The 136,078-nt window shown below is 56.9% G+C and overlaps 7 protein-coding genes across 11 annotated transcripts in view; 5 read left to right on the plus strand and 2 right to left on the minus strand.

Annotated features, from left to right (window-relative positions):
* The first annotated feature begins 16,657 nt into the window (after positions 1 to 16,657).
* On the plus strand, positions 16,658 to 22,929 carry THY1 (Thy-1 cell surface antigen). The gene is made up of 4 exons (XM_064173378.1): positions 16,658 to 16,765; positions 19,094 to 19,175; positions 19,313 to 19,648; positions 20,730 to 22,929. Exons 2-4 carry the CDS (start codon positions 19,139 to 19,141, stop codon positions 20,840 to 20,842), a joined length of 486 nt encoding a protein of 161 aa, XP_064029448.1. The 5' UTR covers positions 16,658 to 16,765; positions 19,094 to 19,138; the 3' UTR covers positions 20,843 to 22,929.
* An 89-nt stretch (positions 22,930 to 23,018) lies between these two features.
* Positions 23,019 to 39,465, plus strand: USP2 (ubiquitin specific peptidase 2). 2 transcript variants are annotated; one of them, XM_064173375.1, is made up of 13 exons: positions 23,019 to 24,603; positions 28,090 to 28,859; positions 36,373 to 36,423; positions 36,700 to 36,823; positions 37,123 to 37,234; positions 37,315 to 37,425; positions 37,581 to 37,645; positions 37,738 to 37,841; positions 37,913 to 37,993; positions 38,148 to 38,226; positions 38,711 to 38,818; positions 39,039 to 39,159; positions 39,276 to 39,465. In XM_064173375.1, the coding sequence occupies exons 2-13, from the start codon at positions 28,131 to 28,133 to the stop codon at positions 39,361 to 39,363; spliced, it is 1,773 nt and encodes a 590-aa protein (XP_064029445.1). In that variant the 5' UTR covers positions 23,019 to 24,603; positions 28,090 to 28,130; the 3' UTR covers positions 39,364 to 39,465. The 2 variants fall into 2 exon arrangements, with proteins under 2 accessions (XP_064029445.1, XP_064029447.1); XM_064173377.1 differs by lacking the exons at positions 23,019 to 24,603; positions 28,090 to 28,859 and adding an exon at positions 33,322 to 33,717.
* A 2,510-nt stretch (positions 39,466 to 41,975) lies between these two features.
* MFRP (membrane frizzled-related protein) lies at positions 41,976 to 46,210 on the plus strand. The gene is made up of 13 exons (XM_064173138.1): positions 41,976 to 42,200; positions 42,293 to 42,404; positions 42,657 to 42,785; positions 43,152 to 43,313; positions 43,394 to 43,637; positions 43,730 to 43,860; positions 43,971 to 44,096; positions 44,232 to 44,308; positions 44,450 to 44,598; positions 44,767 to 44,897; positions 45,380 to 45,514; positions 45,673 to 45,800; positions 45,894 to 46,210. The coding sequence occupies exons 1-13, from the start codon at positions 42,147 to 42,149 to the stop codon at positions 46,116 to 46,118; spliced, it is 1,803 nt and encodes a 600-aa protein (XP_064029208.1). The 5' UTR covers positions 41,976 to 42,146; the 3' UTR covers positions 46,119 to 46,210.
* A 1,969-nt stretch (positions 46,211 to 48,179) lies between these two features.
* Positions 48,180 to 50,982, plus strand: C1QTNF5 (C1q and TNF related 5). The gene is made up of 3 exons (XM_064173048.1): positions 48,180 to 48,287; positions 49,125 to 49,357; positions 49,944 to 50,982. The coding sequence occupies exons 1-3, from the start codon at positions 48,277 to 48,279 to the stop codon at positions 50,459 to 50,461; spliced, it is 762 nt and encodes a 253-aa protein (XP_064029118.1). The 5' UTR covers positions 48,180 to 48,276; the 3' UTR covers positions 50,462 to 50,982.
* A 5,811-nt stretch (positions 50,983 to 56,793) lies between these two features.
* On the minus strand, positions 56,794 to 59,292 carry RNF26 (ring finger protein 26). The gene has a single exon (XM_064172971.1). The coding sequence runs from the start codon at positions 59,207 to 59,209 to the stop codon at positions 57,821 to 57,823; it is 1,389 nt and encodes a 462-aa protein (XP_064029041.1). The 5' UTR covers positions 59,210 to 59,292; the 3' UTR covers positions 56,794 to 57,820.
* Positions 59,293 to 68,620: 9,328 nt separating this feature from the next.
* MCAM (melanoma cell adhesion molecule) lies at positions 68,621 to 80,624 on the plus strand. 4 transcript variants are annotated; one of them, XM_064172965.1, is made up of 16 exons: positions 68,621 to 69,047; positions 73,686 to 73,813; positions 73,923 to 74,133; positions 74,246 to 74,316; positions 74,435 to 74,516; positions 74,729 to 74,911; positions 75,235 to 75,362; positions 75,517 to 75,670; positions 75,760 to 75,881; positions 76,175 to 76,313; positions 76,411 to 76,532; positions 76,619 to 76,754; positions 76,864 to 76,881; positions 77,442 to 77,583; positions 78,010 to 78,127; positions 78,995 to 80,624. In XM_064172965.1, exons 2-16 carry the CDS (start codon positions 73,712 to 73,714, stop codon positions 79,022 to 79,024), a joined length of 1,758 nt encoding a protein of 585 aa, XP_064029035.1. In that variant the 5' UTR covers positions 68,621 to 69,047; positions 73,686 to 73,711; the 3' UTR covers positions 79,025 to 80,624. The 4 variants fall into 4 exon arrangements, with proteins under 4 accessions (XP_064029035.1, XP_064029033.1, XP_064029036.1 ...); XM_064172963.1 differs by lacking the exon at positions 68,621 to 69,047 and adding an exon at positions 69,222 to 69,328; XM_064172966.1 differs by lacking the exons at positions 68,621 to 69,047; positions 78,010 to 78,127 and adding an exon at positions 69,222 to 69,328.
* A 13,663-nt stretch (positions 80,625 to 94,287) lies between these two features.
* The window catches only part of CBL (Cbl proto-oncogene), a 49,955-nt gene continuing 8,164 nt past the window's right edge, over positions 94,288 to 136,078 (minus strand). The window contains exons 3-16 of the mRNA XM_064172961.1: positions 121,557 to 121,703; positions 119,801 to 119,957; positions 117,357 to 117,478; positions 115,650 to 115,787; positions 113,626 to 113,713; positions 111,751 to 111,882; positions 110,782 to 110,985; positions 107,703 to 107,834; positions 106,863 to 107,240; positions 105,411 to 105,505; positions 104,740 to 104,895; positions 102,810 to 102,913; positions 101,558 to 101,740; positions 94,288 to 98,274 (exon numbers count right to left, since the gene is read on the minus strand). Of these exons, the coding sequence (XP_064029031.1) occupies positions 97,994 to 98,274; positions 101,558 to 101,740; positions 102,810 to 102,913; positions 104,740 to 104,895; positions 105,411 to 105,505; positions 106,863 to 107,240; positions 107,703 to 107,834; positions 110,782 to 110,985; positions 111,751 to 111,882; positions 113,626 to 113,713; positions 115,650 to 115,787; positions 117,357 to 117,478; positions 119,801 to 119,957; positions 121,557 to 121,703 (2,317 nt within the window). The 3' untranslated portion in view covers positions 94,288 to 97,993. The remainder of the gene's footprint in view (positions 98,275 to 101,557; positions 101,741 to 102,809; positions 102,914 to 104,739; positions 104,896 to 105,410; positions 105,506 to 106,862; positions 107,241 to 107,702; positions 107,835 to 110,781; positions 110,986 to 111,750; positions 111,883 to 113,625; positions 113,714 to 115,649; positions 115,788 to 117,356; positions 117,479 to 119,800; positions 119,958 to 121,556; positions 121,704 to 136,078) is intronic.

Here is a 136,078-nt window from a genome sequence, read left to right on the forward strand (position 1 = left end):
CATTGATTAAATCCCCTCTCAGTCTTCTCTCCTCCAGACTAAGCAGCCCCAGGTCCCTCAGCCTCTCCTCACCAGGCAGTGCTCCAGTCCCCTCAGCATCCTCATCACATCTGTTTTTTCCAGAAGCTTCTCACACACTTTCCCACCCCAGATTTGGGACCTCTTTCAAGGTGGTGCTTTGATTTGGTGCCTCCTAAAGCACTTGGCTCTGCTGTAGGGCAGGCAGGGCCTATTTACCCTGAGACAGAGGCCTGGGGACAGAACAATTGATGAGCTATCTTGCTGTTGACAAAGATGGACACTGTACCAGGAATAGGCTCTGCTGAGAGCTGAGATGAAAAGGGAATGGTACAGGTGACACCTTGCAGGGCCTCTCCTCTCATTCTATGAGAGCTGCAAAGCACTTTCCTGCCAGAACAAGCACTTCAGTCAGGCAAAAAAGTATCTCAGTCACTATCCCCAGTGCCAAAGACACTTTGCTGTTGGGAACAGGATCCACTCTTCACTTGGACAGCTCCATACCAGCCTCCTCCCCAAGCATCTGTCTGAACAAGGGCAGAGTGAGCATTCCTAGAGTCATTGCTGTCTGCAGCTCCCTGAAGGGAGGCTGTAGCCAGGTGGGGTTGGGCTCTGCTGCCAGGCAAGCAGCAACAGAAGAAGGGGACACAGCCTCAAGTTGTGCTGGAGGAGATCTAGGCTGGATGTTAGGAGGAAGTTGTTGTCAGAGAGTGATTGGCATTGGAATGGGCTGCCCAGGGAGGTGGTGGAGTGGCTGTGGCTGGAGGTGTTGAAGCCAAGCCTGGCTGGGGCACTTAGTGCCATGGTCTGGTTGGTTGGGCAGGGCTGGGTGCTAGGTTGGGCTGGCTGAGCTTGGAGCTCTCTTCCAACTTGCTTGGTTCTGTGATTCCTTTTTTCCACCCTGCCCTGTTCTGCAAGGTGGGGAAGGAGGAGAAACCTGTCCCCCCCATCCACGGGCTCAGTCTGACATGGGATGCCCCTCTGTAAGCTAGAGCTGACCTGTGACAAACTCTGCTTCCTCCTCTGCAACAGCCTGAGACCTGCATACTGCTGACAGCCCCAGAGAGAATGAATATAGGAGACACTGGTCCTGAGAAGGGCAACCAAGAATGAGCTACCAGACCCTCTGAGGGGGTCTTCTTCACTTCCAGTGAAGAAGAAAGCAAAAGGTCAAGTAACAAAGCCCAAGCAAAACCCAGTAACACCTCCAGCTATCAGCAAGCCACTCTTGTGTGTGCCCTGCCTGAATCAAAGGCTTGCAGCAGCTTCCAGCACAGAAACCTGACAGTGTTTTTCTATGAAGATGATTATGAAGCTGCCATTCAGTAAATGAAGTGCCACTCCAGAGGGCTGCACTGTGGCCTGCCCTTGTTCAGGCAGAGCACCTTGCTGGGGCCTCAGAACATGCAGGCAAAGGCTGCTGCTGGCCTTGGAGCTCCCCAGAGCTCAGTAACACCTGCGAGGGCATGCACAGGAGCCAGGAGAGGGCTGATGAAGCAGGAGGAGAGCTCCTTTCATCATTTCTGCTGTTCCTCTGACAGGTGCAGCCAGGGTTTTCTTCTTCAGCAGTCTTCTTTTCCCCCTGGATTGGAGCCACAGCACCCAACTTCTCCTCTGGCAACTGAAATACAAGGTCTTGTTTTCTCTGATTTTTCAGGAGGAGGCAGAAGGACAGAAGAATAAGGACAAGAATTCTGGAGCCCCTGGGACAAGAGGGATGTGGAGATGCTGGAGAGTGTCCAGAGCAGGGCCAGGAGGATGCTCAGAGGCTGCAGCTGCTCTGCTGTGAGCACAGACTGAAAGAGTTGGGGCTGTGCAGGCTGGAGCAGAGGAGGCTCCCAGGTGACCTTCTTGTGGCCTTGCAGGATCTAAAGTGGGCTACAAAAGAGCTGGGGAGGGACTTTTGAGGCTGTGAGGGAGTTGCAGGGACTGGGGGGAATGGAGCCAAGCTGGAGGTGGGGAGAGTGAGGCTGGAGGTGAGGAGGAAGTTGTTGAGCAGGAAAGTGGTGAGAGGCTGGACTGGGTTGCCCAGGGAGGTGTTTGAGGCCCCATGGCTGGAGGTGTTTGAGGCCAGGCTGGCTGAGGCTGTGTGCAGCCTGCTGTAGGGTAGGGTGTCCCTGGGCATGGCAGGGGGGCTGGAGCTGGCTGCTCCTTGTCCTCCCTTCCAACCCTGTCTGGTTCTGTGATTCTGTGACACCACCTGCACAAGGCTGATCACCCAGGGGCACAGAAGACAATGAGCTGCAAGCCCCAGCTGCTCTAGGTGTGCCACATTCAACTGCCAGAGATTAAGAGCTGAGGGGAGACCACACAGCTGGTGAAGGGACAGAGAGACCCAGTGAGAGGCTGAAAGGGGGAAAGTAGGCTGAGCCAGGGCAGGAGATGAGCAGGAAGAGGCAGGTACATGGGACATGAGCTCTCTTCAGCACAAGCAGACTCCCAGATAAAATATTAATGCCAGTATCCTGAGAAGGCAGCAAGCAGCAGTGTCTGCACGACTTGGCCATGAATAAAAGATGGTCTTGAAAATGGGGAAGAGCAGCAAATTAATAAATTGAAGCAAAAATCTCTTCACTCCCATTAACCACTAAGCCTGGGACCCTCCCACATGCAGCTCTGGGGAACATGCTGGGATCCAGGCAGGAGAAGGATAGCAAGAGGCAGAGTCTTCTCCCAGTGCCCTGGGGTCTGCCTATGCCCAGCAGTGCCTTTGAGCTCAAGCTTGGGTTCAGGTTCAGCTCCACATCAGGTCTAGACTGGCAGCTTTGGGAGTTCAGTCTCTGCAGGCTCCAACTCCTTGCTTGTGCCCTCTCTCCTTCGGTTTAGCTCCAAGCCCATATAGGCTCCTTCTCAGATTGTTGTCCTTGCAGTGACCCTGACAAATGGCCACCAGCTTCTGTCTGCTCACCTCCTTGCTGTCCCTGGGCCAAAACCCCTAGGACCAAGGTCAGGGGGGTCTCTGCACACAGAAATCCTGAGCCCAAACACTGCTGCAAGGATTCCAGGACTGGGGAAAGAGGAAGGGGAAGGGGAAAGGGAAGGGGAAGGGGAAGGGGAAGGGGAAGGGGAAGGGGAAAGGGAAGGGGAAGGGGAAGGGGAAGGGGAAAGAGAAGGGGAAGGGGAAGAGGAAGGGGAAGGGGAAGGGGAAGGGGAAGGGGAAGGGGAAGGGGAAGGGGAAGGGGAAAGGGAAAGGGAAAGGGAAAGGGAAAGGGAAAGGGAAAGGGAAAGGGAAAGGGAAAGGGAAAGGGAAAGGGAAAGGGAAGGGGAAGGACAGCTGCAGCTGAAACAGTGCCAGGTAAGGGGAGAGTTGAGAGCTGTAACAAAGGACCTGGCCCAAACAGGAGAAGTGGCTGGTAGGAAAAGGCAGAGATGGCTCAGCAGAAGCCAGCACCAAGAGGGGCTGGTGAAAGGCTGCAGACTCCTAAGCCTGCACTCCAAGAGCTGTGCAGGCTGAAGCAGTCCAGCTCTGAGCCAACCCCTGGGACCCAGCCAGCTGCTCCCAGCCAAAGGAGCTGGTGGGCAGGGCAGGTGGTGGGGAAGGGCTGCTGGCTGCAAGAGAAGACAATCCAAACTCTCTTCATTCAGAGCTGGGAATGTTCTGGTGCTGCTCAGAGGCTGCCCTGCCCAAGGCTAATCCCTTATGCCGGTTGAGTGGAAACAGAGCAGTGGGGGCTGCTGCTGCTGCTGCTGGAGAGCCACCCTCAGCACCAAGAGACGACTGATCTCCTCCTCTGAAGCTTTGCCCATAAATTATAGATTTTAAGCAGTGTTTGTTTAAAATATTCAGCCTGCCACTTAAAAAAGAATACTCATACACACCAGGAATGGAGAGAAGGGTGGGGGGTGGGGGCTCCTGCTTGGGGGAGGGGGAAGGAAGCAGACAGGAGAAAGGTGTTTCCTCAGCTAATGAGCCAGCATCCCTCCTGCTGGATGTGCAGCCTGACAGGTGAGCTGCTGGCGCTGCAGCTTTGCCTGCCTCTCTCTCCAGCACACAGCTCAGGCCCAGAGGAGCCTGCAAGAGCAATCCCTTTGCCTTTTCCAGCCTGCATCCCATCTGCATCTCAGCCCATGGACCTCCCGTGGAGCCTGCTGGACAGCACTGCGTTTGCAAGGTCAGAGCAAAGGCAGCTCACGGTGCTTTGGGGGCACAAAGAAGGTGAGGAGGTAAGAAAACTCCCCCCTCTACACCCACCCCCTCCTGTCTAAGAGCACAATCCTTCAGCACTTAAAGACTCAGCTCTTCAGCTGACCTGGCCAAGGGGCAAATGTGTAACGGCTGAAATCCAGGAGCAGTGGTCGAGATCTTCCTCATCAACGGAAAATGCTGCTCTGCTCTGGGCGCATCCCTGCCTTGCCAGTCACCAGACCCTGCATTGCCACCTGATGGCGAAGAAGCAGGTCCTGGCTGCACTATAGAGGAGTTTCTCCTCTAGGTTGCAGCACTTGGCAGGCTAAGACAGGCTGTCACTGTCTTCTGAGGTGGATTTCAGGTGGAAGAGACTGCAGATAGCATTGGAGAAGAGATAGCACCTTACAGGAGGTGACTAAAGGCATAACTCAGCTCTTCTTGCCCTTCATTCAGGTACATCTGACAGCAGGGTACAGGTAGCAGAGGTCCCACTGCACAGGGATGCTCAGGAAGGCACAGCTCTGCTCCCAACAAACCCAGACACACCAAGGGGGTGCTGCTATGCACAAAGGCTGCCCAGCTCCTCTGTGAAGGCCCTGGCAGCAATGTCCTCTGGCATGCCCAGCACCTGTTTTGGAATGGAATGGAATAGGATAGGAGAGAATAGAATAGAATAGAATAGAATAGAATAGAATAGAATAGAATAGAATAGAATAGAATAGAATAGAATAGAATAGAATAGAATAGAATAGAATCAACCAGGTTGGAAGAGAGCTCCAAGCTCAGCCAGCCCAACCTAGCACCCAGCCCTGCCCAACCAACCAGACCATGGCACTAAGTGCCCCAGCCAGGCTTGGCTGCAACACCTCCAGCCACAGCCACTCCACCACCTCCCTGGGCAGCCCATTCCAGTGCCAATCACTCTCTCTGCCAACAACTTCCTCCTAACATCCAGCCTAGACCTGCCCTGGCACAGCTTGAGGCTGTGTCCCCTTGTTCTGTTGCTGCTTACCAACCCCACCTGGCCAGGGCTACTCACACTGCCAGTATGTGCCAGCAATGTGCCCACTTACCCTGCTGCTGCAGGCCATCAGCTGAGCTCCCTTTAGCCTCTCAGCACCATCTGCCTCCTCACAGTGCAGAAAGACCCCAGGCTGGGCACAACCTCAGCAGGGACTTCTTTCATGCTGTCCCCTCCCCATCCCCCAGGAGACCCTGACCCTTCTGGCAAGCCCTGTGTATGAACATAGAATCAACCACTCTGCCAAGCTGTTGGGTTGTGGGGTTGAGGTTTTATTTCCCCTCCTCTCCCCTTGGTTAACACATTCATCCAAGCTGCTCTATTTGTCTTTCCTCCACAGACTCATTCTTCTGGATTCATTTTGTCAAACAAATTGCACCAGCTGGACTTGCCCATTTTACCCAGTGCTCTTTGATTACAGGAGTTATTTATGAACCAGCAAGACAGGTGGCATTAAGCTCCTTAATAATAATAATAATGAGAAGAGAAGAGGGGGAAAAGCACCAGAAGAGGAAGTGAGGGGGGGGGAAAGGGAGGGAAATGTTTTTTTTTATTACAGACAAAAGCTCCTGCCACAGGTGGTAAATTCCAGCCACTGTTTTTTCCCAGTTGTTCTGGTGCTGCTGGCATGATGAACAGCACAGGCAGCAGCACACAGCTCAGCTGCAGGAGTGTGGCCACAAAGCTGCAAGGGGAAGGAGGGAAAAGGTGGAGAGACAATGGAAGAGGTTGCCCAGGGAGGTTGGGGAGCACAGAGAGGGAGGGTGAGGAGACACTGGCACAGGTTGCCCAGGGAAGTTGTGGAGCACAGAGAGGGAGGGTGAGGAGACACTGGCACAGGTTGCCCAGGGAAGTTGTGGAGCACAGAGAGGGAGGGTGAGGAGACACTGGCACAGGTTGCCCAGGGAGGTTGTGGAGCACAGACAGGGAGGGTGAGGAGACACTGGCACAGGTTGGCCAGGGAGGTTGTGGAGCACACAGAGGGAGGGTGAGGAGAAACTGGCACAGGTTTGCCCAGGGAGGTTTTGGATGTTCCCTCCCTGAAAGGAGGGTGTTCAAGGCCAGGCTGGATAGGGCCTTGAGCATCCTGGGAGGAATCTATGAATCAAAAAGGAAGGAGGAGCACAGAGAGGGAGGGTGAGGAGACATTGGCACAGCGTTGCCCAGGGAGGTTGTGATCTTTGATCACATTCTGTGCTTCTGTGCTCCACAACCTCCCTGGAGGTGTTCAAGACCAGGCTGGATGATGCCTTGGAGCACCCTGGGGCTGGTGGGAGCTGTCCCTGCCCATGGCAGGGGGTTGGAGCTGGCTGAGCTTTGAGGTCCCTTCCAACCCAACCCATTCTGTGAATCTGCCTGCTGCAACCTGTGTAATTTCCAGGTGGTGCTGAGGCTGCCTGAGATACTTAATTTCCACATGAACTGCTTTTGAAGCTGTTTCCTCCTCTCCTCTCAGATTTAATCATTTATTCCTGATAAATTTGGGAGTATTCCTTTCACCACAAGCAGAGCCCAGTGAAGTCTCTGAAGTCCTCCCCTTCTGACCTGGCCATCTTGGTTCTAATGACAGCTTAGTGCAATTCAATCAAAAGCTCCTTCAGAGCAAGATGTTTGATTAATGGCCTGGGAAACCTTGAAAGCAAAACCATTCCAGCAAGAGGAAGGTAATTAATTTTTTTAATCAGTGGACACTGATCTCAAGGTCTAGAGAACAGAGCCAGCAGCCCACTCCCTCTCACAGATACACAGCAGAGACCTGCCACATTACTGGAGACCCTAGATAGAAGAGCTGGATATTGGACTTGGTGCACATCAACCTGCAGAGCTGCTGCATCAACTCATCTTCCTCCCTGGGGACAGCAGTTTGAGCTATTCCCCTGGGGCAGAGGCACCTTGGGCATTTCTCTCTCACTTCTGATGTGAGCAGAACTCTTGGTCTTGCCTTTTCACCCTGTCACCAAAAAAAAAAGAACCATAGAATGGCTTAGGTTGGAAGTGAGCTCAGAAATCATCCAGTTCCAAACCCCCTGCCATGGGCAGGGACACCTCCCACTAGAACAGGTCACTCAAAGCCTCATCCAGCCTCATCTTGAACATCTCCAGGGAGGTGATCAAGACCAGGGGGATCTTTGATCACATTCTGTGCTTCTGGGCTCCACAACCTCCCTGGCCAACCTGTGCCAGTGTCTCCTCACCCTCCCTCTCTGTGCTCCACAACCTCCCTGGCCAACCTGTGCCAGTGTCTCCTCACTGTCTCCAGACACCTTCATGAGCAGTCTCTCTGCAGCCTTCCTGCAGGACCCTTTCAGGCACTGGCAGACAGCCCTAAGGTCCCCCTGGAGCCTTCCTTTCTGCAGGCTGCACACCCCCAGCTCACTCAGCCTCTCCTCACAGGGCTGTGCTCCAGGCCCCTCCCCAGCCTTGCTGCCCTTCTCCAAACACCTTCCAGCACCTCAACCTCTCTCTTGAATGGAGGAGCCCAGAACTGGACACAGCACTCAAGCTGTGGCCTGAGGAGAATAACCTCCCTTGTCCTGCTGGCCACACTGCCCCTGAGCCAGGCCAGGATGCCATTGGCTCTGCTGCCTGTTCCAGACCTCTCACCAGCTTTGTCACCCTTCTCTGGATGCCTTCTGCACAGCCTCAGCCTCTGCTGCCTTGTCCATCAGCTGGCACAGACCTGGAGATGCCAGGCAGGCAGAGTTAATCAGGACTTGTTTGTGGTGACAGTGAACTCCTGCATTTCATGGCCTGCATCCCAAACCTGCTCTCTAATTCCCCAAGGGAGAGGGATTTACGCTTTGAATTTTATGTCTAGTTAGTTAATGGTCCATTACTGTCAAAAGGATGAGTAGCTACAAGTTAAATCCTACAGGATTTATGATAAGGAAGAACCAAAGGCTGCAGAAGAAAACCTGCCAGGCAGAGGGCACAGGAGGGTTTTAGACAGGAGTGGAACATTTCTTTGGAACGTTTATTCAGAAGGAATTCTTCACAGCAAAGGTGTGGGGAGACACTGGAGCAGGTTGCCCAGGGAGGTCATGGATGCCCCTCACCTGGAGGCATTGAGCAGCCAGGTCTAGTTGAGAGGCGTCGCTGCCCACAGCAGGGAGGTTGGAGCAGATGATCTCCGAGGTCCCTTCCAGCCTGAGCCATTCCATCAATCCATGAAACAAGCACCCTGCTGGCTCTGCACATCTCCTTCCTACACCCACCTGGCAAACTCCAGACCACCCCCTGTTGTGCAGAAGACCATCCCAGGGCATGGTTTGCTTCCCTGCCACTAAAACTGGAGCAGCAGTGCTCCAATACTGCTGGAAACTAGGAGGGCTGAGAAAGACACTGCTGCAGTTGCATTCCAGCCCCCACCAAGAAGCACGGAAAGGTCTCCACTCCCTCAGCAAGGGAAAGGCCTTGGAGAAGTACACAGAAACCTGCCAACAGCTGCAAATGGTCTGCTCCTGCTCCTGCTCCTCTCCCCTGTGAGGCAGGGGGCTGCTGCTGGCAGAGCAGAGGCATTAAGGCAGCTGCAGTGGAAGGTTTGTCAGTATCAGGGAGCTTGCTGTGCAGGGCTTTGTGCCATGCCCATAAACACCCACTCCAGGCTGATGCAGGGCAAGCAGGTCCCTGTGCTCCTCCACTACACAAGTGTGATTTTGGTTTTCTTTTACAAACAAGGAAAGAGGTTTTTTTTTCCCCTCACTGCCTGAAGCTGGAGTTGTAAGTGGTGCCAGAGAGACAGAGTGTGGCTAGATGGGGGACGGGAAAGTGATCAAAGAACCTTTGCTGATGGAGTTTAGCAGGAGGCTGGAAATCATTTAGTAGGTCATGGTAGCTTGAGCTGGAGTCCAGCAAGCAGTACACAGCAACTCTCAGCCATCAGGTCAGCTTCAGAGTCCTTCCTCAGCCTGGCCCACACCTGCAGACATGTTAGGCCTGGGATAAATGCAAGAGAGGTCCCAGGTGTCAGCTCCTCACTCCCTCACCCCAAACACAGGCCCAGCAGCACTGCTGCACTGCTGCTGCTTTTAACCATCTCATCTGGTAGGCTTTTAAGAGAGCAGCATTGCTTAAGTTCTTCCCACTCCACCTTCCTCACTCCTCCCTTCTTCACCATGAGGGTGGTGGGACCCTGGAATGGGTTTGCCCAGGGAGGTGATGGAAGCCTGATCCCTGGAGGTGTTTAAGGCCAGGCTGGATGAGGTTGTGGGCAGCCTGCTCTAGTGTGAGGTGTCCCTGCCCAGGGCAGGGGGCTGGAGCTGGTCCCTTCCAACCCTGTCTGATTCTGTGATGCTGTGAAACCCATGCCTTGCCACTAAAGCCCTGCCTCAGTACCTCAGGCCTGCTGTCATACAAACAAGACAGAGCTTTGGGACTTACAAACCCATAAAGCTCACTGCCATCCTTCCTTGCCTACCTCACCAAGGGGGAAAAGAAGATTGGGGTGGGGGCAAGCTGAGGAGCACCACAAAAAATGACATCAGCCCACATCCTACCAGTGGATTTCAGTCCCCCAGCAGAGCACAAGGCCCTTGGTTTCTACAGGGCACTTCTTTGCACAGCCAAGAGCAGACACTGCAGCAGCCGGAGCAGCCTGCTCCCCGGCGAGCCTGCGGGCAGGCTCAGGTCCAGCCGCAGCTGGCTGCTGCCCGGCGGCTCCAGCGCAGCGCAATGCTGCCCCCTGCTGCTGCCCGGCGGAACAGGCACTCTGCTGCCGCGGGCCAGGTGGACTGGCGCAGGCCGATGGAGTGGGGTGGGGTGGGGAGGGGCTGCGGTGATCAGCCAGTTCCAACCCCCCTGCTATAGGCAGGGACACCTCCCACTAGAACAGGTCGCTCAAAGCCTCATCCAACCTGGCCTTGAACATCTCCAGGGAGGTCGGGGAGCAACCCCACCTGGCTACAGCCTCCCTTCAGGCAGCTGCAGACAGCAATGAGCTCTGCCCTGAGCCTCCTCTGCTGCAGGCTGCACACCCCCAGCTCCCTCAGCCTCTCCTCACAGGGCTGTGCTCCAGGCCCTTCTCTGGACACCTTCCAACATCTCAACGTCTCTCTGGAATTGAGGAGCCCAGAACCAGACACAGTCCCAACTACAAGTCTGCCATGCACCACTTGGGTGAGACAAGCTGATGCAGGAGGCATTTGCTGTTGTTTTGATGTTACTGTGCCAAGTCTTGCTCTTGAGAGCTTGCTCTGTTGCTTTATCTTGCACACCAGCTGTGCTGACAGAGCTTTTACATTAGTTTTGGTTTCATTTTAATATGTCAGATATGGTTTTTGTTGTTGTTTGTTCTCCTGCAGGTGAGAATTTTATGCTGGCTTTTATTTCTCAGCCCTTTTTTCCTTTGTTTGCTATCTTCTCCCTGGAGAAACCACATGAACCACAGCATCCAGATCAGTGGCCTTGCAGGTGAGGGATAGTGCCTGTGAGTTCACTTTTTCCTGTTACTCCATGGTGTGGGTCCTCCACAGAAGTAGTTTTCCAGACTCTGCTGTATTTATGTTACTTTTTACTCTCATCTTTTCTGTTCTTTTCAGAAGCCTGCACCCTGGGGTTTTATTCTTTCTATCCTTTCTGCCCAGTCATTGCTGTCACAAAGATGTGTGTTTGTGCTAGGTGTTCTCCATGTGGAGTATGGAATGTCATGGGCTGTTTCCCAGAGCAGTGATGGTACCACAGTCAAGGTTTCCTGGTATACAGCTCCAGGTTTACTATGGTGGCTGGAGCTACTCCAGTCCCAACTGCTCTATGGACACAGGAACTGGAAACCATAGAATCATAGAATCAAGCAGGTTGGAAGAGAGCTCCAAGCTCAGCCAGTCCAACCTAGCACCCAGCCCTGCCCAACCAACCAGACCATGGCACTAAGTGCCCCAGCCAGGCTTGGCTGCAACACCTCCAGCCACAGCAACTCCACCACCTCCCTGGGCAGCCCATTCCAGTGCCAATCACTCTCTCTGCTAACAACTTCCTCCTAACAGCCAGCCTAGACCTGCCCTGGCACAGCTTGAGGCTGTGTCCCCTTGTTCTGTTGCTGCCTGCTTGGTAGCAGAGCCCAACCCCACCTGGCTACAACTTCCCTTCAGATAATTGTAGACAGCAATGAGGTCATAAAGGTTGGAAAAGACCTTTAATATCACCAAGGGCAAACATAACCCAGCTGCCATGATTGAACCCTCTCTGGTCTGCAAATGGGACTCTGGGGGAAGTTCTTGTTCCACCTGCAGCAAATAGATGGGCAAATTCCTTTTGAAATAAGGCAGCCTGACTGCAGTGCTGCACTCAGGCTTATGCATACACATGTGTTTTACACTTGCTTGTAAATACCTGCCCAAGCCTCTAATTGTGGAATCAGAGAATTGTTTGGGTTACAAAAGGCTTCTAAGATCACTCAGTCCAACCAGCAACCCAACACCATCATGGCCACTAAACCATGTCCCCAAGTGCCATGGCTTTCTTGAACACCTCCAGGGATGGGGACTCCACCACCTCTCTGAGCAGCCTGCTCCAATGCTTGACCACTCTTGCAGCAAAGAAATTGTTCCTCATCTCCAACCTAACCCTCCCCTAGCACAGTTTCAGGCCATTTCCTTTCATCACCTGTTCCTAGGGAGAAGAGACCAACCCCACCTTCCTGCAACCTCCTGTCAGGGAGCTGAGTTTCCCCTTCAGCCTTGGGGTTATCTCCAGAGAACTGTTGTATTGCAAGGCAAGAGGCTCATGCTAGGTCTGCTTTGAGTGAGAGCAGGATGGACAAGGGGCACCACGAGGGCGTTTTCAGATGTTTGAAGGTTGTATCACTGCTGGAAACAGTCTTTGTTAACACATAAATGAAGTGACTGCTGGAGGGCTCCTGGCTGCCAACTTGATGCTTGTAGTACCTCAGTATAATAAGGAGCACTCTCACCTCTGCAGTGCTTTGGTAGGGACCTGGGTAACTCCTGCACTCTGCAGTGCTTTGGTAGGGACCTGGGTAACTCCTGCACTCTGCAGTGCTTTGGTAGGGACCTGGGTAACTCCTGCACTCTGCAGTGCTTTGGTAGGGACCTGGGTAACTCCTGCACTCTGCTGTGCTTTGGTAGGGACCTGGGTAACTCCTGCACTCTGCTGTGCTTTGGTAGGGACCTGGGTAACTCCTGCACTCTGCAGTGCTTTGGTAGGGACCTGGGTAACTCCTGCACTCTGCTGTGCTTTGGTAGGGACCTGGGTAACTCCTGCACTCTGCAGTGCTTTGGTAGGGACCTGGGTAACTCCTGCACTCTGCAGTGCTTTGGTAGGGACAAGGTTAACTCCTGCACTCTGCAGTGCTTTGGTAGGGACAAGGTTAACTCCTGCACTCTGCAGTGCTTTGGTAGGGACATGGGTAATCCTGCACTCTGCAGTGCTTTGGTAGGGACATGGGTAACTCCTGCACTGGCATTGCATTGGGCTGCCCAAGGAGGTGGTGGAGTTGCTGTCCCTGGAGGTGTTCAAGAGAAGCCTGGATGAGGCACTTAGTGCCATGGTCTGGTTGATTGGCCAGGGCTGGACTGGATGAACTTGGAGGTCTCTTCCAACCTGCTTGATTCTGTGATTCTATAACTTTCAATTTCTTATATCCATGGCTTTGGGCTTCTCCTGGTCAAAGTTCAGTGATTCTGTTTCTGGGTTTGATTTGCAATCTGTCTCCTAGAGACCAGTATTTCAAATCAGATGGTTTGGCTAAGACAAGCATGGAAAGAATTTCTTCACTGTGTGTTTTGCTGTGGCAGAACTGATGCACAGAGATACGAAGTGACCCACTTCCTGCTCCTGGAGGATGCTCTAGCAAAGCCGGGGACAGGGGACTCAGGCTTCCTCGCTCTGCTGCAAGAGCCCAGCAAAACAACGGTCCCCAGGCTCCTAAGCGAAGAGAAGCAGACAACAACGGGTAAAAAGCTGCCTGCCTGCAGAGCACTTAAAAACGTCTCTCTGCTCAAACCCAGTTCTCATTACAGCCAGGGAGGGGGGTCGCTGAGTGACTAAGCACACCACAGGCTGGTTGCACAATCAGACGCGGCTGGAGCACGGCCGGTGTCTGTGGCTTGCTGCTGAGAGAAAGGAGGAGCAGAGCTTGCTGGCTGGAGGCTCTGGGCAGACAGTGCTGCCTGCCCCTATGCAGAGGCTCTGGGGTGTCTGGGGCAGGAGGGCTGCTTGGCTCCTAGCAGCTGCCGAGAAGGCAGGGAGCAGGGGAAGCCCTTCCTCGCCCAGCTCTGCTCCACGCTCCCATTGTCCCTGCTGACAATGGGCAGATGAGCAAGTGCTGGAGCTGATGACACAAACCCAAGTGCGGGAAGCAGCTGGATGGCAGCTCAAGGGAAGCACTGTGTGTGCTGCAGCAACAGCCCCTGCTCTTCCAGCACTGCCAGGATAAGAGCCAGGCCTCCTAAAGGTCTACAGTCTCCATGCAGAACTGAGCCCTCTTCTGTTCATGGAAGAAGCAAACCTGCCTGCCTTTAACCCACCTCTCTCTCGATTGAGGAATCTCCTAGCTAGCCTGCAGCACAGGGGGAACGCTGCAGGCTGCTGCTTCCAGTGGCTAGCCAGAGCACACGGGCCAGCAGAGAGGAGAAGGATGGATGCTCCTGCTGGCAGATGTCAGTACAGAGACTGGAGCTGATTCTTCACAAGCACTTCCTAGCTCTCTGTTAGATTGAGGTCTTCAGTCTCTGGGGCTTCTCTGTATGCAGGATGCAGCCATAGACCAGGTAGAGGCTACAAAGGAGGACTGCAGTTGCCCTGTACTCTGCAGGCAAACCACCCTGGCAGAGCTGGGGCTTTGTGCTAGCCAGCAATCTCCTCTCCTAGGCTAATGAGACTGCTTGAAGCTCAGCAGAGGCCAGGCCAGCACTGCAGCAGGAGCTCTGCTTGCCCCTGTTTTCCATAGCTGTTCAGGAAGGAGGGAAGCACAGTCTCCTCCACCCCTGCTCTGTGCAGTGGTGTCACAAATCCCAGGAGCTTCATATCTGGGCCATGCTACATATAGCATCCATGGGGCCTCGTCAGACTCCCCAGGGTCATTCTGTCCCTCCAATCAAGGGCAAAGCTCTTCTGCAGCCTCTCTTTTTGTCCCTCAAAGATGGAGTGAGAAAGAAGTTTGGCTTAGTGCAGTGAGAAGCATGAATCCCTTGCAGCCCTCCTGGCAGCTGAAGCCTGGCAGAGTGGGGATGTGCAGCAGCAGATGAGCCTAGAGCTGCAATCTAGGCAGCTCTGCCAGATCCATAGTACTGACTCTCAGATACCCTCCTGAAGTCCTCCATCTCAAAACTCCCCCAGCTCTAATGGCCTTGGAGAGGATGCCAGGGTCTCTTGCAGGAGTGCTACCCCCAGGTCTTGCTGGAGGGACCCCCATGTGTCACCTCCCTAGCAATTAGCAGTGGGGGAGCAAGTGGTTGTTGATAGGGACCGGCTGTTGCGTGGGCATCCTGCTGTCAACGTTTTGAGCAGGACCCAGGGTGTGCTGCTGTGCAGTGATTAACGAGCAGGAGGGAGAGGAAGAGGCTCTCTCTCCTCTTCCTGTGTTTGGGGGTAGGCTGAGGGCAGGGGAGATGTTCCTCTTGGGCAGGCTGTGCACCCACCTTTCTCCTACGAGAAGGGCATTTGCCACAGCAGCATGTCCTTGACGCAAGGCCAGGTTTTAATCGCTGCAGCAGCACCAGACACCCGAGCCGTGGTTCCCCTCAGTACCCATTCCAGCCTGCCTCCTGCAGCCACTGGGTACAGTCCCTGAGCTACAGGGAGCAGTGATGCTCCCACCACAGGCCAGTAGAGTGGAAGGACTCCACAGTGCCCTGACTTTACCTCCAGACAGGAGCTGGGGGCGGTTTGGCTGATTTTAACTCCTTGGAGAGCTGGCTGTGTTCTACCTCTGCTTGCTTGTCTGTCTGTCCTGCTGCATTGATTCATGACTGCTGGTGTCTGCACTGCTGTGTTGCGCTCTGTTTGGCCACCTCCTTGTCCCTGTTTGTGCTTGGCTGTCGAACACCTGCCTCTGCCTGCCCCCCTCTCCATTTGCCTGTCTGTCATTAGATTTTCCCTTCCTCCCCACCCTTCTCTTTTCCTTTGACCACTACATGGAGACCTCTGCATTAGGTGTGACTTGGGAGCTGATTTTCTGTGGTTTATGGATAGCAGCCAGGCTGCAATCTGCAGTGAAGGCACTATCCAGCTGGAGAGCCTCTGCAAGGAGCCTCCTGCAAACACCTAGGCAGGATGCTTGCTGCCAGCACTGCCCAGAAACTGCACAATCATCCGTGCCAGTTTCCCATGCCTTTAATCGCATCCTCAGCCAGCACTCTCAGTCTGTACAACTTTGGGTCATCACACTGGCAACCCTGCTCCACACTCCCTGGGCATCACAGGCCTCTCACTCAGCCTGGGTGCCCAGTCCTGTTTGGGGCAGCACAGCCAGAGCCAGCAGCCAGAGCCAGGGATTTGTAGAGTTAGCAGAAGCTGGTTGCACAGCCAGCTTGCAAAACCTCAGCACCTGAATGTCACCTGGGATCAGGTTCTGCTGGAGCAGAATATGACTTTTCATATCAGCTTTCACAGTGCCAGCCCTTTCTGCAGAGCCCAGCCAGGCCATCCACCCTGCATGCCTCTGCGCCTTGCTGCGGCCTCTTGGGACCCAAGCTCCCAGGGAGAGATGCTCTCTGATGCTGTCTGCCTCTCCTGACATCTCCACCTTGACCAAGAGCAGGTAAGAGATCGTTTGCCAGGTTGCTCTCTGAGTCCAAAGACATTTCACCTGTGCAGAAGCAACTCTACTTAGCCTCTTCCCATGTGGTGACAGGAGTCTGTGAGGAGCAAGCCTTTGTCAGCATCCTCACTGGCATCAGCCCTGGGCCTAAAACTTCAGGTTTGCCCTCAGTGACACCACAGAGAGAGCTTCAGCTCTGTCCCCTGCCTTTCCTGCCACCATTTCTTGCAGGAAGGGCACCCGTGCTGCATAGGTCTTTGGTGTCTCGGTGCAGGCTGCTGTCCTTGGGCACCTGAGCTTTATCTGTGTGGGGACGGGGGCTACGTTCCCCTTCTCAGCAGAGCCCAGGCCAAGCTCTTCTTTCCACTGCCACCCCACCCTCTTCTCCAGGAAGCTGCTCCCACGGTGCTGGGGAGGATGTGGGTTGGCTGCGGTTCTGCGGAACGCTGCGTTCCCATGGCAATGGGCATCTGCCTGCGAGAAGGGGGATAGGGCTGGGGTAGGGACAGGAACGGGACCCCTCCACCCCCGGCCCGGAGCGTGTCGTTCTGCAGCCCGAGCCACGCTAAGGCGGTACCCGCACTAGCCCCCAGCCGGGAGCTCCCAGCCCGTTCCGCCGCAACCCGCCCTGCGCCCCGGCCTTGGCGCAAGCCCCCTGGGTTGGGGGCGGGGGTAGGGGGCAGTGCCAGTCCCGCAGAGGCAGGACACCCCCCCCCGCCTCGCCGCAGGGCCGGGGGCCGAACCTGCGTGACGCCTGCGGGCGCTGATTCGCTGGGGCCGCCCGCCCGGCCCTGCCCAAACTGCGGGAGCGCACCGCCCCCAGCCCCGCCGGGCACAGCGCCGGGCAGCGCGCCGGGCAGCACCGGACAGCGCCGGGCAGGTAGGCACGGCCCCGGGCCGCACTCTGCCCATGGGGACTGGGTGGCCCCGGGGCGGGGTAGGGGAGAGCGGAGAGGCCCTGCGGGAAGGGACCTCGCCGGCGGGGCAGGGGACGCGGGGCATGTCGCGGGGAGGGTCCGCAGCCCCCGGGACGGGGCAGCCTCTTGGCCCCTTGGATGCTGTGCCCGCTGAGGAGAGGCAGGGTCTGGAGGGCGGCTGTCAGCGGGGGTAGAGGCTGTCGGTGTTTTCGCCCCCGTACCGCTGTGTGTCCCCCCGCAACGAGGGTCGGGACTGCGGCATTCCTCCGCAGACACGCCTGTGCGCACGCCTCGCCCCGCGCCGCCGCTCCCGCGGGTGTCCGCTCCCCGCAGGGGAGGCAGTGCCTGCCCCGAAGCCCCCTGCCCCTCGCAGAGCTCGGGCAGAGGTGCCGCTGGCTCCGTTCCCCCAGCACTGCGCACCTGGCAGCTTCCCTGCAGCCCTTTTCCGCGGGCGGCCACCCCCGAACCCCGCCCGGTTGCTGGGGATCTTGGTTTCCCTCAGCCCATCAGTCTGGTTATCTTCGTCCATCTGTCCCCACAGCCTGTTTGTCACCTTTAACTTGTCACATCATCACTGTGGCCCCAGGCTGGCGGCGGACACAGCACCTGAAAGCTTTGCTTTTGCAAAAGCCAGGCTCTCCGGTGCTGCTGTCCCCACGGGTCCTGTCCCCACGCAAAGCCCCTGGGATCGAGAGTTCCCTGGCTGGGGTCTGCTCCTGGCACCACTTGCAGGAGGAGAGAAGGAGGACAAGGGGTAGAAAGGTTTGTTAACCTGGAGCCTAGCAGATTTGAGTGCTTCTGCATAGAGATAGGAGGAAGCCTCCTTCTCTGGGAGCTTATTTGCGCTGATTGTCTGGAGAAAAACCTGGCTGTGACCTAGACAATGTCCCAGGACATTCAAAGAGGAGTGGGTCAGAGCTGAGAAATAGCAAAGCAAGGAGCAGAAGCCACTTTCTAGGCATGTTGAGGATTTTTGGGTAGTCTCCTCCATTATGCCCTTTCTTCCCCATTTTCAACCTCCTCATTGTCAAGACCAAGCAGATGGGAATCATTCCTCCTGGCCAGGGGCTTGGGGTTGCAGATAGATTTTTCACAGCTTCAGAATGAGCAAATGAGTTTGGTATTTCCTCCTAGAATGTTCTGTGAAAGGTCCCAAAAAAAAAAAAGCTAAAAAATAAAAGCCATCTAGCTGCAGTGCAGACAGTTCCTGGCTCCTCCCTGGATGCTTGGCCAGGCTCAAAGGCAATAATCCGAGAGTCTGATGTCCTTCCTGCCAGCCTAGGGTCCCAAACGGGTGCTAATTCATCTTCTCCTCTTGGAGCTGGCTCCATATCCCCCAGCCTGGAGGGATGACTGCAGGGCACTCGAGGTGTCCTTCAGCGCCGGCAGCTGCTTTGCTGCTCCTCCCCTCCTCCATTCCGCATGTCTGCGGCTGGATTCCCCATGCGGTTGCCTGACTGGGCTGCAAACCTTCTCTTAATTGCTGTCAGCTGGAGTGGATGGGCAGCAGCCCTAGGATTTTGACAGCACATCCGAGGGCCCCTTGCCCACCTAGACCAGGAGGCAGCCTGAAGAGAGATGGGCACCAGGACACGGACCCTGAGGGTGGACTCTGCCACCCCAAACCCCTTCCACCCCATGCCTGGGCAGTCTTGGCTCAGCTGCTGGAGACTTGGTGCCATCCTTCAGCACTCTTGGCTCTCTGTCCAGCTGCTGTGTCCCTCCCTGTTACTGCTCTTGGCCCCTTTCCCTCACTGCATCACAATGAGTCATCTTGGCTGAGCTCACCCACTGGAGCTGCAGGGGGGCTGGCAGGGCAGGCACCCGACAGCACCCAGAGAGGGTCCCTCACCTGGCAGCGTGCCCACTGGGAGCTGCAGGCTTCCAGCCATGAGCTACGGCATCAGGCCACACCTTGATTTCTCCTGCCTGTCCCTTGTCTGGGCACCCAGCCTGGGCACAGGGCAGCAGGAGGGGAAGGCAGAGCTCGGGGGCCTTGCTACAGGCAGCTGCAGGTCTGTCCTATGCTCATTTAATGTCTGGTGGGGGGAAACACAAGGCAGGGGAAGGACAGCATGGCTGGCATGTGGAAAGGTGATGCTGGCCAGATGCCCCGTCTTGCTGCAGGGCTGGCTGGTCCCTGGGCTGTGAATCAGACACCACCATGAGGAGCAGGCTATAGAGCATGATTTGTGCAGCCTGCCCGCCTGTGCCACGTGTACACCTCTGTGTGCACCACATCTGTGTGCCCAGGCAACGGCCTGCCTAAACTCCTCTCTTTCCCTGCCCAGGCTCCCCTTTCAGTGACAGCCACCACCAAGCACCTCAGTGGAGAGATGAACCCCACCGTGGGCATCGCTGTCATCCTGACAGGTACAGCCAGCAGGCCTGCATCCCCTCCCTGCTCCCCAGCCAGTCCAACCCCGAGCAGCCAGGCAAGGGCCGGGAGGCTGCACGGGCATCCCCCAGCGCCCGCCGCTCCCTGTCCGACCGCTGCTTGCCTCTCCCAGTCCTCCAGGTGGCCCACTGCCAGATGATCAGGGACCTGAGCGCCTGCCTGCTGGGCCAGAGCCTGCGGGTGGACTGCCGCTACGAGAACAAGACCAGCAACCCCCTGACCTACGAGTTCAGCATCACCAAGGACAGCAGGAAGCATGTCATCCACAGCACCATCAGCGTCTCCGAGAACGCCTACCGCAGCCGCGCCAACGTCACCATGCACAAGAACCTGCTCTGCCTCTACCTGCAGAACTTCGCCACCACCGACGAGGGGGTCTACACCTGCGAGCTGAAGGCCACCAACGACTACACTGGCAACCAGATTAAGAACATCACTGTCATCAAAGGTGAGACAGGCAGGAGCCCCCGGCCTCAGGCCCTCCTTGGCACCCGCTCCTGGGTTCGGCAGGGCCAGCAGAGAAAGCCACAAGCTTTATGTTGTCCCAGAACCTTCCCTGAGCCACATAAATGTTCCCTAGGCCTTATGTGCCCTTCCTGCTGCCAGCGGAGCAGTCAGCCCTGCAGATGGCCTCAGTGCCCCGTGTCAGACTGCTCACCCCTTCCTCCCTGGGGCCCCACCTCAGGTGTGATCCCAAGCATCCTCCCCTAGCTGATGCTTCATAGGCAATCATAGAACACTCTGTCATAGAATCAACCAGGTTGGAAGAGACCTCTAAGATCATCCAGTCCAACCTATCCCCCAGCCCTATCCAGTCAACCAGACCATGGCACCGAGTGCCTCATCCAGTCTTTTCTTGAAGACCTCCAGGGATGTTGCCTCCACCACCTCCCTGGGCAGCCCATTCCAGTGGGAAATCACTCTCTCTGTGAAGAACTTCCTCCTAACATCCAGTCCCAGCAGAGGAGACAAGCTCACTGGGGAGGGACTGATGAGGTCTTGTGGTCCAGAGCTAGATTGAAGTGGGGATTTTCCACACTTACATCCCACAGGAGCAGTGCTCTAGTTGCAGAGCTCTTTGCCTTACTTGGTGCCCAAACCCTTGTCACCTCACTCAGGCACAGGCAGGATGATGCTTCTCAGGGTCTCTGTGCCCTCACAAGCTTTGCTGCTACATGGCCACAAGGAAGGATGGAAAACAGGCAAGCAGCCAGGATAAGACTTGTTGCATTTCTGAGGCAGAGAAAGGTGAGGAGATAAGTTCCAGTCAGTCTGATTCCTTTTCCCAATGGATTTCACTGCAGCTCCTAGAATCACAGAATGGCAGGGGTTGGAAGGGACCTCTGGAGATCATCCAGTCCAACCCCCTGACAGAGCAGGAACACCTAGGGCAGGTCACATAGGAACACATCCAGATGGGTCTTCAAAGTCTCTAGAGAAGGAGACTGCACAACCTCTCTGAGCAGCCTGCTCCATGACCCTCCCAGTAAAGAAGCTTTTCCTCTTCTCCTCTTTCCTTCTCCTCACAGACAAACTGGAGAAATGCGCCGGCTTCAGCCTCTTGATCCAGAACACTTCGTGGCTGCTGCTGCTTCTCCTCTCCCTGCCTCTCCTGCAAGCCGTGGATTTCGTGTCCCTGTGAAGAGCAAAGCCCACACAGCCGCCCACACAGCCACCCACACACAGAGCCACACACACACGGCACACACGCACGTACGCGCACACCGAGTCCCGCAGCAAAACCACCTCCCCCCGCCAGAACGCAGCCCTTGGGAAGAGAAGCTGAAGCCTCGGGAGGAAGCGACACCTCTCTGTGTTCTCTCTATATAGCCGTATATCTAACGCTAACCACTGTCCTGTGCCCAGCCCCTCCATCACACGCACACATGCCCTGCTCCGAAGCATGGTGGCGGTGCTAGGCAGCATTGCTTCTCCCATCGCAGCTCCTCGCTGGGTAGCCTTGGCTGGTTTGCTCGTGCTGGAAGCGCCGGAGCCTCAGCCCCGCTTCTCCCATCCCTTTAACTTTAGAGGTTTGCCCCTTCTCGACTAGGGAAAGACAGCTGGATTGGCAGGTAAGAGAGAGAGAGATGATGTGAGAGCGTGCGGAGGCGTCCCTGTGCCGGGTGCTGTGCCCACGGCCCCTGGAGGAGAGGGCTGCTGGCATCCCCACCCTGCCCTGACCCCTAGCCAGGGGACTTCACGGATTTCTCAGCCTGCTTCTCTTGCCCTGACTCACCCCCAAGCCACCCCAGCTGGGAGGGGGGGAAGAAATGAGTCCTGTGGAAGAGCAAGCAGGGAGGAGACAGAGGGAGCAGGGGAGGCATGGGGATAGTGCTGCACCTGGCTAGGCTGGAAGGAGAGAGGGGAGCAGGTCTAGGAGACACCCATGAAGGGCCCCTGCCTCCTTAGAGCTCTTCTGGGGCCCTGGGAGGGGGCTCACTGGAAAGGTGCTTTGGCAACAAGTTTTTCCTAATCTGTTTTTGACAGCTGATCTGGAAGTGAGGCCTCCTCCAGACACTGTCTGGTACCTCTGGGCAGCCTGAGCCCAAGACACCACTCACTCTCCCTGGAGATCAGCCTTTAGTTGTGGCAAGAGAGCTGCTTTTAGCACTGGCCTGCAGTGGAGGCCAGCAGAGCCTCTCTGAGCTAGTCACAGTTCTGTCTTCACCCCTGCTCCCCTCCAGAGCTGCTGGAGCCAGGTCCTGGCAGGCTGGTGTGGAGTGGGCTCCCCTATGGGAGTGTGACCCCAAAGCCTCTTCAGGGACTTGTCTGCACTGTCACCCTATCTTCTCTGAGGAAACATCTGGGGGTCTCAGTCCTTCTTCACAGTGCATGTCCTGGTGCCTGGCCCTGTGTAGGCTCAGCAGCCTTCCTCCAGTGCAGTCTTCCTCCATGGGATGAGCCCATGTGCCCCCTCCCTTCTCCCTCCCTTTCAGCATTTCCCTGCCTCCATTTAAAAGCAGAAGAGTCTAAAAGGGCAGCCCAGCTCTTGGTCACCACCTCAGTAAGGTCAGGGGTCCATGAGAGTGAGGAGAGGGATGCTGAGCACAGCCAACATCTGCCAGCCCAGGCCTGCCTGGATGCCTGTGGGACCCCAAGGAGCTGCTGGGCTACTGCCCCACCTCAAAACGATGGCTCCTGCCTGAGCTGCAGCCCAGCTGGTCATGAGATGACCAGAGGGTGGTCCTGCTGCACCTGTGCCCAGGGCAGGGCATTGGAGCAGAGGAAGATGCAGCCAGGAGCATCCAGGTCCATGGGGTGAACCCCAGCCCCTTTGAGCCACCTGTGCAGCCTGCGCTGTGTCATCGCAGCCGAGAGCAACTCACAGCAGCTGCTGCCCACTCCTTGCTCTTCTCTAGACACCCCGAGCTGCCTCCTACCCTCCTGCCCATTCTCTGCCCATCCCTGCCTGCTTGCTTGCTGTCTAGTGCTGCTGAGGCCATGTATAGCTGAGGTCTGGCTGCGCCCAGCTCCCTGGGCTTGCTGGTGAGCGCCGGGGCAGGCGCAGAGCCCAGATGCGTTTCGAGTCTCATTTTTTTGGTGAACATTTGTAGTTGTTTCCACAGCTTGTTGTAAAAGAAATTCTGTTAAAGGGGAGAGGGGGGGGGGGGTCGAAAAAGAGGGGCGACAAAAAAAAAGAACCCTACGAAAAGCAACAACAAAAAAAACCCCAAACCAACAATCCTCCAGGAGTCTTCCTCTGTCTGCACAATAAAAGCTGAGGTTGGACGTTGCGGCCACAGGCCAGCCTGTGTGCGACGGTGGGCACGGGGCCATGGTAGGGATGGGCTGCAGCCTGTGTGGGATTAGGGCAGGGACAGGCTGTGCCCTCAGCCTCCCAGCTGTTGGGGGACACCCTTCCTGGGTAGCCCTTGCCATGCCTCTCGCTGGGGCTCCAGCAGCCCATGCCCTGCAGGACAGAAGCAGGCAGGGAGCAGATTTGGCCTCCCTAAGGAGGGGGACTCTCTCCTGCCCACCTGGAGCACAGACCCCCTACACCCGGGCCCTTTGCCTCTGCCCTCACCTACATCTCATTGTGACATCGGGGCCAGGGCTGTGCCAGCAGGGAGGCAGAGCAAGGTAGGTGTAAGTGGGCACGCTGTGGCTGGCTCTGGCAGCTGGAGCAGTCATGAACTGCTCTTTGCCCGGAGTCGAAATGCTGCCCTGGCAGCCAGGGACTGCCAGGCACATTCACTGTCAGGTTTGGGAGCAGAGCTCTGCCACCACCCCCTTACACAGTTGGCCTCCTAGAGTGGTGCCCAGATGTGTCCCTTGAGCAGCCTGCCCTGTTTCAGGGCTGGAGCCAGGCAGGAGGGAGGAAAATGCCACCCTAATTACATGTCTGCTAATTATCCTCGGCAGGTGCTGGCTGAGTCACAGCCGCCCGAGTGCCGCAGTACCGTCAGGCTGTGCCACCCTGGGCGGGTCAGGCGTCGGGGAGCGGTGCCGGGTAGGTGCCTCAGTGTCCCCGTGGAGTCACGAGGGGTGGATGCTGCTCTGCTCCCCACAGCTTGCCCCTCCAAGAGCAGGCAAACCCCAGCCGATTTCCTCCTCTCGCCTTGATGCTCTGCTGCAGACCTGAGTGGCAGCCACAGGCAAACTTTTTCTGCCTCTTTCTTAGTATGACACAACCACACCAAGTTGTGTCCTGCCCTGCTCCCATCTCTTAACCCTCAGTCTGTTCTTTCTTTCCTGGATCCCTAACTCTCCAGATCCCCAGTGACACCCTCAGTCATCTTCCACTGTTCTCACACTCCCCACTCCCTCCACAGCCTCCTCTCCTAGCAGCCCCTTGCTACGTGCCACCAGCCCACTCAGGTTCATAGATTCATGGAATGGTTTGGGTTGGAAAGGACCTTAAAGATCATCCAGTTCCAAGCCCCTGCCATGGGCAGGGACACCTCCCACTGGACCAGGCTGCTCAAGGCACCACCTAACCTGGCTTTGAACACCTCCAAGTAGAGGGCATCCACAGCCTCCCTGGGCAACCTGTTCCAGCATCTCACGTCCCCTTTAAGCCTCTCTGCAGCTGGAATGCGAGAGGAGCCTGTCAGTGCCCTGTGAGGTCAGATAAAGACACTATATTTATCTAGCTGGTAACCTGAGCCCTGAATTTCTGTGGTAGCGTTTTTTACGCAGCCCCACAGCCCTCTGGCTCAGCCCCCTCCGGCCACTGCGGCTGCTCCCTGCAAGGGGAAGGAGCTGAGCCGTGGGGTGGTCTGTCCCTTGCAGAGGACTCTGGTGCTGCCAGCCCCTCCACGTCGCTCCTTCAGCCCCACGGAGGCAGGATCTGCTCTCCCCCGTTCTCATCCCCCGTGGGCATCGCACCATGACCGGCTGCTTGCGCCCTGACCTGCTGGCTTTGTGCCCCTGAACCCACCTGCCCCACCGATCCACACGGAGGTGAGTGCTGGGGGGTGTCGGGAGGGGGCTGTGTGTCAGCAACTCAGAGGAGCCAGCAGCACTGCCCCCCTCTTCCTTTGGCTGGGCAGAACCAAGGGGGAGAGGGTTGCAGTCTCCACATCTCCAGAGAGCCCCTCCAGGGTTCACACACGAGCACCTGGCAGCTCTCTGCCAGCAAGCTGCACTCCCTGGACCCATCCTCAGCCCCCATCACGGGCAGAGCTGCGTGCCCAGGTGGTTCCCTGGGGTCCCTTCTCTTTTCCCACCTGCACAGGACCAAGCCCTGGCTCTTACGTCAAGGTTCCCATGGGGTTGGTGTGTTGCTGCCTGGGGGGTGGCAGCGGGTGGCAGATTCCATAGTTGGGTGGGTATGTGTCAGCAGCACAGGGTGGTGACTCCCCAGCCACCACATGTGGCATCGCTTTGGAGAGTTCTCAGGCCCAGCAGCTGGCCTCACGTGTGACCTTGGGCAGGTCCTGGGATCTACAAGCGAAGAGAGGACAGTGCTGGAGCCAGGGCAGCTTCTCCCCAGCACTGGAGCAGGACTGCCGAGGCACTGAGGTCTCTGCCTGCTAACCAAGGACACCCCTTGGTGACTCTGGCCCCTTGCAGCACGTTGCAGCCAGGGCTGCTTGGGTCTAACCTTCCTAGAGGGAAAGGCAGATACCCAGAGGGCTTCCCTGCCTTGTGCCCCTCAGGGAATGGGTAAGAGGCTGTCCCACCCCTCTGGCACTGTCTGCTGGGTGCCCCAAAACTCCTGTAGGCAGGCAAGATGCTTCACATACTGTCACCCCTCTGTGCCTCCGCTGTTGTGGAAGGTTGGGAGCTGCCACATAACCTCCAGGCTGGGACATTGTGTCTCAGGGGACAGGGGACACAGCTCCAAGCCTGCGTAAGCGAGAAGCAGCTGTGCTGTAACACCTTGGATGAAGCCACTGCTGTGTAAGCTGAGCCTGCCCTGCGGCTCCACAGCCACCAGGGGGGACAGCTGCCACCAGGCCACGGGCAGAGGACAGCAGCTAGAAGAGGAGCAAGGTCCTTCCTCTGCCTTTGCCTCCCAGCTTTGGGCTGAGCTTCCCATACCCATCAGGAGGGCTGCCAGTGGAGACCCGGGCAGGATGCCCTGAGCGCCAGAGCAGCCTCCCGGTGCCAGGTCCCTGCTGCTGGCTGCTGCCCGGACACGTGATGCTGGACCGGACATTCCTGTGCCTCAGCTTCCCCTGACACCCCAGGAGGATGATGAGGGTGCAGGAGGCCTGACTCAGCCGTGCCAGCCCCAGGGCTTCGCCAGGCAGCAGGAAAGCTCAGCACTATTATGGGTAGGGAGGGGCTAGGCAGGCCAGGAAGCGATGGGAGGAACTGAGGCATTCTCACACCCCCTCAGCTCCTCTGGCTCCTGGCATGTGCTGCTCTCCCGCAGCCCTGGGCTCGGCTCTGGTGTGACATGGGCACTCTGAAGCACAGGTGGTCCCAGCAGATGTGACAGTCCTCCATGGTAAGACCTCTCTTCCCGCAGCGCCAGGGGGTTAGCTGCCGCCTCTGGGGCAGGTTTCTCCTCCCGAGTCCCACACCCCTCCATCAGCTCCTCTGCTTCTCCAGGGCTCACGCTGCCCTCAGGAGACCTGTCCTGCTGCCAGAAAGCAGCTGCTGCCCTCCTGCTCCCTCCCTGCTGGCTCTCCTCGGGAGACAGGTGCCCTGTGCACACCCACGGGGCTGCTGCTGACAGCGAGCTGGCACAGCGGGAGGGCAGGGACAGCGCTGGCAGTGGGTGATGGCATGGGACTGTCCCAGCACGCAGGTGCCTGTCCTCAACCTGGCTCCTCTCGGCTGGTTAGGGTGATGAGGAAGCAGGGACAGCCCAGGGCTGTCGGGAAGAGTTGGTTGTCTTGTGGTGTCCTTTGCCTGGGAGCCTCCATTCCCACACAGGTCTGTGGCCCTCACCTTGCTCTCGCTCCTAAATAGTTTCCTCTCCACCGGGAGATGGCAGCTCCCTGGGCGGTACCGACAGCAGCTGGGATGCAGCTGGCTGGCCGCAAAGCTGAGCTGCTGGCCAAGAGGTCCTGGTGGCTGGATGGTTCTTCTCACCACCACCCCCTAAAAACAGACCCAGGGCATCTCCAAGCCTGGCTTAGACGGGCAGGGGTGGCCAGGGAAGGTGACACCGCAGCCACCTCACCAGTGTCTGTGGAGCCGAGGGGGCTCATCCCGGCTGCACGGCTGCCTCCCGCCGCTCGGGTTTCACCGGCATCGCTTTCGGCTGCCTGCCGTGGGGAAGGCGGAGCAGAGCCACCCTGCCCGCGGCAGGGAGCCCCGGGGTGACTCCTGTCCCCGGAGTGACACTTGCAGAGGGCTGCTGTCAGCTCGCCTGGGCAGGGGGCGTGAGTGGGGGCAGGCAGGTCCAGGGGCTCCTGGGCTCTGAGCAGGATCCTCTCCAGAGTCGGGCAGTGAGGAATGCTGCGGTGGCTCCTCCTGCCAGGGATGCGGTGCCTGTCCCAGTCCCGATGTGCCCCGTGTGCTGCCGGGACTGTGCCAGAGCCAGGCCAGGCACTGTCACTGTCTCCTCCTGGCTTGGAGCTGAGCCAGAGCCCGCCCAGGCTGGGCTGGGAAAAGCCTTTGAATCAGGGTCATCTCCCGGGTGACCAAAGACTCTTGGAGCCATATGAGCCAGTGTCCTGCCAGGGAAGGGATGCCAGGCACCCGGGGAGCTGAGCACCACCAACACCAGGGCAGAGGAGCTTGGCTGGGGTCCTGCCCACCCCAGTGCCAACTACAGCCCCAGGACAGGTAAGTGATCAGCCATCAGCCTGCCAGCATGGGTGCCAAAAGCAAGCTTTCCTCTGGCTATGGGCAGCCCATGCTTGCCTGCTGGCTGCCACACTGCCCTGTCTTGGCTCTGGGCTGGCACCACATGTGCTCAGGGTGCCTCTGTGCCTGTCCCCTGTATGCTCTTCTCCTGCCCTGTGTGGGTGTCATGGGGCAGAAGCCACCAGCTCCCTGTGGGAACCAAGTGCTGGGCTGCCCACCCCTACAGCTTACAGCTGGCAGGGAGGAGCACTGCAGATACATCTGCAGGCCGAGAATGGGATAGCCACAGGGCAGTGGGGCAGGGCTGCCAAGGCTGGGGCAGAGGTGGCTGCTGCAGTCTCTTGGCTTTGGTGACTCTGGATGCTGAGATACTGAGTGCCTCTGGCTAGGCCCTGGGACTCCTTTTTATGGTTGAGGTGCCCAAAAGCACATGGGTGGCAGTGCCAACTGGTCCCTGCTATCCCAGGCTCACCAGGAGGACCAGCAAGTGCCAGGACCAATACCCACCCTGCACCCCATATCCTGCTCTTCACCCTTCATCCCCTAGGCTCCTGCTGTTGCCTGCCTGCCCCTCTCAGGCTCTCTGGGCAAGGCAGGAGCCAGTGAGCTGCTGGGTGGCCGCTGGTGGTGCTGTGCTGACCGTGGCCCGTGGAAGCTGACCCTTGGGCTCTTCTCTTGCAGTTGATGCCTCCAGGAGAGCCCACGGAGCCCCGGCCTGCAGCATGTCCCAGCTCTCCTCCACCCTGAAGCGCTACGTCGACTCCTCCCGCTATGTCGAGACCACCTACAGCAAGGTGCCCGGCGGCTACAGCTCCTACACCTCCTACGGCTCCACCCTGGCCACCTCCTACGCAGACAGCAGCAAAATCGGCTTCAAAAGCAGCTACCTGCCCCCGCCCCGCTACCACCACACGGGGCTGGCTCCAACGGGTGCCTACGACAGCAGCCAGCTGCCCCTGTACCCCGACTCCAGCATCCGCCTGAGCCCCACCTACATCCGCACCCAGCCGCGGGCGTCGGGCGCCAGGCTGAGCGGGGGCGCAGGCTACGCCTTCGCAGCTGCCCCCAGCAGCCCCCCAGGCTACCTGCCCCCGGCAGCGCCTCTCAGCCGTCACAAATCCATCAGCCACTCGGACTTGGCACGGGAGTTCTCGGGGCTGCACGCCTCGGACAGCAGCTACACAGCCCCTCCAGCCCCGCTCAGCGCCCGGGGCCGCCAGGAGCTTGGTGCCCTGCAGGGGCTCTACCAGGCTGCCACCCACTCTGACTATGTCCGCGGCTACCTGGAGGGCTACGGGAGGAAAAGCAGCCATGGCAGCTGCCCCACAGGCCCTCTCAGCTCCTCACAGACCACCCTCGGATCTGCCCTGCCACCCTCAGATGCCCACTGTGCCAGCCAGGCCTGCGAGAGGAATGACAGCTACGGTGATGTGCCCACCCGGGACCCCACGGTACGTGCTGCTTGCTAGGGCTGGGGTACGTGGTCTGTGCCCACTTGTGCTGAGCACTTGGGCGTGGAAATCTTGGTGTGCTGCTCTCTGCCTTGCTGTCAGCACCTGTGCCATGCAGGGCTGCTGCTGCCCTTCGTGCTGCCCTTGCTGGCACAGCAGTCCTGGGCCAGAGCTGCTGAAGCAGCTGTGTGCGGGCAGGTGGCTGGGTGCCCTCTGAGGGACTGTGCTCCCCACTTCCTGCACTGCTGGCAGCACAGCTCACAGAGCTCCCCGTGGGTGCCTGTTGGCTAAGGGTGCCCATGTGCTGGCAGAAGTGTGTGTGCTGCACCCTTCTGCACGCCTGTGTGCCAGCAGGTGATGGCACACGCAGGCAAATTCAATGGGTGCACAGTGGGCACTGTGTGCCCACACAGCTGCCTGTGCCCGCACTCCCTGCTCCAGGCCAGTGTGAGTCTGAGGAGGGTTTTGGGCTGCCTCATGCCAGCTGGAAAAGGTGACATGATCACACTGGGCACTCACCTTGCTGGAAACACCCAGCTGGGAGGGCCAGTTTGGCTGGCACTGGCACAGTGACTCAGTGCCCAGCTGCTGGTCAGGCTTTTCTCTCGTGCCCTGTGATGCCTTATCTTGGCACAGCCTCTTGCTGCCATCTTGGGGCCCTGTGGCCCAACCTTATCATGGGCTGTGACAGCCAGGGGAGCAGCAGTTTCTCCGTGGCAGCAGCTGCTCTGTACAGCATCACAGGGGGTGGCAGGCACTCAGGTACCAGTCAGTGCTGCACCCCCCCAGAGCCTCAGCCTGGGCTGGCAGCAGGCATCGCAGAGCCCAGCTCGGGCACGCAGGGGAGCAGCCTGGTAATTTTCCACTCAGGTTTCCTTCCAAGATCTGGCCAGGCTCTGCTGTGCTGTCTGCTGCTCTCTTTTCAGTCAGTCTCCATTCACCCATGGTGGAGGTTGGTCTGCCCGGGCACAGGGTCCAATGTGCCCTTTGCGTCCCTGCAGCTCTGTCCCACCACTGCCTGACAAAACTGGGAGGACAAGGGCTGGGGGATTCATCTCTGCATCCCTGTGAGCAGTAAGGGAGGATCCTTCCCTTCCCAGACAGTGCTCCCACATGCCTCTCTATGCCCAGGTGCCTAGGGAATGGGCTAGAGGGGCAGCCTGGAGGTCTGGCCTTTGCCCTGGGACTGGGGAGGCACAGCTGGAGGCATGGGGTAGGGAGGAGAGGTGGCTGCTTCTGCAGACCATGTGCCCAAAGCTGGGCCTCAGTGGGAAAGCTCTCCCCCCTGTTCCTCTGGAGCCACCTGTCCCATTTGTGGTGGAGCTGTCTCCCCTCTTCCCTCTCCCTGGCACTCACCTAGGTTTTAAATGCCCGCCTGACTCCCCAGGCATGGGATCAGGGGCAGCAGAGGGGGTGTAGCCTAGCAGCCTGCTGCCAGCATCTCACCTGCCCCTTCCTCAGTGCCCTCCAGCCCACAACCAGCTGCACCACGTGCAGCACCAGCAGTCCTGGTGTGGGAGCCTTTGTGCCCAACCTGCCTGGTCCCTGGCCCCCAGCTCTAGGTGAGGCAGCAGGACAGGGTCCCTGATGAGAGGAGCAGGGTGCTCCAGAAGGCAATTCCTGCTTCTCCCTCCCACACAAGGCCCTAGCAGAGGGGACCAAGGCAGGACCCAACAGCCACCACCAGCCATGGACACTCACTGAAGCCCTCACCACCACTGCTAGGGCAGGATTCCCCCCGGCCAGGCGCCCACCCACCATTCCAATGTGGGTGTAGCATATCAGGGACTGCTACACCCAAACTTGTGCACTGCATGCAAATGCAGCCAAGAACTTTCTCCAGGGGCAAAGGTGAGTAGGGCATGCTGGCAGAGGGTGCTGGGGCAGGCACCCGTGCCAGGGCAGGTAGGGAAGGCAGATGAATGAAGCTGGCATAGGTTTCCTTGGTGCTTGGGCACATCTGCTATTTTCCACTCACGTGCTCTCTTCCCTCCCTTCCCCAAGCTGGGAAGCAAAAGCACTGATCATAAACCAGGTCTGAGTGCCTGCAGCCCTGCCAGGCGCCGGAAACAAGCGCACATTGCAGCCCCGCTGCTGCCATCCGTTCTGCCCCACTGCCCAGCCCCGAGGGCAGTGCCAGCAGCACCCACCACTGCCAGAGCCAGGGCATGGCAGGGCTGGCTCAGTGTCTCCTCCCATCCCTTCTTTCCCAGCCGCCTCCTACCTCTGCACCACATGAACCATCAGCCAGACGGGTTTGAAGCAGGAGGGAAGGGTGCTCCCGTTTCTCCCTACCCACACCAACCCTTGGCACCTCGCTTTGTCCCACAGGGCAAGGGCAGGCAGGTGGAGCTGCAGCGAGTGGCAGAGTCACCCGAGCTGCCAGCTCGGTGCACAGCCATGCTGGCTCTCAGTAAGGCAGGCTGGAAGGGGGCAGGACCAGAGCTGTGCCGCCCCATTAACCACCCTGGGTGAACATAGGGTCAGAAGGCCAAAGCCACCCACAAAATCGCCAGCAGCTCTCCACAGTCCCCTCCTGAGCAGCTGACAGCTCTGGCCTGCAGCCAGTTCTGGCCCTGCCTGCCTTCAAGGTACCAGCCGGGCCCGTGGCAACCTCTGCCCGTGGCAGAAGGTCACTGCAGCAGAGGGGCCAGCTGAGAGCAGGGAGCTGCCTCTGAGTGATGCCATCTTGCCAGGGCTCTCCTCTCTGCTGCCCCAGCCTCGCCCTGAGCGTCCGTGTGCCCTCTGACTGGAGAGTAATTTGATCCTTGGCCCAGGGCACCCAATGTTAGCAGGGCACAAGGTTCGGCGCAGGACGTGGCTGAATGCCACCCCTCTCACCGTGCCTGCTGGCACGGTGCATCCCCAGGGAGGGTGCTGCACCAGCGTCCTGCGCAGCTCCTGGGGCAGGCTCTGCTCTGCACCTGGCCAAATCCTGCCCCCCAGGCCACCCCGTGAGCTGCAGGGCAGGGTGGTGAGCAGCCTGCCTGGCACGTCCAGCGATGGGGAGCCGCACAACGGCCGCAGGGCTCAGGCTGTGACCCGCAGGGGCTGCAGGAGGGTGTGGCGGGGGCACCAGTGCCGTCTGTGAGAGGTCGGTGGGGTGTGCACCCCGCCGTGTGCCCGTGCGTGTGTAGGGTGTACACAGCAGGGCTGTGTATATATATACACCCGGACGCCAGGCTTACGACAAGCGTCCTGTTGTGATGCAAAAAGCCCTGGCCCTGCAGATGAATAACGCTGCAAGATGCCTCCTCAGATATTTTTGCTGGTGCCAAAAATAGTCTCCCTCCCCCCGCCCCCCTCCTCCTCCCCAGCCAGCCCCTCCGCTGGCTGTGCCGAGCTCACAGCGCGGACAAGGAGGCTGCAGCTGCGGCGATTAGGATTCAAACAGCAGCCGCTGGATCCGGCTGGGGGCAGAGGAGGGGATTGATGGGGGCTGGTTATGGGGGGAAAACAGCCTCTGTTTGGTGCTTCCAGCCCCTCCGGTGAGGCTGCAGGCTCTGGCTGTTCCCGGAGCAGCAGTCTGACTGCGCTCCCAGCCTCGGTCGCCCGTGGAAATTTCCCTGAGCAGGCGGCTAAGGCACCTGGGCATGCACGGCGGCTGCAAGCCTCCGCTGCTCGCCCTGCTGCGGTCAGAGGGGTGAAGCAGAGGGAGACGCAGGACTGGAACGCAGGACACCCGGGCATCCTGCCAGCCTCCTCACCTGCCCTTGCTGCAGGAGAAGAGCTGGAGCCCTGCTCGCTCCGTGCCTCGGTTTACCTAGGACTCGGGGGGGGGGACAGACCAGATGGGGGCTTTGGTCCACACTGGGTCTGGGGGAAGTTTTTCCCCATAGAAGGAAGCAAAGCCTGAAATACCCTCTGAGCTCAGTGCCAGTGCATCCCCCAGAGAGGGGTGGGTGTATTCGCTGTTTGCCGTTGCTCACTTCCCTCAGAATGGCACTGCCCGAGGGGCTGGCACTGCCCCTGCAGGGAAGGGATATGCCCAGAGAGCCCCACAACCCTCTCAGCCAGCCCTCAGCCCCTCTCCGGGTACAGGCACTCTGCACCCACATGCGGTGGGAGTGCTCCGATGTTACCAGTTCTGGTAAGTGACACCCAGGCTGGAGCAGACCCACGCTCTGCCACCCAGCTCTCGGGTCAGCACCATGCTGGCAGCACAGCGTGCCCGGGAACGTGAGGGAGCCCTGGAGGAGCAGGTGTTCCTCCAGCTGCCGCCTCACCCGAAGTGCCCTATTGCCCCAGCGCTGCCAGCCTAGTGCCGATGTCGGGGGAGAGGCACCTCAGAGCTGCCCAGAGCTGCCGCGCTTGCACCCAGTGCCGCCCGCCCGCTGCCCACAGCCCCGCAGCGCCAGGACCCCGGGGATCGGCGTGCCAGCAGCGTGGCCCCCGGGCACAGCCGCCCCTCGCGGGCCCCCCTGGCTGCCAGCGCGGCCGTACCACGCGGTGCGGCGGGGGCTGGGCCGTCACGGAGCTCAGCTGCCGCCTCTCCACCCATCTGATGTCAGAGCTGCTCAGGTGCCGTCAGCCCCGCAGCCGGCACCGGCTCTGGCGCTGCCTGCCCGGGCACGGCGGAGCTGCGGCCAGGCTGAGCGCCTGACCCCGCGCCTCAGACCGCAGCCGGCCCCAGGCGAGGGGTGCCCGCCGGGCGCCCACCGACATCCTCCCGTGCGCGGCTGGCCCCGGCCGTGCCGCCCTGCCCGCTAGGGCCATCATGAGGGACTCGTACACAGTGACGCTGCCCGAGGAGCCCCCCGCGCTCCCCGACCTTCACAAGGACCTGCGTCCCCGCACCTCCATGCCGGGGTCCCTCCTGGTCTCTACCTTCGTCGGGCTTGTCCTCAACAAGACCAAGGTAGGAGCCCTGCGGCTGCTCGCAACCGCTGCCCTCCGGCTGGCGGGCAGAGAAGGGGGTGTGAGGAGGGGGCGGCCCCTGCCCTCGCCAGGGAGCGTGGGGTGCCCCGCGGCATCCCCCTTGCCGGAGCATGAGGTGGCAGGAGGAGGGTGCCAGCGGCGGCTGTCGCGGGGCCGGAGTGCCCCTGTGCCCTGCGGGAGGGCAGGGAGCGGTGGCAGCACGTGGCAGCACGCATGGGTCCCTCTGCCAGGCCTGCCCCGCTGGTGACCTTGGCCAAGCCCACGTGCCCCAGCCAGCCTGCCGCAAGGAAGGGGCTGCCGGCCACGCTGCCCCTTGGCGGTGCCACCGGGCTGAGCTTAGCTGTGGCCGCAGGCACAGTGCTGGGGCAGATCTGCCCCTGCGGGGCTGGCAGAGGGAAGCAGCAGTGAGGGCAGGATCTGGGCACTTATGTAAGGCTGGCTGCTCCGGCTCTCCTGCTGCCCAAACCGGCACTTGGTGTGCGGACCGGGGTGGGACGGGACAGGACAGGTCCAGAGCTTGTCCCCTACTCCCATCCTGCCCCCTGTCCCCTCTCCTGCAGTGCAGCCTCAGGGACTCCCCAGCCGCCACTGCGTGAGCCAGCTCCAGCTCTCCTTCACTGCCTCTGAGCAGAGCTGTGTCCTAGATAAAGCCCTGGATGGACGAGGGGGATTAGCTGGAGTTGAGTCACTCAAGGGACAGAGAACCAGGGGAGGAAATAAGACCTCAGTGCACACAGGTTTGTGCCACAGTATGAGGGTACCCGGTAGGGCCCCCAGCCCTGCCCAAGCCCTCTTACAGGGTTGCTCCAGCCTATGGGAAGGCAGTGCAGGTGCTGGCCTGGCCAGCTAGTGGGCAAACACCAGGTCCTTGGGGAGAACTGCACCTACATTGGTGGGATGTTCTGATCCCTCCTGGCACATGATGGGAGCTGCTCAACTAGGTCAACAGGATGAGCAGCATCCTGGTGGGGATGGTGGTGGCAGCTCACAGGAGCTGCTGCTACCTCCCCTGGCACCATGACCTTCCCTGCCATAGGCATGGTGACACCAGGAACAAGCCCTCTAGGGGCCAGCCTCTCCGAGGCATACAAGCTGCCGGGGCACAGAGACACCTCCTGCTTGCCTACTGGGCCCTGCCCACTCAGGGACCACCACAGCCAGGGCAGCTCCTCCAGCTGCAGTTTGACACTGCCCTGCCACATCCTTCTTGGCACCCCTCGCCCCTTGGCCTGGAGGTCTCTGTCTGGGGACATATCAGGGGGTGGTCGCCTGGTACTTTGCACAGGCAGCCCCGGGCTGGCGATGGCTGGGGACAGCCCTGCGGGCTGGGCACTGCGGGGGCACTCGCATGGCACACAGGGTGCCCGGTGTGTCTAGTAGAGCAGCGTGCACCCACGCAGGGTGGCCAAGTGCCCATTGATGCCGGAGTCCCCCCGGCGGGTGATGCCCGCAGAGCCGCCGAAGGAGCACGCGTAACTGGATCTGGGTTATTTTGGGCTGCTGTCAGGGCTGGGTGCTCAGCACCTCCCACACACACACCAGCTGCTGCTATTTCAGAGCTGCTGGGCCCCCTCCCCTTCTCCTCCTCTTCCTCCTCCTCATGCCTGCGGTGGGCAGTGGGGTGATGTTTGCCTGAGGGTCTTCAAAGCTTGGTCATGCCAAAGGGGCAAGATCAGCAGCCTAACCCCACAGGCCCTGTCCTGCTCTGGGCACGGCTCCGGGGAGGTTTGCTCCACCACTGCCCTCTGCATCGGGCTCACAGGCAGGGCTGGGAGCAGGGCCCCTGGGCTCCCACCATTCGCTCCCGGCAGCTTCTGGTCCTCCATGCTGGCAGAGGGGTGGGCAAACCTGTGGCCCCTCCAGACCCTTCCGTGCTCTCAGTCCCTCCAGCAAAGTGTGGTGATGCCTTCTGGCCCCAGCACCCAGCTTCCCGTGCCCATGTCTGCTTGGTGTGAGCCTGCCCAGCTCAGAAATCACCTGAGTGCATAGAAGAGCCCTGTGGCACAGCACAGTTGTGCCAGTGAGTGGCTGAGAGGGCATCACTGGGCACACAGTCCCAGCTCCTGGGCTGACTGCTGTGGGGCTGGGCTTCGTTTTCCTAGGTGGACTTTATCCTGCAAGCCAACCGTGCCAAAGTCTGGGCTGTGCTTGTGCAGGGTGTCCTGGATGGAGCACTCAGTGTGGACAAGGCAGGGAGCAGTGGGCACTGTGCACCTCCTGCAGCTGTGGGGCAGGCATGGGGCACTGCTAGCCCCCAACTTCCCAGGGCACAGGGATGGCAAGGGGGGACAGCAGGGACAGCTACCCTGGCCCACAGCCCAGGGCATGGGGCAGCAGTGCTGCCAGGCAAGGAGGACTTTGAGCCCTGTGCAATGTCCTGGACCAGGGAGCTGAACAGCAGCCTGGCAAGCAGGCTGGGGCAGGCCAGTTGTGGCTGCCCACCAGGGCCTGGGCCATGGTCCTGTGCGCAGGAAGCAGCCTCGGCGCTGGCTCTGCCCATGGTGCTCGCAGGAGGACAGGGTCTGTGCTCGCCCGTAACGATCTGCTCCGTGTGGATGCCCCTGGCACCAGGGCCTGGCTGGGCTGCCCCAGTGTGTGCTGGGCACTGTGTCAGCCCTGTTCCCTCTCTCTGCAGAGCTCCAAGGCGGTGCAGGGGCTGACAGGCTTGCGAAACCTCGGCAATACGGTGAGTGTTTAACAGGGCACCCGGACCTGTTACCCCAGCTCACACTCTGCCCTTCTGTGGGCACGTCTGTGGCACAGCAGGGAACCTTGGCCCTTCACCTTGGCCCACCTATGCCCTGGCAGCTCCCTGCACCCTGCTGCCGGTGGTGCCTGGTGGAGGAAGGCACTGCCATGCTCCGTCCCCATCCCTCTGCCCACCCACCTCAGGTGTCCCCCTGCCACCGCCTTGCCTCCCTCTGCCTCCCGTTGCCATGGTTTTCTCTTCTGCCTCCCCCAGTGCTTCATGAACTCCATCCTGCAGTGCCTGAGCAACACCAAGGAGCTGCGAGATTACTGCCTGCAGAACCAGTACCTGCGGGACCTCAACAACAACAGCCGCATGCGCACCGCCCTCATCTCAGGTACCGGCCGCCACGGACCCTGCCTCTGCGCCCCCTCGGGGGCTCCCCTGCTACACGGCCTTGCTCCCCCGGGCCACCCCATGCCCGGCTGCACCCCCATTCAGAGCTCGGTGCTTCTCCCCAGCCGGGCTGCGGCAGGCACTGTGCGGTGGGTGCCCAGCCGGGGCGAGGGTTGGGATCCTCTCTCCAGAAGGCACAGAGCCAGCCGCGGGGAGCCCCAGGGCAGGATGTTAGCTCTTCTCTGGAGGGCACAACCGGCAGGGACCGACGGCGCTGCTGACCTGCCTCTGTGCCCGCAGAGTTTGCAAAGCTGATTCAGCTGCTCTGGACCTCGTCCCCCAACGACAGCGTCAGCCCCTCCGAGTTCAAGACGCAGATCCAGCGATACGCCCCCCGCTTCGTCGGCTACAAGTAAGGGGTGTCGGTGCAGGGGTGGCAGGGGGCAGCTGGGTCCTTGTCCCCGCTCACCGGCCACACCTCCTGTCTTGCAGCCAGCAGGATGCTCAGGAGTTCCTGCGGTTCCTCCTCGACGGGCTGCACAGCGAGGTGAACCGAGTGCTGGTGCGGCCGCGGGCCAGCACCGACACCTTGGACCACCTCCCGTGAGTGCTGCCTGGGGCAGGGGACAAGCACCACAGGGGGTGCGGGCCTCACTCAGGGACAGTGACTACGCAGCTCCCTCTGGGCTGGCTCACAGGGGCTGGTGTGTCCCCCCCAGGCCGCACTCAGTATCGCTTAGCGTTCCCATCTCTTGCAGTGACGACGAGAAGAGTCGCCAGATGTGGAGGAGGTACCAGGAGAGGGAGGACAGCCGCATCAGTGGTGAGCAGGGCTGTGGGGGCAGGAGGAAGGGTTGGGCTGGGAGAGGGGCTGGGAACCAGAGGTCTCACTCTGCTTTGTCCCATCCACACCAGACCTCTTTGTTGGACAGCTGAAGAGTTCACTGACCTGCAGTGAATGTGGCTACTGCTCCACAGCCTTCGACCCCTTCTGGGACCTGTCCTTGCCCATCCCCAAGGTAGAGTCCTCTCCAACCCCTGGCACCCTGCCCCACACTCCCTGCCCCTGACCCGTGCTGTGCTCCCACAGAAGAGCTACGGAGAGGTGACGCTGATGGACTGCCTGAGGCTCTTCACCAAAGAGGATGTGCTGGATGGCGACGAGAAACCGGTACTGGGTGTGGGGCAGGGAGGCTGCTGGGCTTGCCTCGGTGCAGCCCGGGCCCCTTTGCCCCCACCCCTGCACTGGCAGGGCTGTGGGCTCGCTGCTTGATGGGGACTGCCTCTGCCCTCACCCTCCTGCCTGTGCTGTTTGCCCCCTGCAGACCTGCTGTCGCTGCAAAGCCAGGACAAGGTGCACGAAGAAATTCAGCATCCAGAAGTTCCCCAAGATCCTGGTGCTTCGTATCCTTCTGGCAGGGGCATGAGGCCAGGCTGTGCTGGGGGGAGGGGGTGGGGGCAGGCAGTAACTCATGGAACTTTTTTGTCTGAAACAGAGGAGTCTGAGGGGAGACCTCACTGATGTCTACAGCTACCTGAAGGGATGTTGTGGAGAGGCTGCTGCTGGGCTCTGCTCACAGGGAGTTGGAGACAGAACAAGGGGGAATGGCCTCAAGCTGAGGCTGGGGAGGTTTAGATTGGACATTAGGAAAAGGTTTTTCCTGGAGAGAGTGGTCAGGGACTGGAATGAGCTGCCCAGGGAGGTGGTGGAGTCACCCAGCCTGAATGTGTTTCAGAGTGGTTTGGATGTGGTGCTTGGGGGTTTAAGGTGGATCTTGTAGAGTTCCAGGCTGGACTTGATGATCCTGAGGGGCTTTGCCAACCTGCATGCTGCTGTGATTCTGTGTGACAGAATCCTCCCTTGGCTCCTTGACATGACCCCCCCCAGACCTGAAGCGCTTCTCAGAAGCCAGGATACGAAGCAGCAAGCTCAGCACCTTTGTCAACTTCCAGCTCAAGGACTTGGACCTCCGGGAGTTTGCCTCACAGAGCTGCAGTGAGTGCCAGGCCCTGTGCTGCTCCGACCCAGCCCTGTGCTCTCGTTAGCCCCCAGATGGGTGCCTCATGCCCCCCAGGGTGCTGCAGCCTGTGATGGGGGGGCAGAAGTACTGGGGGATAGGAGCCACAGACACCCAGGGTGCCAGTCCTTGCTGGCCCTAGCTCTGTGCTGGCATGCTGGGGGGCAGCAGCTGAGCACCACCCTTGCCCCCTCCCAGATCACGCCGTTTATAACCTCTACGCTGTCTCCAACCACTCGGGCACCACCATGGGGGGGCACTACACTGCCTACTGCAAGAGCCCAGTCTCCAGCGAGTGGCACAGCTTCAACGACTCCCGGTGAGGCTGCAGGGCCACAAGGGTGGCTGTGGGATCAGGGCAAACAGCAGCCCCCTGCCCGGGGCATTCGGGTGCCTCCTCCCCGTTGCTCACAGAGCATCTCCCCACCTCCACAGCGTGACCCCCATGTCCTCCAGCCACGTCCGCAGCAGCGACGCCTACCTGCTCTTCTACGAGCTGGCCAGTCCGTCCTCCCGCATGTAGCCAGCCCTGCCTCCCTGGGGACCACCCGCGCCACCCCTCAGAGCCAGCCCCTCCAGCTTTCAGCCGCTTGCCCCTCAGCTGCGAGAGGGAGGCGAAGAGGCAAGACCTCGACGCGGCTGCAGCAGGAGGCTGGAGGCAGCCAGGAGCATTTCCTGAGCAAGGACACCTCAGCTCCAGAGTGAGGTCAGCCTGTGGCAGGGCAGGGTCCAGGCAGCTCAGGCACCTCTTGGTCGCTGGCATTTGCTTTTTACCTCAGAGTATGAGTTCGTTTCTTTCCTTTTTTTTGGGGGGGTTGTTTGGGGGTGGGTTTTTTTGTTGTTGTTTTGGGCTTTTTCTTTTTCCTTCTTCCCCTCCCCCCTCCCCCCAAATTGGTGTGTAACAGAAAACCTGAGCGAGGGTCTGCAGATGTGGGGCTGCTGCCCCATGGCTCAGCCAGGACCTCTGCTCCCCTGGAGGAGCACTCGGAGCTGGGGACCCAGGAGAGCCACCTGCATCCCTCCTGGCCTCTTGGCACTCCTATTCTGCTTGGTCATCCCAGAGGATTCTTGAACTGCTCCTGGCCTCTTCCTAGCACTTCTGAAGCTCCTGGCAAAGGACCCTGGCCCTTAAGTTGCCTCCATCTCACCTCAGGCAGCACATTGCCACCAGCTGCCCCATGCACACTCCTCGAAGCAGCCTGAGCTCAGACTCACAAACAGGAGGGAGGAAAACATTTTCTGTAATTTATATGTATTTATAGTGGACTTTGCTCAGCCTGGAGCACCCCTCTGGCTCCTGGCTCTCCAGGGACTCGTGCTGGGGGTGCTTGGGGTGGGTTTTTACCTGCCTCCTCATACAACGGTGCCTTAAACCACTTAGGGGAGCGGGAGGCCGTGGCTGCTGCAGGTCCTTCCTGCCGAGGGAAGGGAGGGGAGGGCAGTGGTGCCCTGGGGACCATCTGCGCCTGGGGCTTTCTTCTGCCTGTCATCAGGAGCCCCCTCGGGTGCCCAGGGATGCGTGTCCCCATCTGCCCTGCTGCTCTGCCCTCCAGCTAGCAAACGCCAGTGGCCTTTTTAGCCTTTTCTCACCCTGCCTCCCCCGAGGGGCAGCGGGAGGAGAGTTGGGGCTGACCCAGAGCCATCCCAGCCCGCAAGGCAACGACACCCAACCCAGCAGCCCAGCCTGGCCTGCTCTGCCCTCGCTGGCCCTGCGGGCACAGGCTGAGCACTCTCGAGCCACGAACCTCTTGCCCAGCCCAGGGCATCCCAGCAGGGCTTTGGGAAAGGCAGGTCAAGCTGGAGGCACTGCCCACGGCAGGTACCGGACTGGGGCAGTCGCTGCTTGGCAGGTGGCTTGTTTACTGTGTAAGCAAGATGGGCAGGAAGGGTCTCAACGAGGGAGACTCGTGCAGGAATAAATTTTAGCTTGAACAGAGCCTCCTCTCCGTGTGCTTCTCTCTGGGTGGGCAGACGAGGGACTGTGGCTCCACCAGAGCCAGGGTAGCCTGCCTGTGTGTGGCTCCAGAGGCCCAGAAGTACCCCCAAAGCCACAGCAAAGGCCTCCAAGATCATCCAGTCCAACCAGCAACCCAACCCCACCACAGCCACTAAACCATGTCCCCCAGGTGCCATGGCCACACCTTTCTTGAACACCTCCAGGGATGGGGACTCCACCACCTCCCTGGGCAGCCTGTGCCCATCCTTGACCGCTCTTGCAGGGAAGAAATGTTTCCTAATCCCCAACCTAACCCTCCCCTGGCACAATTTCAGGTCATTTCCTCTCCTATCACCATGTCTTGGGGCGTGCCTGGAGTGAGGGTGAGGGAAGGAGGCATGGGTGCAGGTGGCAGTCCCTCCTCTCTAGCAGTTGCCTTTCCTCCTACCTCAGCCCTGCAGAGCTCCTCAGTGCCCAAGCTCTTCCCCCAAAGCCCCTGAACAATGCTCCCTTTCTCCTCTGCTTAGGGATGGAGAGGGGCACCGAGGCATTAAGGGGCAGTGGGAATTTTGCCACTCTCAAATTCTTCACAACAACAGTGGTGAAGCAGTGGCACAGGCTGCCCAGAGCTGTGGTTGAGGCCCCATCTCTGGAGACATTCAAGATCAGACTTAATGTGGCCCTGGGCACCCTGCTCTGGTTGGAGGTGTCCCTGCTGCCTGCAGGGCAGTTGGACAAGATGAGCTTTGAGGGTACCTTCCAAACTGATGCAATCTGTGACTCTGAATGTTGGTGGCATGGCTCAGGCATCCAGCTCCCGGGAGGTGTGAGGGCAGGAGGGACATGCTCAGCCTGGGCTCCCCAACACCACCTCTCTGATGCCACTCTGTGCTGGTGGAGAGCTGAGAGGCAGCAGGCAAAGCAGTGGTACCTCCATGCACCCAAGAGCAGGGTCCCCAGTGGGCTGGGCTCCCAGCAAGGCAGGGGCAAGCAAACCTTCCCCTTTAAGAAGCTGGCTCTCAGTGCCAGAGCCTGACCTCGGCATCCTCAGCTGAGCTGGATTAAGGGGGTGAGGGAAAGGGGCCTGCAGAGGGGGCTGGGGCTGTGGCTGTCGATCTCCTGGGGCTCCCAGCACTCCCAGCACAGTGGGCATGGCCTTCGGAGCTCTGCAGGGTCCAGCGCTGGGGCAGCACAGGTAGGCACAGCTGGCACTGCCTCTGCTCTGGTGCATGGAGCAGGTGTTCCCACTCTGCCTCAGGGCCAATGGAGGCAGCTGGGGAGGAGCAGTCGGTGGGGCAGGCTGCTGAGCTGGAGGGCAGAGTGTGCCCAGGAGGCTTCTAGCCAGGCTGCCCTGGACACTGCCCAGCACCATGAAAGACTTCACCGAGATCACCCTTTGCTCCGAAGAGCTGGACCACAGCAAGGTAGGGCTGGGGCTGTGGGGGCTGCCTCGGGTGCCCATCCAGACACCTGCAGTGTGCTTCCTGTGCTGCCAACTGCACTCATTCTTCTGCAGACCGAGTTCTGCAACCCTGTCTTTGAGGGTGAGGAGCCCCGGGCAGCACCAGGCAGCGAGCGCCTGCCAGGCGAGGACAGAGCCAGCCCCACGTCACCCCAGGACGGCCTTGGTACCCACCTGGGGGTTTGTGCACATGCCCCTTGCCACGGGGCCACCAGGAGCAGCCACTTGCCTGGGAGCTGGGTGGTGAGGCAAGCTGCCTGCAGAGCTCTAGGGCTGCTGAGGGCATTCATTAGCACCCTGGGGACGAGAGGTTGGAACATGCCCAGGCAGGGCTCAGCCAGCAGCCGTGCGGGGAGGTGGCAGGGTGGGGGTATGGCTAACAGCACCCAGGCTCTGCCTGCCTTCCTCACCCTCCCAGGCCAGCAGCTCTGGAGGCAGGCAGGCTGGCAGTACCGCGCCGACTGCAAGTTCACCTGGCTCTGTGTGGCCCTGATGAGCGCCATCCTCCTCTTCCTCATCGCCCTCCTCCTGGGCATCGTCATCCACCGTGAGTGCCCGAGTGCAGGGGGCTGGCAGATGGGCTGTGACCATGGGCTGAGGGGGACAGAAGTGGTTCAGTGGGAGAGAGGGTATAGCAAGGGCACCCATGCCACGCAGGACCTCCCGGGGTTCCCCCTAAGGATCTCTGCCCACCTCGTGTGGCAGAGTGGCACCATGCACAGAAGCAAGAGGGATCTCCACCGCCCTGGGGCCTATGAGAGCTGTGTGGGACCTCCTGGGACCTGCACATGCTGCATGGGTTAAGGCAGGAGCACAGGACCTGGGGCTGGCTGAGCTCCCTAAGCCCCTTCCCCACGCTGCAGCCCTTTCTTCCTGCTGGGGCTGAGCTGTGCCTGCTCTTCCCTGGGCACAGAGCTGACGTCCCCACAGCCATCCAGTGCCCCAGCTGCAGCCCTGCCTGCCCGTGGCACTGCCAGCATCACTGCAGCACCCACCCGAAGGGACCTCCTGGACCCCAAAACAGTTGCCACCCCAACCCAGAGCTGGCTGCCCACAGGTGGCACAGCAGCACCAGGTAAGTCCCATGTGAGCTGGGGTGCCGGGAAGGTGGTGCCCAGCAGCACTGGCTCATGCCCATGCTGTTGCCCCATGCAGCTTGTGGCGGGACCCTGCGGGGCCCTGAGGGCTCCTTCAGCTCTCCCAACTACCCCAGCCCCTACCCACCCCACACGCTCTGCGTCTGGCACATCGAGGTGGGTCCTGGCCTTGCCATCCAGCTGAAGATGGAGACATTCAGCGTGGAGGGCACTGCCTCCTGCCTCTTCGACCACGTGGAGCTCTACGAAGAGCTGGGGGCTGGCAGTCCAGGCTCTGCCCCAGCTCGGGGAGGTCCAACCAGGTAGTGCCCCTCACTCTCCAGGGAGCGCTGGCGGTGGGCAGGGAGCAGCACCTCCGGGGCGAGCAGTGCCAGCCCTCGTTGTGCCCCCCTAGGTTTTGTGGCAACGTGGCCCCTCCAACCTTCAACACCAACTCCAACCACCTGCGGGTGACCTTTGTCTCAGACAGCAGTGTGGGTGCCTCAGGCTTCAGTGCCCACTACCGAGCTGTGCCTCCCAGCGAGAGTGAGCATCCCCACCCCCGGGCGCTGTGGGCACTCCAGTAATGCCCAGGGCACTGAGACAGGGGAGGGTGCCCACAGAATGCCAACCTGGGCGTCTTTGCTTGACTGCAGAGAGCTGTGCCTGGGATGAGCACTTGTGTGACCAAGGGCTCTGCCTCCACCTGGGCTTCCTCTGCGATGGCTTCCACGACTGTGCCGACAGGAGCGATGAGGCCAACTGCAGCCTGAAGCACAAAGGTGGGCCAGGGCCTGCCCACAGCCTGCTGGCATCCAGCTGGTGGGAGGCAGCGACAGGGAAGAGAGGAGCCAGGGTGAAGGGAGCGGGGAAGGGGGTTAGGGGGCAAAGCTGCATATGTGTGTGTGTCCCTCCAGAGTGCGGGGGGCCACTGACAGCCTTGGAGGGGCACTTCTCCACCCCAAACCACCCCCGACCATACCCACACCAGCAGGTAAGGGAAGGGATTCTGGGGGGGGGTGGAGGTGGGAGGAGGGTGATGGAGAGATGGAGGAAGGCAGCATCCCACTGAAGGGAGCTTGGAGGTGCCCCTGCCTGGCTTCACGACTGTCCCTGGCTGTCCCCTGCCCTGCAGCTGTGCCTCTGGCAGATCTCGGTGCCCGTGGGCCACGTCATCGACCTCCACTTCCACAACTTCAGCCTGGAGTCCCACGAGGACTGCAGCTTTGACTTCGTGGAGGTGCACGACAGCACAGGCACAGGGGCTGCCAGCCTCATGGGCAGGTAGGGGCACACTCCTAACCCCTCCAGGCTTGCTGCACCAGCCTGAGTGCTCAGCTGGGGAAACTGAGGCACAGGGCAGGCTGGTGAGAAGGACCTACTGACCCAAAGGATCTGGGGAGGCACCGACTGGCCTCACTGCCCACATCTCTTGCCCCACCATCCTGGCAGGTTCTGTGGCCACCAGCTGCCACCTCTGCTGACCTCCTCACGCCACGTCCTGACAGTTCTCTTCGTGGCAGACGAGGGCGTAGCAGACGATGGATTCTTCGCCACCTACCAGGCCCGCAATGCCACGGAGAGTAGGTAGCCAAGCAGGGGCACAGGCTGACCCGGGGGGCTATGGCCTTGGGGGTCTTCAAAGCCACACTGAGCCAAGCCCTGGGAAAAAAAAACCAACCTGCTCTCACCCCATATCTGACCCTGCGTGGAGAAGGAGCTCCAGACCCCTGGGGTCCCCACTCACCTGCATCACTCCATGATCCCACTGATCCCAGCCGCGGGGATGTGGCCTGGAAGGGCTCAGCTGCACACAGGTGTGAGCCACCACCCGAGGGCTGGGAATGTAGGATCCCGCTGAGCTGGTTGCCTATCGACTCTGGCTGTGATGTGGCACTGCTCTGCAGCCACCCACCTGGATGCCCTCAGGCCAGCGACCAGGAAGAGCAGAGACAGGGGCAGCCAGCATGGGAACAGGCTGACTCCCAGCCATGCTCAGGTTGCTGTCTGCCCATGCCCATGCCTGAGCCCACGCCTTGTGGCACTGGTGCCTGTCATCCTACAGAGACCTGCAGCCCTGCAGAGTTCTCCTGTGGCAACGGGGAGTGCCGGGCACTGGAGTCTGTGTGTGACGGCTGGCACGACTGCCCCGATGGCACCGACGAGCTCAACTGCACTGGGGTCTCCTACCCAGCCTTTGGTGAGTGCCATCCCTGCGTGCTCCATGCAGCACTCATCCCTCTCCCCGTACCCCCCCCGGCCCAGGAGACACACTGGCAGCTGGCCCATGGCTGACATCTGCCCACCTGGTGGGCATCGCTGCTGCTGTAAGAGGCGAAGCACCTCACCCTGTGGCAGGGTCTGTCTGCGAGCCTGTGGAAGTGGAGATGTGCCTGGGGCTGGGCTACAACGACACCTCCTTCCCCAACATCTGGTTGGCCATCCCAGACCAGGAGGGAGCTGCTGAGGTGCTGCAGGACTACCAGGTGAGCTGCAGCAGGGGGCACGGCAGGGCAGGGCACGGCAGGGCAGGGCACGGCAGGGCAGGCTGTGGAGCACTCACTGCCGCCTTCCCGCAGACGCTGATGGAGCTCGCCTGCTACCAGCACCTCCGGCTCCTCATCTGCAGCCTCTTCGTGCCCAAGTGCACCCCGGATGGGGGTGTCCTGCAGCCCTGCCGAGCTGTCTGCCTGGCCGCTGAGCTGCGCTGCCAGCAGTCCCTGGGTCTCCTTGGCATCCTCTGGCCCATCAACTGCAACATCCTGCCCGACTCCAATGACCCCATAGAGTGCTTCCAGCCATGACGTGGCAAGAGAAGAGGAGCAGTGGCTGAAGCAGCTTGCCCAGAGCCCCCCTCCCACCCTAGATGTCTCTTCCATCTCTTCCTGTTGCAAATCCCCCACTTCTAGGGTGTGTCCCCCCCCCCCCCCCCCCGGCAGCACCCTATTGCCTGGCTCCTCACCTGCCCTGGGGTCATGCCCTTGGCTCAGCACTCAGATCAGTGCCTGAATGCCGTGGGCTTGCCCACAGAACCAAGTGCCTAGAGAACAGGTGCCCCTTCCCAGCCCTGCTGCAGGGAAAGGTTTATGCTGGAGAGGCTGTGCCCACAGGTCGGAGCTGTGCTGGGGGTGCCAAGCAAAGTGCCCTTGTCAAGCAACGGGACAGTAAGTGGAGAGTTGGGCACTGCCTCCCCATCTCCAGCCAACCCCAGGTGTGTTGGCCAGAGCTGTGCATGGCTCCAGGCCCAGTTTTCTTTCTGGCCATGCATGGCCTCTTTTCTGCAGCCTTCAGGCAGCTGCTAGCCTGGTAGGGGAAGGGAGCCAGAGCAAGGCTGGCATGAGGTGAGCCAGCCTGCAGGCAGAAGAAGAGCCCAGGGCTGCCCATGTCCAGCAGCCCCAAAGCCAACAGAATAAACAGTGTGAGCAGCTGATAAACCCAGTGCAGGAGCTGGCTCATCTGGGGAGGGTCTGCATGTGGCTCCTGCCAGATCCTATGGGAAACTGAGGCCAAGAGAGGGAAGCCAGAGCTGGGGTGGGCAGTCTGAGCAGGAATGGTGTGGCACAGGGCAAGCTGCTGGCTGTAGGGGGTGGCTGGCTGCTGGCTGTGCCCTCGATGTGCTGGGGAGCTTGCAAGGCCCCAGGGGGATGGATGGAGCTCAGAGGGGGGTCAGGCTGGCAGCCCCATTGTGCAAGGAGGAGATCCTAACCCAGAGAGGGCTGTGGCCCCACTGACTGAGCTGGCTGTGCTGGCTTCATGCCACCCTGATGGCCACAGGCCTGGCAGCACCCTGTAGCCACAAACCAGCTCCCAACTGGCCAAAAACAGCAACCCCTTCACACCTTTGGAGAGAGGAGCCAGGAGGTTCCCTGCCAGCACCCAGTCTGGTAGCCAAGGCAGGAAGACTCAGCCAGCAGCATCATCCATGCTGCTGTGGGCATGGGGAGGAGGAAGTCAGCACTGCCTGTATGGCACAGCTGGTGTTACTGGGAGCAGCCTGATCTTGCAGCCAGCACACTGCTGCCATTCCCACCCAGCTGCTCTGGGGCCTCAAGCCTGCTCAGCTCTTTCCCTCCCTGCATGACCCAGCTGCTGAGCTGGCTGCAGAGCGTGGGGACATCCCCAGCCAGAGGCCTGCCCTGCTGCTCAGCGTCTGACTATGTCCCTTGGATGCACTCGGTGCTGGAACAAGTTAAAGGCAGCCTGGGAGTGCCCTCGAAAGCTCTGCCACATGCTCCGGGTGCCCTAGGGCTAGCCCTGCTGCATGGCACGGCCAAGGTGCTGCCTTTCCACCTGTTTGCTTCTGACTGGCACATCCCTGCCAGCTCAGCCCCACATGCTGCCCCCAGACCCTACCTCAACCACTGCCTCCTGGCTCCTGCCCCCAGCTCAGCCCCAAATGCTGCCCCCAGACCCTACCTCAGCCGCTGCTGCCTGGCTCCTGCCCCTCCCTGGGGGTGCTCCTAGGGCTGGCACTGTCAGCCTGTGTGTGTCCTGCTACCAGGGACAGCCCCAAGGCTGGCAGTCAGGGGACCTGCATACCCCAAAGACTTCCCTCTTCCTTCTGCTGCTCCAACCCTGCCTGCCTTTGCCGAGTCTCCCTCCCTTGGCTTTCCTCTTGCTCCACTTTCAGCCTGCAGCCTGTTTGCTCTCATTTCCCCTCCTGCTGCCCAGATGAGACGTGTTCAGCTTCCCCTCCCTTCGCCAGGCTGTTTGTCTTGCTCTCCCTCCCCCCTGCTTACAGCACTTCTGACACCATGGGATTATTTTCCTTTTTCCCCTTGTCTTGTAGCTTTTGGCTCCCAAGGCCCTTGATTTCCTTTGGAGTTTGGGAGGAGAGACGTGAGGAGGAGGGGGGGGGGGGTGGAGAGGCTGCTTGTCCTAGGGCCTTCGTCAGAGTGAAGTGGTCGGGAGGAGCTGCAGCCCCTCCGCGCCGGAGAGCAGCGAGGTGCTGGAGCAGGAGCCATGGGAGCGCAGTGAGTGGGGCTACCGCAGCCTGCCCAGCAGCTGGGGCGTGCTGGGGTCCTGGCTCTGGCGCCTGGGCGGGGAAGAGAAACTTTCCTCCTCCTTTTCCTCTTTGTTGCAGCCATCGCATCCAGGAGGGGGAAGAGAGCAACTCTCTCAGGGCAAGGCCACAGGGAGGGGGCCGGCGTGGGTCACAGGGCTCTGCTCTGGCCGGGCCGATGAGGGAAGGGCTGGGGGCAGCAGAGCGGTCGGCAGCAGCAGGGTGGTCTGGCACGGCCAGGGATGCTGCGGCCGTGCCCCAGGGAGCCGGCCGGGCGTGGAGCAGAGCTGCCGGCGGCAGGGATGCTGCCAAGGGCTGGGCCACGACACGGCCCCGTGCACCCCGAGCTGCCGCCCCCACCAAGCGCTGCCCGCATGCCACAACCACCACCCCCCCCCACACGCTTGCTGCCCTCCAGCTGACCCCTCCAGAGCGCCCTGCCAGCACCCCCCACACCTCCACAGCCGGGCATGCTGCCAGCGCGGCAGCTCCCCCTCCAAACAGCCCCCAGACACGACCATGGAGCTCCTGCCTCCCACACATGCCACACTCCCTCCCCAGGCCCTGGGGCCTGGCACCGCCTGGAGCCATGCCGTGGGGGACGATGTGGTGGCAGGACCAGCAGTGGGGATGCTGCGGCAGGTGCAGTCTTGCTGCAGGGAGCGGCCAAAAAGGCAAAGAGGGAAGAAGAGAGGCAGAGTCACCTGCTACACTCCCCTGCCCCCTCCCTGCCGAGCACTGCAAGCTCATTTCCTAGCCCCCTTCACTAAGCTCCCCAGAGCTATTGCCCTTCTCTGCCTCCTTCCAGCCTCTCCGTGGCAGATGAGATGAAGCTCCTCTTCCTCCTCTTCCTCCTCGGGCTCATCACCAGCTCCTTGCAGATTGAAGACAACAAGATCCCTGGGCTGTGCTCAGGGCAGCCAGGCATCCCGGGGACCCCAGGGCTGCACGGGGGTCAGGGTCTGCCAGGCAGAGACGGACGAGACGGCCGGGACGGGGCGATGGGGATGCCAGGGGAGAAGGGCGAGATGGGCCCTCCTGGTAAGAAATGAGACATCCCAGCTGGGGAGGAGCACCTGCTCTGCCTTGGCTGTGGGGAATGCCCTAAAGCCAAGGAGTCAGCCTTGGATGCTGACACAGCCTCTCACTGCCAAATCAAGAGTGAATCCTGCCAAGTGCTCCTTTCATACCACCACCACCACCTCTTTGGTCCTGCCTGTGGTGACCCTGTGCTCCTGCAGCAGGGAGCAGCTCCCTGTCACAGGCCAAGCTGCACTTCTCCCCAGCCCTACTGCCACTCCTCACTGCCAATCCCTGCTTTAGGAGGCCCCACCAAGCTGTCCCCAGAATGCATCAGCATCATCCCTGCCCCGGCTCCTGGGCGGGGTTATCTCCCATCCTGGAGGAGGTTCTCCAACTTTCTGATGCTGCTATGCCCACTTATGTGCCCCTAGCCCCTGTGCTGCTCCCCAGGTAGAGGGCACTGGCCATGGCAGATATTCATCACCCGCATCCCGTGGGAGCTGCTAACTCTGATGGGGCTGGGGCTGGGAGAGCTACGCTGGCAAGGGGCTGTGCCAGTGGCAGCGGCTGAGAAGTAACCCTGTCCCCTTCCTGCCCGCCCCAGGAGTCCCCGGTCCCCGCGGGGAGGTGGGCAGCCCCGGCAGGGATGGGATGTACGGCGAGAAGGGGGCGCAGGGCGAGTGCGCGGTGGCTCCGCGCTCAGCTTTCAGCGCCAAGCGCTCCGAGTCGCGCAGCCCGCCGCAGCCCGACCAGCCCATCCGCTTCGACGTGGTGCTCGTCAACGAGCAGGGCCACTACGACCCTGCCACCGGCAAGTTCACCTGCGAGGTGCCCGGCCTCTACTACTTCGCCGTGCACGCCACGGTCTACCGTGCCAGCCTGCAGTTCGACATCATGAAGAACGGCCACTCCGTCGCCTCCTTCTTCCAGTACTACGGCAACTGGCCCAAGCCTACTTCGCTCTCGGGGGGGGCCCTGGTCCGCCTGGAGCCCGAGGATGAGGTGTGGGTGCAGGTGGGCGTGGGAGACTACATTGGCTTCTATGCCAGTGTCAAGACAGACAGCACCTTCACCGGCTTCCTCGTCTACTCCTACTGGCAAAACTCTGCCGTCTTTGCCTGAGCCTGCCCCCGGCAGCGGCCAGGGCCAGGACCTGTCCCTGTCTTCAGCCATGCGCTGGGGAGCTGGCACATTGGGGCCCCTGCCCTGCTTCTGCCACTGGGTGCAGGGCAGGGCTGTGGCCCCTCTGCTGCCTGGCGGGTGGTGGGGAGCATCCCTTCAGCAGCGCTGCGCTGGAGCTCAGTATTATTACCTCTGGTGCCAGGCTCTGAAGCAAGATGCCCGAGCCAGGTTGCTGCAGTAACCTGGTTGTTGTATGCTACTCACCACAGCCACCTGGGCACACAGCCTAGCCCCACCGGTGTGGGCACAATGCCCCGGCCATGCTGCCAGCTTCTCCCCATGTGCAAAGCGAGCTGGGCTGCCTGGCCGCTGGCACGGCGAGGTGCCCGCTCTTGGCATGTCCCAGGACTGGCAGCTGTCCTTCCTGTCACCCCACTCTCTGCCTGCCAGCCGCCTCCCCCTGCCCCCTCACCCTCGATACCTCCTCGGCCATACCCTCAATAAACAGCTCCTCAGCCACACCTGTGCCTGCTGCGTGTGCCTGCCCGCTGGCTCCTGGGTGTCAGCACCCCTCTGGCACTGGGTGCTGGCACCGGCCGGAGCAGCGAGGGGTGCCGATGGGGCCAGCGCCGTCCTGCCTGGGGGAAGTGGCGAACGGGAGACCGGGAGGGGACGGGAGGGACCGGCAGCAGCCACTAGATGGAAGCATCAGCATCCCGTAGCGAGCGGCACGCCGCGGCCACGCTGCCCGTGTACCCTGCGCAGGGCTCCGGCAGGGCAGCGGGCTCGGGGACCACCCCCGCCAGGTGCCCCGGCTGCCCGCGGCTCGACGTTAGCACCGGCGCCTTGCCGAGCGCTGAAGGTCCCTTGCCACCGCGGTCACCTCGGTGGGCGCAGGCTCGCCCGTGGCGAGGCAGGGACCCTGGCCAGGCGGGGGGAGCCGCTGGCCCCACGCTGCCAGCAAGGGGCTTGTGGGGGTCCCCTTCTTGCCGGCCTCGCTGCCAGCCCCGAGCAGCAGCGTGACGGTGGTGACTCTCTGCTGGGAGAAGGGGACTATTTTTAGCCGGGGAACGAAGATCTTCCTCATTCCTGCCCAAAATAGGTCCCTGCGGGGACCAGCCGCGGAAGGGGCTTTTGGCCAGGGGCCCAACTCCTTAATGGGCCCTGCCGCTGGAGCGGGGCGGGCTGGGGACGGCTGCTCTGCCCGGCCATGAGGTGGCAGCTGGGTTGGGCTCTTCTCCTGGCAGTGCCAGTAGTCACTCACCAGCCCTGGAACCCCTTTAGACGGCCAAACAGCTCCTGTCCCTTATTCCTGCTCCCCTGCTGCTCCCCAGGCTGTACTGTGTGGAGCCCCCAAGACTGTGGCCATGCCCACCCTTGCAGCCTGCTCACCTGCACCGGCTGGGAGCTGCCAGGCTGGCAGCAGCCATGGGGCCAGCCTGTGTGCCCCTGTGGAAAGCCAGCACCACCTCCAGAGGGGCTGCCCACCACTCACAGCTGCCCACCCTGGGACTGGAGACCACATAAGGACCTGGCCTGAAATTGTGCCAGGGGAGGGTTAGGTTGGAGATGATGAAAAATTTCTTTGCTGCAAGAGTGGTCAGGGACTGGCACAGGCTGCCCAGGGAGGTGGTGGAGTCCCCATGCCTGGAGGTGGCCATGGCACTTGGGGACATGGTTTAGTGGCCATGCTGGTGCTGGGTTGCTGGTTGGACTGGATGATCCTGGAGGCCTTTTCCAAGCAAACACTTCTGTGATTCTGTGATTCTATGACCTAGAGCCAAGGGCATGGCACTCTGCAACCCACCTTGGCTGTGTGGGACTGGGGGGGGATACGCAGTCAGCAGTGCCAAGGGCAACTCCTAACACACAGTGGTCCATGGATGTGCTGGGGTGGGGGGAGGTGAAACCTCTCTCCCTCCCGGGGTCCCCAGGGGCTTTGCTGGCCGTTTTCCAGGCTCCTCTTCCCAAGCCTGGCTGCAGGATTGGGTTGCAGCGGAAGCCTCTGTTTGGGTTGCTGATGGCCTTTGCTGTAAGCAGAGCTGCTCAGGCCAAACAAGGCAGCAGGGCAGATCGATGGCCTGAGCTGGCTATTCTGGGAGAAGGAAAATTGCTTTTTCTTCAGATGAAGACAGGGGAGGTGTGTGTGGGGGCTGGGAGCATCCTCTGGTGCCCTGTCAGGATGGGAGAGCAGCTGACAGAGGCTACCACAGACACAGCAGTTTCTGAGCTCTGCTTTCCTTGAGATGTTCTTGGTCTTCTGGACACTGCCTGGGATAACTGGGAAGGCTCTGAGGAGCACAGGTGTGCCTGCTGCTGCCTGGGGAACAAGAGGAAGAGGATAAGGAAAGGATAAGAGAAGGAGAGCCACAGGATCCCTTAACTTCTGGCAAGTTTCTAGTAACTTCTAGCTGCTTCTGAAGAGCCCTTCCAGGTGCTGCCCCTAAGGAAGGAGTGCTTCAAGTCCTCTTTCCAGGTGTGCCCAATTTAGGGAGGGGCTGACATTCTTCAGCCATTGCAAGGGCCTATATAAGAGCCAGGCTCAGGCAGAGGAGCTGTAGTGCAGCTGGCAGAGGTGGCAGTTGGTGCAGGGGCTGGTTTGGGGGCATTCTAAAACCAGAAGGTGCCAGCAGCATGCACGGTGTGGGCACACCAGGGTCAGAGCCCTCAGCAGCCACTGGAGCAAGTGTTCCTGCAGTGCTGGAAAGCACAACCTTGAGCTGCAGAGGATGCCTGGAGCCAGCTGCTGGGACTGGCAGCCTGCAAAAGGTATGTGGCAGTGCTCCTCTTGGAGCTGTTTTGTCAAGTAGAAGAGCTGCTGAAGGAGGTCAGCAGGCTGCATGGTATCAGGGAGAGCACGAAAAAAAGGTCAACTGAATCATCTCTGAGGCCCTACTGCTACAAGAGCCTAAACTCTGGGCAAAGAGTGCACCTGCCAGGTCCAAAAGTAGAAATGCCCTTGCTGGAGAAGGTTGTCCTGGTGCCTCCTGGCAGTGCTCCACCCAGAAGCTTGTGGTTATGGCACAGGTTCAGCACCTTGGTCGCTGACACAGTGCAGGCAGTGCTCTGCAGTCATCTTCAGGTGACCTCTGCCAGCTGACCTGGTAAGGAGAGCTCTGCCCTGGGAATGGCAGGGGAGGGAACAGTCCTCACTCAGCCAGGGGTGGGTCAGGGATTGGAGCAGGCTGCCCAGGGAGGTGGTGGAGTTGCCACTTTAGGACGTGGTTTAATGACCGTGGTGGTCTTACACTGATGGTTGGACTCGGCGATCTTGGAGGTCTTTCCTGACCCAGCCCACTCCGATCTTGAGCTCCCTGCCAGCCTCAGCCACTCTGCATCCCCCGAGGTCTCTGAGGCGCTGGGACTGTCACCACGTTCGGAGGGGGGGGGGGGGGGGGGGCGTTGTGGCTCCCCGTACCGAGCTGCTAATGAAGGGAGCAAAGCTGGTGCACAGGAGCAGCCCAAAGGCCCCCCGCAGCTCTGCTGCTGAGCATCACCTGCTCCCTCCCTGCGGGCCTGATATCCGTAGCTGCTCCTGCTGCTGTGCATCTGCGGCAGGCGGCAGCGGTGCCAGCTCCCTGCTGTCAGGCAGACGACGGCTGCTGTCCCCAGGCTGGGACTAGCAGCTCATTAGGGCTGGGATATTGCAGCCAGGCTGACAAAGGGATCCTGGGCATTTTCCCAGGGCCTGGGGTGTTGGAGCTGGCTTCAGCAAGCTGTTGGCCCCCACCAGTCCTAAACTGCAGTAACCCAGCAGCAGCATGCTCCTCCTTCCTTGGGGAAAGGGTGGGGGGGGGCTCAAACCAGCCCACCTGGCTCGAGTGTGAGGCTCCCAGGTGAGCCGTGGGGTAGGAGGACTGCAAATCTTGAGCCTCTGTGAGCACTGCTGCTGTTGAACACCTAGCTCAGTGCTAGAGAGCAGACAGGTCTGGCATGGCTGACCACCAGTCCTGGGGACTCTATGAACTGCCCATTAGCTGAGGGGTGGCTGCATTCTCCTGCTGCAGTTACCTGCTGCTTGGCCAGTGCAGCAGCCAGCAGCTCACTCTGGGGATGCAGGGAGAAGGCTGTGTCCTTCCCACCGTGTCCTTGCTTGGCAGGCTCAGCTGCAGCAGCCTGAGGTAGCTGAACACCCTCTCCATCTCTCATCATTAGGGCTGGCTGAAGGGGTGGTGGGCTGGGAGCACCCTACCCTTCAGGGGATGGCAAACATTCTCCTCCTGGCCCCCTGCCCTAGGGCAGCTCTGCAGCCTCCCTGGCTTCACACACCCTGGCAGCACGAGAAGGCTGAGCAGTGCCTCTGTTTCCCCACTTGTCACCCACCTGCAGTCAGCCCTGTACAGGGCTCAGGCAGGCTGCCAGCATGGGCCTCTCTCCTGTGCCCACGCTGTGCCTGGCAGGGTTATGCTCCTGCAGCAGATGACCACTCCTTTCTGGCCTCCAGGGAGCCACTCTCTGTACAACTTGGTTAAAATCAGTGAGCTGGGCATGGGCCTGCCAAGGCAGGTGAGTTCAGGGCAAGCTGAGCCAGAACTCCTGAGGTCTTTGCCCATCACAGCCCTGAAACATTTTTCCAAACCATTTACAAGGATGCTGGAGAAGCAGAGGGTGCTTAAAAGCAGGCAGCAAGTGCCAAGAGCTCAGACCACTGCCAGGGAGGGAGTCACTTCTGCAGCAGATGCCTCTGCTCACCAGTGGCCCTGCGCTGCTGAGCCTGCCACAGCCTTTCTGCCAGGCAGGACCCAGCCCGGTGCTGTCTTCAGCCCTGGCACAGTCAGCCTTGCCAGCGTCCTCCCCTGCAAGCAGTAGGCCTCTCAGATGGGTGTGTATTGTTGTGCATGTTTCTGCCAGCCTGGGATGTGCCTCCTTGCACATCCACAACCACCCCTCTCTCACTTGGGGTTAGCAGAGCAAGGGGTGAAGGACTGCACCCCCAGAAAGCTCCCCCACTATGTCTTCAGGTATAGATTCACCTCCTGGGTGCCAGGCTGTCCCTGTGAAGCAGCCCAGCTACAGGGTATCTGAGCTTGCTGGTGGTCTTAGCTCTCCAGTTCTGATGCCTGGTGGAGTGGGAAGAGCTTCCTCTGGAGCCCAGCAGAGAGGAGGCCTCCCCCCCAACAGAGAACCCTTCCCAAGAATGAGGCAGCAGGCAGCTTTTGGTAAAGGAGGCTTTAATCTGCTCAGTGCCTACTCCATTGTGCAAAGACTTAAGGCAAAGCTTTCTCTTTATTAACAGGCAACAAACCAAAGACTCTAAAACAAGAAATGTGACTGCTGTAATAACAACAACTTAAAAAAGGGGTATGGGGGAGAAAGTGCAGTCCTGAGGTGTCCTTCCCCCTCTAGCACGCTGGAAAGATTGCACTCAAGAGCTGTGAGCTGGTCCCAGCTGAGCACCACTGCCTGCAGCCAGAAGCGTGGCCACGCTCCCAGGGGTCTCCAGAGGCACCCTCGGGAAGGCTGCAACACCATCTCCTCTAGCAGGAGGACCTCTGGAAGTGCCTGGGGCAAGGTGGAGCCTGTGAGGCCGCACTCATTGCTCCACCCAAGGGCTTGGCTACTCAGCTGCGAGTGTCACTGGCTGCAGCCCTGGGAGAGGTGGCTGGAGAGAGCAAACGTCCCCACGGGTGGCGCACGCTTTGGGAGGTACTGTGGCGTGGGCAGGGAGCTTTACATCTCTGCAAAGTGAGGTGGGTGCAGCTGACAGCCCTGGGGTCAGGCCCTTCTAACACCCATCAGTGCTCAGCAACCCAGTTTGGTCCTAGGAGTCTCTCCAACAAGACAGCATCTTGCCCCAGCTCAGCTTTACAGCACAGAGGCACATCCCAGCGTGGCCTGGCCTCCGCTGCCTCTGTTTTGGCTTAAAGCACTAATCAAGGAGAAGAGAGACAGAAGCCCATGCCAGGCCCCCTCAGGCTCTTGGCTTGCAGTCCAGGAGCCCAGAGTCTGTGCAGTCAGGCTCCAGCCAGAGTGGGCTGTGGCACGTGGCTGACCTCAGGCAAGCAAGTGGAAAAGAGAAAGCTTTATAGAGCAAGGCCCTCCTGCTGCCCAGCACTCCCTTGGAACAATGCTGGTTGACTAAGCTGGGATGAGCCATCCTGGGCCTCCCCAGCTAGGGCCAGATGCCACTTCTAAATCTATCTAGCTACATTTTCTGACAGACAGTAAGACAGAACAACAGTGCAACCCTGCCCTAATCGAAGATAGCCACGGTCCTGGTACTGCTCCGTGCACACAACTGCAGACCCACAGCACAGATAGGCAGCACTTGTGCCTGGAGCTGGAATGTGTCAGTGCCCCCAGGAGCTTTGGTGTGTCCTCTCCCTCCCCCCCCACCCCAAGAGTTTTTTTTCTCTACCCAGCACAGCCTGGAAAGCAGCAAGCAAGCACTGGTGTGAAGTGCCCAGTTCCATTGAGCTCTCAGCCTGAAGAAAATGTGCATTACCCAGAGAGGAGTCTCCAGCACCGGCTCAGATGTGTGGGGTTGCTGCTGCTGCCAGGGCTGCAAGCACTGAGCAGCCAACCAGCCCTCGGGTTCCCCGAGCAGATAAAGTAACTCCCTCCAGCCTCCCCAGGTGAGTGACCTGCTGTGTGCTTGCTGCTCTTGCATAGGTGATGTGTGAAAGCAACAACACTGAGCTCTGCAGCTGCTCCCAGCAGGGCCCTTCCTTGTCTTGGCAAGGGGAAAAGGAAGCTCAAACCCCAAAGCCACAGGGGAAGGATTGTGAAATACCCCCAGAACCCTGCTCTTTCCCAGCTGAAAGCCAGGCTCAGCCCTCTGACAGCAAAGCCTAAAAAGCTGGAATGTGCTCACTGCCCTCCTAGGACTTTTCCAAAAGGAGCATCCTTTTCCCTTCCAAGGGAGCTCCCCAACTTGGATGGTGGGAGGAGGAAACAGAGGTCTGACTGCAGTCTGCCAGGCAGTTTTCTGGTCAGACCCTGGGAAAAGCCCTCCCTTGCCTTGCACCAGGCCCTGTGATTCCCAGGAGGACACAGCCTTTCACCTTGCCATCAGCTTTGACGAGGAGGGACCAGAGCATCCTTCTCCCCTCTGCTCTCTGTCTCAGATTGCTGCAGACTCAAGGCAACAGGCCCTGAGACCACAGAAGTTAACAACAACAACAACAATCTTGCTCTTTCAGCCTGCTGCAGAGATCAGCAACAGCTCTTGCTAGCGAGACCTACGAGCCGGTCACACAGCAGATCTGGCCAGCAGGCACTCCCAGCAGCCTGCTGCCTTCTCAGCACCACCCTTAGTTCTGTGGAAGCTGCTTAAAGCAGCCCTGGGGAAGTTCTGCTTCCTGCCAAGAGGCAGTCAGGAGTGCCCTCGACCGAAAGGAACAGAGGCAGCCCTGGGGCTCACAAGTAGACGTTGAGCGTCTGGAGGATCATCTGGCGGCACAGGGGGCAGTTGCGCTGGTAGATGGCCTGCTGCAGCAGCACCTCCGTGCACTCCTGGCACAGGCACAGGTGCCTGCAGGGCAGCAGCAGCACGGTCTTGGTTTGGTCTTGGCAGATGACACATTTCTTACGTTCCTCTTGTTCTTTCAGGAGCATCCAGGGGTCGTTATCTGGAGTGCCCTCAGCATCCGCAGCTGCTGCTGCGTTCAGCTGCTGCCTCCGCGGACCTTTCCCCCTGCAGGTGCTTGGTTCCTCCCGGGGAGGCTGGAGACGCTGTCCTGCCGCGGCACTTCGACTCAGGGCTGGCCGCGTTTGTGGCCCCTGCTCTGCCTCCAGGGGGTCCTCGTGCTCGGCCGGCAGCTGGCCAGCCCCTGCCAGCGTCAGCCTGCTGGGGGCCGCAGGTCTCGGTGCCAGCACAGGTGCCCCTCGCTGGGCGCTCTCCCGGTTCGGCGTTCTGCCTCCTCGGCTCCAGTCGGTCACCTGCAGGCTCCAGTCCACCAACCTGCGCCAAGCCTGCGAGGTCATAGCCATGCCCAGCGTCAGCACTGCCACCTGGTAGAGCCTCCACGCGTCCCGCTGCAGGCGGTGGTAGGAGGGCAGCGCGTTCAGGCAGCCCAGCACGTAGCCTGCCAGCGTCCACAGCAGCCCGGGGTTGAAGACAAAGGCGCCGATGACAGCGATCAGGAGCAGCAAGCCCAGGCCGTAGATGTTCACGAAGAAGACGCTGACGAAGAGCTCGGCGGCGGCGGCCAGCAGCTCGCAGGCCAGCTGGCAGGGCGACCAGAGCAGGATGGCCACGGCGATGGCGCCGCTGCAGACGTGGGCCAGGAGGGCAGCCAGCAGGTCGGCGGCCCGCAGGCAGGGGCCGGCCACCGAGTCCCACAGCGCCAGCGCCAGCGTGAAGAGGTTCTGCGTGCCGAGGAGGCAGAGGTTGAGCAGGCTGTTGACCAGGTAAGCCAGCAGGCTGGTGCCGATGGCCAGGCCCTCCCCGAGCTGCCTGGCCAGGGCCTGGCCGCCGCCCAGCAGCCCGCAGAGCTCCCGCAGCAGCAGCTCCCGGCCCCGCAGCGCCAGGTGCGCCAGGAGGTGCCCCGCCGCCCGCAGCGCCTCCAGCCCGCCGCGCAGCAGCCCGCACAGCCCCTGCGCCGCCGCCCGGGCCAGGGCCGCCGCCGAGCCCAGCAGCCCGTCCCAGCACGCCAGCGCGGCCGCGGGCAGGCTGCAGGCCGCGGCGAGCAGCCAGAGCAGCGCCGACACCAGCGAGGACACCAGGAAGAAGTTGAGGTCCAGCAGCAGCAGCAGGAGGTCCAGGGCCGCCCGCAGCCCGCGGAGCAGCAGGAACAGCAGGTCCATGGCGGCCGGGGGGGGCCCCGCCGGGGCCGGCAGGCAGCGCTCGCCGCGGGGACCGCTAGGTGCCGGGCGCCGCCATCTTGGGGGCGCCGAGAGACCGCGGGGCCAATCGGCGGCCAGGGACACGCCCCTGCCCGGCGCCCATTGGGCGGTTCGGAGGACGCGGCGGGGGCCCGGCCGAGCGGGGCGCTGCGATTGGTGGATCTCGTGGGCCTGTCCGTTAGGGCGGCCCCGCCTCCCGCCGCGCTTAAAGGGCCAGCGGCGCTGCCTGGGCGCCCGGCGGGGCAGGGGCGGCCGCGTTAGGGCTCCGCGCAGGGCGGGAGGGGCGCCCAGCCTGGGGCCGCACACGTGGTGAGTTGGCGGCGGCCTCAGCCCTGGCAGGGGATGCTGGCGCTCGCTAGCAGGGTGCTGGGAGGAAGCGCCTGCGGCCGGGTCAGCTCGGGGCGCTGCTGCTCTCGCCCCACCAACGAGCTTCCTGCGGGAGGGCCCAGAACAAACCCATGGCCGTCGGCTCCCGGGCAGGGCGTGGGGCTGCCAGTGCCGCCAGTGCCGCTGACCTTCGCTCTGCTGCGTCCCGGGGGATGGTCCAGCCTTGCCGCCCTGCGCTGGGATAACGAGCTCAGGAAAATCCAGCCCCTGAGCCCAAGGCTTTTTAAGGAAGAGGGAGGCGAGCGGAGTGGATGACCCATGGGAAAGACATCTGCAACCCCCAGAGGCACCAGCTAGCGCAGAGCCAAGCGGAGAAGCGCTGCACGCCCGGCAGCAAGGGAGGAGTGCCGAGGGAGCAGGAGTGGAGTCCCCCTCCTGCGGTTGCCTGCCCCCTCTGCTATGCGCTGCCGCCGTAACGCTCCGACCTGGGCCAGGCGCTGAGGCAGGGGCCGTGCCCGGGCAGACCCTGCATTGACTGCTGCTGCTTGCTGCCATCCAGCTCTCTGGGATGGCAGATCCGCCCCTATCCATCTCTCCATCCATCCCTGCCTGGGGTCTGTCCTGCGGGCTGTCTCCTCCCTGGCTGGATGATTTTGGATGTGGGTTCCCTCACACTGGGTGCCTGGACCCCTCCCCCCCCCCCCCTCAGCAGCGTGTGCCCATGTGACAGACACAAATGCTTTCAGCATTTATGGTAATGTTTGGCTTTCTCATTACCTCATCAGACAGGAGGAGGAAAAGAAGAGCTAAGCCAAGGGCTGTGCATGCTCCACTCATTGTCTGCCTCTGGCCATGCACCTGCCTCCTCAGTTTGCTGCCAACAGGCTCCTTGCTACAGGGCCAGAGAGATGCTGGGACTGCAGGATCCAGCAATCACAGCTCTGTAGCAGGGTTAATCATAGAATCAACCAGGTTGGCAGGGAGCTCCAAGCTCATCCAGGCCAACCTAGCACCCAGCCCTATCCAGTCAACCAGACCATGGCACTAAGTGCCCCAGCCAGGCTTGGCTTCAACACCTCCAGCCACAGCCACTCCACCACCTCCCTGGGCAGCCCATTCCAATGCCAATCACTCTCTCTGACAACAACTTCCTCCTAACATCCAGCCTAGACCTCCCCTGGCGCAGCTTGAGACTGTCCCCCCTTATGCATCCTTTCTCCATGTTCCAGCGGTCAGAGGACAGCCTGTGCCTGCTCTCCTACAGCAGATGGTGTCCAGCTCCACAGCATCCGGATCTGCTGGAGAGAGGGACTTGTGTACCCCCACAAGGGGCATGAAGAGCAGCAGGGCACTGTGAGTACTTGGGATCAGTTCAGGTTGGAACATCTGTTCAGCTGGAGCAGGCCAAAGTGGGGTGTCCAGTGAAGGGGCTGCAAGGCTGGGTGTAGGGATGGAAAATGACATCCTGAGGGTGGGACAGAGGTCCCTCCCAGGGTGTCTGGCAGCTGGAACATGGCCAGGACCCCAAGGTCCCCCCCAGCTGTCCCAGCACTTGCTGCAGGTCCAGGCACAGTGCCACTGTGTTCCCAGCTGTGCCTGTGGCAGCTGCCAGCAGCAGGGCAGGATGGGCCCCGCTTGTGAATCCCTCTCATCAGCCTCTCAGTGCTCATTTGGCACAGAGCAGACAGAGCTCTGTGGCAAGCCAGACTGCACTGGTGTTAACTGGGGCCAGCATAACCCATCATGAGAGTGCAGGAGCTGGGATGTCTGCGCAGCCCTGCCTGGAGACCCATTGCCACTCAGGGCTCGTGCACTTCACCAGCTCCGTTGGCACTGAGCCTGACCACAGGGCTGCTGCTGCATCATGCCTCTGAGCTGCCTTCCCAGTGCTGAGCTCACTGCAGCCAGGCAGTGCCCTGCACTTTGGGGAAAGAGAGCAGACAGAGGAGCCAGGCACAGAGCTGCCTTGGCCCTCACCCTTGCAACTCTTAGCTGGAAACAGAAAAGGGAGGGGGAGCAATCCTGGGCCCAGGTGTCATGGTGCACGAGGAACATTCTGGAACCTGACATGCTTGAGGGGGGAGCAGGATCTTATGCTCTGGGTCTGGGCTGTGCAGAGGCTGGTGCCAGGCTACAAGTGTTGGGGCTGCCTTGCATCACATGCTGGGCAGGTCCCTGCAGACTGGCTGGGAACAGCCTGTGGGTGGCAGAGGAATGGGAAAAATGAGGCAGACAAAGGGCTGGCAGCACAGCCTGCATTTGCAAGATGGTGCTGAGGGCTGCCATGGCTCCCTCCAGGCCTGCCTCTGCAGCTTGCTCAGCCCCAACATCTTCCCCTGCCTTCCTAAGACCTTGCTGCATGGGCATAGCAGCCCTGGCACTGCCCTGAGGCAGGGAGTGTGCTTCTGCAGTATGGGTCCTGCTGGCATCATACCAGTGCTCCCAGCATGATCACAGGCGGTCAGGCAACTGGGACCATCCCCAGAGTGCTCTTGCCTGTGGACCACTGGCTATGTGGCAGCTCTGGCACCTGGGAGAAGCCAGCCAACAGAGTCCTGGGCACTGCCAGCAGCCTGATGCCTTTGCCAAGGGCCAGGGCAGATGCCTGAGGCCAGGCTGGAACAACAACTCATTCTGCTGCATCCGCTCCAGGAAAGTCCCCTAACCCCACTTGGGCTCAGCTCCAGCACTCTGTGGCTCCCTCTTCCTCTGCCCTTTGCCTCACCTTGGAGCTGCAGGTGATGGAGTCCCCCACCGCAGGCTCTTCAGCTGGCAGGGAACAAAAATCAGGACCCACCCTGCATGCCACACTCTGGGGGCTGCCAGGGAGAGCCTGCAGGAAGGTTTGGGTGCCCATGTCCCACACTGCTTCCAGTAGCAGGCACCTTCCCTGCTTGGTTCACCCTGTGGACTGGTGGAGGAGTGGGAGCACGACGGCTGCCCACCAGCTTTCGGGAGGGCTGAGGCTCTCCACTAGGGGATCTGGGATATCTCTCTCCTCCTGGAGCCTGGCCAGGCAGCCCTGGGAAAACCAAGTCCTCTTCCATGGGAAAGTCCTGTAAGGAGAAATCCCTGCTCAGCCCAGGCGGCCCCACAGTTCCCCTGGGCCTTGGTGCTCCTGCCTGGCCCCGATGCTATGGGGCCAAGCAGGGTGTAGGGCGTGAGGAGGTGGCATGGGGACTGCACTCTGCTCCCTGCGTTCTCCCAGGCAGCCCTTATCCATCCTTGCTCCTACTCCATGTGCCCTTGCAGCGGTGGGGACCCTTCCCCAAAGCCCTCCAAGGGGATTCCTCCCAATCCATGGGTGTAAGAAGTGCTCCCCAAAAGCTGGGGCTGGCCTCGCCGCCTGCCTGAGGCTAATTTCTCCTTATGCTTCCTTGCAGTCGCTCCTAATGAGCTGTCCTGGGGGACCCCCAGCCCTGCAGACAAAGCCAGGATGAAGACTTCACCGCCTGGGGCCACAGGCAAGTACAGGAGGTGATGCTGGGGCCCCACGCTGGCTTTCCCTCTCGTCCTTGGCAGTGGGCAGTGCGCTGCTCAGGGACGCCACGGCGGGTCCGGGAAGCTGGGTGCCAGGGAGGGCAGGGCAAGGCAAGGGCGTTCCTCCTCTCCGTGCCTCCGCGGAGCCGTGGCGCAGCCGCGGGTGCTGGTGGCAGCTGCTCCTGCCGGGCGTCCCGCAGCCGGACCCCCACCAGCCGGGTGCAAAATCCACCCCATTGTGTGGGCGAGTGCCCGGCCCCAGCCCATCTGGCGCTCAGACAATGAGGCTTTTTTCCACCCGCTGCTGGGGGAGACGATCTCGGAAATCTTCCAGAGGAAAAGCCTGGTTTATAAATAGTTGTCCGTGGGCTCCCAGCTTCCCCTCCGCTGCCCCATCGGCCCCCAGCCCCCCGCACCAAGGGTAGAGGAGTGCGGGGCACGTCCTGGTGGCTGTGCCCCGTGCAGGTGAGCGGGCAGCATGTGGCTGCTGGGCAGCACCCGCTGCGGGCAGCGGGGAGCCTGCGACAGACGGCCTGGGCAGAGGGCTCCTTTCCCCTCTCCCTCGGTGGTGGCCATCCGCTGGCTAAGGTTTCCCCAGGAGCGCTCACTGCTGCAGCTGTCCTTGTCCATCGACCTGCAGGCAGTGAGGGTCAGGGCCCCGGGGCAGGGCGCATGAGGAGAGCTGCGCAGCTCCGCAGCCTTCCTCGCCCCCCCTGTGCCGCTCCCTGCGGAGCGTGGCCAAGCCCACGCTGTGTGCACACCGCAGGGCAGCGCAGGGGCTCCCGGCTCTGCCCTCTCACGGCGGCACCAGCGCGGCGCTGGATGCCAGGGGCTGCGCTCTGGGTCACATAGGGCAGGGTGACCCTATCCAGCCTGGCTCCTTTTAGGGTCTTGCCACTGCTCCGCATCCGCTGAGTCCTCTGCTGTCTCCGTGCAGCTGCTCCGGGAGATTGTGCTCTGCCAGCACACAAATCCAGATGTCACCTTCCTTCCCCCCCCCCCTTCCCTTCACGTCCTTCCTTCCTCTGTCTGCTCAGCTCCTCGCCCCGTTCCCAGCCCCCCCTAAACAAAGGCCTTGTAGCCATGGTTAATAATCCCCACAGAAAGGCTCTGCAGAAGATGAGAGGAAGGAGAGGGGAGAGACAAAGGAGCCGCTGGGAGCCCAGCCGAGGAAGGGAGGTGGAAAAAGACATTTCCCTGGGCTGTAGGGCAGGGGCTGCGGAGAGAGCTGCCAGAGGTGGACAGAGTTGGGGTGGAGGCATCTTCTCCTCATGGCACATCTGATATTGCCATCTCTTGTGGTCTGTGACCCAGAGAATAGGAAGCCAGGGGCCAGACAGGGCTGCAGTGCATTATGTGAACCCTAATGCACCCCAAAATGTGGCAGCAGGGGCTGGCAGGAGGGTGCCCCGGGGGCTGCTGCCCCAGCAGCAGGGAAGGGGCTGACTGCTTGCAGGTGGTGTGGGAAAGCATGGCACTGGCCTGCATCCCATCCCCTCCCATCCCTTCCCCGGGGAGCAGGGCCCCTCTCGGCCCTGAGGGTGTTGTGTGAGGAGGTGCAGGCCTGGGCAGACTCGGTGCTGGTTTCTGCCCCACGTGGCTGCCTTTCATCCGCCCTGCAGGGAGCCAGTGCCAGCCAACAGCTCATCGCTTACTGGCACTGGGAGGTAGATGGGCACAGAGCATCCTGAGCACCCCACAGACCTTTCTTGAGCCACCCAGGCTGTTCTGGATCCCACTGGCACGGCAGAGGGCTGCAGGGGCTGGGGAAGGCACAGGACTCCCTGTACCCACCTAGGACATGCTCAACAGCATGTCGGTGTATGCACAGTGGGAGAGCAGAGAGCTGTCTGCCAGCACAGCCTGCACTGGGGCCAGTTCCCTCCAGCAGCATCAGCAGGACACGGCTGAGCTCCAGGGGTCTTGCTGAGAGGTCAGGGAAAGGTGGAAGGAGCTGAGGTGGGTGCTGGGATGCAGCCTGTGCTCTGCACACTGGATGCTGCTCCCCTCTGGCTGCAGAGAGCCAGGCTCAGTGAAAGGCAAATGCAATTAGGCCCTTAGAGATTGTGCCTGCAGCCTGCCATGCTCGGATATCACCAGCGTAATCAGCCCTGCCCTGGGCATGCTGTGCCCATGAGCTGTCCTGCAGTCCCCAAGTTTCCAGCAGAGGAACAGCTGTCCAGCAGCTCTGCCACTGACTGGCAAAACCCTCACTGTGAGGGTGACAGAACCCTGGAACAGGCTGCCCCGGGCTGTTGTGGAGGTATTCAAAACCTGCCTGGACAGATCCTGTGTGAGCTTGTATAGGTGATCCTGCTCTGGCAGGGGGGGGTTGGACTGGATGAGCTTTGGAGGTCCCTTCCAGCCCCTGACATTCTGTGATTCTATGGCTCACACCTGCCTGGGCACAGCCTCTCACCTAGGAGAGATGTTGAGGTGCTGGAAGGCGTCCAGAGAATGGCAACGAAGCTGGTGAGGGGGCTGGAGCACAGCCCTGTGAGGAGAGGCTGAGGGAGCTGGGGGAGTGCAGCCTGCAGCAGAGGAGGCTCAGGGCAGAGCTCATTGCTGCCTGCAGGGAGGCTGTAGCCAGGTGGGGTTGGGCTCTGCTGCCAGGCATCCAGTGACAGAACAAGGGGACACAGTTTCAAGTTGTGCCAGGGGAGGTTCAGGCTGGATGTTAGGAGGAAGTTCTTCCCAGCAAGAGTGATTGGCATTGGAATGGGCTGCCCAGGGAGGTAGTGGAGTCCCCATCCCTGGAGGTGTTCGGGGGAAGCCTGTCTGGGGCACTTAGTGCCATGGTTTGGTTGATTGGATGGGGCTGAGTGCTAGGTTGCACTGGATAAGCTTAGAGGTCTCTTCCAACCTGGTTGACTCTATGATTGTATGAAGTGGCAGCAGGATGTGAGGAGGAAAGCATGGGGAGCCATGGTAGCCCCAACACCCGTATCCCTTTGGCTGCCAGAGAGCAAGAGCTGCTCCTGACCTTCCCACCCCGGCTGTGTGCGTGGGACTGTGCCACACGGGAGCCTAATCCACACTGTTTGTTTGCATAGCAGCCAGTGGGGGCTGAAGCCAAATCCATTAAGCAAGCAAATAAATAAGAAGGCGTGAGACCAAGTGGCAGAAAGGGAAGCTGAAGGTGGCTCAGCCTGTTGGGATCCCCACGTGGAGATCCCAACCCCACTGGGTGCCACACACAGCGCAGCAGGGCGATTTTATGCCAGCTGTGAGGGCAGCAGGGTCTTGCTTTCAAATGCTGCCCATCCTCTCCAGCTCTTAGCTTGGCAAGGACAAAAATAACCCCACACCAAAACCCAAACCATTAAGTTTCCTTCTAAATCAAATGCTGAAGTCTGACCAATGTGAGGCAGTAACAGCAGGAGGCTGTTTTAAGGGTGGCATCTCCCTGCTGCAGCAGTTGGACAACCTCTTTTCTCCAGAGAGGGGCATTGCCCTTACCAACTGCTTGGGAATTTTCTGTGGAGGTCTTTTTTTTGTTAGCAACACTTTATTTTTTTTAATGGGGAGTAAAAGTTAGCAGTGGAACAAAAATGCACCAGCAGTGTGGCCTCTGGGCTGTCCTGATTGCCTGTTTGGCTTGGTGGATGCTTTCCCATGGGAAAGTGGAACACCTTGAGCCCTCTTCCCTCCAGAGGTGATGTCTGCAGGGCTTAAATCATGGCATTTTGTGGTGAAACACTGGAAGGGGTTGCCCAGGGAGGTTGTGGGTCACAGAAGCACAGAATGTGATCAAAGAGCACATTCTGTGCTTCTGTGACCCATAGCCTCCCTGGAGGTCTTGTAATGACAAGATGAGGAGGAATGGGTTTAAATTGGCAGAGGGGAGATTTAGACTAGATGTTAGGAAGCTCTTTCCAGTGAGGGTGGTGAGACACTGGCACAGGTTGGCCAGGGAAGCTGTGAAGCACAGAGAGGGAGGGTGAGGAGACACTGGCACAGGTTGCCCAGGGAAGTTGTGGAGCACAGAGAGGGAGGGTGAGGAGACACTGGCACAGGTTGCCCACATGTGATCTTTGCTCACATTCTGTGCTTCTGTGCCCCACAACCTCCCTGGAGGTGTCCAAGGCCAGGCTGGATGAGACCTTGAGTGACCTGTTCCAGTGGGAGGTGTCCCTGCCTATAGCAGGGGGGTTGCAACTGGGCTGAGCTATGAGGTCACTTCCAACCTAAACCATTCTATGATTCTATTCCTCCTCTCCTCCATGAGGAGCAGAGCTTTAAGGCTCCTGTGTGCTGCATCCTGCCCTTTGGAGGGAGAGGAAAGCATGAGCACCCTGTTAAGGTGCCTTGGAGGACCTGCGGGGTGGCAGACCGCAAAATCCTGCCAGTGCCGGCTGCAAGAGCATCCCCACAGCGCAGTCGTGAGGCAGGACAGCAGCTTGCAAGCAACCTGTGCGCGGTGGCACCGCTGCTTTGCACTTGTTCCTCCCGGTGAGCGCACTGCCCGCCAGGAGGCCTCTGCTCGGCAGCAGCGATTTGAGGGCTCTGAGCCTTATCACTGCCCAGCGCTGCCATTTTAAGCAACTAATCTCTTGGGGAAAATATTTAATCATTTCCGATGAATCATCAAGTCTCCTTGGCTGGGAAAGCGTGGAGGGGCTGGCCGGGCATGCGGACGAGGCAGGGGAAGGGCTGCTGCATGGCATCGGCAGGGGAGGGGACCAGCGCAGGGATGCTGGGGCTGGTGGTATGAGGAGTGCTTGGGGATGCTCGGGAGGAATGATGTGGCCCAGAGGAACACACATCTGGGCTCCAGAGTGGCTTAGGGTTGTTGAAGAGGTGCAGCTTGTGGTGCCCAGGGTCTGGACAGTAGCTTGGGCTGCAGGAAAGGCAAGCAGAGGATATGGAAAGGGTCGGGAGCCCCTGGGTTGAGAGCTGGAGGAGAGCACTTTTGCTGCTTCTGGAAGATGCTGTCCCTCAGGTGGGGACAGGAAGAAGTCAATGAGCTCTGGGAGTTCTCTGTGAATTGAAAGAGAGTGAGAGAGGCAGAAGAAAGGCTTTGAAGCAGAAGAAAACCTCAGTGCTTTGGCTTCTCACGCAGCCTCTCCGGCTCTGAATGACCTAAAGGGGAAAAGTGAGGTGCGGAAGTCGGTTGTGATGTGACAGAGACGCTGGCCCCAGGTGTCCTGCATGGTTGGCTGTGGGCAGCTCACAGCAGCTCTGGAGATTTGTGGTGCTCTCCCGGGCCTGTGCAGTGGCCTGTCTCAGGAGGGGCTGGATGATTACCCCTGGATAATAGCAGCCTTGTGCAGCACTGAGAGCCCCAGGCCAGGCGCACCGCCCCGGCCCCAGCCAACAGCTTGCTCTCTTCAACAGCTGGTAGGGGTTCGAGCCATGGCTGGGGCCGTGCCTCGGGAACGGGGAAAGGGCTTTGCAGAGACCCTCCCAGGCGGGCAGGGGGCACTGCATGCAAGGACGCTGAGGCACAGCAGGGTCCGAGGTACGACCCCAGCAGAGCTTGGTGGCCTGCCCGGGGCTGCTCCACCCTTGTGTTCTCTCCGTTTCCACAGGACCCCCCCTTTTTTTTGTGCAGGAGCCTCTGAAAGCCCCTAGGTTTGCCCCTCGCCCCCGTTGAGTCCACCTGTTCAAAGGCAACACAGAAGCTGTGCTTGGGCTTTGGGACACTGCGGGGCAGAGCAGGGGAGTTCTGCCCTAAAGCAATGCCAGCCAGATCCACCGGCGTCTGGGACTCTCGGGGACTGTCCCCCTTGCTGCCATCCCCCCAAACCCTGTGGGGACAGGGCTGCCTCTACACCTCTGCCCCCTTCTCCGGCTTTGAAAACGATTTCCACCTGGAGCACTCAGCAGCCTGTGCAAGCCCGGGCAGGCAGGACCTGCCAGGCTGCAGGGCTGCGAGCGGAGCTGGAATGAGCCCCTCCGGCAGAGCTCCCAAATGCCTGCGAACGACCCCTGCCGAGGCGTGGAGAAGTGTTTGCTGGAGGTCAGAGCTCGGAGCCGACGGGGATAACCGGTGAGCTGCCGCCGCGGGGGGCGCCGAGCGGGGCCGGGGGGCGCACCTTGCGCTGCGGGGCTCGGCGCGGCGGCGCCCGGCCGGCTGCCGCTGGGGGGTGATAAGGGGCCGCGGGCGGTGGGCAGGCACCGCTCCTTCCTCCACCTCCTCCTCCGCCTGACGTCAGCCCCCGGCCCCTCTCAGTCGCGGGCGGTCGGCGGCGGCGGCGGCTGGCATGGCTCGGGGGCAGCGGGCGGCGAGGCTCGCCCTGGGCTGGGGCTGCTGCCTCCTGCTCTGCTGCGGTGAGTGGCGCCGGGCGCGGCGCGGAAGGGCCGGGCCGGGGCAGGGTGCGGGCGCACCTGCGGGGCGCTGCGGGGAGTGGCGGCCGAGTGGGTGCAGCCGCCAGCAGGGCGGTGAAGCGGGGCCCCACCGTCTCCGGGCACAGATTTGCTTTCGCCCGGTGCTGCTGGGGTGCCGAGGCTGCAGCGGCTCGCTGCACCGGTGCTGGGCTCTGCTTGCCGTCCAGCCCCTTCGCAGCGCTATGCGGAGAAGGGGTGAGGAGCGGCAGCCGGCGGGGGCTGCTCCGGGGCCAGCCCCGGCAGCCAGCACAGCTCACACCCTTCAAAGGCTGTTGGGCTTGGGGCCAGGAATGCTAAAATTGTGCTGCCGGGGAAGCTTAGGTGGGAGCAGCCCCCTCAAGCGCACGTCCCCGGGCTGCGCGGCGGGGCGGGAGTGGGTCTGGGTGTGGGGGAGCAAGGAGTGCCCTGGTTGGCTTTACACGACCCTGCTGCACCTCTGCGAAGGTAGGGCAGGGTGAGGGGTGAGGAGGGGCTCCTCCACGTGTGTTCAGTGTGCAGCAGGCTGAATTGGTGGAGTTGTTTGGAAGCATCCACCCCTTTCCTTCTAAGGAGTTTTTTTTCCCCGAGCCCTGTTTCTCTTGGCTTTTTTCACGCTTTCTTTTTTTATCCTTTTTCCACTCCATTTTCACCCTCGGGGAGGGGGGCTGCATTTCCTGCCCTCCTGCCCTGCCCTGCTCCCCGCAGCATGCCGTCCTGTCTCAGGGGGCTAGGGAGTAACCCCAGTGCCCTGTGGCTGCTCCGCAGAGCCACGGAACTGTCCGTGTTGGAAGAGACCTTTGAGATCATCACAACTGACTGCTCGCCTAGAGCTCCCAGTCCCATGACTGGCGATAAACCAGTACTTTAGCCTTCTCACCTTGTCCCTGCCCAGCCTTGCTGTGGAGGTGGCCCAGGGTGCTGGGGCAACCTGCTCTGGACGAGGCGTTGGCACTAGGGGAGGGTCGAACGCCCGAGCCAAAGGCAGGCTGCTTCCACCTCCTGCCCGTGCTGGGATCCCCTTCCTCGCAGCGTCTGCGCTGAGCGAGGTGTTCATTGATTGATGCCGTGGGTGTGTTTGCAAGCCCAGCCACCGGGAAAGGCCTCTCACTCCCCAGAGGCGTGAGGGGCTATGGCCAAGCCGTTCCTAGACAGGTCGGGGGGGGCTCACTCCGCTACTGGGGCGGGGGCCTGAGCACGCCCTGGAAATGCCAGTGCTAGCCTGGTCCCTTTTGCACTGCCATCTCTGGCTGCTAGCGAGGTCTCTGTGGGTGTTGTCAGCTAGCTGTGGGGCTCGGGTTGTGAACCTTTCGTCCTCTGGTGTACCGATAGGGGTGGTTTGGCAGTGCAAGGTGCGGGTCCCTGTTGCAACAGAGCCTTAGCTCCCTGCCCATCGCCAGCACAGCGAGGACTGGGGTAGAGGCTGTTGCATGCTGGTTCTGCTTGCTGCAGGACTGGAACTCTGCACTGTCTTTCTCCTCTCTAACAAAGAAGAGGTGCAGACGATCCTGCTCTGTAGGAGCTGGGCGCCTTGCTCAGCGGTCTGCATGGGAAGGGTGGCCTTGCCAGGGCAGAGGAGGGTGGCATGTGTGCATGTGCTGGGAGCAGGCAGGGTCTGGCCGCAGCTGGCTCCCCCTAGAGCGGCACAGAAGCCCACGGAAGCCCCACGCATCCCCATGTGCGGCTGCAGACCCCTGTGCCCCTCCTGTTACTGCTCTGCGCTGGGGGCTCTGCAGCCGCACTCAGCAGCTCCCCACACACCTCGGTTCCGCAGGAGGCTGGCGGAGGGGCTGCGCTCCTCCCCACCCCCTTCCCCGGCTCTAAAAGTAAATCTTTGTTCTTGCGGAGCTTTGGCTGCCGGCCGTCTGTCCGCCAGCCAGATGGAAAGGCACGGGGGCTCTCCTCCCTTCCCTGCTGGCTTGTGGCAGGCGTCCTCTCCAGATCCCCAGGTCTCCCGCTGGAGCTGTGCCAGGCGCTTGGGGTGCTCAGTGCGGGCTGCAGCTCGGCTCTGCGCCGGGCTGCTCCACGCGTGGCCAGTGGGTCTCCAGCCCTGCCCAGCTTCCCTCACCGAGCTGGTGTTTGCAGCCGTGCTGGGTGCAAGGGAGAATTGCCGTGCCCCAGAGCCTGCTATGCCAGGGTGCCTGTGCCCAGTGCCTGCCCACGCATCTGGCAGATGGTGGGGTCTCAGAGCTGCAGATGGAAGCCTTATGTTCTAGAACTGTGGGGGCCCTGGGGTGCCCCTGCTGCTCACACTTGCAGTGTTACCCATGGGTGTACCTTTCAGCCTGAGGGAGGGTTAATATCCATCCTGTCCCAGGGGAGGTGAAAAGCAGTGAGCCCTTGTTTCAGGGGGCTTCAGTGTCTATGCCTGCCTCCTCAAGGGCAGTGCATGGGTGTGAGGGCCGTGTGCCTCATGCCAGCCCCAGATGCCAGCCATTCTCCAGCTCTGAGCTCATGGTTTCGGCTGCTCCACTGCCTGGATAAGAGCTCTCATGCCGACCGGGTCAGCAGGGCGGGCCAGCAGCTCTCCCTGCCCAAGACCCGTGCTGAGGCTCTAAAAATGATGAAGGTGCAAAGGTTGTCCTGGCTGCCAGTACCCAGAAGTGTCAGGGCTCAGGAGAGAGTGCAGGGGGGCAGCTGGGACACAACCCAGCCCCGGACTTGCTCTGGTCTGTGGCTGCCCAGCTGAATCAAGTAGCCAAGTCGTGGCCATGCAGGTACTTCTGTGTGTGCTCAGTGCAGCTTCCTGACCCCGCAGGGTGCTTGGCTCTGGGACTTTCGCCTCTTTTTCTGCCACCTCCTTTCCTGTGCAGTGATTTGCTTGTTCCTTTTGTGTTCAGGGCCAGCTGTACTGTGCTGATGAGATGGATGTGAGCCAAACGTTGCCTGTTGGGGTGTCCTGAGGTGGTTAGTCCTGTGACTAACCTTTGCTGTGGCAGAAGGGCTCCTGGCTGCATTTTGGGGCTGTGCCAGTACTATGTGGGGCATATTTTGTGGGCATGGCATTGCCCTTTCAAGTTGGTTCCCTTGTGAGACTCCGTGGCTGTTAGTGAGTGGTGCTATCATGGCAGCTGTTGACACAGCTGGCATCCTCCAGCCTTTTATCTCCAGTTCCCATACCTGAGCTGGGCTACAGGTGCCAAAACAACTGACTGTGTTGACAGGGGACAGAACGCTGTCCCCTCCTGCAGGGCTGTGTGCCAGCCCAGGGTGTGCATGGACACCTAAGGGGCTAGTGGCAATGGCACTGCCAGCCTCACCGTGACACAGCCCTTTTCTCTGCCCTGCCTAGCTGGGGCTGCTCTGCCCTTAGCCCCTGAGGAAGCTGCTCTGTTCCTTGTCCTGGATCGATAGCCATTACCTTCTGCTGCTGCTCTGGAGCATGGCCAGCAGCTCCATTACTGCTGTGGGCAATGGGTGGCTGGGCTGGAAAGGTGGGGTGCTGGAGTGAGCAGGCTCTGCGCAGCGTGGGTGTGGGTCCCTGGTGCCAGGTGTGCTGTGGGTGGGCAGAGCTTTGCTGTATGGGCAGGGAGCAGAGAAACAGTGAGGGGCTGCTCTTGGCTATGCTGCAGGGGGTTGATACTCTCACTTCTGGGTTCCTGGGTCAGAGCTTGGATAGGGCCATGGTCTGCTCATGCATGGCCGTGGTGGCTGGAGCCATGCTGCCTTGCCGAAAGGCCCTGGTGCCTTGGAGGGAGGAAAGGGAGCAGCAGGCAGCTGTAGCTGGCTGGGGCACCCCTTTCTGAGCTGCTGCCCTATGTGCCCCATCCCACTGCAGAGGAAGACAGTGCCTCATTCATGTCCCAGCTCCTGGGGCTGTTGTGGGGGCTGCGCAGGCTGACGTCAGGGTTCTGATGCTGGGCTATGGGAAGATGTGGCCTTGGTGCTGCCAGCTTCAGCCCCTTCCCCTGCCTCTGCTGAACTTCTGACACCTCCTTGCCTGGCCTTTGGGGCCAGCAAGACATGGTGAGTGCAAGGGCAGATCTGGGGGCCCAGAGGTCCTGCTGCCTGTTTCAGCAAGGCTGGCATGCTGTGGGGAAGGACAGGCCTGGAGGGGACTGCAGCAGCAGTGGGACAGAGGTCTGTGTTCAGGTGTGCCTCGTCCTCTTCTGGAAGCAGGCTTGGTGGCCTGAGCCCGGGAGCTGGCTGTGGATGCAGGAGGCAGCGAGGCAACTGGAGCAGGGCTGGCACACCCATCAGGCCAGGATGTGGTGCCTGGTGGGGGATGCTGGCGTGAGGCCAGCTTTGCTTCCTTGCTGACTCAGACGTGTGGGAGCTTCGCTGTGCTTCCCGCCCCTGACTGCCTCTCTGCTCTGTCTTGCAGCTGCAGCCAGCAAGGTGGAGGTCTTCATGCCAGCGGTGGTGGAAGCAGAGGTGGATGGCACAGCCAGAATCGAGTGCAACTTCCACATCCCTGACAATGGCTCCTACGCCTACATCAACTGGTTCTACGTGAGTGCTGGCCTGGGAGAAGGGCAGCAGGCAGTGGGCTGGGTGGCAGCTAGCTCAGGGCTTTCACCTGGGCTCCCTGTCAGCCTGGCCTTGGCCCCTTGCCCTGCAGATCAACCATGGCAACCGGGTGAGGCTGTACCACATCACAGGCGAAGAGACCCTGGAAGACGACACAGGCTACAAAGGGAGGCTGTCGCTGGGGCAGGACAAGTCCCTCTCCATCAGCAGGGTGACGATGCAGGACGCCAATATCTTTGTGTGCCAGGTTGGGGCAGGCAGCTATGGTGTGGATGAGAAGCACACCAGGCTCTTCGTTTACAGTGAGTGATGATGGGGCAGGAGGGTGGTGCAGCCACACATCTGCCCTGCAGGGCTGGCAGGGGAGCCAGTCTCATCTGTGTTAATACACGTGGGGTGACTTCTGTTTTCCAGAGGTCCCTGAGGCCCCCGAGATCACGGCCAGCTCAGCAGGCATCTCTGTGCAGAACAGCGACAAGTCAAAGGTGAGGAGAGGCCCCACAGCAGGGAGGGGGAGGCTCCCAGCCATACCAGGCTCCTGCTCCCCTCTCCCCGAGGCAGCGCCTGGTGCTCAGGGCTCTCTCTCTCTCTCCGCGGCCGCAGATTGCCCAGTGCGTGAGCAGGAACGGCCACCCAGCCCCCAACATCACCTGGTACAAGAACGGGGAGCAGCTGGAGGAGAACGGTAAGTTGGATGGGGAGGAAGATGGCGATGAGGAATTGCACCTGCCCGCTCGGGAGGGGAGCCAGGGCCCTTCTGCTCTCCAGCGGGGCCCCGTGGGCCGGCTGCCCGCGGCCGGCGGGAGGAGCTCTGCGCTTCCACGGGGAGCGCCGCTGCGCTGCGGCTGGCCCGCGGGCTGGCAGCGGCGGCAGGAGCGGTGCCTGCTGTCCCCGCAGGGGAGGTGAAGATGACGTTGACGCGGACGCGGGAGGCCAGCGGGCTCTACACGGTGACCAGCAGCCTCCTCGCCCGCGTCACACGCCAGGACCGCCACTCGCGCTACCACTGCGCCGTGCACTACCGCCTGCGCGGGCAGCCGCGCACCCTGGAGTCGCGCCGGGTCAACATCACCGTCTTCTGTGAGTCCGGGGCTGCCCGCCCTGCGCCGGCCCCTGCCCGCCCTGCGCCGGCCCCTGCCCGCCCTGCGCCGGCCCCTGCCCGCCCTGCGCCGGCCCCTGCCCGCCCTGCGCCGGCCCCTGCCCGCCCTGCGCCGGCCCCTGCCCGCCCTGCGCCGGCCCCTGCCCGCCCTGCGCCGGCCCCTGCCCGCCCTGCGCCGGCCCCTGCCCGCCCTGCGCCGGCCCCTGCCCGCCCTGCGCCGGCCCCTGCCCGCCCTGCGCCGGCCCCTGCCCGCCCTGCGCCGGCCCGCGGGGGCTCTGCGCTTGACCCTTCCCTCCTCCCCCAGACCCCGCGGAGCACGTCAAGCTGCAGGTGATGCCATCCTCCACGCTGGTGAAGGAAGGGGATGATGTGCAGCTGGTCTGTGAGGCTGATGGCAACCCAGCACCCGTCTTCAGCTTCTTGAAGAGAGAGGTGGGCACCTGGGCACCTCCTCCTTGGGAGGAGTCTCGTGTGCTAGCTGCGGCTTGTGCGCTGTCTGCAGGGCCCCGGGCAGTGGGGTGTAGTGGCTAGGGTGGAGGATGTGGGCGTGGGGCTAAGGGCTGTGCTTTCTCCCCACTGCCTGCAGCTGGAGGAGTGGCATGACGTGTCGACGCTGGCAGACAGTGGGGTGCTGAACCTGCACAACGTCAATAAGAACAGCAGTGGCCTGTACAGATGCCAGACGCTGGACCTGGATGATATGGGAGTGCTAGAGGAGGATGTGGAGCTTACTGTGAACTGTAAGGCAGGGGGACAGGACCCTGTGGACCTTGTGATGGGTGTCTCATTTCTCCTGCTCACCCTGCTTTGGTCTCCATCTCTTTCCTAGACATTGAAGGGGTCCATGTGAACATGGAGCCATCCTCAACCCTTCACGAAGGGGATAGCGTGAAGCTGAGCTGCGATGCCCACAGCCCTGTGAACCTGAACTACCACTGGAGGGATGAGAAGGTGAGCAGGCACTGCGAGCCTGGGCTCTGCAGGAAACTGGGCAGAGCTGGGAGCTTGCTTCATCTCTCCTGGGAAAGGCCAGGGATAATGTTTCCCCTTCTATGAACCTGCGTTGTCCGTCTCTACCTCTTCACCTCTTGGCCACCTGCAGGGTGTTCCTGTGGTTGCAGGTTCCCTTGCATGCATAGGAGAGAGGACAGAACCCCTTTGGGACCACTGCAGAGCCTTGGGACCTGGGCACAGAAAGGGTTGGTGCTTGGGGCTCGCTGCTGATGGGCTTCACTTTTCAACAGGGCAAGAAGATAGCGGAGGGGAACCAACTCTTCCTGAGCAACCTCACCTTTGAAACCTCCAGCAACTTCATCTGCAAGGTGATGGCACCAAGCGTGCCAGGGCTGGAGCAGAGCAAGCAAGTGGCTGTGGCTGTTCAGGGTAAGAACTGGCATAGGTGTGGGCACACTGCCCTGCCAGAGAGAGCCCCATCCCAGCCAGCATGGCCCTGCTTGCCCCTGACGAGCCCTCCCCACAGGGAAGCCGCGGATCGTGGCCGTTAGCTCCCCGCTGTACGTGCAGCAGGACGAGGTGGTGAACCTGACCTGCAAGGCCATTGCTCACCCCAGGCCCTCTCTGCGCTGGAGCGTCAACGGGACGGTGAGAGCTGCGGAGGGTGCTGGCTCCTGGCCGCGGTGCCTCGGAGGGGGGCGCTGAACCCTTCCCTGCCTCTCCTCCCCTGGCAGGCTCACGAGTACGTCGACAAGCAGCACATCACCAGCAACCTGACGGTGCGGGTGAGCCACGACCTGCTGCGGGCGGGGGCCAGGTGCAGGGTGTCCAACACCTTGGGTGTCACCGAACAGCACATCCAGCTGCTGGGTGAGTGTTGGGCACTGCCCTCGGAGCCCAGAGTGCTCTGTGTGTGTGTGCCGTGCTGGTGTGGTGTGGCTGAGCTCTGTGTCTTTCCCTTCTTTTTCTGCTCTACCAGTGGAGTCCGTCAGAAAAGGTCAGTCTCTGCGCTGTGCTGGCTGCATGCATCCCTCATTCCAGGCTCTGGCAGGAGCCAGCAGGAGTCACACTCCTCTCTGTCTCGGGGAAGGAGCCTTGGCTGCTGGCACTTGGGCTGCACCTCGCTGCCAAGCCACGCGGGGAATGGAGGCTTTGTCTGCGCTTGTTTCTGCAGCGGTGTGGAAGCTGCTTGCTTGTCCTCAGCCTGTAGCCTAGCAAGAACATCAAGCGCAGCTTCCTGCTCCCCGGGCCCCCTGGGCAAGGAAGCCAAGGGGTGGGCTGTCTTGCAGGAAGCACTGTAAGCTGTCCTGCAGCAGGGAGCAGAATACAAAGTGTCTTCAAACTGCCCGAAGGGAGCTTTATTGTAGTGCACTCTGCACCCTGCTGGGATGCAGGAGAAGGGATCTTGGAGAAGCACTGGTGACTGGACCCTCTGTGGTGCCCTCTTGGGGGAAGAGGTCCTTTCCTCATCCCCCCAACAAGGGATGCAGTAATGCAGAAGCTGGAGAGCATCCAGGTGGGACAGGCATTAACTTCTTCCTCTGTCACTGTGTTTAGCTCAAAAGACATCGGAGAGCAAAGGGGTGATCATCGTGGCCATCATCGTGGCCATCCTCGTGGTGGCCGTGCTGGGCTCTGTCATCTACTTCCTGCACAAGAAAGGCAAGATCCCCTGTGGCCGAGCTGGGAAACAGGACATGTAAGCACTGCTGCCTGCCCACCCACGGAGCCCCTGGGGCCGGAGGTGCTTGCCATCACTCATGCTTCCCATCTCATTGCACCAGCTGCTGTCTGCCCAACCTGGAGGGAGGCAGTAGGGCAGCCTCGGGGAGGGCACCACGCTGGGGCCTCTGCAGCGCTTCCAGCTTGCCACAGCCTGGGGTCTGTACTGCTCACCCTGCCCACACAGGGGGGTGGTGAGGAGGACAGCGGAGTGGTAGAGCAGCCAGGGGACCCCTCCCCAGGGAGGGGCTGGGCAGCCTAAAGCTTTTTCTGAGCCAAAGCCTTCTTCCCCCCTGGCCCCACTCCAGAGCATCGCCTGGGATGGAGCCCCAGGGCTCAATCCGGCCCCGTGCCCGCTTTGGTATTGCAAACGTGTCTCAGAATTGTCACCTCCCTCCCCTAGCACAAAGCCAGAGGCCCGTAAAGACAAGAGTTTAGTTGACGTTAAGTCAGATAAGCTGTCGGAAGAGGCGGGGCTCCTGCAGGGTGCCAACGGGGAGAAGAGACCTGCCGCTGACCAGGTAGGACAGAGTGTCGGGCACTGCCCTTCCCCAGGGCCAGGGCTGCTCCTCGGGCTGGGCACAGAGGTGAGGAGCTTAGGGGGGTACACCAGGGTAATGCTTTTCTCCTCTCCACGAGCTTTCCCCACCCTGCATGGGCCTCCATCATCATCGGTGCTTGGAAAGGGTCTGGGGGAGGGAGGGGAGGTGACAAAGCCACAGCTCTCTGCTCCGGGGATGTAGGAGCAGCTCTGCCCTGTGCTCATCTGCAGCTCTGCACTGTGCCAGCCTCTGGCATCTCCTGGGAGCACACTGCCACGGCTTGGCACTGCCACCTTCCATGCTCCCTGGAGCAGGAACCAGGCTGCTCAGGAGGCTCTGGGAGAAGGAATGACGAAAACACCTCAGAGGGCCAAGAGTCTGAGCAGAGGCTGCACAAATGGGCCCAGCCCTGGCATCTCTGAGCCAAAGCTTTTGGTGCAGTATGAGATGAGTTTCCCAGGTTCCCTGCTTACCTCTCACCTGGATTCAAGAGCCATTGCAGACTTGGGCACCTGTTTACAGTGTCAGTGCCAGACCATCCCCATGCTGAGGCAGAGCCTGGCATGCTTGGCATCCTGTGGGGCCATAGGATGCAGCACCTGAGCCTGCTGCAGTTCTATTTGCCTTCTGCCAAGAGAGAAACCCCCATCCTTACTCTGGTTTGGCTGCCCACACAGCTCATGCTTACTGCCCCTTGCCCTGGGACAGCTGCTCAGCCATCATGGGGTGGCCTGGGCTGGGGAGATGCCCTGTTGCATTCTGTCTGTCACACAGGACCTGGGTTTGGTGCCCCTCTAACTGCTGTGTTGTTTTTTCCCCTTCCCTCTTTATGCTGGCGGAGTGAAGAATGAGAAATACATCGATCTGAGGAACTAGAGAGGGAACCTACTAAGTGCTTTCTTCCTTCAAACCTTTCCTGCTCTTGGATTGCCTTGTCCCATCCCTGCTCCAGGACCTGGGGAGCACTGCCAGAGACAATTACTGCATCACAGTGCTGAGCCCCAGCATGCAAGGGACACCCCTAACTCACCTGTCCGTTACCTCAACCGTGGGCTTGCAAGTTATCAACTTAGCAGCATCAAAGCTGAACTTGCTCCCTGCAGCAGAGAAGCCAACAGCAATATTGGAAAGAAATAGTCCATGAAGTTACCTGGTGGAAGGATCTGAGTTCTTTTTCAGGAAGTTTCGCTCTGTTTGTGTGTGGGAAGGTTTTGATGTGTTGTTTTTCACCCCCAAAATGTCTTTGGAATTGCTGAAATGTTGCTTGTGGGATGTGTGAGGCACCTTAGATGTAGCAATGTGCAGGTTAGAGGAGTGAAGGCTGGCAGTGGTGTGTGCTGGGGAGGTGCTGGTGCTTTGCTTTTCCTTTGTGGGATTGTTCCTGGCTCCCTGGTTTAGCCCAGTGTGTCCTGGCTGTGCTGTGTGGGCAGGGAGCTCCACGGTGGGTGGCTGTGATTTGTTCCTAGATTCATGGAGTGGGTTGGGTTGGAAGGAATCTTAAAGATTGTCCAGTTCCAACTCCCTGCCGTGGGCAAGGGACACCTCCCACCAGCCCAGGTTACTCAAGGCCTCATCCAGCCTGGCCTTGAACACCTCCAGGGAAGAGGGCGTCCACAACCTCCCTGAGCATCCTGTTCCAGTGTCTTACTGGAAAGGAAGTTTCTGGGAAGTGAGTGGCTGACAGAGCAAGGCCAAGGCTGCCTAACTCGGGCAGATGCCAGACCAAGGGCTTAGGATTCATGGTTTGTGGCATAGCCTTGGTGACATGAGGGGAGAGCTGCTTTCTCCCCGCTCCCCAGGGAATTGGGCTCCTTTCGGGGTGGGTGTTTGCAACAGTGGATCCCAGCCCCTCCCCAGCCTGCTTGCTCCCAAATTTAAAACAAAGGAATGTTAGGCCAGAGTCAGTTGGTGGTGTCTCAGGGTTTATTTTTTGTGCTGAACCCAGCCCCAGGTATAAATGGCTTATTTTTGTGCTTTGGTGGCACCACTGGCCCCACAGCCAGGCTGGTGTTAGAGGAGCTGAGCGGGGGAGAGGGGCAATGGGCAAGCAGCCTGCCTTTAGCTTCAGCTGCCATGGGCTGTGCCAGCTCTCTGCCTGCAAGCAGGGCTCTCTTTCCTGCCTCCTCCTAGAGAGATCAGACTCTCCTGCCTCTCAGTCACTTACTCAGTGCTATGCTGTCCACAAGCCTGTTTTCCCCCAGCCCCTCGGCAAGGGGCTGAGGCTAACCCTAGGGGACAGGAGTTCCCTGGTGCACCCCCAGCATCCTCTGCCAGGAGCAGGGGGGCTGAGCAGCAGCTGGTGGCCAGCAGCCCACCAAGCAGTGAGCTATACTCATGAGCTATAAGTGTTGTTGAAGCAAGAGCTTTGGTTTATATATATTTTTGTTGAACTGTGTGTACATTTCCAGAAGTTTTTGTCTTGATACTTGCAGGTTTTTTTTATATATGTGAAAATAAAGTACCAAGTTCAGCTCTGGCTGCTGTGTTTGTTGCTGCTAGCAGAGATCCCAGCAGGCTGGTGAGTTCAAACTAACTGAGTGGGGCCCAGGTCAGAGGTAGGTACTAAAGAGGAGTGACCTTGGCAGGGAGCCTTGGGGCATACCAGTGGTGCCTGGCTGCCAGCTGGAGTTAACCTCTGTTCCTCACCACTCTTTGGGCTTATCCACTCAGTACATAGAATCAGTCAAAGAGGAAGAGAGCTCTAAGCTCAGACAGCCCAACCTAGCACCCAGCCCTGGCCAATGAACTAGACCATGACACTAAGTGCCCCAGCCAGGCTTGGCTTCAACACCTCCAGGGACAGTGACTCCGCCACCTCCCTGGGCAGCCCATTCCAATGCCAATCACTCTTGTGGCAAGAACTTCCTCTTAGTATCAACCCATGGAAGCTTCCATCCAAGCTATGCCTTTCTCTAGTAGGATGCTGTGGGGATGCAATGTCAGAGCCGGTACCCGAGTCCGGGTAAACACCACCCACCCCCAGCCTTTCCCTGAGCCACTACCGGCTCAGCAATGGAATTACTCCTAGCAGCTGTAGGGAACCACAGAGGTGATGCTGTGGGACAGTTGCCATTAGGAAAGACAGCGCAGACCCAGATCCGTGTGCCCCAGCAGAGCCACTTCGGCTCCAGCGGAGCGCAGTGCGCAGCTGCGCGGTGCTGCGGGGCGGTGCCACGCGTTGCTAGGGGGCGGGGCCGCGCGTTGCTACGGACTCGGCGCATGCGCCCTGGAGCGCCGCTCCGCTGGTGGATATGCGCATGTACCCTGCGCATGAGCCCTGCTAATGGATATGCGCATGCGCCCTGCGCGCCGCTCCGCTGATGGAAGTGCGCATGCCCCCTGCGCGCCGCTCCGCTGATGGAAGTGCGCATGCGCCCTGCGCGCCGCGCTGCTGCTGGTTATGCGCATGCGCAGCAGAGCAGGTGTCGGGGCGACACGTGGCGAGCCCGACGAAGCCGTGGCGAGCCGGGCGAAGCCGAGCCGAGCGGGAACTCTGCGCCCCGCGGGCCGCGTCCATGCTTGACCCCATTGTTTCCTCACACACACAGCAATTAAGTGCACCTCAACCTGCACTAAGGTCTGAAAGAGTTCAGCTGAACACAGGTAACCTCAACCATGTCCACACGTGATCCAAATTGAAGCCGAGAGGGGCTCATTTGAACTCAGGTAACCCCAAGCATGACCTCAGGTAACCCCTGTGTCCTCAAGTAACCCCAATTGAAAGCAATAGGACTTCATTTGAACTCAGGTAACCCCAAGCATGACCTGAAGTAACCCCAATTGAACTTTAGAGGGGTTCAGTTGAACTCAGGTAACCCCTGTGTCCTCAGGTAACCCCAGTAGAAGTCTAGAGGGGTTCATTTGAACTCAGGTAACCCCAAGCATGACCTGAAGTAACCCCAACTCAATTTTAGAGAGGTTCATTTGAACTCAGGTAACCCCTGTGTCCTCAGGTAACCCCAATTAAAGGCCAGAGGGGCACATTTGAACTCAGGTAACCCCAAATATGACCTGAAATAAACCCAACTGTACTTTAAAGAGGTTCATTTGAACTCAGGTAACCCCAAGCATGACCTGAAGTAACCCCAACTCAATTTTAGAGGGCTTCATTTGAACTCAGGTAACCTCAAGCATGACCTGAAGTAACCCCAACTCAATTTTAGAGAGGTTCATTTGAACTCAGGTAACCCCTGTGTCCTAAGGTAACCCAAATTGAAGGCCTGAGGGGCTCATTTGAACTCAGGTAACCCCAAATATGACCTGAAGTAACCCCAACTGTACTTTAAAGAGGTTCATTTGAACTCAGGTAACCCCTGTGTCCTCAGGTAACCCCAATTGAAGGCCTGAGGGGCTCATTTGAACTCAGGTAACCCCAAATATGACCTGAAGTAACCCCAACTGTACTTTAAAGAGGTTCATTTGAACTCAGGTAACCCCTGTGTCCTAAGGTAACCCCAATTGAAGGCCTGAGGGGCTCATTTGAACTCAGGTAACCCCAAATATGACCTGAAGTAACCCCAACTGTACTTTAAAGAGGTTCATTTGAACTCAGGTAACCCCAAGCATGACTTAAATTTGAACTCAGGTAACCCCTGTTGAAGTCTAGTGAGGCTCATTTGAACTCAGGTAACCCCAAATATGACCTGAAGTAACCCCTACTGTACTTTAAAGAGGTTCATTTGAACCCAGGTAACCCCTGTGTCCTCAGGTAACCCCAATTACTTCAGGTTACTTCAGGTCATGGTTGGGGTTAACTGAGTTCAAATGAACCCCTCTACACCTCTATAGGGGTTACCTGAGGACACAGGGGTTACCTGAGTTCAAATTTGGGTCATGCTTGGGGTTACCTGAGTTCAAATGAACCCCTCTAATGTTCAATTTGGGTTACTTTAGGTCATATTTGGAGTTACCTGAGTTCAAATGAGCCTCTCTGGACCTCCATTGGGGTTACCTGAGGACACAGGGGTTACCTGAGTTCAAATGAACCTCTCTAGACCTCCATTGGGGTTACCTGAGGACACAGGGGTTACCTGGGTTCAAATTTAAGTCACGCTTGGGGTTACCTGAGTTCAAATGAACGGCTTTAAAGTTCACTTGGGGTTACTTCAGGTCATATTTGGGGTTACCTGAGTTCAAATGAACTTCTTTAAAGATCAGTTGGGGTTACTTCAGGTCATACTTGGGGTTACCTGAGTTCAAATGAACTTCTTTTGCTTTCAATTGGGGTTACCTGAGGACACAGGGGTTACCTGAGTTCAAATGAACCTCTTTAAAGTTCAGTTGGGGTTACTTCAGGTCATGGTTCGGGTTACCTGAGTTCAAATGAACCCCTCTAAAGTTCAATTTGGGTTACTTCAGGTCATAATTGGGGTTACCTGAGTTCAAATGAGCCTCTCTAGACCTCCATTGGGGTTACCTGAGGACACTGGGGTTACCTGAGTTCAAATGAACCTCTTTAAAGTACAGTTGGGGCTACTTCAGGTCATATTTGGGGTTACCTGAGTTCAAATGAAGATCTTTAAAGTAGAGTTGGGGTTACTTCAGGTCATATATGGGGTTACCTGAGTTCAAATGAACCCCTCTAAAGTTCAATTTGGGTTACTTGAGCTCATACTTGGGGTTACCTGAGTTCAAATGAACGTCTCTGGCCTTCAATTGGGGTTACCAGAGGACACAGGGGTTACCTGAGTTCAAATGAACCACTTTAAAGTACAGTTGGGGTTACTTCAGGGCATATTTGGGGTTACCTGAGTTCAAATGAACCCCTCTACACCTCTATAGGGGTTACCTGAGGACACAGGGGTTTCCTGAGTTCAAATGAACCTCTTTAAAGTTCAGTGGGGGTTACTTCAGGTCATGATTGGGGTTACCTGAGTTCAACTGAACCCCTCTAAAGTTCAATTTGGGTTACTTTAGATCATATTTGGGGTTACCTGAGTTCAAATGATCCCCTCTGGCCTTCAATTGGGGTTACCTGAGGACACAGGGGTTACCTGAGTTCAACTGAATTGCTGTGGCCTTAATTGGGGTTACCAGAGGACACAGGGGTTACCTGAGTTCAAATGAACCACTTTAAAGTACAGTTGGGGTTACTTCAGGTCATATTTGGGGTTATCTGAGTTCAAATGAGCCCCTCTACACCTCTATAGGGGTTACCAGAGGACACAGGGGTTACCTGAGTTCAAATGAACCTCAATGAAGTTCAGTGGGGGTTACTTCAGGTCATATTTGGGGTTACCTGAGTTCAAATGAAACCCTCGACTTCAACTGGGGTCAAATGAGGTCATATTTGGGGTTACCTCAGTTCAATTGACGTGTGGAGGGTACATTTGAACTCAGGTAACCCCTGTGACCTCAAGTAACCCCAATTGAAGTTAAGAGGAGCTCATTTGAACTCAGATAACCCCAAGCATGACCTGAAGTAACCCAAATTGAAGTCTAGAGGGGTTAATTTGAACTAAGGTAACCTCTCTGTCCTCAGGTAACCCCAGTTAATGACTTGTGAGGCTCATTTGAACTCAGGTAACCCCAAATATGACCTGAAGTAACCCCAACTCAATTTTAGAGGGGTTCATTTGAACTCAGGTAACCCCAAGCATGACTTAAATTTGAACTCAAGTAACCCCTATGTCCTCAGGTAACCCCAGTTGAAGTCTAGAGAGGCTCAATTGAACTCAGGTAACCCCAAATATGACCTAAAGTAACCCAAATTGAACTTTAGAGGGGTTCATTTGAACTCAGGTAACCCCAAGCATGACCTGAAATAACCCCAACTGAACTTTAGATGGGTTCATTTGAACTGAGGTAACCCCTGTGTCCTCAGGTAACCCCAATAGAAGTCTAGAGGGCTTCATTTGAACTCAGGTAACCCCTGTGTCCTAAGGTAACCCCTATAGAGGTGTAGAGGGGTTCATTTGAACTCAGGTAACCCCAGTTGAAGTCTAGAGAAGCTCATTTGAACTCAGGTAACCTCAAGCATGACCTAAATTTGAACTCAGGTAACCCCTGTGTCCTAAGGTAACCCCTATAGATGTGTAAAGGGGTTCATTTGAACTTGGGTAACCCCAAGCATGACCTGAAGTAACCCCAACTGAACTTTAAAGAAGTTCATTTGAACTCAGGTAACCCCTGTGTCCTCAGGTAACCCCAATTAAAGGCCAGAGGGGCACATTTGAACTCAGGTAACCCCAAATATGACCTGAAGTAACCCAAATTGAAGTCTAAAGGGGTTCATTTGAACTGAGGTAACCCCTGTGTCCTCAGGTAACCCCAGTTAATGTCTAGAGGGGCTCATTTGAACTCAGGTAACCCCTGTGTCCTAAGGTAACCCCTATAGAGGTGTAGAGGGGTTCATTTGAACTCAGGTAACCCCAGTTGAAGTCTAGAGAAGCTCATTTGAACTCAGGTAACCTCAAGGATGACCTAAATTTGAACTCAGGTAACCCCTGTGTCCTAAGGTAACCCCTATAGATGTGTAGAGGGGTTCATTTGAACTCAGGTAACCCCAATTATGACCTGAAGTAACCCCCAATGAATTCTGGAGGGATTCATCTGAACTCACTTAACCCCTGTGTCCTCAGGTAACCCCAATTGAAAGCAAAAGAAGTTAATTTGAACTCAGGTAACCCCAAGCATGACCCAAATTTGAACTCAGGTAACCCCTGTGTCCTCAGGTAACCCCAACTGAAAGCAAAAGAAGTGCATTTGAACTCAGGTAACCCCAAATATGACCTGAAGTAACCCCAACTGTACTTTCAAGAGGTTCATTTGAACTCAGGTAACCCCTGTGTCCTCAGGTAACCCCAATTGAAGGCTAGAGGGGTTCTGTTGAACTGAGGTAACTCTAACCATGTCCGCAGGTATCTATTAGCAGAGCGACGCGGAGAGCGCATGCACAGATCCTGTGTCACAGTGGCACGCAGGGTGCATGCGCATATCCAGTGGCAGAGCTACGCGTAGAGCGCATGCGCAGATCCAGTGGCAGAGATGCGCGCCAGGGCACATGCGCATGTCCAGTGGCAGAGCTACGCATAGAGTGCATGCGCAGATCCAGTGGCAGAGATGCGTGCCAGGGCACATGCGCATGTCCAGTGGCAGAGCTACGCATAGAGTGCATGCGCAGATCCAGTGGCAGAGATGCGTGCCAGGGCACATGCGCATGTCCAGTGGCAGAGCTACGCATAGAGTGCATGCGCAGATCCAGTGGCAGAGATGCGTGCCAGGGCACATGCGCATGTCCAGTGGCAGAGCGACGTGTAGAGCGCATGTGCATATCCAGTGGAAGAATGGCGCGCCAGGGCGCATGCACTTATCCAGTGGGCGCGCAGGGCTCATGTGCATATCCAGTGGCAAACGGGCGCGCCAGGGCGCATGCACTTATCCAGTGGGCGCGCAGGGCTCATGTGCATATCCAGTGGCAAACGGGCGCGCCAGGGCGCATGCGCATATCCAGTTGCAGACTGGTGCGCAGGGCGCATGCGCATATCCAGTGGCAGAATGGCATGTAGGACGCATGCGCATATCCAGTGGCAGAATGGCGCGCCAGGGCACATGCGCGTATCCAGTGGGAGACACTCCAGGACGCATGCTCATATCCAGTGGCAGACACGCCAATGCTCATGCGCATATCCAGTGGCAGACTGGCACACCAGGGCTCATGCGCATATCCAGTGGCAGACACTCCAGGACTCATGCACATATCCAGTGGCAGACATGCCAATGCTCATGCGCATATCCAGTGGCAGACTGGCACACCAGGGCTCATGCGCATATCCAGTGGCAGACACTCCAGGACTCATGCGCATATCCAGTGGCAGACACGCCAATGCTCATGCGCATATCCAGTGGCAGACTGGCACACCAGGGCTCATGCACATATCCAGTGGGCATGCAGGGTGCATGCACATATCCATTAGCAGCGTAAGGGTCACTCAGACATGGTTTGGGTTACCTGAGTTCAAATGAACCCCTCTAGACCTCAGCTGGGGTTACCTGAGGACATAGTTGGAGTTACTTGAGTTCAACAGAACCACTCTGGCCTACAATTGGGGTTACCTGAGGACACAGGGGTTAACTGGGTTCAAATGAACCTCTTTAAAGTACAGTTGGGGTTACTTCAGGTCATGCTTGGGGTTACCTGAGTTCAAATGAGCCCCTCTGGCCTTCAATTGGGGTTACCTGAGGACACAGGGGTTACCTGAGTTCAAATGAACCCCTCCAGAATTCAGTGGGGGTTACTTCAGGTCATATTTGGGGTTACCTGAGTTCAAATGAACCCCTCTAGACCTCTATAGGGGTTACCTGAGGACACAGGGGTTACCTGAGTTCAAATTTGGGTCATGCTTGGGGTTACCTGAGTTCAAATGAACCCCTCTGAGGTTCAATTTGGGTTACTTCAGGTCATATTGGGGGTTACCTGAGTTCAAATGAGCCCCTCTAGACTTCAATGGGGGTTACCTGAGGACACAGGGGTTACCTGAGATCAAATGAACCTCTTTGAAGTGCAGTTTGGGCTACTTCAGGTCATATATGGGGTTACCTGAGTTCAAATGAGCCCCTCTAGACATTAACTGGGGTTACCTGATGACAGAGAGGTTACGTTAGTTCAAATGAACCCCTCTAGACTTCAATTTGGGTTACTTCAGGTCATGCTTGGGGTTACTTGAGTTCAAATGAACCCCTCTACACCTCTATAGGGGTTACCTTAGGACACAGGGGTTACCTGAGTTCAAATTTGGGTCATATTTGGGGTTACCTGAGTTCAAATGAGCCTCTCTAGACCTCCATTGGGGTTACTTGAGGACAGAGGGGTTACCTGAGTTCAAATGAACCCCTCTGAAGTTCAATTTGGGTTACTTCAGGTCATATTTGGGGTTACCTGAGTTCAAATGAGCCCCTCTGGCCTTCAATTGGGGTTACCTTAGGACACAGGGGTTACCTGAGTTCAAATTTAGATCATGCTTGGGGTTACCTGAGTTCAAAGGAGCCTCTCTATACATTAACTGGGGTTACCTGAGGACACAGGGGTTACCTGAGTTCAAATGAACCCCTCTAATGTTCAATTTGGGTTACTTCAGGTCATATTTGGGGTTACCTGAGTCCAAATGAGTCTCTCTAGACTTCAGTTGGGGTTACCTGAGGACACAGGGGTTACGTGAGTTCAAGTGTGCCCCTCTGGCCTTTAATTTGGGTTACTTGAGGTCACAGGGGTTACGTGAGTTCAAGTGTGCCCCTCTGGCCTTTAATTGGGGTTACTTGAGGTCACAGGGGTTACCTGAGTTCAAATGTGCCCCTCTAGACTTCAATTTGGGTTACTTCAGGTCATATTTGGGGTTACCTGAGTTCAATTGAAGTGTAGAGGGTACATTTGAACTCAGGTAACCCCTGTGTCCTCAGGTAACCCCAATTGAAGTTAAGAGGAGCTCATTTGAACTCAGATAACCCCAAATATGACCTGAAGTAACCCAAATTGAACATTAAAGGGGTTAATTTGAACTCAGGTAACCCCAACCATGACCTGAAGTAACCCCAACTGAACTTTAAAGAGGTTCATTTGAACTCAGGTAACCCCTGTGTCCTAAGGTAACCCCAATTAAAGGCCAGAGGGGCTCATTTGAACTCAGGTAACCCCAAATATGACCTGAAGTAACCCCAACTGTACTTTGAAGAGGTTCATTTGAACTCAGGTAACCCCTGTGTCCTCAGGTAACCCCAATTGAAGGCCAGAGGGGTTCAGTTGAACTCAGGTAACCCCAAGCATGACCTGATGTAACCCAGATTGAACTTTAGAGAGGTTCATTTGAACTCAGGTAACCCCTGTGTCCTCAGGTAACCCCAACTGAAAGACAGTAGGGCTCATTTGAACTCAGGTAACCCCAAATATGACCTAAAGTAACCCCAACTGTACTTTAAAGAGGTTCATTTGAACTCAGGTAACCCCTGTGTCCTCAGGTAACCCCAATTGAAAGCAAAAGAAGTTAATTTGAACTCAGGTAACCCCAAACATGACCTAAAGTAACCCCCACTGAATTTTGGAGTGGTTCATTTGAACTCAGGTAACCTCAAGCATGACCCAAATTTGAACTCAGGTAACCCCTGTGTCCTAAGGTAACCCCTATAGAAGTGTAGAGGGGTTCATTTGAACTCAGGTAACCCCAAATATGACCTAAAGTAACCCCAACTGTACTTTAAAGAGGTTCATTTGAACTCAGGTAACCCCTGTGTCCTCAGGTAACCCAAATTTAAAGCAAAAGAAGTTCATTTGAACTCAGGTAACCCCAAATATGACCTAAAGTAACCCAAATTGAAGTCTAGAGGGGTTCATTTGAACTCAGGTAACCCCAAGCATGACCTAAATTTGAACTCAGCTAACCCCTGTGTCCTGAGGTAACCCCAATAGGGGTCTAGAGGGGTTCAGTTGAACCCAGGTAACCCCAAGCACGACCTGATGTAACCCAGATTGAACTTTAGAGAGGTTCATTTGAACTCAGGTAACCCCTGTGTCCTCAGGTAACCCCAACTGAAAGACAGTAGGGCTCATTTGAACTCAGGTAACCCCAAATATGACCTACAGTAACCCCAACTGTACTTTAAAGAGGTTCATTTGAACTCAGGTAACCCCTGTGTCCTCAAGTAACCCCAGTTGAAGTCCAGAGAGGCTCATTTGAACTCAGGTAACCTCAAGCATGACCTAAATTTGAACTCAGGTAACCCCTGTGTCCTAAAGTAACCCCTATTGATGTGTAGAGGGGTTCATTTGAACTCAGGTAACCCCAAGCATGACCTGAAGTAACCCCAACTGTACTTTAAAGAGGTTCATTTGAACTCAGGTAACCCCTGTGTCCTCAGGTAACCCCAATTGAAAGCAAAAGAAGTTCATTTGAACTCAGGTAACCCCTGTGTCCTCAGGTAACCCCAACTGAAGTCTGGTGGAGTTCATTTGAACTCAGGTAACCCCAAATATGACCTGGAGTACCCCAAATTGTACTTTAGAGGGGTTCATGTGAACTCAGGTAACCTCAAAAATGACCTGATGTAACCCCAACTTAATTTTGGAGGGGTTCATTTGAACTCAGGTAACCCCAAGCATGACTTAAATTTGATCCCAGGTAACCCCTGTGTCCTCAGGTAACCCCAATAGAGGTCTAGAGGGGCTCATTTGAACTAAGGTAACCCCAAATATGACCTGAAGTAACCCCAACTGAACTTTAAAGAGGTTCATTTGAACTCAGGTAACCCCTGTGTCCTCTGGTAACCCCAGTTGAAGTCTAGAGAGGCTCATTTGAACTCAGGTAACCCCCAATATGACCTAAAGTAACCCAAATTGAACTTTTAGTGGGATTCATTTGAACTCAGGTAACCCCTGTGTCCTCAGGTAACCCCAATTGTGGTGTAGAGAGGCTCATTTGAACTCAGGTAACCCCAAGCATGACCTGAAGTAACCCCAACTGAAGTTTAAAGAGGTTCATTTGAACTCAGGTAACCCCTGTGTCCTCAGGTAACCCCAACTGAAGTCTAGAGGGGCACATTTGAACTCAGGTAACCCCAAATATGACCTGAAGCAACCCAAATTGAACTTTAGAGGGGTTCATTTGAACTCAGGTAACTCCAAGCATGACCTAAATTTGAACTCAGCTAACCCCTGTGTCCTGAGGTAACCCCAATTGAAGGCCAGAGGGGTGCAGTTGAACTCAGGTAACCCCAACCATGTCCTCACTTGTGTGATATTCAACAAGGCTAAGTGCTGGGTCCTGCACTTGGGTCACAACCTCCCCCTGAACACTGCACACTTGGGGCAGAGTGGCTGCTGAGAGGCTCAGGAGAAAAGGATCTAGGGGTGGTGGCTGACAGCAACCAAACACAAGCCAGTGGAGGATCCAGGTGGCCAACAGGCTCCTGGTGTGGACCAGCAACCACAGGATGTCAGGGGGTGGAAGGGACCCAAAGAGATCATCCAGTCCAAGCCCCTTGCCCCAGCAGGGCCATACAATCCAGCTCAGGGCACACAGAACACATCCAGACAGGCCTGGAAAGGCTCCACAGAAGGAGACTCCACAACCTCTCTGGGCAGCCTGTGCCAGGGCTCTGGGAGCCTTCCAGGCAAGAAGCTGCCCCTTGTGTTGAGCTGGAACCTCCTGTGCTGCAGCTTCCATCCATTGCTGCTTGTCCTGTCCCAGGGAGCAGAGCCTGTCCCCTCCCCAGGACCCCCAGCTATTAATAAACATTTATTAGATCCCCTCTCAGTCTTCTCCTCTCCAGACTAAGCAGCCCCAGCTCCCTCAGCCTCTCCTCCTAAAGCCTGTTGTAGCCACCTAGGTGGGCACCAATGGTTTGCTTCCTGCAGGTAATGCAGCTGATGGAGCTCCTCACTGAACTGCACAGGGAAGTCTTTGACAAGGGGAGGCTGGGAGGTGACCCCAACCATGTGCTCAGGTGACCCCATGTGTGTTCACTTGACCCAAATGAACTGTAGGAGAAAGATCTCTTGTCAGTGGTGTCCTGTGCTAGGAGGAGGCTCAATGGATACAAACTGGAACACAGAAAGTTCCACCTCAAAGTGTGAAGAAACTTCTTTGGTGTGAGGGTGCTGGAGCCCTGGAGCAGGCTGCCCAGAGAAGCTGTGGACTCTTCTTCTCCAAAGACTTTCAAGACCCATCTGGATGTGTTCCTGTGTGACCTGCCCTGTGTGGTCCTGCTCCAGCAGGGAGGTTGGACTGGATGATCTCCAGAGATCCCTTCCAACCACCCCTCCCATTCCATCTTAACTCCATCAGCAGCCTTGTCAGTGTAAGCTCTGTGTAACTCAGTGTGGAGTTGAGCTGTTGGTGCTCAAGAGAAGCCTGGAGGAGGCATTTAGGGCCATGGTCCAGACGACTGGATAGGGCTGGGTGCTAGGTTGGGCTGGATGAGCTTGGAGGTCCCTTCCAACCTGCTTGATTCTGTGATTGCAGGAGGCAACTGAAGATCTCAGCTTGCACCAGGGGAGGCTTAGCTCAGAGATGATCTTGGAGGTCTCTTCCAACCTGGTTGATTCTGTGATTCTATGAGGAACAAACTCTTCCCCAGAAGGGCTGCCGAGGCCTGAAAGAGGCTGCCCAGGGCAGTGCTGCAATCCCCATCCCTGGAGGGCTCTAAAACCCACACAGATATGGCGCTGAGGGCCATGGCTCAGTGATAACCTAAGGTTGAACTCCAGGACTTTAAAGCTCTCTTCCAACCAAACCAAGTGTGTGAGCTCAGAGCTGGGCCCTCTGAACAGATACCTGAGATGGGAGGGTGACATCTTTGCTGTCTACAACTACCTGAAGGGAAGCTGTAGCCAGGTGGGGTTGGGCTCTGCTGCCAGGCACCCAGCAACAGAAGAAGGGGACACAGCCTCAAGCTGTGCCAGGGCAGGTTCAGGCTGGATGTTAGGAGGAAGTTGTTGGCAGAGAGAGTGATTGGCATTGGAATGGGCTGCCCAGGGAGGTGGTGGAGTGGCTGTGGCTGGAGGTGTTGCAGCCAAGCCTGGCTGGGGCACTTAGTGCCATGGTGTGGTTGGTTGGGCAGGGCTGGGTGCTAGGTTGGGCTGGCTGAGCTTGGAGCTCTCTTCCAACCTGCTTGCTTCTATGATCCTAAGACCTCTTGTGCAGGACTCAGAGAACCAACAGCACACAGAGCAGCTGCTACAACAAAGGAAATTTTATTTAAAAATAAAACTTTCTTTTCTTTTTTATTTTAGCCTTTTTTTTTTCTCCTCTTTTTTTTTTTTTTTCTTTTGTCTTTATTACTGACACAGGTGAAGGAAATCTCCAAACAAAGAAGCTCTTTAGTGGGCAGCAAATACAAGAATGGGAGGGGGGAGGAAAAAAAACCAACAACCCAACCACAATTAATAAATAACATTAGTATCACCTCTAAACATTTAAGGAGGCATTTGCCAACCAAATGAGGACTTTAAACCAAAGTGAACCTTAAAGCTCAGCTACTCTCTGTAAGAATATTTACCTTCTGTTTTCTTTTTCCTGACTCTTTACAGATCTGAAAGGATTAAATACTGCTAGTAGAGGTTGTTTGGTTTAAATTAATGACACTAGAATAGCTTTTCTTTCTCAAACAGGTTGTGAAAGTCTCCAGGGTTCTTTCTTTCTCTTTAACACTGACATTATACACCTTGGGGTTTTGTTGTTGTAAGGGGGAGGGGGTTGGACTCGATGATCTCCTTGGTTCCCTTCCAACCCCTAACATCCTGTGATGGGAAAGAACCAGATGGGTTTTGACCCTCCCCACACACACACAGAGTGAGAATTTAATCATAGAACAATAGAATTCAAGCCTGGTGGTCCCAGCAGAAAAGACACAGAGATGTTGGAGTGAGGCCAGAGGGCCACAAAGGTGAGCCAAGGGCTGGAGCACCTCTGCTATGAGGACAGGCTGAGGGAGCTGGGGGTGTGCAGCCTGGAGAAGGGAAGGCTCCAAAGGGTATCTTAGAGCTGCTTTCCAATAGCTGCAGAGAGCCCACAGGAAGGCTGCTGAGGGATTGCTCAGGAGGGTGTCTAGAGAGGGGACAAGAGGGTGTCTACAGAGAAGCCAAGGAGGAATGGTTTGAACCGTCCCTGGAGGTCTTCAAGAAGAGACTGGATGAGGCACTCAGTGCCATGGTCTGGTTGACTGGATAGGGCTGGGTGCTAGGTTGGACTGGATGATCTTAGAGGTCTCTTCCAACCTGGTTGATTCTATGATTCTATGAAGCTGAGGCAGAGCAGGGTTAGACTGGATGTGAGGGAGAAGTTCTTCAGTCTCAACTTTGGAACAGGCTGTCCAAAAAGGCTGTGGATGCCTCCACCTTGGAAGTGTTCAAGACTAGGCTGGATGAGGCCTTGACCAGCTGAGTTTAGTTGAGAAGTATCCCTGCCCGTGGTGGGGAGGTTGGAGTAGATGAGCTCTAGATGATCTCTGAGGTCCCTTCCACCCTGAGCCATTCTATGATTCTATGATTCAAGAGAACTAATAACTGGGCCTCCCCCATGGAGGGTTTCTGTTAGGAAGTTAAAACCCAAATGTCCTTATTCCCCCCCCCCAGTTATCAAAGGGGCACCTTGAAGAATGTGCCCTGGGAGTTGCATTTTTTTCTTGCTCAACTGAAAAACAACAACAACAACAACAAGAACAAGAACAACCCATTTACAGTAACAACCCTGCCTCGGGATTAGCTACAGTAATGCAATCAGTCTAGTGCAGAAAGCAACATGCTGGACTCAGAGCCTGGCTGGCTCCCCCAAGACAAGGGCTGAGTGAAAGGGCATGCAGAAAGCTGCTGAGAGTGAAAGCAAAACCCCAGCATGGGCACTCCATGCCACCTCCTGCAGAGACACAGAAGTGAGGGCAACACAGCAGCCACCCACACCTCTGCCTGGCTGGCTCTCATTTCAGATTCCCATTCCTGGTGGCAGTGAAGCCAGCCAGAAACCCTCTGCAGAACCAACACACCACTTTGTGGTGTTCCACAGCTCCCTGCAGCTTGCCATGCAGAGATGGGTGCTGGTCCCATACATTTTGTGCCCAGCTCCTCCTCTACAAAGTGTTTTCTGCTTGCTGCGTGTGCAGGGTTGACACAGGGGGTGGGGAACTCAGCACTTCTCAGGAGCAGAAGTAGCATTTGGTTACAAGCAAACCCAATCCTGTCCTATAGATCTACTCTCCTCACACTAAGTTTAGCACAGCACCAGTCCAGACAAGTCACTGTTAGTAACAGGTAAAGAAGGAAAGAGTTGAAATGCTACAAAACACAGTGTCAGGGTTGAAGTGACAATTGCCCATCTTTCTTGGCCCTTCTTTCCACTCCTTTCAAAGCAGTCTCAGATGTCTGGCCTGGGCTCTTCATCTTCAGAGAGGGATGGACACTCAGATCCAGCCTAGGGACGCAGCATTCCCTTCAGAAAGGCACCAGACATTCAGGGTTGGGTTCTGTTTGTTTCTTGTTAAAGTGAACTTCTTAAGAGTAAAGATCAAGGAGGTGAAAGGAACAAAGAGAAACTCATCTCAGAGTTACCTTTCTGAAAGAACAAGAGGGGAAAAAAAACCACTCTGCAGTGCCTGGATTGACTTCAGAGAGCACAGCCATGAGACACGGCCGGGATCCTGCTGCACCAAGCAGACAGTTCCATGGTCCAGGAAGAAAAATCAAGGCTTCAGTTTCTTCAATCAGTTTGAGACACCAACAGTGCACAGAAAGGACACATGCAGAAAAACCAGTGATACATGCCACAGAGATTGCTCTCTCTAATTACTACAACCTGGCACAACACCCACAGGAATGTCTCTCAGCACATAAACCCCACGGGCAGGGCAGTTACAGCCCTGCCAGGCATGACTGAATGCAACACCACAACAAGCCTGTAATGAAGGCTTGCATGGGACAGGGCATCACCACCCTGGCCACAAACACTGTGCAAGACGAGAGTTAAGGCTTTCTAGCTGGCTGGACTTGGCTTTGATGCAGCCTTGGCAGTGGCAAGAGTCACACATCACAGCTGAACACACTTGCACTCGGTTTACACAGAGAGTCAGAAGTGAAGTGGCTCCAAACCCAGCAGGGAGCTGGTGGCAGCACTGGGGGGAAAGAGGGAAACAAACCCAGAGTACTCCCCAGCCAGCAAAGGCTTTGGCCTGGCTCTCCAGGACACAGCCAGGCAATCACTCTCAGACACTACAGCTCCCAAGTGTACCATGCAGAGCCAAAACTGCCTTCCCCTCCTGCCTCAGCAGCACCAGTGCTGGCCTGGCTTCTCCAGAAGCTGCCACAGACACCCTGAGCAGGGCTGCAGGGCACAGCTGGCAGAGCACTTCACAGACAAAGAGCAGCAACCCCGTGTGGGCAGAGGAAAGAGAACACCTCCTCTTCTCCAGGTCGGAGCTTTACAACCCAGCACCTTCCCCCAAGCCAGACCCAGCTGCTCCTGCCCTCTCCCTGCAGCAGGGCAGAGGACCAAGCCCGCTGACAGCAACCTCACCACTGTGCTGCATCTGCAGGTTTCAGGCCTGGCCCCAGAGCAGGAATGGTGGTAACAGCCTGCAGAGCTCATGATGGTGTCAGAGAACATCTTCTTCACTACAGAAAGGAGGGGAGGAAAGAGTTCAGGCTTTGAAACTGCCTGGAACCCACTGCATGCATTTCTAAAGCTGGAGATTCAGAGAGAAACAACTCCACACTCCATACAAGACATTTACTCTTAGCTCCCTTTGCCTGTTAAATCCTCTGCCAATTTCAAGAGGTTTCTCTGAGACCTGAGCCCAGCTCCTGGATTCTTTAAAAGCCCAAACTGCATCCAACTACCCTAATTACTCCAGGTTGCAACCAAGGGTGCAACCCAGTGACTGCTGCTGCCCTTAGAGAGGTGCAAATGATGCTGGGAGATGCTTCCAAAAGCTGCCAGCCCCTCAGTGTGCCCAGAGCCCTTGTTCACCTCTCAGCCTGCAATCTCTGTACCTCTGGACTTGACTTCAATCTTGTCTAAAGGCATCCTACACTCCTTGCACATCAAGCCTTTGCAAACAGAGCTAAGTAGCTGAGTATGCAAGTCAGGTTCTTTCCCCAAGGACCAGCTGAGCCCTGACTTTTAAAGCCATGTGATTGTTTTACAAACACAGAAGTTTGCCCAGAGCTGTTTCACCACAAGCTCTGGCAACACCTTAGAGGAATGGGAATGCAAAGAAGAGGAGCCCCTCCATGTTGTTTGATAGGCATGCAGAGAACTGCTGCATTTCTTTGACTGCAAAGCAGGTAAAGATAACCACCAAATACATCAGAGCTGCAGCTACCACTTCCACACAACAGCCTGGCACAAAGACAGCTTAGCTCCTGCAAAAGCTCTCTGAAGGAGACGATGGAATGTGTGTGAAGGCCACTAGTCTGCCACAACCACCATGCAATTAAGATAAATAAAACATCCCACTGGCCAGGTGCAACATTCCTAGAGGCAGAGCCCCGTGGGAGTGCCCAGGGATGGCTGCTAGAGTCCAGCAGAGCCACGACCAAGCCTGAGTGCTGAAGCACAAACAAATGCTCAAGGCTGAAAAAGGAGGAGCAACAGCAGCCGCTTCTGTGCTCTCACTCCAACTCTTCCCAGCCTCTCCCACCCCTCAAACCCAGCACATTTAGCTGCCTGCAGGCTGGGTGCTGCCAGTAAGAGGACACCTAGGAGAGAAACCCAACTCCCAGCACTGTCAAGAGCAAAGGTGCCTGACAGAAGCCAGTCACACTGCCTCTGAGCAAGGAGGGAGGATTTGAATCATAAGCAATAAATGCCACTGTTACAGGCAAGGAGGAAATGCCATGGCAAACAGGAAGCAATCCAAAGATCCTTCCAAGGTCTCCTATTTGTTCCCAGCAGAAAGTGACCTCCCAGCTGTCCTAAAAAGCCTGAGCCAGACACATAAGCAGCGAACAGATCCAAACCTAGTACCATGAACCACAGGACACACCAACGTCAAGGCTCTGACTTCTCAGAGCACTCACTCAGAATTCACAGCACAAACACTGTCCTCAGCCTCCAGGGCATCAGCTCGGGGATCCCTTGTCATGATACCTTCCTCTGCCAACACCCTGGGAATAAATCTGTTCTCTCAGACAAGAGGTAGGGGTAAAGGACTCCAAGACACACATCGTATAAAACACTGCTCTGCTCCCTTCCATTCCCCTGCTTTGAAATCTGGAACCACATCAACCTGAAAACTGATTCTCTGGAGAGGCAGGCCTGACCTCAGCACTGAAGTCTCTAAAGGAACTCCCTTCCCCTTTGGTGAGTAGCTGGGCCAGGGCTGCCCAGGCAGTTGGTCCACAGAAGCTGTAGGTGCCGGAGGTCTGTGCTATGTGGCCACGTGCGCCGGGGAGGAAATGGAAACGAACTCCCGCAGGATGTTCTTGGCCATTTCAATATTGTTATGTGCAATGACCAGAGCCTTCTGAATGTCCTGATATGAGTAGCCTTGGCTCATGAGGTTCTCGATCTCACTGGAGAGCTGCAGTGAGGCACTGCTCCCGCTGCTGGCTCCTCCTGTTTGGCAGCTCCCTGCTTTCCGCTCCGAATTTATCCTCCGCGGTAGCGGCTTTGGAGGCCTTTCTGGAACTTGAGAGGCGTCTGAAAAGCCTGGAGGGAGAAAGAAATGCATCACTTGAAAAGAAAAAGGCCACGTCATTGTCACTTGGAACAAAGCAAGCCTGACATCAGGCTGAGAAACGGCAGCCACGGAGAGCTGCTCTGCTTCTCCCACCTCTCACAGTGCGGCAAGGATTAGCTCAGCTTCCCGTCACGTGCGAGCACTGCCACAGAGGTTTGGTTTTAATCCACAGCCACATCAGGGTCACTTAGTAAGATAGGACCATAAAAATAGAAGGGGGAAAAAAAAAGCCAACAACTTGGCAAGGAATCTGTGTGTGCATGTGAGCAGAGCTCAGCCTGACTACAAGAAGCAGGGACCTGCAAGTTAAAAACGACGCAGAGGATGTGAAGCTTTGCCAGAGAAACAGAATGGGTTGGCTTGGAAGGGACCTCAGAGATCAGCCAACTCCAACACCCCTGTCCTGGGCAGGGACACCTCCCACTAGCCCAGGTTGCTCAAAGCCTCATCCAATGTGGCCTTGAACACCTTCGAGGTGGAGGCAGCCACAACCTCCCTGTGCAACCTGTTCCAGAGTCTCACCACTCTGCTGAAGAGCTCCCTCGGCTGCAGTCTAACTCTGCTCTCCCTCTTGTCCTCTCTCTAGACACCCTCAGGAAAAGTCTCTCTGTAGCCTTCCTGGAGGCTTCCTTCAGGCACTGGAAGGCAGCTCTAAGATACCCCCAGAGTCTTCTCCTCTCCAGGCTGCACACCCCCAGCTCCCTCAGCCTGTGTTCAAGCAGAGCTGCTCCACCCCTTGGATCATCTCTGTGGCCCTATCTGTTGTACAGCAGACAACTCTGTCAGGCCAGCAACGTCCAAACCATCCCTGTTCTGACAGCAGGCACTGCAGCACTGCTCTGCAAAGCAGCAGTCACCATGGAGCCTTTCCCAAAAAAACTTGTACCAGAAGCACTAAGACAGAGCAAGCTCTTGAGGAAACAAAGCCACTGAAGCTTCCTCCCCAGCCACACTGCAGCCTTCAAAGCACAAACTTCTTAGGCATCAAAAGCTTTTTGTACAGCTGACAAAAAGGACTACTCACTTCTGGGACACAAACTGCCTTTGGAAATGGCTGTTCCAGCTTGGGCTGGCTGGAATTTCAGGGCCCATGGGTCACTATGAAAGGACAATTACTAGCAGAGTGCTATCAGAGAGCTGCCAAAATGGATCCATCCTAGTCAGGCTTGCTTAGCACCAGGCCTCAGCAGCAGCCAATCCCCAGGGTTTCAGAAAGCTCCGTGGGCTTGTGCTAGTTTGAAGCTAGCCAGAATGTTGTGGTGAGATGAGTTAGGCTGTGAAAAGCAAACACTGGGGATGGCTGCTGCACTCATAGGCTTGCTGAGATGTGTAAGGACATAAATACAGGTAACAGAGTCCTGCTCTCTCTCTCTCTCTGGGGCTGAACTTCTCCCTCTAACCTAACCTGCTGCCTGTGTGACTAATCCATCTGCTTCCTAACCCCCCTGGCTGACCCTCCAATCTACCTTGGGCCTAAGGCAAAGTCTTGGGTAAGGCAGAGGGGTGGGAGGAAGGTGTTAGGGTGGTTGGGAGCCCCTCCTGGGGACTCAGGTTTCTGGGAGGGCTGTTGTGTTGCTGTACCACTTTTCAACTTGTCTATCTCTGCATGTACTGTAAATCTCTGCTTGGATCCTGTGCTAAGCTGTAAATACAAAGCTTCATTCCATTTCCAGAGCTGCTGAGTCTGGTCTGGGTGATTTTCCAAAGTGGGAGGGGGGCAGAGAACACCCAAACCATCACAGGCTCCTCATGAAAAACCAGCAGGTCCACAGCATTTTTCAGCAGAGATTCATAGAATGGTTTGGGTTGGAATTGATCTGAAACTGTGGAATGAGTTTGGCTGGAAGGGACCTTAAAGCTCATCCAGTTCTAGCTCACTGCCATGGGCAGGGACACCTCCCACTAGCCCAGGTTGCTCAAGGCCTCATCCAACCTGGCCCTGAACACCTCACATCATCTCCTAACATCACAGAGAAGGACAGCAGTGTTGTTATTTCAGGAGTGTAGAAAGAAAGCAGCACAAATGACTTAGCTGGGAGGAGGATCTGAGTTCCCTCTGCCCCTTCTTATCCCTGTCTGCCACATTCTACAGGCAGTGACAGCAGGCAGCAGGAAATTATCTGCACTAAGAAACCTTTCTCTGTGCTCTAGAAGGGCAAGCTCAGGGAAGGGGAAGTGGTGAGGCAGGTGAATAGAGGCAAGCAGTGCTGGATACAGGAGGCTCTGCCTCTCATCTGCCTCCAGAAGGAACAAGCAGCTCACTCACTCTGCTTGACAAACCTGCAGGGTGCTCAGACATGCTGAAAGCTCCCAACAGGAAGAGTTTCAACTGTAGGGAACAGCTCAGGCATCACTCAGGAAAGTTCTGGGAGAGATGAGGCTTTGATTGCTCCCTGATGCCTCGCATCCAGGACAGGATGTCCTCTACTCCCCAAGGACAAAAAGGTGACCTTGCTGAGCCTCTGGGTCCTGGCTCAGAGGAACTGCGAGGCTCCAGCAGCAGACTTGTGCCATCTGCTGGCAACGGCCGCGGCCCAGCCTGAGACAGAGCCTGTGCAAGCCCAGCTGGGTCAGCTTCTACTTGCCACAGTGACAGCTGCAACCTTTGCAAGTTCACCTCCATGCCCTGGAGGAAACAGTGACTTAAGGAATGTCCTTTAAGCTGAGGAAAGGTTTTCCTAACTGTGACTGAAACGTGATTTGCTAGCTCAGAGTGCCAGGTTGGAAGGGATCCCAAGGATCATCTCCAACCTTTCTAGGTGAGAGTGGAGTTGCAATGAAGTGGCTCAGCACCCTGCTAAGCTGAGTTCTAGTGCTGTCCAGTGTGGGGGAATCCACTGCTTGCCCCTGGGAGATGATTCCAATCTCTAACTGTTCTCATGCTGACCAATTGCCTTCTGAAGTCGGATGGGAATCTCCCCAGCAGTAACCTTGTCTTTTCCATGGGATTCCTTCTCAAAAGGGAGTGTCCACCCTCCTGATAGCCTCACTGTATATCCTAGGCCATGGTAACCAGATGTCCTCTCAGCCTTCTCTCCTAAAGGCTCTCAGCCTTTCCTCACCTGACAGGTCAGTGATGGACAGACCAAGGCAGTGCACTCCCAAACCACACTCAGCGCCCACGAGCAGAGTCTGCTCTGCTTTGTCACCTTGATCCCACAGCTTGCACGGGAAATCTCAACCCAGAACTTCAAGCATGCACAGCAGCCCATCAGCAGGCACTACCAGCTGAGGAGCAGAGGTGTTGCCTACCTGTGACAGGGTCGTTCTCCAGGGACATCCTGCTGAAGGCAGGTGTGGCGTTGGAGATGTCAGACAGCGTGCGCCGAGCGATCGCCACCGGCAGCGGCGGCTTGGGCACGTCGTAGCCATCCTCTTCATTTTCTGACTCCTCAGGGCCATTGCTGGCACTGGCTGCTGCCAGATCCCCTTCATCTGCAACAACAGGCACACTCTGAGCTCTGGGATCCAGCAGAGCCTCTGCCTCTCAAGGTAGACTCTCTCTCCCTGCCACCCACTGATAATGACAGGACACAGAACTGAAGTTTTGCTGCCAAAAGTCCACACTGTGACTTTTCAGCATCTTAAGGGGACTACAAGAAAGCTGGGGAGGGACTTTTTAGGCTGTCAGGTAGTGACAGAAGTTGGGGGAATGGAACAAAGCTGGGAATGGGGAGATTCAGACTGGAGATTAGGAAGAAGTTCTTCCTGGAATGGGCTGCACAGGGAGGTGGTGGAGTGGCTGTGGCTGGAGGTGTTGAAGCCAAGCCTGGCTGGGGCACTTAGTGCCATGGTGTGGTTGGTTGGGCAGGGCTGGGTGCTAGGTTGGGCTGGAGGAGCTTGGAGGTCTCTTCCAGCCTGATTGATTCTATGATGCTGGGTAGTGATAGGAGTGGGGGGAATGGAACAGAGCTGGAAATGGGAAGATTCAGACTGGAGGTTAGGAAGAAGTTGTTCAGCATGAGGGTGGTGAGAGCCTGGAAGGGGTTGCCCAGGGAGGTGGTGGAAGCCTCATTCCTGGAGGTGTTCAAGGCCAGGCTGGATGAGGCTGTGGCCAGCCTGATCTAGTGTGAGGTGTCCCTGCCCATGGCAGGGAGGTTGGAACTGGCTGCTCCTTGTAGTCCCTTCCAACCCTGACTGATTCTACGCTCCAGTGGAAGCTCTCTTCAGAAGGTGCTGCTAGATTCAAAACGCTCAGGACAAATGTGGGCTGACAAATGCTGCCCAGAAAAAAAAAACAAACCAACCAAAAAAACCCCCAACCAACCAATAAAAATCTTCAAACCAGCAATATTTCTAACAACTGTTGAGTACTTTCACAGTGCAACATCCCCACATGCAGTCTGAGGACAGAGGCCCAGATGTTTCCTCAGACATCCCAGCTATGTTAACAGCAAAAGCAAACGACACTCAGTTTAGCCTCAAATGCTGTTGTTCCAGCTGGGACTGGGATCAATTCCCTGCAACCCAGTTTCTCAGTTGCTTTTTCAGCACACCCACTCACCAGAAGTGTTGACAGCCTCGAAGGCAGAGGATGCTGCCTGGGAGTGAATGTTGTACATCGCTTCATACATGCAGGCATCTGTCTGCTGGTCGCAGTCTGAAACTCTGGAGGGAGAGAGCAAAGATTTCCCTTCAGCCATGGATCTCTCATAGAATCATAGAGTGGTTTAGGTTGGAAGGGACCTCAAAGCTCAGCCAGTTCCAATTCTCCACCACAGGCAGGGACACCTCCCACTAGAACAGGTTGCTCAAGGCCTCAGCCAACCTGGCCTTGAACACCTCCAGGGAGGTTGTGGAGCACAGAAGCACAGAATGGGATCAAAGATCCAAGATCACCTTCTGTGCTCCACAACCTCCCTGGGCAACCTGTGCCAGTGTCTCCTCACCCTCCCTCTCTGTGCTCCACAACCTCCCTGGGCAACCTGTGCCAGTGTCTCCTCACCCTCCCTTCTCTGTGCTCCACAACCTCCCTGGGCAACCTGTGCCAGTGTCTCCTCACCCTCCCTTCTCTGTGCTCCACAACCTCCCTGGGCAACCTGTGCCAGTGTCTCACCAACCTCATTGCAAACAACTTCTTCCTAACAGCCACTTTCAATCTCCCCTCTGCCAATTCAAACCTCCTCCTCCTCCTCCTGTCATTATAAGACCTTGTCAGTAGTCCCTCCCCAGCCCTCCTGGAGCCCCTTTCAGACACTGCAAGGTCACTCCAAGCTCTCCTCCAAGCTTTCTCTGCTCCAGCCTGCACAGCCCCAACTCTCTCAGCCTGTGCTCACAGCAGAGCTGCTGCAGCCCTCTCAGCATCTTGGTGGCCTCCTCTGCACTGGCTCAAACAGTTCCATGTCCTGCTTGTGCTGGGGGCTCCAGAACTGCACCCAGGACTCCAGGTGGGGTCTGAGGAGAGCAGAGCCAAGGGGCAGAATCCCCTCCCTTGCCCTGCTGCCCACACTGCTCTCGCTGCAGCCCAGCACAGGGTTGTGTCTGGCTGCACTCACACTGCAGGCTCATGTGCAGCTTTTCATCTCCTCCCTGGATGTGTTCAGGGCCAAGTAGGATGAGGCCTTGAGCAACCTGGGCTAGTGGGAGGTGTCCCTGCCCGTGGCAAAGGGGGTCGGATTTAGACGATCTTTAAGGTCCCTTCCAACCCATTCCATGATCACCAACCAGCCTCTGGGGCTGAGATTCTGCACAGATCCCTGCTCCCCAGTATCCTGGGAAAGAATGTCTGCTGCAGAAAATGCTCCAGCAATGGGTAGTGCAATAATCAGCTTAAAAGAATTTAACTCACACTGCCAGAACACAACCTTGAAATGGAATTTGGCACTTCCAGTGGCTGCTGCTGCTTTCAAAAGAAGAATCCCAGCATGCCAGGTTGGAAGAGACTCCAAGGATCCTCTGCTCCAACCTTTCTAGGTGAGAGGAGCTGCAATGAGCTGGCTCAGCAGCCTGTCAAGCTGAGTCTTCAAACTGTCTAATGAAGGGGACTCCACTGCTGCCCTTGGCAGATGATTCCAATCTCTAACTGTGCTCACGATGACAAATTGTCTTCTGGAGTGAGTGGGAATGTCCCCAGCAGTAACTTGTCCCCATCACCTCTTGTCTTTTCCATGGGACTGCTTGTACAAAGGAGTCTCCACCCTCCTGGCAGCCACCCTTTGTGCACTGAGCTGTGACAATAAGGTCTCCTCTCAGCCTTCTCTCCTCAAGGCTGAACAAACTCAGCTCTCTCATGACAGGGCAGTAGTTCTCTGGGTCCTTTAACACTGTGTAAGAGCAGCAGCCACATTCCATTCACAGTCAGCTGTGCTGGCCTAGGCCTGGTGAGTGTCACTGGAGGAACTCAGCAAATCAAGCAAGCAGAATCATTTAGCAAACAAAACTGCTTTACCCAGAGCTGTGAGGAGGAAGCAGAGTGCACACAAGCAGAGCCTCACCGTGAACTCTGAGCCATTTCCAAAGGCATTTTGAGCTCTGGTTTTTGTACAGCAGGACCTGGAGGCACCACAGGCAAGGAGGATGGTGACATGTACTCAGTGTCCTCATCACTTTCAGACTGCTCCCCAGCAGGCAGTTTGGGTACAGGCAGTGGTCTGGAGGCAGCAGAAACAAAACATAAACATCAGGAAAATAGTGAGGCCAAACATAATTACTATCAAGGTGGCCTTTAACATCCAGAGTGGAACTAACAAGCAGCTGTCTTAGGGTGCTTCTGGCTACAGAAGGAATTTGGCTCTCAGCAGCCCAGCTGCACAGTCAGACTGGTGCAAGGTGTGCAGAGGGGAAGCTGACAGTGTCACACCCATTACACATCATCACTTGCACCACCACAAAGACCAAGCCAGAAGTGAATTCACAAAGCAGTTAATGGAGCTGCAGCCTCTTTCTCGTTCCCACAGCCAAGGGGTAACTACCAGCACTGCCCACGGATCTTTGGCATGCTGACTCAATCCACCTTCTCTAGGCTGTGCCTTTTGAATCTGTCAGAAACTGACACCAAGGCTGACAGAGCTCTGTCAAATTCTGTCCCTGGCAGCAGCACAAAGGCAGCCCTGCAATCAGAGTTCTCTGAGCCACAGGAGAGCACTTCTGCTGGGAAACAACAGACCTGGCAGCTAAGGAGTAGATGGCGTTGGCAGACGAGGAGGGTTTGATTTTGGGGTGTTCACACTCTGAGGTTGCTGCAGGAGCACTGTTCAAGCTCTGAAAGACAAAATTCCAAACCAGGAATCAGAAACACCACATACAGCAGTCACTGCAAGCTGCTGGCAACTCATCTGACTCACACACATCGGGTTGGAAGGACCCTCCAAGGGCATCTTGTCCAATCTCCTGCAGTCAGCAGGGACACCTCAAATGAGACCAGGCTGCCCACATCAAGGCTGATACTGAATGTGTCCACAGGTGAAGCCTCAACCACATCCCGGGGCAATTTGTTCCAGAGTTTCACCACTCTCATGGTGAGGAACTTCCTCCTGATGTCCAACCTAAATCTCTCCTGCTCCAGTGTCAAACATTGCCTCTCAAAGCACCTCCCTAGGAAGTCCTCTCATTATTGTCCCTCAGTCCCCCTGAATTCCAGGCACTCTCCATCTCTCCCCCAGCACAAGATCACTCTATTCAAATGTAAACTATGAGAAGAGGGCACCTTGGAAGACTTAATTCACAGGACCACAGGATGTTAGGGGTTAGAAGGGACCCAAGGAGATCATTGAGTCCAACCCCACTGCCACAGCAGGACAATACTAACACAGATCACACAGGAACACATCCAGACAGGCCTTGAAAGGCTCCAGAGAAGGAGACTCCACAGCCTCTCTGGGGAGCCTATTCCAGTGCTCTGGGACCCTCACAGTCAAGAAGTTCCCCCTTGTATTGAGGTAGAACTGCTTGTGCTGCAATTTACACCCATTGCTCCTTGTCTTGTCCCAGGCAGCAGTGAGCAGAGCCTGTCCCCCCACTCCTGGCAGCCCTCAGATACTTAAAAACATTGATCAAATCCCCTCTCAGTCTTCTCTTCTCCAGACTAAGCAGCCCCAGGGCCCCCAGCCTCTCTTCATCAGCCATGCCCTCCAGTCCCCTCAGCATCCTCCTAGCCCTCTGCTGGACTCTCTCCAGCAGATCCCTGTCCCTCTTAAACTGGAGAGCCCAAAACTGAACACAGTATTCAAGATGAGGCCTCACCAGGGCAGAGCAGACAGGGAGAAGAACCTCCCTTGGCCTGCTGGACACACTCATTTCCTAATACATCCCAGGATCCCATTGGCCTTCTTGGTCCCCAGGGCACATTGCTGTGCCATGGATGTTCTCCACCAGCACTCCCAGGTCCCTCTCCACAGGGCTGCTCTCCAGCAGTTACCTCCCAGCCTGTCCTGCTGCAGTTTGTTGTTCCTCCCCAGGTGCAGGACTCTGCACTTGTCCTTGTTGAACTTCATTTGGCTCCTTTGTGCCCAGCTCCGTCTGCCCAGGTCTCTCTGGATGGCAGCACAGCCTGCAGCTGGATCAGCCAAGCCTCCCAATTCCTCACAGATTTAATCTCACCCCCAAGAGGCCTACTCACCACTGGGTTGTCCAGGCTGACTGTACTGCCAAGCCGATGGCTGTCAGCCCTGGAGTCCATCTGAGAGGGCAAGGAGAAGGGAAGCGAGTGCCTGTTGGACAGTTCTCTCCCAGCCCAAGGGTCAGCAGGGCTGAGAGCTACAGGAGGGGCTTTAGGAACCGGCCTGGCTGGCCACAGCTCCGCCTGGCGGCTGGAGGGCACAGGAGGTGGTTTGTCCCTTGAGGGGCAGTCCCCCGGCGTGCAGGGCAGGGGACGCCTCTGAGGTCGCCCCTCGGTGCCAATGGAATGTGGCCTTTCGGGAGGCGGCGGTGGAGGGAGGTCTCGGAGCGTGGGAGGGATCGGCAGAGGTTTGTCTTTGTGAAGAGTACCAGGGACAGCCTGCGGGGCAGAAGAATGCAAAGCATCGCTCAGCAAAGGTAGTGGAGCCAGGAGGGAGGCAGAAGGGTGGGGTCTGGCATCCCTTTTATCTCTAAGGACGTGGAGATAACTCTCCAGATCTCCACAAGTTAACCCTCCCGAAACATCCTCTCTGCAGGCTTGAAGAGAACACAAACTGCAGCAGGTTGGAAGGGGCCCCCAAATTGCATCTTGTCCAACCTCCCTGCAGGCAGCAGGACACCAACTAGAGCAGGCTGCACAGGGCCACAGCAAAGCTGAGCTTGAATGCCACCAGCAACAGAACCTCAAGCACATCCCTGGGCAACCTGCTCCAGCACTGCACCACTGCCAGCGTGCAGAACTTCCTTCTGACGTCCAACTTCCACCCCCCTGCTCTCCCTCCTGTCTGCCCCTCCACAAATCACAGCTGAAAGGGCAAACAGTGCATGTGGTGTCTTTGACCTTTGAAGTGGTGCCAGGGCTGGAGGCCCCAGGGGGATTGGCCACTCGCTGCTGCAGCAGGTCCAGGCGCGGGGGCACAGGGGGCAGCGCAGCCTGCGGAGCGACTGAGAAGGGAGAAGGAGGACGCTCGACCTGAGGAACAAAGGAATGGGAAAATGAGCAGATGGCAAACCCCAGCAGAACTGCCCCTGGCTAGAGAGGTTTTCAGCCTCTGTGACTTGGAGTGGCTCCAGTGCTGCTGGTAACAAATGAGTGTATCAGTCCCAACCCGCAGCAGGAAATCCAAGCACAGCAGAGCAGCAGCTGACCTGCAGCAAGCCTTGAAGATCACCAACAGCCTTGGCTGGGGCACAACAAGAGACAGGCTGCTCTTGCTGGAGCAACAGAATCACAGAGTCAGTCAGGGCTGGAAGGGAGCACAAGGAGCAGCCAGTTCCAACCCCCCTGCCATGCCCAGGGACACCCTACCCTAGAGCAGGCTGCACACAGCCTCATCCAGCCTGGCCTCAAACACCTCCAGCCAGGGGGCCTCAACCACCTCCCTGGGCAACCCATTCCAGCCTCTCACCACTCTCCTGCTCAACAACTTCCTCCTCACCTCCAGGCTGAGCTTACCCACCTCCAGCTTTGCTCCATTCTCCCTAGTCCTGTCACTCCCTAGAGCCTAAAAGGTCACTCCTCAGCTTCCTTGTAGCCCCCTTCAGATCCTGAAAGGCCATAAGAAGGTCCCCTGGGAGCCTCCTCTGCTCCAGCCTGCACAGCCCCAACTCTTTCAGGCTGTGCTCACAGCAGAGCTGCTGCAGCCTCTCAGCATCCTCCTGGCCCTGCTCTGGACACTCTCCAGCATCTCCACAGCCCTCCTGTCCCAGGGGCTCCAGAGCTGGATGCAGGACTCCAGGTTGGGTCTCAGTAGAGCAGAGCAGAGGGGCAGAATCCCCTCCCTGGCCCTGCTGGCCACACTTCTGCTGCTGCAGCCCAGGCTCTGCTTGGCTTTCTGGGCTGCAAGTGCACACTGCTGGCTCCTGTTGAGCTTCTCCTCCAGCAGCACCCCCAAGTCCCTCTCCTCAGGGCTGCTCTCCAGCCACTCACTGCCCAGCTTGGACTTGTGCTTGGCATTGCCTCCACCCAGCTGCAGGACCTTGCCCTTGTTCTTGTTGAACCTCCTGAGCTTGGCTTGTGCCCACCTCTGCAGCCTGTCCAGGTCCCTCTGGATGGATCCCTGCCCTCCAGCCTGGCTGCTGCACCACACAGCTTGGTGTGGGCAGCAAACTTGCTGAGGCACTGCCTTCCTGAGCCCTGAGCAGAAGCAAGCTGCTGCTTTTCTCGACACAAGAGGGCAGGATCTGCCGCAAAACCTCCTTAGAGCTGCAGGCACCGCTGTGCAAATTAGCAGGTCACACATTTCAGTGCCACTGCTGATGCAGCAATCGTCTTGTACACCAAAACCTTATTTTTTTTTGCCCCTGGAAAGCTCTTTTTCCACCTAACAACTGACAGAATGTTAGAGGTTGAAAGAGACCTTAAAGATCATCCAGTTTCAAACCCCTGCCAGAGGCAGAGACACCTCCCACCAGCCCAGGTTGGCTCAAAGCCTCATCCAACCTGGCCTTGAACACCTCCAGGGAGGGGGTATCCATCACCTCCCTGTTCCAGAGTCTCCCCACCCTCACTGGAAATAATTTCTTCCCAATACCCAGTCTAAGCCTACCCTCCTCAAGCTTCAAACCATTGCCCCTTGTCCTGTCAGCAATGGCAGAGAATTATCACACCTTTTATTACACAGAATTATCAGACACCCCAGAAAAAGCTGACAGGCAAAGTGCCTTCTGCAGCAGAACAGCTTTGCCCTCCACCCAGTTAGTCATCAGGACCTTGGGAAGACTTTATCTGGTTGGATGTGTTCATCACTGAGGAAAATGGAGGGATTTCTGCTGCTATGGGTGAACTTCAGCTAATAAATCCAAGCCACCACTGCTAAGCATGCAGACAGGTGTCACAAACCCACATCTTACATTCCAAAAGGCCAACTCAGGCTTTTCAGCCTTCTAAGGAATCTTTCAGGACAACCCACAAAAGATTCACAGGCATCAGGTTGGAAGGGAGCCTCAAAGGGCATCTTGTCCAGATCCCCTGCAGGCAGCAGGGACACCCCCAACTAGAGCAGGCTGCACAGGGCCACAGCAAGGCTGAGCTTGAATGTTTCCAGGGATGGAGCTTCAACCACAGCCCTGGACAACCTGTGCCAGGGTCTCACTACCCTCACTGTGCAGAACTTCCTCCTGACATCCATCCTAAATCTCCCCTGCTCCAGTTTCAAGCCACTGCCCTCATCCTATGTCTAAAAGCTCTTCTTAAACAGTCCCTCCCCAGCCTTCTTGTGGGTCCCCTTCAGAAACTGAAATGCAGCTCTAAGATCTCTCTGGAGCCTTCTCTTCTCCAGGCTGAGCAGCCCCAATTCTTTCAGCCTGTCTTCACAGCAGAGGTGCTGCAGTTCTCTGATCAAAGATTTCAAAGCCTGATCCCCATTGCTTATTAGAACTGACACTGCAAACTGAACTGACAAAAGTCAACCTAAATCTCTGTTTTCCCACCTGGATAAAATCTTTCCTGTTACAAGCTCTGACAAGCTCCAAACACACAAACCACTAAGCCCACAGACAGCTGCTGGGGAAATCAGAATGGTTTAGGTTAGAAGGGACCTCAAAGATCATCCAGTTCCAATCCTCCTGCCATAAGCAGGGACACTTCTCACTAGAACAAGTTGCTCAAGGCCTCATCTAGCCTGGTCTTGAACATCACCAGGGAGGTTGTGGAGCACAGAAGCACAGAATGTGATCTTTGATCACATTCTGTGCTTCTGTGCTCCACAACCTCCCTGGGCAACCTGTGCCAGTGTCTCCTCACCCTCCCTCTCTGTGCTCCACAACCTCCCTGGCCAACCTGTGCCAGTGTCTCCTCACCCTCACTGCAAACAACTTCTCCCTACCATCCAGTTTCCATCTCCCCTCTGCCAGTTTAAACCCATTCCTCCTCATCCTGTCACAGCCACAGCTGCCCACCCACACTTAAGTAACCTTACTTTGGTACCGGCGAGTTCTTTCATCATGAAGAGGGAATCATCAGCTCTGTCATCATCATCATCATCATAATTGGGTGAGGGGGTTCCTTCTGCCCCTTGCCGTGACAATCCTCCTCCTCCTCTGGGGTCGAAGGGGTCGACAACAATGGGCTCTGTGCCTTTGATTTCGCAGCGGCAGAAAGGACAGCCCTGACCTTCTGATTCCTGCAGGGGGGGGAAGAGATCTGTCACAGCAGGCACTGAGATGCAGAACTCAGCACACAGTTCAAAGAGGTTCAAACTTGAGTTTTGGCAGGTAACCCTGAACGGCTCCAGGCATGGGGAGTCCACCACCTCCCTGGGCAGCCTGTTCCAGTCCCTCACCACTCCTGAAGCAAGGACATTTTTCCTCATCTCCAACCTAACCCTGCCCTGCCACAATTTCAGGCCACTTCCTCTCCTCCTATCACCTGAGACTAGGGAGAAGAGCCCAACCCCACCCTCACTGCAGCCTCCTTTCAGGGAGTTGGAGAGAGCAATAAGGACTCCCCTAAGGCTTCTCTCCTCAAGGCTGAACAAACTCAGCTCTCTCAGCCTTTTCTCCAATGTCACTAATGATTTCCTGGCCTCTGCTGCCTCTCCTGTGCAGTACCTCATGTGTGGTGTCCCCAGAGGCTGCCTTTTGCCACTTGAATCGACTTTAAGACCTTGTCAGAGGATTAAGGTTAGAGTCTCCCCTCAGCCTCCTCTTCTCCAGGCCAAACACCCCCCAGGTCCCTCAGCTGCTCCTTCCCAGACCTATTCTCCAGACCCTTCACCAGCTTCATTCTCCTCCTCTGGGCACACTCCAGCCTCTCAATATCCTTGCTGGAGCCCAAAACTGACCACAAACTGAACACCTGAAGAGTACTGAAGAGCAGTGAAGACAGCACTCCTGCACAAAGAGCAGGCAGCTTCACTCAGGGAGGTGAAGCAGCAGCAATGCCTCACCTGCCAGGCAGTGAGACAGGACGTGCACATCAGATGGCCACAGGGCTCAATCTTCACATCCTTGTCGTTCTCAGCACATATTTTACATAGCTGAAAGGTGGAGCCCATCTCACAGTACAATTCATATTGTTCCTTGAGGAAAGACAGAAAGACAATTTTGGTACTGTAAAACAGCAAACATGTGTTAGTTGTAGCTGCAAGAAACCCAACGTGAAGCTCTCAGGAATAAAATGAATTCCAAACACAAGAATATGGTGCAAAGGAGAGAGGAAGTCTGCTGCTAGAAGAATCATAGAACCAAGCAGGTTGGAAGAGACCTCTAAGATCATCCAGGCCAACCTCGCACCCAGCCCTGCCCAACCAACCAGACCATGGCACTAAGTGCCCCAGCCAGGCTTGGCTTCAGCACCTCCAGCCACAGCCACTCCACCACCTCCCTGGGCAGCCCATTCCAGTGCCAATCACTCTCTCTGCCAGGAACTTCCTCCTAACATCCAGCCTAGACGTCCCCTGGCACAGCTTGAGGCTGTGTCCCCTTCTTCTGTTGCTGGCTGCCTGGCAGCAGAGCCCAACCCCACCTGGCTACAGCCTCCCTGCAGGCAGCTGCAGACAGCAATGAGCTCTGCCCTGAGCCTCCTCTGCTGCAGGCTGCACACCCCCAGCTCCCTCAGCCTCTCCTCACAGGGCTGTGCTCCAGGCCCCTCCCCAGCCTTGCTGCCCTTCTCTCAACACCTTCCAGCACCTCAACAGCTCTCTTGTATTGAGGGGCCCAGAACTGGACACAGCACTCCAGGGGTGTCCTGAGCAGTGCTGAGTACAGGGGCAGAAGAACCTCCCTTGTCCTGCTGCCCACACTGCTCCTGAGCCAGCCCAGGATGCCATTGGCTCTGCTGCCCACCTGGGCACTGCTGCCTCCTCTGCAGCTCCTCTCTCCCAGCACCCCCAGCTCCCTCTCTGCCTGGCTGCTCTCAGCCACTCTGTCCCCAGCCTGTAGCACTGCTTGGGGTTGTTGTGGCCAAAGTGCAGAATCCTGCACTTGGCCTTGTTCAATCTCATCCCAATGGCCTCTGCCCACCCATCCAGCCTGGCCAAGTCCCTCTGCAGGGCTCTCCTACCCTCCAACAGATCAACAGCTGCTCCTAGCTTGGTGTCATCTGCAAACCTACTGATCCCCTGCTCCAGATCATCAATAAAGACCTTGAACAGGACTGTGCCCAGCACTGATCCCTGGGGCACACCACTAGTGCCAGCTGCCAGATGGATGTGGCACCATTCACCACCACTCTCTGGGCCCAGCCCTCCAGCCAGATCTTGACCCATATCACAGTGAATCTGTCCAAGCCACGAGCTGCCAGCTTGGCCAGGAGCTTGTCCAGAATTGTCCAGCTCTGAAAAAGTGGGATTCAAGTTATCCTAGATCCTCATAGAGTCACAGAATGGTTTGGGTTGGAAGGGAACTCAAAGATCATCATGAGCAGAGAGACCTCTCCACTAGAACAGGTCACTCAAAGCCTCATCCAACCTGGCCTTGAACACCTCCAGGGAGCTTGTGGCTCACAGAAGCACAGAACATGATCAAAGATCACACAGTCTGTGCTTCTGTGATCCACAACCTCCCTGGGCAACCTGTTCCAGTGTCTCCCCACCCTTGCTGTCATGAATTTCTTCCTAATCTCCAGTCTAAATCTTCCCTCCTGAAGCTTCAATCCATTCCCTCTCATCCTCACCCTCTCATTTAGTCCAACTCCCAGTTGCAGCTCCTGTAAAATACACCACATCAGCCTTAGCAAGAAGCCTTGGGGATAGCAAGCAGGACAAACTAAGGGTAGAAGTCAGGAAGAAAGTGAGTTTGAAGGGTTAGGAGACTTTGCTCACCTGTGTGACTTTAATGTGGTCCTGAGGTGTGGGCTCACACAAGCCAGTCAAGTCAGGGTTCTGATTCCGGCCATCGGGAAATAAGTAACTGTAAGCAGTTGGGGAAAGCAAATGGTCTCTATGTGCAAAACCACATCTGAACAGCTATCAACTACCTTATGGGGAGGTGGAGGGGAGGAAAGAAGGAATGAGGGTGAGGAGTGATGGGCAGGAATTCAAATTGTTCTGAATTCAAAAGAGGAAGAATTTTACTAGGGGATAGACCCCCAAATGTAATGTCCTGTTTAAAAACCACACCAAAACTTGTTTTCCTTGCTGGCAGCAAATTGGATTTGAAACAGGTCTCAGACTATTCCTTTTAAACCATCTCAGAATCATAGAAGTGTTTGGGTTGGAAAAGCCCTCCAAGATCATCCAGTCCAAGCAGCAACCCAACACCACCACGGCTGTTAAACCACAGCCCCAAGTGCCATGGCCACAAGTTCTGTGCACAGCCTCCACCACCTCCCTGGGCAGCCTGTTCCAGTCCCTCACCACTCCTGAAGCAAGGACATTTTTCCTCATCTCCAACCTAACCCTGCCCTGCCACAATTTCAGGCCACTTCCTCTCCTCCTATCACCTGAGACTAGGGAGAAGAGCCCAACCCACCCTCACTGCAGCCTCCTTGCAGGGAGTTGGAGAGAGCAATAAGGACTCCCCTAGGGCATCTCTCCTCAAGGCTGAACAAACTCAGCTCTCTCAGCCTTTCCTCCAATGTCACTAATGATTTCCTGGCCTCTGCTGCCTCTCCTGTGCAGTACCTCATGTGTGGTGTCCCCAGAGGCTGCCTTTTGCCACTTGAATCGACTTTAAGACCTTGTCAGAGGATTAAGGTTAGAGTCTCCCCTCAGCCTCCTCTTCTCCAGGCCAAACACCCCCAGGTCCCTCAGCTGCTCCTTCCCAGACCTATTCTCCAGACCCTTCACCAGCTTCATTCTCCTCCTCTGAGCACACTCCAGCCTCTCAATATCCTTGCTGGAGCCCAAAACTGACCACAAACTGAACACCTGAAGAGTACTGAAGAGCAGTGAAGACAGCACTCCTGCACAAAGAGCAGGCAGCTTCTCTCAGGGGGATGAAGCAGCAGCAATGCCTCACCTGCCAGGCAGTGAACAAACTCAGCTCTCTCAGCCTTTCCTCAAATGTCAGTGATGGTTTCTTGACCTCTGCTACCTCTCACAGAATCAAAATGGCTTAGATGGGAAGGGACTTCAAGGATCATCCAGTCCCATAGAATGGTGCAGGCCAGAAGGGACCTTTGGAGGTCATCTATTCCAGCCCCTCTGCAGCCAGCAAGGACATCCCCACTGGCCCAGGTCACTCAGGGCCCCCTCAAGCCTCACCTTGAATGCCTCCAGGGAAGAGGCCTCAACCACCTTCCTGAGCAACCTGTTCCAGAGCTCCACCCCCCCATAATAAAGAACTTGTTTCTAACATCCAATCTAAACCTGCTCTGCTTGAGCCCAATGCCCCTCGGCCTGTCACTGCAGGCCTTTGCAAACAGCTGCTCTCCATCCTTCCCTCAGGTACTGGCAGGCTTCTATCAGGCCCCCTGGACCCTCCTTCTCTCCAGACTGAACACCTCCAGCTCCCTCAGCCTGTCCTCATAGCAGAGCTGCTCCAATCCTCTGATCATTTTCAGGGCCCTCCTCTGTACCCTCTCCATCAGGTCCATGTCCTTCCTATAATGAGTGCTCCAAAACTGGATGCAGTACTGCAGGTGAGGTCTTACCAGAGCAAAGTGGCAGAATCATCACTCTGGCTCTGCTGGCTGCACTTCTTTTGATGCAGCCTAGGACAGGATTTGCCTTTTGGGCTGTCCTGTCAAGCACCTCACATGTGTTGTACCCCAGAGGCTACCTTTTGCCACTCAAATCCCCTTCTTAAGACCACATCGGAGGATTAAGATTGATAAAACAAACCAGCAGTGGGAAAAAAGGACACAAGTGGCAAAAACTCCCTGACTTTTGCTAAAGGTACTTACAAGCCTTCCCTGAAGCCATCAATCAGTGCTTGAAAAAGAGGTTTGTTGTGGGGGATTGTCTGCAGGATGTTGCCATCAGCAGTGACATAGCCAATGGCCCACTGGCCCAGCCGTGTGCAGCTCAGCCGGAAAATGTAACTGCAAAGACACAAAGGGGAGAGACTCAGCTTGGGCTGGAACAGGCAGGAGAGAAGCAATGTCAAGGAGGCAAAGTCTTTGTCTGGTGTCTGAAGTCTGCAAATCAAAACTAAGAAGAATCATAGAATGGTTTAGGTTGGAAGGGACCTCGAAGCTTGGCCAGTTCCAACTCCCTACCGTAGGCAGAGACACCTGGAGGTGTTGCAGCCAAGCCTGGCTGGGGCACTTAGTGCCATGGTCTGGTTGGTTGGGCAGGGCTGGGTGCTAGGTTGGGCTGGCTGAGCTTGGAGCTCTCTTCCAACCTGCCTGATTCTATGATTCTTTGACCTCCCACTAGAACAGGTTGCTCAAAGCCTCATCCAACATGGCCTTGAACACCTCCAGGGAGGTTGTGGAGCACAGAAGCACAGAATATGATCTTTGATCATATTCTGTGCTTCTGTGCTCCACAACCTCCCTGGACAACCTGTGCCAGTGTCTCCTCACCCTCCCTCTCTGTGCTCCACAACCTCCCTGGCCAACCTGTGCCAGTGTCTCCTCACCCTCCCTCTCTGTGCTCCACAACCTCCCTGGCCAACCTGTGCCAGTGTCTCCTCACCCTCCCTCTCTGTGCTCCACAACCTCCCTGGGCAACCTGTGCCAGTGTTTCACTGATGATGATTTATGGTAGCTTCCCTTGGTTTACCCCCAGGCAGATTAAAGAATCATAGAATAGTTTGGGTTGGAAAGGACCTTCAAGATCATCCAGTACCAAACCCCTCCCCATGGGCAGGGACATGTTCCACTAGCCCAAGCTGCTCAAGGCCTCATCCAGTCTAGCCCTGAACACCTCCCTGGGCAACCTGTGCCAGTGTCTCCTCACCCTCCCTCTCTGTGCTCCACAACCTCCCTGGGCAAACCTGTGCCAGTGTCTCCTCACCCTCCCTCTCTGTGCTCCACAACCTCCCTGGCCAACCTGTGCCAGTGTCTCACCACTCTCACCAGAAGGAATTCCTTCCTCATCTCCAGTCTCAATCTGCCCTCCTCAAGCTTCAGTCCATTCCCTCTCATCCTATCACTACAATCCCTCATCAAATGTCCCTTCCCAGCTCTCCAACAGGCCCTTCAGGTACTGAAAGGCATCTCTAAGGTCTCTCTGGAGCATTCCCCTCTTCCAGGCTGAACAGCCCCAACTCTTGCAGCCTGTAACGATAGGGCAGGTGCTTCCCTATACTGGGCAGCTGCATTGTCTGTCTGAAGATGGCTTCAAATGCCCACACTGCTTCTGAAAGCTGCAATCTACTCAGCTCTCCTGGAAAGGTGTGTGGCCTACAGACACATTCCTTTACTCAGGATCCTTTCAGCCCACTGCTTAGGCTCACTCTGGCAGGACCCCATCGTTGCGCTCAAGCCCAAAGGAGCCGTTGTGGCAAGTGGGAGAGCAGGCAGGAGGTAAATCACCACCACTGCCAAACAGAGGGCAAGGTAGGGGCTTTTTCCCACTTGAAGTTTCTCAGGAAGCCTCAGAAGACAAAGACAAACCCAACTCCTTCAGTCAAGAATGAATCAAAAACGTTGTCAAGCACTGACCTGCCAGGTTTGTGAATGAATTTCTGCAGCCGAGCTTTCACCTCATCATAGGTGAGGAATGCCATATAACCAGGGTGAGTCACTGCTAGGCTATTCCAGTTCCTGAGCAAGGAGGACCATGGCTGTAGAGACACAGAAATAGATCAGCCATGCACTTCCACAAGGTAGCAACACAACAGTCCTTAAGCAAAGAGATGAGATCTTAGGTTAAAGAAGTTTCTTGTCCCGTCACAAACCCAGCAGAGGAAGCAAACCTGTGTTTTCATGCAGCACTTGCTTCTTGCTGGTGATAAAAGCAGCCTTGATCAAGTTTCCTTGAACAAGTCACAGGCTCACAGGATATTAGGGGTTGGAAGGGACCCAAGGAGATCATCGAGTCCAACCCCACTGCCACAGCAGGACAATACTAACACAGATCACAGAGGAACACATCCAGATAGGCCTGGAAAGGCTCCACAGAAGGAGACTCCACAGCCTCTCTGGGCAGCCTGTGCCAGGGCTCTGGGACCCTCACAGTCAAGAAGTTCCCCCTTGTGTTGAGCTGGAACCTCCTGTGCTGCAACTTACACCCATAGCTGCTTGTCCTATCCCAGGGAGCAGTGAGCAGAGCCTGTCCCCTCCTCCTGGCAGCCCTCAGATACTTATAAACATTGATCAAATCTCCTCTCAGTCTTCTCTTCTCCAGACCAAGCAGCCCCAGGGCCCTCAGCCTCTCCTCATCAGCCATGCCCTCCAGTCCCTTCATCATCCTCCTAGCCCTCTGCTGGACTCTCTCCAGCACATCCCTGTCCTTTTTCAACTGGGGAGCCCCAAACTGAACACAGTATTCAAGATGAGGTCTCAGCAGCAGGGCAGAGTAGAGGGGGAGGAGAACCTCCCTTGATCTGCTGGACACATTCTTAAGTCATAAAATGGCTTAGGGTGGACTGAATCTCAGAGATCATCTCCTCCACTCCCCCTGCCATGGGGGGACAGCCAAGCAGCCCAGCCAACTAGACTGGGCTGCCCAGGGCCAGTCAGTGAGGTGACCAAAAGACAGCTCAAGAACAGATTCTGCAGAGAGCAGAGACACAGGCAAGAGCTTCAAAGGATCATGCAGGGGACCAGAAATGAAGACCAGTTTGATGTCTGACACCAGCCTCCTATATGGCCTCAGGGAAGTGCCATCCCCTGTCTTGGCTTCACTGTGTCTAAGGCACTTGTGAGTGCTGCTCAAGCACCTCACCTCACTGGGGTGTGGCAAGGCTTGCTGGCTAGTCTGAGAGTCGACTAAATAAACCAGTTGATACATGTCAAATGCTCCTTAAAACCATGCACACAGGAAAACTGTAACAACTGCTGGGCAGCTTTCCACCTGAGAATGGCCTCAGTGCCTAAACCTCATCCAATCTTCCTCATTTCTCGTCTAGAAGAAGCTGTCAGCTCCCTCTGAGAGCTTTACAGCTCTTGGAAATTGCAGCAGCTCTTCACTTGCACTGCAGCTGGAAAAAAAGTACTGAATGAGATCAGCTGAACATGGGAATTTTTCATCTAGACCTATCTTAATTACAACCCACCCTATCACATGGGAAAAGGCAAGTCAGAGCCAAAGAAGGGTTTGTTCTTGTTTTGCACCATCAGAAGCTGTCTTGTGTTTATTAAAGGCTATGGGCTAGACTTTTACCTGCTGTGAATAACACTTCATAGAATCAGAGAGTGGTCTGGGTTAGAAGAGACCCTAAAGATCATCCACTCCAACCTCCCTGTCATGGGCAGGGACACCTCTCACTAAACTCAGCTGCTCATCCAACCTGGCCTTGAACACTCTCATCATCCACAACCACTCTGGGCAGCCTAGCCCAGAGTTTCACCACCCCTATCCTGAAGAAGTTCTTCCTCACATCCAGTCTAACCTTAGTCTCCCTCAGCTTCAAACCATTCCTCTCTACACATCCTCAGGACAAGTCCTTCTGCAGCCTTTCTGAAGGATCCTTTCAGCTATTAGCAGGCAGCTCTAAGGTCCCCCAGACACACTCAGCTCCCTCAGCCTATCCTCACTGCAGAGCTGCTCCAGTCTCTGGATCATCTCTGTGGCCTCCTCTGGACTCTCTCCAGCATCTGTGCCCTTCTGCTGGGGACACCAATACTGGAGGCAGGATTGGAGATGAGGTCTCAGCAGAGCAGAGCCAAGGGGCAGAATCCCCTCTCTTGCCCTGCTGCCCACACTCCTCTGGCTGCAGCCCAGCACACAGCTGCCTGCTGGGCTGCATGAGGGCACTGCCAGCTTCTCATCAATTGGCACCCCCAAGTCAGTTTCTTCAGGGCTACTCACAACCCACTCCACACCCAGCCCTACAGCATAAATAGTATCACCTTAGTGAGTGAAATGCAGCTTGTCTCAGGAAAAGAGTCGAGCCTGAAGCACTGAAACAGACTTTGAGTGATTCAGGCTCCTCCATCCTTACCTGGAAAAGTCGTGTGAAGATATCAAACTCAAACACTGAGATGTAGTCATTGCAAGTCAAGTCAATGGTTGACTTCAGGGCCATGGCTTCCAGCCCTGAGCTGATGGGATGCACTTCATGCAAGGCCTGACGGAAGCTCTTCCAAGGAACAATGGTCCTGGAGGAAAGCAAAGCAGCTGTAAATGTGATGTGTCTGAGGACCACCCCCACGCACACAACTCACACAGGTTTGCTGGTGAATGTGCACCTCATGCTCATGGCAAAGAGGAAGATCCAAATTAGACACCAGAGACTGATTCATTTCCACAAGCAGAGGATCTCCTGGCACTGCAGCAATGAGCAGCCAGATGAAACTCAGGCAGTTTGGGAAGCTTAAGTGCAGCTTTGCTTTCTCCTTTCCCTTTTCCTGCTGCCCTATGATGTCAATGTGATGAGGGGTTTCTGTGGCCTGAGTTGTACACAACATCATCACTTGCAGCTGGTAAAGGAGGAGTTAACAGCAAAGCTTTGAGCAGCGATCTGGGGCTGGTAGAAGTGTGACCCTGAGCAGCCTGTACTAGCCGGAGGTGTCCCTGCTGCCTTGCCAGGGGGGTTGGACAAGATGACCTTTGAGGGTCAGTTCCAACCTGATGCAATCTGTGAAGAGGCAAATTAAAAAGCTGCAAACAATTCTCTGGAGAGGGATTAAGTGGCCAAGGGAGATAATCAGAAGCCAAAACAGAGGCTTCTGTCCAAAGGAATATTTTCCTTCCTTTAAAAACATGAAGTGGAACAGCAGCAGAGAGAAAGAACATGGCCAGCTTCAGCCAACTGTGTTAATCACCAGTAAACATCACTGCTTTTTGTTCTGACAGCTACTAATTAAACTCTTTATGTGGAGTTTGAAAGCAGTACCCCCAAATTCATTGACTTTTAAAACTCAAAACGTTGCTGTGGACACCTGTGGAGCTCATTTAAGTCAGGGTTTTATTAGCTACAGAAACCCAAACTGTCATTTCAACACTCTGCAGACAAATGCACCTTGCACTTCACTTGCACCTTCAGTCTACCTCACCAAAGCCATTATGCAAAGTGCCAAACCTTCAGGGAGGCCAGAAGGAAGGTGATGATGTGATTGGAAAGGTTAATTGGAGGGAAGATGAAAAGGATTTCATGTAATGGCTTACTCTAAAGGACAACTAATAGGAGGGTATGGGAACCTTTGGAAGAAGAAAGCAGATTATTTGGCATCTTTCATGGGGCTTGATTACAAGTTGGATTCACAGATTGGTTGGAAAGGACCCTCAAAGGGCATCTTGTCCAATCCCCTGCAGGAAGCAGGGACACCTCCAGCTAGAGCAGGCTGCCCTGGGTCACAGCAAGGCTGATCTTGAATGTCTCCAGAGATGGAGCCTCAACCACAGTATTTTACCCCTCTCATTGTAAAGAACTTCCTCTTGAATTTTCCTCTCCTTAATTAAATTAGGGAGAGGAAAATTTAAGCTGAATAAACACAGGAAGCTCTGTGACAGTACAAGACTCTTCTAGGGAAAGCCCTATCACTTTAGACACTTACTAGAAGGCAGGACAAAGAGCTGAGACATACAAGGTAGGAGCACTCCTGCGTTTCACCCCAAAGCGCACCCAAGGCCTAGCAGCTGTCTCCTCTCGAGCATTTTAACCTGACAAAGACCCTTCTGGAACACAAACCAGCAGGCAGTGCTGTGTGCAAGTTGTTCCCACAGCTCCACTGCTTTAGGCAGAGTTAGAAACTTACTTTTCACCAAAAGCCTTCCTCCAAAACTCTGCAGCATCTGCCTTGGTGATCCGGAAAGTGTCTCCTTGGAAAAGGCCACTTGGGAAAATCCCTTTGAGCTCGGCCAGCATATGGCTGAAGATCAGGGAGAGCTTTGTCAGGTTCCTCCTGCAAAGGGCCACAAAAAGAAATGCTTCTTTTAGAACAGATACTGACCAAGACAGAAATCCTTACCTGCTGCAACTCAGCAAGCATCCCAGCCTAGAACACTCCTCACCTGGGACCATCTTGCAAGTAATTCACAGCATGTCAGGGGCTGGAAGGGACCCAAAGAGATCATCCAGTCCAACCCCTGCTGGATATTCCACAGCATTCAAACACAGATTCACAAAAGGGTTTGGCCTGGAAAGGATCTTAAAGTTCCAAACCCCCTGCCATGGGCAGGGACACCTCCCACCACACCAGGTGGCTCAAAGGCCTCATCCTCCCTGGCCTTGAACACCTCCAGGGAGGTTGTGGAGCACAGAAGTACAGAATGTGATCTTTAATCTTTGATCACATTCTGTGCTTCTGTGCTCCACAACCTCCCTGGGCAACCTGTGTCAGTGTCTCACCACCCTCCCTCTCTCTGCTCCACAACCTCCCTGGGCAACCTGTGCCAAAGGACTCCAGGGAAACCTTCCAACACCTGAAGGGGACCCAGAAGAAAGCTGGAGAGGGACTTTTGACAAGGGCCTGTCGTGATGGGATGAGAGGGAATGGTCTGAAACTTGAGCAGGGCAGATTTAGATTGGAGATGAGGAAGAAATTCTTTCCAGTAAGGGTGGGGAGACACTTAAGCTAGTGGGAGGTGTCCCTGCCCACGGCAGAAGGGCTGGAACTGGATGATCTGTAGGGTCTCTTCCAACTCAAACCACTCTATGACTCTGTGAACAAAGAGTTCTTCTTTTAACATCCCAGAGCATCCCCACAGCCTGGCTGCTGACAGCTACACCCAGCTCTAAACCTTGCACTACCCTGGCAGGGCTTAGCAGAGAGATGCAGGATCTAAAGGGACCGTTTGGGGAACAAGACCCAGCACGAAGCAAGGCTGTCTCTTTCAGTCACCCAGTGCTTACTAATCAGCTGGCTCCCCAGGGCAGGGCTCTGCAGGCTGAAAGAGGAATGTTCCTCAGGCTTCCCTCCTGCGTGCCCCCTTCAGCTGTGGTTGTGCTGCTTCCTTCCTGCTTCATGACTGCTTTTGCTCCACGCATCTTAAGCGGAAGTCAAGAGGTCAAGCAGGCACTTCCATTTGCACCACAGCTCTTCACTTCAGCCCCTCCACAGCCTGGCTCCCAGCTGGGTTCTCTGCTGCTGTTGACTCCCCCAGACCTGCAGCAGATTTTTCTTTCCCAGTTTCCTGTCTGCTGGACAAAAGCATTTTTGCCCTCTCTAGGCTCAGTCTTACCAAGCCATTAACTTCACAGGAGGGCTTTCAGCTGAGCTGCCTCCTTCTGCTACATCCACAGATTGAAAAGAGTGGGAAGGGAGCCTCAAAGCTCATCTTGTTCAATCCCCTGGCAGGCAGCAGGGACACCTCCAGACACAGCAGGCTGGTCAGGGCCACAGAAAGGCTGAGCTTGAGTGCCTCCAGGGCTGGGGCCTGTGCCAGGGTCTCACCACCCTCACAGTGCACAGCTTCCTCCTGATGTCCAACCTAACTCTGCCCTGCTCCAGCTCCAAACCACTGTCCCTCATCCTGTCACTCCAAGCCCTTCTGAACAGTCTCTCCCCAGCCTTGCTGTAGCTTCCCTTCAGCTATTGAAATGCAGCTCTAAGGTCTCCCTGGAGCCTTCTCCTCTGCAGGCTGAGCAGCCCCAATTCTTTCAGTCTTCCTAGCTGAGGTGCTGCAGCCCTCTGATCACTGCTGATTAATTCACATTACAAAGGCATGCAGCACCTGATGTGCTTCACGACTGAAATGTCTTTCTTCCCTCAAGGCAATGTTAATGCAGCACTACCATTTCTGCCACTGCCAGCCAGAAATGTTTCCTCTTCCTTCCAATGTTTCTCAGCTACTTCACAGCTAACCATCTGACACGGGGTAATTTTTGTTCCTCACACACAGCAAGGAGACTGCTCCACTGGATGATTTAGTCACAATGTTGTGCTTGCACCCCATCATTTGACATGCACACACTGTCAGGTCTGTACAGCTCATCCTGTGAAAGCCTGCTGCAAACAACTGCTGTGCAGAGCAATCCTTGGTCCTTGCACCAGTACGTAAAGGCTGCCTATCAGTAGGATGGAGACTCCCTTTTTACAAGGAACCACAGAACCAAGCAGGTTGGAAGAGAGCTCCAAGCTCAGCCAGCCCAACCTAGCACCCAGCCCTGCCCAACCAACCAGACCATGGCACTAAGTGCCCCAGCCAGGCTTGGCTTCAACACCTCCAGGCACAGCCACTCCACCACCTCCCTGGGCAGCCCATTCCAATGCCAATCACTCTCTCTGGCAAGAACTTCCTAACAACATCCAGCATGAACCTGCCCTGGCACAGCTTGAGGCTGGGTCCTCTTGTTCTGTTGCTGGTTGCCTGGGAGAAAAGACCTCCCCCACCTGGCTACAATGTCCCTTCAGGTAGTTGTAGACAGCAATGAGCTCTGCCCTGAGCCTCCTCTTCTCCAGGCTGCACACCCCCAGCTCCCTCAGCCTCTCCTCATAGGGTTTGTGCTCCAGGCCCCTCACCAGCTTCCTCAACATCTCTCTTGAATTGAGGAGCCCAGAACTGGACACAGTACTCAAGGTGTGGCCTGAGCAGTGCTGAGTACAGGGGAAGAAGAACCTCCCTTGTCCTGCTGGCCACTGTGAGGTGACTTCTGTGGAGCCAGCAACAGTTAAATGGAATTTCATTCACTTCCTGTGTTGCAACTTTTGTGGAAAGTAGTTCCTCTGCTTCTATTTTTGTAACTGATTACTCTGCCTAGAGGACTCTGAGGCTGTCTCACAGTTGTAAAAGACATCTTGGGATTACTTCAAGCTTTCCCCCTTTTTACAGGCACAGGCTGGAGCTCTGTGTCACCACCAAGAGCATGCAGAGGACTTTGTGCTGGGGCAGTAACAGCATCTGCCTGTTGTCTCTGGAAGCAAGCACAGAACAGACATTTGCCTGCTGGAATTGAGTCTGGCTGCTGGTGTCTGGAGCACAGCCCACAACAGCTGAGGTGCTGCTGGGGTTCTGGGGTAACCTCGTTGCTGTCTGCAACTACCTGAAGGGAGGCTGTAGCCAGGTGCTGGGGCAGTAGCAGCATCTGCCTGTTGTCTCTGGAAGCAGGCACAGAACAGACATTTGCCTGCTTTGCAGTCTGGCTGCTGCTGTCTGCTGCACAGCCCACAGCAGCTGAGGTGCTGCTGGGGTTCTGGGGTAACCTCATTGCTGTCTACAACTACCTGAAGGAAGGTTGTAGCCAGGTGGGGTTGGTCTCTGCTGCCAGGCAAGCAGCAACAGAACAAGGGCACACAGCCTCAAGCTGTGCCAGGGCAGGTTCAGGCTGGATGTTAGGAGGAAGTTGTTGTCAGAGAGAGTGATTGGCACTGGAATGGGCTGCCCAGGGAGGTGGTGGAGTGGCTGTGGCTGGAGATGTTGAAGCCAAGCCTGGCTGGGGCACTTAGTGCCATGGTCTGGTTGGTTGGGCAGGGCTGGGTGCTAGGTTGGACTGGATGATCTTGGAGGTCTCAATCTGGTTGATTCTATGATTCTTATACCTCTGTGGCTGCTGAAAGCTGTGTTTTACTTGTTGGAGAGTCATGGGAGAGGCTTTAGCTCTTCAGGACATCAAATTTTAAGATGTGAAGTAGTTAGAGGAAAAAAAATGTTTGTCTCCTTGCAGGATCCAAGACCTGTGGCTTTGGTTGCTTTCATTTTCTTAGGCAGTGCAGCTTGCAGCAGTGTGCACAGCAGTAGGCTGTGTTTTCCCTCAGTGTAACTCAGCAATTAGCTCATTTCCAAACCACCAATTGGTAATTATTTTGCCAAGTAAACATAGAATTTCTGAAGAAAGGGAGAGGTTAACTCAAGTTGCTCTGGCTGAATGTGGTCATTCTGCAGCTCTGTGAAGACAGAGCAACCAGAGGCTGACACTGGTCCTAGGAGCTTTCATGGAGTCGTAGAATGCTTTGGGTTGGAAGGGACCTTAAAGATCTTCCAGTTCCAAACCCCCTGGCATGGGCAGGGACACCTCTCACCAGCCCAGGTTGCTCAAGGCCTCATCTAACCTGGCTATGGATAACTCCAAGGAGAAGACATCCATCATCTCCCTGGGCAACCTACCTCAGTGTCTCCTCACCCTCCCTCTCTGTGCTCCCCAACTTCCCTGGGCAACCTGTGCCAGTGTCTCCTCACCCTCCCTCTCTGTGCTCCACAACCTCCCTGGGCAACCTGTGCCAGTGTCTCCTCACCCTCCCTCTCTGTGCTCCCCAACTTCCCTGGGCAACCTGTGCCAGTATCTCCTCACCCTCCCTCTCTCTGCTCCACAACCTCCCTGGGCAACCTGTGCCAGTGTCTCACCACTCTCACCAGAAGGAATTCCTTCCTCATCTCCAGTCTCAATCTGCCCTCCTCAAGCTTCAATCCATTCCCTCTTGTCCTATCACTCCAAACCCTTGTCCCAAGTCCCTCCTCAGCTCTCTTGTGGGTCCCCTTCAGGTACTGGAAGGCTGCTCTAAGGTCTCCCTGGAGCCTTCTCTATCCCAGGCTGAACAGCCCCAACTCTCCCAGCCCACAGCAGAGCTTCTCCAGCCTTCTGTTCATAGCCTCCTCTGGACTCTCTCCAGCAGCTCCATGTCCACCCCTTCACCAGAAATCCAAACCGTGGGCATCTCAGCCCTTAATACACAAGCCAAAGCACCCAAGAAACAGGCTGCAGTTGCCAAGCAGCAGCAGGGCATTTCTGCCAGCCCTGAGAAGCCCATCCACATGCCAAATGAGAACCACCACAAGCTGAGGAACACGCCTGCACCTCCAGCTACAAACAGCAGAGCCACAGACTCAGCCTGCCAGAAACTCTACCATTTTACAAGCTCTGAGAGCTAAGAAGAAGAAAAATCTTCCTTCCTTCCTCACTAGGCAGTCCTCTGCAAGCTTTAATTCGTCCATAAATTGATTTTTCTTTCAAAGACAGCGGTGCAATTTTGGATGAAAAGACAATTAAAACAACTGCCAGTTGATGCCAATTATGCTAAGTGTTGCTTAGGTTCCACAGCCATCACTTAAACTAACAATCCGAAGCGAGATTGAAAAGGAATCATTCAACATTCCTCTCCCCCACCAGCATTTAAATGATAATGAATTTCTTCTTGGGTAATAAGCAGTTAGTTAGTGCTGATATGCTGGAGCCTGGCAAAGCAAAAGCCTTTCTTGTGGGCAGCTTTGGAGCCTGTTCTTTTCTTTAGGATGTTCTAATTTAAATGCAGATGTAGACTTCACTGGTGTGAAGTTTTAGCTGGATTTAGAAGGGACAGAAAGGGAACTCACAGGCTGCCCACCGTTTGAGTTCCACGTTTTACATCCTCTCTTTTGCACTGTGTGTGTGTGGAAGCTCCCCAAAAAATAGGAGATCAGAGCTCTGACCTCTCCTTTCCCTTAAAAGCTTTGCTGGTTCATGGCTCAGCAGAGTTTTTCCTCTTGAAAAAAATCCAGCTTTGGGGTGTTGGTGGTTTGGGTTTGTTTTATTCTTCAAGTCATTCTTCATGCATTTCCTTCCCCTCTTAGGCATATGCATGGTCACTGCCAGCAGACATTAAATATTGGTAGCTTTGCCTAGGGTAAATGAGTAAATCTCCCCTTTGTAGTGAGAGAAGAATAAGAAATCCTGCTGAGTCAGCAGCCCACAAGGGTACTGTCAGAAAGGCAACAGTTAAATACAATCCAGCTTCCCAAAACCATTTAGCGAGGAGAAAAGGCGGCTCTGGGGAGCCTTTAGAGCAGCCTTCCAGTACCTGAAAGGGCACCTGCAAGGCAGCTGGGGAAGGAGCTTTTACACGGGCTTGGAGTGATGGGATGTGAGGGAATGGACTGAAGTTTGGGGAGGGGAGAGTCAGACTGGAGATCAGGAAGGAATTCCTGCCAGTGAGGGTGAGGAGACACTGGCACAGGTTGGCCAGGGAGGCTGAGGAGCACAGAGAGGGAGGGTGAGGAGACACTGGCACAGGTTGGCCAGGGAGGTTGTGGAGCACAGAGAGGGAGGGTGAGGAGACACTGGCACAGGTTGCCCAGGGAGGTTGTGGATCACAGAGAGGGAGGGTGAGGAGACACTGGCACAGGTTGCCCAGGGAGGTTGTGGAGCACAGAGAGGGAGGGTGAGGAGACACTGGCACAGGTTGCCCAGGGAGGTTGTGGAGCACAGAGAGGGAGGGTGAGGAGACACTGGCACAGGTCGCCCAGGGAGGTTGAGGAGCACAGAGAGGGAGGGTGAGGAGACACTGGCACAGGTTGCCCGGGGAGGTTGAGGAGCACAGAGAGGGAGGGTGAGGAGACACTGGCACAGGTTGGCCAGGGAGGTTGAGGAGCACAGAGAGGGAGGGTGAGGAGACACTGGCACAGGTTGGCCAGGGAGGTTGAGGAGCACAGAGAGGGAGGGTGAGGAGACACTGGCACAGGTCGCCCAGGGAGGTCAGTCTGCCTCCTCACAAGTCACCAAGCTGAAGCTGATCTGCTGGCTACAACTCAGCCTTTAAACAGTAACCAGAAGTTAGTGTGTGCACTCATTAGTCAGGAAGTGCCCAGAGCTTGTGAAGCAGCCTCAGCAGCATTAATTTTTAAAGAGATATGGAAGGGAGCTAAAGCAGGATTTAAAGAGCATCTTTAGACCTCCCCTAACAAAAATCATAGAATTGTTTGAGGTGGAAAAGAGCTCCAAGATCATCCAGTCCAGACATTGACCCAACCCCACCATGGCCACCAAACCATGTCCCTAAGTGCCAGGGCCACAGGTTGCTTGAACACCTGCAGGGATGAGGACTCCACTACCTCCCTGGGCAGCCTGTGCTCATCCCTGACCACTCTTGCAGCAAAAAAAATGTTCCTCATCTCCAACCTAACCCTCCCCTGGCACAATATCAGGACATTTCCTCTCCTTCTATCCCTGATACTAGGGAGAAGAGCCCAACCCCCACCTGACTGCAACCTCACAGAACCACAGAATTGTTTAGGTTGAAATCATCCAGTCACAGAATCTCACAACTAACCAAGTTGGAAAGGACCTCTGAGATCAGTGAGTCCAACCTAGCACCTAACCCTTCTAATTAACTAAGCCATGGCACTAAGTGCCTCATGCAGCCTCCTCTTAAACACCTCCAGGGATGGAGACTCCACCACCTCCCTGGGCAGCCCATTCCAATGCCAATCACTCTCTCTGACAACAACTTCCTCCTAACACCCAGCCTGAACCTGCCCTGGCACAACTTAAAGCTGTGTCCTCTTGTTTTGTCACTGAGAGAAGAGCCCAACCCCACCTGGCTACAACTTCCCTTCAGGTAGCTGTAGAGATCAATGAGGTCTCCCCTGAGCCTCCTCTTCTCCAACCATCCTCTAACTCTACCAAGCCTGGGACACGGTCCCCAGCACCACATCTCTGTGTCTTGGAAACACCTCCAGTGATGGAGATCCAACCACCTCCCTGGAAGCCTGTGCCAGTGTTTGAGAATCCTTCCAGGGAAGAAGTTTTTTCTAACATCCAACCTAAACCTCCTCTGGTGCAACTTGAGGCCATTTCCTCTTGTCCCATCACTTTTTCACAGTAGTATCACAGTATCACCAGGGTTGGAAGAGACCTCACAGATCATCAACCCTTTACCACAGAGCTCAAGGCTAGACCATGGCACCAAGTGCCACGTCCAGTCCTGCCTTGAACAGCTCCAGGGACGGCGACTCCACCACCTCCCCGGGCAGCCCATTCCAGTGTCCAATGACTCTCTCAGGGAAGAACTTTCTCCTCACCTCCAGCCTAAATCTCCCCTGGCACAGCCTGAGGCTGTGTCCTCTTGTTCTGGTGCTGGCCACCTGAGAGAAGAGAGCAACCTCCTCCTGGCTACAACCACCCCTCAGGTAGTTGCAGACAGCAATAAGGTCTGCCCTGAGCCTCCTCTTCTCCAGGCTAACCAATCCCAGCTCCCTCAGCCTCTCCTCGTAGGGCTGTGCTCAAGGCCTCTCCCCAGCCTCGTCTCCCTTCTCTGGACACGCTCAAGCATCTCAATGTCCCTCCTAGGGTCACTGCTAGGGAGAAGAGACCAACCCTCAGCTCACTGCAACCTTGCTGCAGTCACCCCTTGCTACAGGCTCAGGGCAGAGCAGCTGGAAAGCTGCCTGGAGAAAAAGCAGCTGGGAGTGCTGGGTGACAGCTGCCTGAACATGAGCCAGCAGTGTGCTCAGATGGCCAAGAAGGCCAACAGCCTCCTGACCTGGCTCAGCAGGAGGAGGGAACTGAACATGGCTCTGTACTGAGCACTGCTCAGGCCACACCTTGAATACTGTGTTCAGTTTGGGGCTGCTCACTACAAGAAACCTCCGAGTAGGAGCTGGGAATGTTGGCTGACAGTGCTGGTCGACTCCTTTCAGGGAGCTGTAGAGAGCAGGAGCTCTCTTCACAAAAATCATAGTCCTGAGCTTATGGAAGAGAATAAAACCCTGCTCAGAAGCACCACACATCCACACCACGGCTGAGCCCAAGCAGCTGTTACTAAGAAAAGAAAGGAAGCCACTGAGGGCTGCCAGCGCTGACGTCAGGCTCACAGTGCTGACAGCCACAACAGGAGGATGCCTTCAGCCTGCTGAGGCTTGAGGTGTGACACAGGAGAGCTGCACTGTCTTCTAACAGCTCTGTGAATGTAACTGGTTTAAAGCTGAAGGGGAAAGAACAAACCCCACTCAGCCACATCCAGCTCAGTGAGTGTTGGCAGGAGACCTTCCTCCAGCCTGTCACTGCACCTCTGCTGGAGCTTGGAAGGCAGGGAACACATTAAGGGTTGTGCTCTCTTCACAAGCACAGCTGGAAATGTGCCCCTCTGCTCTGCTCCAGTGAGACCTCACCTGCAGCACCACTCAGTTCTGGTGCCCCCAGCACAAGGATATGGAACTGCTGCAGTGGGTCCAGGAGATGAAGATGATCAGAGGGCTGGAGAAGCTCTGCTGTGGGGACAGGCTGAGGGAGTTTGGGGCTGTTCAGCCTGCAGAAAAGATGGCTCTTAGAACAGCCTTGCAGTACTTGAAGGGGGCCCACAAGAAACCTGGAAAGAGACTTTCTGCAAGGGCTTGTTGTGATAGGACAAGAGGGAATGGACTGAAGCTTGAGGAGGGCAAATCTGGACTGGAGATTAGGAAGAAATTCTTTCCAGTGCAAGTGGGGAGACACTGGAACAGGTTGCCCAGGGAGGTTGTGGATGTCCCCTCTCTGGAAGTGGTCAAGGCCAGGCTGGATGAGGCCTTCAGAAGCCTGGGCTGGTGGGAGGTGTCCCTGTCTGTGGCAGAGGGTTGGAAGTGGATGATCTTGAAGGTCCCTTCCAACCCAAATGACTCTGTGATTCTATGAATAAGACACTGCAAACTTCTCTTATACCACTGGATTTTAACCTGCCTGCCCTCAGCCAACACCAGCTACCACTCCAATTGCCTTCCCAATGTGTCTACTGTAGACACATGCACAACCTGCCCAAACCTCCCCATGCTGGGAGACACCCTGCAGCTGTAACACTGCTACCAGCTCTCAAAGCCCCACAAGCAGCTAGCAGGGAGAGTGCCCTGCAAAGCTATGCTCCAACTCTGCCTTAGCCCACCTTGGCTGAACACACTGGAGAGCCTCTAGGAAAGCACAGAATCAGTCAGGGTTGGAAGGGATACAAGGAGCAGCCAGTTCCAACCCCCTTGCAATGGGCAGAGACACCTCACACTAGATCAGGCTGGCCACAGCCTCATCCAGCCTGGCCTGAAACACCTCCAGGGATGAGGCTTCCACCACCTCCCTGGGCAAACCCATTCCAGGCTCTCACCACCCTCAGGGTGAAGAACTTCTTCCTAACTTCCAGTCTGAATCTACCCATTTCCAGCTTTGTTCCATTCCCCCAGTCCTACCTGACATCACAGAATCAACCAGGTTGGAAGAGAGCTCCAAGCTCAGCCAGCCCAACCTAGCACCCAGCCCTGCCCAACCAACCAGACCATGGCACTAAGTGCCCCAGCCAGGCTTGGCTTCAACACCTCCAGCCACAGCCACTCCAGCCCATTCCAGGAAGAACTTCTTCCTAACCTCCAATCTGAATCTCCCCATTCCCAGCTTTGCCCCATTCCCCCCAGCCCTATCCCTACCTGACATCCTAAAAAGTCCTACCCTAGCTTTCCTGTAGGCTTTGAGAAGAAAATACACAAAGAGCCACTTAGAACTAATAAAACCAGGAGGTTGATGCTCAAATCATCAACACAACCCTGATCCTACAATCTAAGAGAGACATCAGCCCTCTCCTCTTGGTGGTCTGTGTGCTGGCAGCAAGCACCTGCAGAGCTTCTATGGTTATGCAAATGTCCCACAGTGCATTCAGTGTACAGCAAGAGAGATCTGGGGCAGGAGAATCAGCACGTACACAACAGGAAATCAAACGAATGCTAAATCTGGAAGGCAGGAAGAAAAGAAGCTTCAAGGACAACAGGAAAATAAAGTCAGAAAGAGTCAAGACAAAGTGATTATTCAGTGGAGCAGATGAGATTTTTGGAGGCATGTTTTCATAACACTGCAGGCTAACATTAGCCACAAACTTGCATGAGAACAAGAGCAAAAGAGATTTATTTTCTCTCTAGACACACTGAAAGCAGGAAAATGTCCAGGGCTTACCAAATTCAGAGCAGATTTGTTTGCTTTATGGGCTGCCCACAATCTTCCAGGGGAGGCTTTCTCCCCCCTACACACACTTTTTGAGCGTTTAATAAGTAAAAACTAAAGTTAGTAACTTTATTCATCTCCTAATAACTCAATGAGCTTAAAGGTCTTTTCCTTTTGGGACTCTAACAAGGTGAGAAAAGGGCTTAAGCTCTTTCACTCACCAATTATTGGATACTTAGAGGTTCAAACATTCATTTAACTGCATTTCAGAGGAAACAAACAGCACTTCAAGCAATCAGGTTCCAAAAGCTCACACGACCATGAAGTCTGACACTGGAAGTGTCTCCTGGAGGACTGCATCCAGCTCTGCGGCCCTCAATGCAGGAAGGACATGAAGATGATGGAGCAGGTCCAAATGAGAGCCACAAAGATGATCAAGGGGCTGGAGCACCTCTGCCATGAGGACAGATTGAGGGAGCTGGGGGTGTTGAGCCTGGCGAAGGGAAGGCTTCAGGGAGACCTTAGAGCTGCCTTCCAGTACCTGAAAGGGGCTAGCAGGAGGCTGCAGAGGGACTGCTTACAAAAGCCTGCAATGATGGGTCGAGGAGCAATGGCTTGAAATGAGAGAGGATTCAGGAACAAGTTCTGCACCACGAGGGTGGTGGAACACTGCAAGAGGTTGCCCAGGGAGGTGGTTGAGGCCCCATTCCTGGAGATATTCAAGGTGAGGCACAAGGCTTTGAGCAACCTGCAGTAGTGGAGGATGTCCTTGCTGACTGCAGAGGGGTTGGACTGGATGACCTTTGGAAGTCCCTTCCAACCCAAACCATTCTATGATTCTCCAAGTGGCAGCATTTAGCAGCACCCTCAGCTGAAGCAGCAGTGCCCTGCTTTGTACAGGTCTCTCTTGAACCATCTGCACTGCCTGCTCTACCCTCCTCTGACAAAGCAGAGAATTGGGAGTTACTCTGCTCATTACCAGCACCAGGAAAAAGGGTGTCTGGTATCTCCCCTTTGTGCCAAAACACCAAGTGCTGCTTCCTGGGCTGAGTGAAGAGCAAAGAAAGATGTAATGTGACCAGCCAGGCTGCAATTCTGGTTTTATGCTTATGTTTACAAGCCTCACCACAGTTGTTTCCCTTGTAAGCTGTTTATTCATAATTGGTACAATTAGCAGTTCCCCAGAGACTCCCATCACAGCTGAGAGACAGCCAAGTCTCTGCTGGAATCCTGCTCCTGAAGTTCACATCTATTGATTTGAGTGTACCCCACCCTCTTTTGTCAATTAGTGTGATTACAAAGTGAGTAGAGTGATGAACCCTCTGGAATTACCTCTCTTTGCTTCTCCCTGAAATAAAACCAAAGAGCTGGAGGTGAGAGAGAAGAGAACTGCAGCCCTCAATGCAGGAAGGACATGGAGCTGATGGAGACAGTCCAGAGAAGCCCACGAAGATGAAGAACCTCTGCTATGAGGGCAGGTTTAGGAAGCTGAGGTTGCTCAGCCAAGAGAAGAAAAGGCTTTAGGGAGACCTCAGAGCAGTCTTTCAGTACCTGAAAGAGGCTACAAGCAGGCTGCAGAGGGACTGCTCCCAAAGGCCTGCAGGGACAGGACGAGGACAATGGTTTGAAAAGGGAGCAGAGCAGATTGAGATTGGATGTGACAGAAGTTCTGCACCATGAGGGTGATGGAAGACTGCAGCAGGTTGCTCAGAGAGGTGGTTGAGGCCACACTCTTGGAGACATTCAAGGTCAGGCTTGACAGGGCTTTGGGCAACCTGCTCTAGTGGCAACCTGCTGACTGCAAAGAGATTGGAATGGATGATCTTCAGAGCCCCCTTCCAACTCCCAATACTCTGTGATCTCCCAAACCCCACTTCTCACCTGGAACAAGCCAACAGTTCCTCTAACAATCACATTCTGCCAAGGCTGGAGGGGACACACACAACAGGTATATCATCTCTCCACTGAACTTCACTCCTGAAGGCCTCAAACTGACAACTAAACACTTCAGAGAAGCAAGTGCACCAGATGCTGCTGCTGTATTTATCCTCCCCAAACCACATCTCAAACAAACTCTTGAGAGTGAGCCTTATCACCTCATCAAGCAACGACGGTGAACAACAACCCAAGAAGAAACTTCCATTTCTCAATTCATTCATCAACACAGTGGTGAAATACAAAGCAGCATGAACAATGCCTTGGGTTGGAAGGGTCCTTCAAAGGTCATCTAGCCTAACCCCACTGCAGGCAGCTGCAGAGCAGCCAGGAAGAAAGGGACCTAGGGGTGCTGGGAGAGAGGAGCTGAAGATGAGGCAGCAGTGTGCCCAGGTGGGCAGCAGAGCCAATGGCATCCTGGGCTGGCTCAGGAGCAGTGTGGGCAGCAGGACAAGGGAGGTTCTTGTGCCCCTGTGCTCAGCACTGCTCAGGCCACACCTGGAGTGCTGTGTCCAGTTCTGGGCTCCAGAATAGCAGAGCTGTTGAGGTGCTGGAAGGTGTTGAGAGAAGGGCAGCAAGGCTGGGGAGGGGCCTGGAGCACAGCCCTGTGAGGAGAGGCTGAGGGAGCTGGGGGTGTGCAGCCTGCAGCAGAGAAGGCTCAGGGCAGAGCTCATTGCTGCCTGCAGCTTCCTGAAGGGAGGCTGTAGCCAGGTGGGGTTGGGCTCTGCTGCCAGGCATCCAGCAACAGAAGAAAGGGACACAGCCTCAAGCTGTGCCAGGGCAGGTCTAGGCTGGATGTTAGGAGGAAGTTGTTGTCAGAGAGAGTGATTGGCACTGGAATGGGCTGCCCAGGGAGGTGGTGGAGTGGCTGTGGCTGGAGGTGTTCTTGCCAAGCCTGGCTGGGGCACTTAGTGCCATGGTCTGGTTGGTTGGGCAGGGCTGGGTGCTAGGTTGGGCTGGCTGAGCTTGGAGCTCTCTTCCAACCTGCCTGATTCTATGAAATCCTCCACCAGATCAGTCTTTTTTTGTTTGGAAGTTGATGATGACAGCAAATGCTACAGAGAGCTCAATCTAGCAGCAGAAACATGTGCCAGCACTTCACACCCACACACACTGCCCACCACCTCTCTCCCTTCCACCAAATACTTCACCCCAGTAGCTGCCAGGGCGTTAACCACATTCTCCTCAGAGCAATTCTGTTCAGCCACTGAGTGCTTCTTGCTTTTTTTAGCACTGTGGTGGTTTGGGTGTTTTTGGGGGAGTTGTTGATGTTTGTTGGTTTTGTTTTGTTTTTTTTTAATTCAGCATCTACTCTAAAGTCCTGAAATGAGTTTGAAGTTACAAATGTGTGTTTTGTATAGGCTGCCCAGAGAGATTGTGGAGCCTCCTTCTCTGAAGGCTGAGTTCCTGTGCAAACTACCCTGGGTGATCTTTGCCTTGATGAGAGAGGCTGGACTCAATGATCTCTGGAGGTCCCTTCCAACCTCTGAAGTTCTGTGATATCCAACAACCCTGCTGTCAACAGAAAAGTCTATAACATAGACCCTCTTCAGAGCTTTATTCTGCTCTTATAGATTCATAGGATCAGAAAATGGTTTGGGTTGGAAGAGACCTTAAAGATCACCCAGTTCCATCCTCATTGCCATGGGCAGTGACACCTCCCACCAGCCGAGGTTGCTCAAGGCCTCATCCAATCTGGCCTTGAACACCTCCAGGGAGGTTGTGGAGCACAGAAGCACAGAATGGGATCTTTGATCCCATTCT

Source organism: Pogoniulus pusillus, chromosome 38 (assembly GCF_015220805.1).
Source record: "Pogoniulus pusillus isolate bPogPus1 chromosome 38, bPogPus1.pri, whole genome shotgun sequence".
NCBI lineage: Eukaryota > Metazoa > Chordata > Aves > Piciformes > Lybiidae > Pogoniulus > Pogoniulus pusillus.

Excerpts from the sequence above, each read along its gene's own strand:
- THY1 (XM_064173378.1), top strand. The coding sequence starts at position 19,139 with ATGAACCCCACCGTGGGCATCGCTGTCATCCTGACAG. Across the intron at positions 19,176-19,312 it reads CATCGCTGTCATCCTGACAG|TCCTCCAGGTGGCCCACTGC; the intron begins GTACAGCCAGCA and ends TGCCTCTCCCAG. Across the intron at positions 19,649-20,729 it reads GAACATCACTGTCATCAAAG|ACAAACTGGAGAAATGCGCC; the intron begins GTGAGACAGGCA and ends TTCTCCTCACAG.
- USP2 (XM_064173375.1), top strand. The coding sequence starts at position 28,131 with ATGTCCCAGCTCTCCTCCACCCTGAAGCGCTACGTCGACTCCTCCCGC. Across the intron at positions 36,824-37,122 it reads GCGCACCGCCCTCATCTCAG|AGTTTGCAAAGCTGATTCAG; the intron begins GTACCGGCCGCC and ends CTGTGCCCGCAG. Across the intron at positions 37,994-38,147 it reads TGGATGGCGACGAGAAACCG|ACCTGCTGTCGCTGCAAAGC; the intron begins GTACTGGGTGTG and ends TGCCCCCTGCAG.
- MFRP (XM_064173138.1), top strand. The coding sequence starts at position 42,147 with ATGAAAGACTTCACCGAGATCACCCTTTGCTCCGAAGAGCTGGACCAC. Across the intron at positions 44,599-44,766 it reads GCTGCCAGCCTCATGGGCAG|GTTCTGTGGCCACCAGCTGC; the intron begins GTAGGGGCACAC and ends CCATCCTGGCAG. Across the intron at positions 44,898-45,379 it reads GGCCCGCAATGCCACGGAGA|AGACCTGCAGCCCTGCAGAG; the intron begins GTAGGTAGCCAA and ends GTCATCCTACAG.
- C1QTNF5 (XM_064173048.1), top strand. Across the intron at positions 49,358-49,943 it reads GGGCGAGATGGGCCCTCCTG|GAGTCCCCGGTCCCCGCGGG; the intron begins GTAAGAAATGAG and ends TGCCCGCCCCAG.
- RNF26 (XM_064172971.1), bottom strand. The coding sequence starts at position 59,209 with ATGGACCTGCTGTTCCTGCTGCTCCGCGGGCTGCGGGCGGCCCTGGAC.
- MCAM (XM_064172963.1), top strand. The coding sequence starts at position 69,262 with ATGGCTCGGGGGCAGCGGGCGGCGAGGCTCGCCCTGGGCTGGGGCTGC. Across the intron at positions 75,671-75,759 it reads TGTGGAGCTTACTGTGAACT|ACATTGAAGGGGTCCATGTG; the intron begins GTAAGGCAGGGG and ends TCTCTTTCCTAG. Across the intron at positions 76,533-76,618 it reads GCTGGAGCGTCAACGGGACG|GCTCACGAGTACGTCGACAA; the intron begins GTGAGAGCTGCG and ends CTCCCCTGGCAG.